The sequence below is a fragment of the Mauremys reevesii genome, unplaced genomic scaffold (genome assembly GCF_016161935.1).
Source record: "Mauremys reevesii isolate NIE-2019 unplaced genomic scaffold, ASM1616193v1 Contig60, whole genome shotgun sequence".
In the NCBI taxonomy this organism is placed as follows: domain Eukaryota; kingdom Metazoa; phylum Chordata; order Testudines; family Geoemydidae; genus Mauremys; species Mauremys reevesii.
In genome coordinates, this window is record NW_024100874.1 from 119,298 (window position 1) to 261,797 (window position 142,500).

Here is a 142,500-nt window from a genome sequence, read left to right on the forward strand (position 1 = left end):
CGCCCCTGGGCATTAGCAGAGCAAAGCCCAGCGAGGAGGAGCCTGGTCAGCACGAAAGCGCGGCAGCCGCGCAGGGATAAGGGAAGGGGCTGCGGGTCGGGAGTGAGGAGCAGCGGCTGAGCTGGGGAGGGGTTGGGGAGTCCCAGGCTGGGAACAGAGTGCTCCTCACTCCCGACCCGCAGCCCCTCCATCCCAGCCCCGGGCGCCCCTGAGCAGGGGACAGGTCCCTTCTCCAGCCTGACCTTCGCTCCGAGGGAAAGTGCTGAGGCGAGAGAACCTAACACCGGGCTGGGGGGGCCAAGCGCTGCCTGATCTCCACTCCCCTCCCCTCCTTGTCTTCCAATCCCTCCCCTGGGGGAGCCGCAAGTCAAGGGCGTCCCGGCTCCTGTTTCATGCTGCGGTGTCCCGTGGCCAGGTGAGGCGGCTGGGGTGATGGCCCAGCTCCCCTGGGGGCACCGCGTGATGACTCAGCCCCTCGGGGGCCAGGCCTGCAGCTCTGGAGCTGGGGGGCGGGACGGGACGGTCACTCAGTGTCCTTCCCAAGCTGCTGGGGTTTGGGCCAGGGGAGCAGCGCAGCTGGGGAGGAGCGCGTCTGGGAGCTGTGCACAAGGGGCCCCCAGGCTCCTGGCCTGCAAAGGGGGCCTGGATTCCTGGCCCATGTAAAGGGGGCCAGGTTGGGCCCCACTGGTGTAACAGATGCAAGCCATGCGCCGCGTCTCAGGCTCCGCCATTGTGGCTGCAGCATCTGTAGGGGGCGCTCTCCCCCTGGCCGTCAGTGCTGGCCCCAGGCCAGCTCTAGGGGGTATTGGGCTGGGGGCCGCGTGCCGAGGTTTGGGGGTGGTAAAGCCAAGGGGTCCCCTCCCCCCACCTCAGGGTCTGTCTCAGAAGAGGCTTCTGCCCCCCGCCCCCCGGGATGGGCCCAAGCAGCTTTGCCGTCACTCCGGGGGAAGGAGCCTGGTGGGGGGAGATGGTGGAGGAGTCTGGGAAAATGGACCCCAAATGGGGGAGCTGCCTCTTTTCCGGCCGGGGTGGGGGTCCTGCCCTGCTCCCAAACAGTGGCCCCGTCTGACCCAGATCAGAGCCCGTGTGAGGATGTTGGATGGAACAGGGGCTTCCGTGGGGGCTGCGTTTCTGGGGATCCCCAGGGGCATGAACAGGGCTCCCACATTTCAGCACATTTCTGGGCAGAGCCAGGTAATTGGGGCCGGACCCTGGGCCCGAAGCAGTGGCTGGAAGGACTTCAGTGGGCTTGGGCTCCCACTCCTGTGATGGAAACACAGGCATAGACCAGTGTGCCCATCTGCCCCGGCATCCCGTCACTACTAGCACCAGCTAGTCCAGTGGAGGGGGGAATACCAGCCCAGGGGAAGCGACTGCCTGATGCAAGTGTTCGGCTCCTGCCCGGAAGCAGGTTTATATCTCTGACCCCCGCATACCTCCCTGCCAGGTGACACATTCCCCTTCCCACGTGAGCCTTCGTTCTGAACCCACTGTGACACCCTGCAGCAGGGAGTTCCACAGGTTGATCAAATGGAGCTGCTTCCAGGAGAGGCCACTTGGAGGTGGTGGCTCGGGATACCTGGGCTCTGTTCTCGTCTGACTCGTTTGCAACCTTGTGCAAGTCCCTGTGCCTTAGCTTCCCATCCATTGTGTGTAAATTATTTGTCAAGGACTGTCTGTCTCACTGGGGGTCTGTGCAGCGTCTGGCGCAGTGAGGCCCTGATCTTGGTCCAGGTCTGTGCTGTGCCTCCATCCCCAAGGTGCTGCTGTGATATAAATAACAATGAGTTTGAAATGTGTTGCCTTTTTGCTGACGCTGTCTTCTCCTGGTTGCTTGCGTCTCTGGAAAGGCACCTTTGCTCTGCCTCCATCCGATCCCAAGTCGGGTGAGATCTGTTCCTGATGGGAGGGAGCATTGAAAATCAGCTGCTTCAGTTGTGGTGTTGTTTGAAATACGGGTTTACCAAAAATGCCAGCGACTCAGTTTCCTTTGTCCCAAGATCCCTGCTGAAGAGAGACAAGAAGTCAGGTGGCATTTTTAGGAAGCAAAAAATATCAACATCTCATCCAAAAAGAACATTAAGGTGGCAAAATCAAAGGGCTACAATGTTGGGAAATGCAAGAATTAAGGTTGCTTGGGTAACCTTAACTCTGCCCTCTGCTGTGTCTGCATTATAAGTCGCTCTTTCATGACATCCAAAGCTATTCTTTTCACAAGACCCCTGCCTCATTCAGTGCACAGGACAGATGGCATTCACTGGATGAGCAGTTATGCCAGCTTTCTTTTTGTCACCCTCATTCAGTGTGTGGCCCCAGACCCCATTCACTGCCACCGTCCGAACCCAGAGTTATTAATGTCCTCATTGACTTTTCTGTGGCACTCATCCCGGAGGGCTTCTGGGATATGAATGAATTTCTCTTCCCAACACCCCACGAGACGAGTAGTATCCCCACTGCCCAGCTGGGAAACAGCAATGCAGAGATTGAGGTCGCCCCTCGCAGTCCCAGCACCCCAGTGGAAGCGGGTGCTGGGATCCTGTCATTCAGCTGCGTTCTGGAATCCTTGTCCCCCCCATTAGCCATAAGACCTTCCTTGCTATTCACTCCGCATCTTCCAGCTTCTGCAACAGATGAGGCAGGGTCCTACCACAGCTGCCTTCTCTCTCCGCATAAAATGGATCCAGGCCCGGGGCAAGGCCAGCCAGTGCCCTGACTGGGACAGGGTCCTGTGGGTAGAGCTGATGTGACTGTGTCACTAAAGAGTGTCTCTTAATGCAGATGCACAAGGCAGCAGTCAGGGCCGGCTCTAGCGTTTTTGTCGCCCCAAGCAAAAAAAATTTTGGCTGCCCCCCCTGTCCCAGCCCTGGGCTCCTCTCCACACCCCCCTGCTGCCCCAGCCCTGGGCTCTCCCCACCCTTTCCCCCCACCCCACTGCCGGTCCAGGCCTGGGCTTCCCTTCCCCCACCAGTGCCCCCACACACACACCTCCTGCCGCCCCAGCCCTGGGCTCTCCCCACACACACACCTGCACCTCCTTCTGCCACAGCCCTGGTAACTCGCTCCCAGGGCGGGTCATTCAGCAGGAATTTTGGATGTGCACAAAACACTGACAGGACTGGTTCCCATATGGTTACAGAGCTGCAGTAAAGTGGAACAATTTTCAGCTTGTGTGGTTGGAGGATATCTGGATGCATATTATAAGACTGTCCTACATAATTGAGGAAAAGTTGAGGTGCCTTTATTATTCTTTTGTTCCACTCTTTCTTTCTATGGGGAATTTGCCAATGCAATATCACTGTCTTCCTTTTAAACAAACAAACAAACAAACAAAAGGCAATGGCTGTTGAAAATGGCAATTCCAGTCCTAATAATCACTGGGAAGCATTTCTTGCTCAATTTTATCCTACTTTTTCTACAGCAAGTTACAGTGGATCAGTATAATTGATTTGGGAATGAAGTAGCAGCTGCCCAAACTGAGCTTGAGCACTCCTGAATTTTGAGGTGTTCAAATCTGGAAAGCAGGTGCTGGGTGTGTGTGTGTGTGGGGGGAGCACGGCAGCATGTATGCAGCAGCGTGTCTGGCGCTGCGCGGAGCCAGACACGCTGGTCTGAGTGGCACAGTAAGGGGGCTGGAGGGTTGGAGAAGGGATAGGAGGTTACGGGGGAGCAGTCAAGGGACAGGGAGAAGGGGGGTTAGATGGGTCTGGGGTGGGGGGGGCAGTCAGGGGACAGGCAGCGGTTGGATAGGCATGGGAGTCCCAGGGGTTTGTCAGGGGATAGGTAGGGAGTGGGGGGGGGTCCTGGGGGAAGTTTGGGGTCTCAGGAGGGGGCAGTTGGGGACAAGTCAAAAGGAGGCTTAGTTGGGGCAGGGGTCCCAGGAGGGGCAGTCAGGGGACAAGGAGCAGAGGTGCTTAGATAGGGGTGGGGTCCTGGGGGCAGTTGGGGCAGGGGTCCCAGGAGGGGGCAGTCAGGGGACAAGGAGCAGGGGGGTTGGATGGGTTGGGGTTTCTGGGAGGGGGCAGTAGGAGGGAGTGGATGGTGGCAGGATGGGGCTACCCTCCCCTTGGAGTGTCCTGTTTTTTGAATGTTAAAATATGGTCTCTCTCCACTCACAGCACGCTGCTGCATGAGGTCCCCCTCCTTCCTTTCCAGTTGGTAGTGGCCAAGGGAATGCTGGGAAATGTAGTTCTTTCCTGCTCCAGGGCTGGCTTTATAGGCAGGAGCTAACCAAGGAACTACAGCTCCCAGAGCCCCTGTTGGTTCTCAGCTTCCCTGCCGCCCTGCAAATGAGCTGCCCCAAGCAGGTGCTTGCTTTGCTGGTGCCTAGAGCCGCCCCTGGCAGCAGTTACGGGTGCCTGGGTAGCCTCTGTTCTGGTGTTCCCGATTCATGGGTTGCTGCAGGAGCAGGGTGAGACTCAGCAGGGGCGCTCTCCCGGCAGTCAGTGCTGACCCAGGGCGGCGCTAGGGGCGCTGTGCAGGGAACAGAGTGGAGGCTCAGCAGGGGGCGCTCTCCTTGCACGATCAGGGACCCCCATGCCCCAGTGCTAGGGGCCATTGTGCTGCTGTCTCCACGTGCAGCTCTGGACGAGAGATTCTGGTTGCTCATGGTCATTAGAGATCGGGGGTGGGGGAGAGGGGACGGCTGGAGTCTCGGTTAAATCCGCCGGGTGATGGACATTCCAGCCGCAGAGAACAGCCCCAGCCAGAGCTGAGACTGAGCCACAACTGACAGTCCAGCCCCATGAACCCCTCTGTCCGTCCGTCTGTCCACCCCCATCGCCCCTCCGTCCATCTGTCTGTCCACCCCATCGCCCCTCCGTCCATCCGTCTGTCCACCCCCATCGCCCCCTCTGTCCATCTGTCCATCCCTATCACCCTGTGTCCATCTTCTCTGTCCAACCCCATCACCCCCTCTGTCATCTGTCCACCCCCTACACCCACTATGTCCATCCATCTATCCATCCCGTACACCCCTCTGTCTGTCTCTCTATCCATCCCATTCACCCCCTATGTCCATCTGTCTATCCAGCTCCAGTCACCCCCTCTGTCCCTCTGTCCATTCCCAGGCACCCCCTGTGTCCATCCACCCCATTCACCACCCTGTCCATCTATCCATCCCATTCACCCCCTATGTCAGCCTATCCATTCCCAGTCACCCCTCTATCCATCTCTCTATCCATCTCATTCACCCTCTCTGTCCGTCTGTCTGTCCATCCCCATTCACCGCCTCTGTCCCTGTGTCTATTCATCCCCAGTCACCCCCTCTATCTATCTATCTATCCCTATTCACACACCCCTCACTGTAGGCTCTGGTCAGGGCCCCCCACCCTCAGCCCCAAACGATTTCTGCACCGCGGTGCTGCCCTGACTTGCGCCCATGTGCACCAATGCCAGCAGCTGCCTGTGGCAGTGACTGTTAATCATCCCTCTCTGCCAGGGACGGTCCGTGAGGGGGTTCTCCAGCCAGGCCCTTCCCACCCCCGGCCCCTACCCAGCTGGACCCATGCTGGGCACTCAGCACCCTCAGGACAGTCACACAGAGCAGGGCAGGGACAAGGCAGGAGGACACAGTGGTGGGCTGCGGGTCAGGATTGGGGGGCACCGGCAGAGCTGAGGGTGGAGGAGCTGAGGCTGGGCTAATGGGGGGCTGCGGGTCGGGACGGGGGCACTGGCAGAGCTGTGATGGAGGAGCTGAGGCTGGGCTAACGGGGGGCTGCGGGTCGGGATTGGGGGGCACCAGCAGAGCTGTGATGGAGGAGCCGAGGCTGGGCTAATGGGGGGCTGCGGGTCGGGATTGGGGGGCACCGGCAGAGCTGTGATGGAGGAGCTGAGGCTGGGCTAACGGGGGCTGCGGATCAGGACGGGGGCACTGGCAGAGCTGTGATGGAGGAGCTGAGGCTGGGCTAATGGGGGGCTGCGGGTCGGGATTGGGGGGCACCGGCAGAGCTCAGGGCGAAGGTTTCTCACTCAGAGCCCCCCCCCCCATTCTCGGGATTAGCCGGATCCCATTTCGCCGGGGGAGGCAGGGACATGTCGCTCGTGCTCAGATTTGTGATTTACGCTGCTCGCTGCTAATGAGGACACGGAGAACGGCCTGTTCCCAGCGAATTCGGCTAATCCTCCCGGCCGCGCTGCGATGCCCAAACAATCCCCCCTCAGCTCCTTCCCGCCCTGACACCGAGCAGCTCCCTCCAGCCCCGGCCCCAGCCGCGGGGCGTCCCACGCCATCTCTCTGGGATCGGCGTGGGGGGGGGGGGCAGGGCTGCGGGTCGGGATTGAGGGGCACCGGCAGAGCGGGAGGGGGTGAGCCCAGAACCCAAATCCAAAATGTGGATATGCCATTAACCGCCCCCCCCTTCCTCTGGCTCTTGTCAAACTCTGGCCTCAGCCACAAATTGGGGGGTTATAAAGAGCCCCCAGCTGGGGCAGGGACAGAGGTGGGAGATGGAGCAAAACTGCAGAATTTCCAATTGTCACTCGTAGCCCCAGCCCTGCCCCTGCCACAGCTCTGCCGGTGCCCCTCAATCCTGACCTGCGGCCCCTGCTAGCCCAGCCCTGCCCCCCCCCCCCGCAGCTCTGCCGGTGCCCCTCAAGCCTGACCTGCGGCCCCTGCTAACCCAGCCCTGGGCTCTCAGTCAGTCTGAAGCTGTGTGGGGCTGCAGACATTAACCCTTTCTGTGCCACCCACCGACATCTTCCCCACTTTAGTCTTTGCACCGGACCTGGCTCCCCGCCGAGCTGCGCTGGAGGGCTGGGTTCCGGTGCCCATCTGCAGTGGCCTTTGGATGGTGCCTGGTGGGTGAAAGGCTGGGACCAAGACTGGGACCCTGAGCTGAGGGCAGGGTCCCAGCTGCCCCACAGGGGTGCTTATAACAGGGGAACGCCCCCCACGGGGCCCCACTCCAGAGGGGCCAAGCCAGAGCTCTCTGTGGCCCTGAGGGCCTTAGTGATCTTTGCAAAGGCCTTTTGCTCCAGTCTGGTGGCTGCTGAGGCTGGGGGCAGGTGCAGGGAGGCTGCTGGGAGATCCCAGGCCTGTAGCTGAGGGCTTGGCTACACTTACAAATTTGCAGCGCTGCAGCAGGGTGTGAAAACACACCCTCTCCAGCACTGCAAATTGCGGCGCTGCAAAGCGCCAGTGTGGTCAAAGCCCCAGCGCTGGGAGCGCGGCTCCCAGCGCTGTCCGTTATTCCCCACAGGGAGGTGGAGTACGGACAGCGCTGGGAGAGCTTTCTCCCAGCGCTGGTGCTTTGCCTACACTTAGCGCTTCAAAGCGCTGCCACGGCACAGCCTGAGACAGGTTTGTGCCCCACTGCTGATGGCGCTGGGGAGGTCTGCATGTGACACGGTGCTGTGGGATATTGGGGGTACCTGCCCCCTCCTGCACTGCCTGGAGGCCGCTGCCTCTAGCTGCATGGAAAGATTAAAGGGAACTACATTTCCCAGCAGCCCTCTCTCCCTACAACACATGGAAAACTACAGCCCTGCCAATCACTGGCTGGGGGCTCTGAGCTGGCAGCGTAGCCTAGTGGGTAGGGCTCTCCCTTGGGACTCCGGACTCCCGGGTTCTCTTCCTGCCCTTGCTGGGTGACCTTTAGCAAGTCCCTTCCTGTCTCTGTGCCTCAGTTTCTGCATTTAAAGAGTGAGCTTTCGGGGGCAGGGACTGTATCTGTGCAGCGCCCGGCACAAGAGGCCCTGATCTCAATTGTAGCCTCTAGGAGCTCGAGTGAGACTCATTGTGCGAATTGCCCTTTGCTTGGCTACTGCTTCAAGGCCAGTTACAAACATAGATTTCCCCGCCCTCCCCCCCACATGGCACTGTTTGGCAGGAAGATCACAGCCTTGTGGAGTAGTTGGCAAATCCTGAGAAAGAACATTCCCACAGGGCCCAAAGGGGATTGGCTGGACCATGGCGAGTGGGGCCGGTGCTGCATGGGCAGAATTGAAACTGACCAGCAGCCAAAAGTCCGGGGAGCCCATCACAACCTCAGGGGCTGCTCCTGAGCCCTTCAAAGCTGCCCCAGCCTGTCCTGATGCTGCAGGGAAAGGTCTCCGTGCTCAGAGCAGGGTGCGAGGGGATGGGCTAAAAGGATCTGTAATAATGCCAAGTGGGGGGCGGGGAAAAGGGATTAGGAGATTCTGTTCACTGAAAGGGGCAGATTCAGAACTGACCAAAGAAAATCCCCTTTTCACACCAGGTGGCGTTAGCCTCTGGAACTCTCTGCCACAGGATGTCGGCGAGGCCGAGAGCCTAGCGAGCTTCAAAGAGAGGTTGGACATTTTTTGGAGAAGGAGACTATCCAGAGTTAATCAGTCCAGCCAGCAGCGTATTGGCAGGGAGATAAAACCTCCTGATTTGATGCTTGCCGATCTCTGCCTATTAGTGCCCAGGCTAAAACCTGATATGGGCGCAGATTATCTCCCAGCTGCCACTGCAGGGTTCTTACACCTTCCTCTGCAGCAGCTGGCTCCTGTCGGATGTGGGACGCTGGGCTAGATGGGCCGTTCCGGGCTGGAAATGTTTCTATTAATCTCCACAGGAAATTGATTCATAGGTTCCCAGGCCAGAAGGGACCATTGTGATCATCTAGGCCGACCTCCTGCATACCCCAGACCCTGGGGCTTCCCTGGATTCATTCCTGTTGGAACCGGAGCAGGGCTTTTAGGAAACCAGCCACCCGGGGGCCTGCTAGTGTAGACAGAACCTGCACAGCCCAGCCTCGATCAGGGCACTACAAACCCGCCAAGGGTCTTGCTGGGGGATGCCCCTAGTGGGTGATGGGAGGCTGATGTCACTGCCGAGAAGGTTGGGTAGCGAAGGAGAATGGGTGGGGAAGGGATGGCCCAGCAGCTCTGCTCCCAGAGCACGAAGCAACGTGACTCTCATCTGTCCTATGTGGTTCGGTCTCTCTCTCCAGGGCTAGAGCCGGGTGTGCCGTGCACTGGTTTGCTGTGGGAGGAGGGTCTGTTTTATATGCCTGTGCTGCACTTACAGGAGAAGGCTGGTTGGAGGAACGCACCCAGCTCGTGGGGTTGGGCTGGTCCGTAGTTCATGTGGCAGGTAGTTCCGCTGTCCCAACCAGCCCCTGAGAAAGTTCTGTCTCCTGCAGACACCAGCTTTACCCTGAGGTTAGAAAGTTCCTCTCCGCTAAGACCAGTGATCATGCTGGAGGGGGGAAACCATGTGATAGTCCAACAGCAGAGTTGGGACATACAGAGATTCCCAGCAGCCAGAAGGAACCATTAGAATGAGATGATCTAGTCTGGCCTCCTGGATATCACAGGCCAGAGAATTTCACCCAGTTTCCCCTTTGATTGGACCCAATAACTAGCCCAGTTCCTAGGTTCCCAGGCAAGAACAGCCAAGGCCAGAGACTCCATCCCTGGGCCACTTGTTCCAATGGGAAATTCCCCCTCCCTGGTAGAAATTCACACCCGGTTTGGCCTGTTTCAGGCGTTGGATCTGGAGTAGCACAAGCTGGGTTTGAGCGAGCCCTGAACTGGTGATATTCGGCATAGCCAAGCGTGTGACACGCTCGTGGTTCACGATGAAAAATATTGGAGACTAAATATCCAGACGGCCAAATGCATAGTGGCTAAAGACAAAACAGCACAGTATGAAAAGACCTCCCCAACGCCAGATCGGCGCTGGGGGCTGCAGCCTGGGGCCTCGGATTTTGAGGACACCCCCGAAATACCCACCATTCACTGCATTGTTCTTCAGTTCCTCTCTCGCAGCATATTCCCCGTGCGTGGAGGATACGCCCTCTAAACCCACGTGTATTTACAGGACACATTAGCAAGCACCTTACACCTCATCTAAGATCCGGCCCGCCAGGTTGTACCAGCTCCTGAGCCTGTTCTGGGCTGGGCCTGTCTCCGCTGTGCTTTGGCTGCTGCATGCCGGATACCGGTCCGTGATGGTTGCGCCGGGGGCAGGATATTCACGGATTTTGCCTTTGCAAGTTTTCCTCTCTGCTTAGGTCAAATGCTGAGCTGGCCAGTTCCAAGGTATTGTGGGAGATGCCGGTGAACAGCATTGTGGGGAAAAAAAAATTCAGTTGGTGTAAGTGGCCAACAGTCATGCCTACAATATTCATGCCGGGCACTAACCGGGCAGTAATGGAGTGTGAGTGCTGCTATGTACGTGTGGTTAACATTACCCCCATCACCCCAGGTCTGGGCACCTCACATTTTGTGGTGTATTTACCCTTCCAACACCCCTGGGAGGCCAGGCAGTGCTAATAGTCCCGTTTGGGGAAACCGAGTCACAGACCGACTCATTGACTTGCCCCAGGAGGCTGCGGCTGGGCAGGAAATTGAACCTGGTTCTCCCACGTCACAGATTCATACTCCAGCCACCGTGTCCCTTTCTCCTCTGAGATGTGCTGGCAAATGCTCCGCCAGCCCTGAATTGTTATTGCGAGGTGACGCTTCCGGGACCCTGCCGTACCCAGAGACAGCTGCACCATCTGCGTCGTCGGTCGTGAGTGGGTTTCTGGCTGCACACAGAGGCTCCGGCGTGGCAGGTACTGCACAGAAACACAGTCCCGGCCCCAGCAGCTTTCAGGGAAACTGAGGCACAGAGCCAAGAAAGGACTTGCCCTAGGTCAGGTTTCGTGGGAAAAGCACAGCGCCCCCTAGACCTGTTCCGGAGGGAAAAGCAGCCCCTTCCAGAGCCCCCCGCCCCCTTTTCCTCACTCTCCCGCCCAAGCACTAACCCCACCCAGCAGCCCCCAGCATGTCACAGCGATAAGAGCGGGGGTCGTCTGCTGCAGGTGACGGCCCCGACCGGGGATCCAGGGACAGGCCGAGCTGCGAGCAGCCAGGCAGAGATGAGACATAAACACAGACTTCCATACCCAGATGTGGCCCTCAGGCCAAAAGTTTGTCCACCCCTGAGCTGGCACGCCAGAGCTGGTCTAGACGAGGTGTATTTTAAAAACGGGTTAGCTCCCATGTTTTAGAAGTCCAGTGTGGACAGACCAGGTTGTATTTTAGCTCCTGCTCTCTGCTTTGCTATCCTAGGCTTCATCCTGACTAGCTAATGTCGGTAAAAATACAACTTTCCCGGTCTAAAAGATGTTAACTAACATGGGTTAAAACAAGCCTTCTAGCCCTGTCTAGACACGCCCTTAACTAACAGATGTTAGTGAACACGTTTTAACAACAGAAATCGAAATCAGAGAAAACAGCTTTAACTGGAAGGGCAAGGGGGGTGAGGTGTTGCTTCTTTATCAGGGACTTATTTTCTCCCAACTGCTCCTTGGGTGTTTGAGTTCAATAAACATCACCAATACTAAATGCAAACTCTGCTCCTGGTTTATCCAGGACATTGGGAGCTCACTTGCACCAGTGTAAGGGGAGTGTGAAACTGTCGTGTTTCACGCTCACCGGGCCCTGGTGTAAAGGGGAAAAGCAATGGGAGCGTCAGACCCTGGGATTTTAAACAGCTCAGATGTTTTTTTGAACCCTCTCACTGCCCGGCATGAATGAGCTGAGGTGTGCATGGAATCACTGCTCTCAGAATCCGGTCTGATCCCTAGTTTTCCATAGAGACGCCCAGAGTGGACGAGACTTGAATTTCAAGCAGAAAAACCAACATTTCAGGCTTCCTGTGCCCCAGATAAAGGAGCAGGGATGACCCTGATTTCCCAGTTCAGTTCTAAGACTCCTTCAGTACACGGTAACCAATGGCCCGGGGCTGTCGATAGTCCCATGCCAGGACGCCGGGCTAGATGGGCCTGCCGGCAGCTCAGCGAGGTGACGCTGCCATTTGCACAGCCTGGGAGAGTACGTTTGTGGGGCCGGGATGCTGCTGACAAGGGCTCGGCCAAGGAAATGGGTCATTTCCCTCTGGGCACCCCCAGATATGGGGGCAGGGTGGATGCAGGCGGGTTTGATTGTGCCTGATGAGCAGCCAGAGGCTTGATTGCTGATTTCAAAACCATCCCGCACGCCCTGTCTTTGGACCCCTCCCCCCTTTACCTCCCCCTCCATCCTCCCGCTCCCCCCCACCTAACATGAATCTGAGTGTCAAGGAGCTACGAAGATGAGCTGTTACCATGGAGATGTGTCACTGGTTCTAGAGTAAAGGCCTTTGTCAGTAAAGATCCCACTGTCAAAGGGAAGGGGGGGCTTGCTGGGGAGCCAGGACTCCTGGGTTCTCCTCCCAGGGCTGAGAGGGGAGTGAGGTCCGTTGGGTAGAGCTGGCAGCAGGAGCTGAGAGCCAGGACTCCTGGGTTCTCTTCCCAGCTCCAGGAGCGGAGTGAGGTCTGGTGGGTAGAGCTGGGGGGGAGGGGTTGAAAGCCAGGATTCCTGGGTTTTCTTCCTGGCTCTGAGAGGGGAGTGAGGTCTGCTGGGTAGAACCAGGTAGTGGGGATGCTGGGAGTCAGGACTCCTGGGTTCTCTTCCCCGCACTGCCACTCACTCACACACAGGGTGAGCTGGTCCCCCCGCCCTCCCCGGGAAAACAGGGAGCGCGATCTGGAGCCCTCCCACTAAAGAGCTCGGCATGGTGAAAGGACCAGAGCGAGAGCTCCTGCAGGCTACCAAGGCCGGAGGGCCGGCCACTCACCCAGGGCTGGCCAGTGGCTGATAGCACAGTCTGTACCCTGCGGCTTTGCTGTATCGTGTGCCCCATTCACGCAGCATCTCCCCGCCCCCTGCTTCGCAGCATTACATCAGCCCATTAATTGCGGTTTTTAATTGCAAACCCTGGTGGAGCTGCAGGCGCGAGTCTGCCTGGCAGGCTGTGCTGTGCCCGCTGGCCACATGGCGAGGGCTGTGGTGGAGGATACTCTCGCCCTCAGAGGAAGGATGGTGGGTGGAGCCATGATCCACAATGGCCCCTCCCCTGGGGGAGGTCATATCCAGTGCATGTCCCCAATAACCTCTCCCCGATGTAACCGGGACACCTAAATGTTGCTAAGCGACACTGGTTCTCCTTGGCTACCCCCTAGAGATGGAGTGGGTGTGCCACCCAGCCTCAGAGCCACGCAGCTGAGTGCCAGAGCCCCCAGACTGCATAACGTCCGTGGGGATTCCCTCCCCCACCCCCGTGAGGCTCCAGTGGTGGGGGTGGCAGTCAGCTGTGCTTGTTTGGCCAAGATTAGCTGCCCTGCTCCCTGCATACATGACTCCCATGTGGAATCAGGCTGGGATCAGGGGGCACCGTCGCACCTGTCATCTGCAAGAGACGCCATGGGTTTGATTCTCAGCACAGAGCCAGAGTCATTTCTAGTCCAGAGACTGGACGTAGACTGTCGGCTCTTGGGGCTGGGGCCAGTTTTGTGCTCTGTGTCTGTGCAGCGCCTGGCACAATGGGGTCCTGATCCGTCACGGGGGCTCCTGGGTGCTACTACATTACAAATGAATAATGACTCTTAACCAGCTTTTTTCATCAGTTGGGCTCCAAGCACTTTACAAAGGAAGGTCAGTAGCATTATCCCCGCTTTACAGCTGGGGAAACTGAGGCACAGAGCAGGGAAGGGACTTTCCCCAGGTTATCCAGCAAGCCAGTGGCAGAGCCGAGAATAGAGCCCAGGGCTCCAGAGTCCCAGTCCAGTGCTCTCTGCACTAGGCCATGCTGCCTCCCTGAGAATAATAAAAAATGGCACCAACTGAGCTCGGCACCCATTGTGCCAGGGGCTGTACAAATGTAGCGAGAGATGGCAGCATTGCCAACCTCGGACGTGAACCAGGCCCCCAAAACTGCAAGATGGACTTAAAATCATGAGATTTGTTTTATTAGATAACAATGAATTCAGGATTCTTTTTTCCTCCTCTGAAGCCAGTTTTTCCCTGCTGTCCTCACCTGAGTGATTTGCCTGGCCCTAGCTAGGTCATTTTGCCCCACAGCGACCCCTGCAGTAGCAGGAGGGTCCAGTTCTGGTTCTCCCTGACAACGATCAGGACCCGACTTGCATCTAGCAAGGGTCCCAAAGTGTTCGTGATCACCAAAACCTTCCAGGTCGCTCTAGCGCCGGGCCCACCTCATTAGTTCCATTCTATGCTTGGGGAAACCGAGGCACAGAAGGGGGCAAAGCACTTGCTCGTGAGTCACACCAGGATGTAGCAAGGGAATCCAGGAGGCCAGATCCCCCCCCCTGCTGTGACCACTAGACCCCGCTCCCTTCCAAGAGCCAGAAATAGAACCCAGGAGTCCTGGCTCCCAGCTGCCTGCTCTAACCAATAACCCCTACTCCTCTCCCCAAGCTGAGGCTAGAGCCCAGGCGTGTGGGCGAGCCACACACCAGACCCCTCCCCTCCCGGCTGATCTGCCATAATTTGGCAGTTTGAGATGTAATTAGGCAGTTTCTTAAATCGCGGTGTCTTCACCCAGGAGACCGAGCCGCCTCCCGGAGAGACCAGGAAGCCATAACTAGGAGCCTTGGAAAGGTCCGTTCACATGTGCTGCCTGCGCTCCGGGCCCAGCTCCTGCAGCCGGGCGGGAGGGAGAGATGTGCGGATGGCACAGCCGGGGTCCTGCTGGCCAGGGCTCCAGTCCACGGGAGCATCCCAGTGTCCAGGATCCCTCGACAAACCCAGCGTCACTCAGCCTGGCTTGTTCTCACTGCTACGCCCAACCCCCATCCCAGAGCCGGGAAAAGAACCCCGGAGTCCGGACTCCCAGCCCTTCAGCTGTCACCACTAGTTCCCACTTCTGGCTAAGCAGGGGTGAGCTGGGACCGCAGATGGTGGGGAGAGCTGCAGTCTGTCACTAAGGGCTGAGGCCAAGGGCTCAGCAGGGGGCGCTGTCCCCTCCCTCTCAGGGCGGACCCAAATGCCCCTGTGTGGCACCTGGTGGCGCTGCGCCGCTGGTAGCGGGGCGGGGGGCTCCGCGGGGGGCGCTGTGCTGCGGGGAGCGGGGTCGGGGCTCAGCAGGGGGCATTGTGCTGCAGGGAGCGGGAGGGGGCTCAGCGGGGCGCTGTGCTGCAGGGAGCGGGCGGGGGCTCAGCGGGGGGTGCTGTGCCGCAGGGAGCAGGGCGGGGCTCAGCGGGGGCGCTGTGCCGCAGGGAGCAGGGCGGGGGCTCAGTGGGGGCGCTGTGCCACAGGAGCAGGGCGGGGGCTCAGCGGGGGCGCTGTGCCGCAGGAGCAGGGCGGGGGCTCAGCGGGGGCGCTGTGCTGCGGGGAGCAGGGCGGGGGCTCAGCAGGGGCACTGTGCTGCGGGAGCGGGGCGGGGGCTCAGCGGGGGGTGCTGTGCTGCGGGGAGAGGGGCAGGGGGGGCTCAGCGGGGGGCTCTGTGGGGGGGGGGCTGCTGGAGCCACCCTGTCCTCAGTCCCCCCCCGCAGCCTCCATGCCCCCAAGAGCTGCCTGTCTCTGACCTTCCCCCCATCCACCCCACTCTCCCACGGATCTCACAGAGCTGGGTCAGCCCATTATTAACCCTTCCCGTGCCAGGGTTGGTCCTAGCTGGCCGTGGGCTGGGGAAGCCAGTGGGGCTGGGTGTTGTCAATGCCTGCCCTGGAGAATAGACGGTCTGGGGGGGGACCCGTATTGGCCCTGGGTCAGAGGGGGGAATTCCCCTCTCCAATGGTGGTGCTACTGGGCTGGGAGATAGAGGAGGGGGCTCTTGCCGCGCATGGGGTGGGGTGAACCCCGCAGCCCCCCCAGCTTGTTTCATGGCTTCTCCCCCCTCCCTCCCCCAGGCTTGCTGACTGCCGGATCATCCCTCCTGTGTGATGCCGGGAGAGGCCCCGGGCTCGGGCCCCTGAGAGCCCTGCCAGGAGCGAAGCGCCAATCGCCCGGCCGCACCATGGCCCGCCTCGCCCACGCCTCTGGAGTCTCTGCGTCACCGCCATCCTCGTCACCTCAGCCACACAAGGTAGGACGGGGGCTCCACAGCGGGCGGGGGGAGCAGGGAGTCTGGGATCTCCAGGGGGCACCCGATCTCCAGCTGCACCCAGGACACAGATAGACCCTGGGTTCCCACTGGGTCTGCAGCCTGCATTGCCCAGTGCCACCACTAGGGGCTGCGGAACAGCCTGGGCCCCCACCCTGCAGCGCCCCCCAGAGGGGAGACGTGTCCCCCAGTGCTCGCAGCGATAGGGAGAGGGGGGCGCTCCAGGCTGCGAGGGGGAGCGGAGGGACACGCCTGGCTCTTTTGGGGGTGGGGCTGTGGTCCCATGGGGGTCTTGGCTTCTCAGATTCTACCATCCAGCTTTAGGGTCTGACAGGGGCAGCGGGAAGAATATTGCCAGGGGGCCCCCCAGCTGTGCAGATCCCCTCAGCCCGACCCGCAGCCCCAGCCCTGGGCTCCCCCTCTCCCCAGCTCTGCCGGTGCCCCTCAATCCCGACCCGCAGCCTCCTGCTAGCCCAGCCCTGGGCTCCCCCTCTCCCCAGCTCTGCCGGTGCCCCTCAATCCTGACCCGCAGCCTCCTGCTAGCCCAGCCCTGGGCTCCCCCTCTCCCCAGCTCTGCCGGTGCCCCTCAATCCCGACCCGCAGCCTCCTGCTAACCCAGCCCTGGGCTCCCCCTCTCCCCAGCTCTGCCAGTGCCCCTCCATCCCGACCCGCAGCCCCCTGCTAGCCCAGCCCTGGGCTCCCCCCACCACAGCACCTCTGTAAGGAAGAGGCAGATGCAGTGAGGAAGATTCTCTCGTGATCCACGACTGGCACCATAGCGGGCCCCGATCTTGGTCAGCGTCTGGGCAGCACCTAGGGTTGACAACTTACAAATTGCAGAAAACCGAATACCTTTGCCCCACCCCCTGCCCTGCCCCTTCTCTGAGGCCTCACCTCCCCGCCCACTCCATTCCCCCCTCCCTTTGTCCCTTGCTCTCCTCCACCCTCACTCATTTGCTCATTTTCACAGGCTGGGGCAGGGGATTGGGGCGTGGGAGGGGGTGAGGGATGCAGGCTCCGGGCTTACCTAAGGGGGCTCCCTGGAAGTGGTGACATGTCCCTTGGCACCTAGGCAGAGGCATGGCCAGGCGGCTCTGCGCGCTGCCTCTGCCTGCAGGCACCGCCCCCACAGCTCCCATTGGCCATCGTTCCTGGTTGGTCCCCACTGATCTCAGTCCAGGTCAGTGCAGAACCTGGCACAAGGGGGCCCTGATCTCATTCAACACCCTCAATAGCCTCCAACCTGTTACCTTGAGTCCCTGGCAGGTATCTCTGACTCCGTGCTGTTCAGACAAGGGTCAGTTATTATCATTAAGCTCTTGTGCCTGGGTTGCCCACGCTCTGCTCAAGGGTGATCTGGGGGCACTGGGTTCCCTGTGCGGGTGGGTCCTGTTGTCGAGCTGTTAACCCTTCGGGGTGCAGCTGAGCAGGGGCGAAGCTGGTGGGGAGCCAGAGGGGGCATCTTTGGGGGGCTCCCCTGTGGGGATTGAGATACCCAGATGCTACCATCCCCTGCATTGTTCCTTTCCTCCTCCATCTCCCCTTTCCAGCTGACACCCGTGAGGTGCTCGCCCAGGCCTGCCGGAGCAGGAGCTCTGGGCAGGGCATCAGAATGGGGGCAGGGCGCCAGGCCAGGAGACTTCAAAGAGGGCACTGGGAGGGGCACATGGGACCCAACGGTTAATCTGGTCCCTCCCCAGCTTCGTATTGGGGCATTGAGCAGAGGGAGCTGAATGCAGGGGTGACATGGGAGAGGGACGAGCGATGACAGGCTTCAGCCCAATGTCAGTTACAGCTGGCTCAGGGGAGAGCAGGAGCTGGGCTTAGTGGAGTTCCTCTGGATTTACACCCCAGGGAAACTTCAATCCAGCTCTATCCCTGAGGCTCCGAGGTTCTTGGGTGACATTAATGAGAGCCACCAGGTCTGGTGAGTCAGTAGCGCAGCTCTGTGTAGGCAGCCCAGCCTCAGTCACACTCACTGCCAGCTGCCTAGGGAAATGTCAGGGAGGGAGGAGGTGGAAATCATAGATAGAATCATAGATTATTAGGGTTGGAAGGGACCTCAGGAGATCATCTAATCCAACCCCCTGCTCAAAGCAGGACCAATCCCCAAATCCCTAAATGGCCCCCTCAAGGATTGAACTCACAACCCTGGGTTTAGCAGGCCAGTGCTCAAACCACTGAGCTAGCCCTCCCCCCATTCTGTTTTTTTCAGGGTAGTGGGGGATGACTCTGTGCTCAGAAAAGCGAAACGGGGAGCCCTGAGGCCCCAATGCGGGTGGGGCAAGGGATAGACATAGGACAGGTCACCACAGAGACACGTCCCCTTCCCCTAGATGGTGGCTCAGGTTCTGGTAGTGTGTATTGGATAGAGGGTGGGGAGGAGTCAGGACTCCTGGGTTCCATCCCCGGCTCTGGGAGGGGAGTTGTGTCTAGTGGTTGGGGAGTGGAGGCTGGGAGTCAGGACTCCTGAGTTGTATCCCTGGCTCTGCCACTGTCTTGCTGTGTGACACTGGGCAATCATTTCCTCTCTGTGCCTGTTTCCAGGGTGGGTGGGATGCTTGTTAAGAGGACACAGCAGAGATGGAAGCGCATGGAGGGGCTGCAGCGCCAGTACCCTCTGAGTGCGCTTTTGTCATAGGTTTATTCCCACTTTGAACTTTAGCGCTCACAAGATGGGGACCTGCATGGACTCCTCTAAACTTAAATCCTAGTTTAGATCTGCAAAGCTGCCACCAGCTAGAAGTTCCAGTGTCTAGCACACTCCCTGTTCCCCCAAACTTTCCCTGGGAACACAGATCCAAACTCCTTGGATCTTAACACAAAGGGAAATAAACCATTCCCCCACCTTCTTCCCCCTCCCCTAGTCGTTGGGAGAGATACCTTGATCCAAACTCCTTGAATCAAAACAAAGAGGGATTCACTTTTCCCCCCTCCCCTTCCCCTGAAAATCCAAACAAGGGAAGAAATCAATCAGGTTCTAAAAAAGAAAAGGATTTTATTAAAAGAAAGAAAGAAAGTACACTATCTCTGTAACACCAGGATGGAAAATATACAGGGTCTAGCTTATAAACCTGGAGAGACTTTTCCCCCCTCCTTTCTCAGAATAATCAAAGTAACAGCAAACAGCAATAAAGATATTTTTCCAGCAAACACACAATTGCAAATGCAGAAATTAATTATAAGACTAATCCGCCTTTCTAATACTCACTATACTGGATAGTAGGAAATACTTCAGGAGAACTTGGAGATATGTCTGGCCTCTCTTAGATTCAAAGAGAGAACAAAAGAACCAACAAAGAACACAGACAAAGACTTCCCTCCACAGAGATTTGAAATTATCTTGTCCCTTGATTGGTCCTCTGGTCAGGTGTTCGTCAGGTTACTGAGCTTGTTAACCCTTTACAGGTAAAAGAGACCTTAACCCTTAACTATCTGTTTATGACAGCTTTGCACGGGACCCTTTGCACAGACTTAGGGCTGCCCAGTTCCCCCACCCAACCCCATGGGTAGCATTGTCATGGTCCCCACGCCAGGGAGTGGGGGAGATTCCTGTTTAATCTGATCATCTCAGCTCTATCTGCTTCCGTTTCTAAAGTTAGATCAGGGAAGAGATGGCGGGGGGGGAGGAGGAGATTTAAAACAAGGACTCTACTGTGAGTGAGGGGGGCTGGGCCCCAAGGCTTGGCTTCCCCCAGCCCCACGGGAGAGCAAAGGCAGAACATAAGGCTGATTGGACTGATCCACCACTAGGGGGCACCGCTCTGGGGATTGAGCTAAGTGGTCAGTATCACGTCTACAGGGGATGTGGTCCTACACATCACACACCATGGTGTGTTCCTGTATCCCAGGGCAAAGTGCACCACAGATATTATTGTTATTCCCATTTCAACCAGAATCATTGGAGAATCCCCTGGCTGGGGCAGGGCTCTAGAAATCAGGCTGCCCTAAGCAGCGGCGCGCGCTGGCCTTCCCTTCCTCGGTCTCGCAAAGGGTCCTTCTCTCCCCTGCCCGATTGAGCTCCCACCGCATGCCGCGGGGCGGCAGGTCCGGGAGGAGGGAGGACGGACCTGCAGCCATGCGCGGCGGCGGGCCCGTCCCGTGCTCCAGCTGACCTGCCGCAGCAGCCATGCCGTGAGAGCTCAACCGAGCCGGGAAAGAGGGGGGACGAGCGGTCATGCCTGTGGCAGATCCGTCCCCCCCGCCGTCCGTCTCTCCGCAGGCGCGGCAGTCAACCGCAGGTCCACCCCGCCCTCACCCGCCCCCACGCGGCGCCGCCCTCCCAAGAGCCGCCCCTGGGCTGGGGGCAGTGTAGGGCATAGGACACACAGCCGAGCGGGTGAGTGCAGCCGGGTCTTCGGTGGTAAGTCGGTGGTGCAGGGGGTGTCCTTCCGTTCCGGGACCCACCGCCAAAGTGCCCCAAAGACCCACGGCGGGGACCCCCCGCCACTGAATTATCGCCAAAGTGGGACCCGTCGCTGAAGTGCCCCGAAGACCTGTGGTGGGGGCTGCACTTCGGCGGCAGGTCCTGCTTCGGCGGTAATTCGGCGGCGGGGGGTCCCCGCAGTGGGTCTTTGGGGCACTTTAGTGGCGGGTCCCGGAAGGAAAGGACCCCCCGCCGCCGACTTACCGCCGAAGCGGGGGACCCCCGCCGCCGAAGACCCCAGGCCCCCAGAATCCTCTGGCCGGCCCTGCCCTCCTCTCCTCCAGGTGGCCAGAGAGGATGAACAAGCTCTCCCGCAAGTCACTGGGAAAAATCCATCCAGTGGCTCACTTTACTGCAGCTCTAAGAGCCACGGGAGGTAGGAGTCCTAGCAACGCACACGAGCAGGGATGCAGAAGCTCGCGTGTTCAACTGCAGCGGGGCCACTCGCACTCGAGCTCGGCCAAATGAACGCTGTCACAGAGACACCCCTCAGCGGGTCTGAGCCAGAGCACTCTCACCAGTGCACAACTGAGCAGCGAGCCCGGCGGGTTTTCCATTACATACAGGCACCCCATCGAGAGCTGCGGAAGGTCCCCATTTAACCCCAGAACAGGGACAATGCAGACAGCGCAGACCTCCCCACGCCCCAGCCTCTTCCAACGTGCATCAAACCCTGCAAGGATTGCAGACCAGCTCCCCTCGAGGGCCCCAAGGCCTCCCCACGTCCCCCATATGTGCCCAGAACACACTTCACTAGGAAAGAAGCTTCCCCCTCACACCCTGCTCAATCCTTAATGAAAGGCTCCGATGATCCTAGAAATGAGAGTCACTTAGTGCCATTTCTGCCCCCGCATCTGAGCGCCTAAGATCTCCAGCTGATGTTTACAGTGTTGCTTATGGCCTATGAAGCACCAGACCTGGCCATGGCATTCCAGCAGCTGTCGCCCTCCGACCCAGCAATAAAATAACCTCTCCGCTGCTGCTTGGGATGCCCGTTTATCCATCGACTACACGCCACCGCCCCATTTCAGCGCCGACACTCGTCCCCTTGGGCTTTCAACTCCAGGCGAGTTCAGGCACCGTTTATGGCAGTCGCCGACCCCCACCCCACCCCCAGGCCACATCCCTGAACTCCTTGGGCCTCCAGGGAGAGGAACAGCTCCCGGCTCATCACAGCAACGACAACTGTCCCCTAGAGCTGAACAGCCACATGCCAGTCTGATTTTTTTTTAAACTTTATTGGTAATTGTTTCAAACATGTTAACAACAAAGCACACTGTTAAGTAGGAAGTGGGGGTGGGGGGTTCTTTTGTTTTTTTCCAGTGAAACAAGTGTTGTTGGAGGACACAGACGTGTTTCCCAGGGCGGGGTGGATGATATCCTCACCCTCTAGATGGGACTCTCAAGCTTCTTTGTGGAAAGGGGGGATTTGGGGGGGAGACCTAGCCACAGGGCTATATAGATTTAATTTATCTATGAAACCAAAATCCAACTCCCCCCCCGCTCCGCATGCACCCTTCTTGGGGGGGCCGCTGGTCCTAGAACTCAGAAAACTCCATGGCGTACTCCTCAGTGGTTGAGACCCGGATCTCCTCCTCCTCATAGTTGTCAAAGTTACTCGTGTCGCCAGGGTCTTTGCACTTTGGTACAAAGGGAGCTTCCATCTGCAAAGGGCGGGAGGGGAGGTTAAGAGTGCTGGGGGTCCTAAGCAATACAGGATCGGGCCCTTAGCAACCAGGTGAGGGATGCAGAATCAGCACCTCCTCAAGCCCCCTTTATCTACCCAGAACTCCCTCCTCTCACTTTGCAATCAGGGAAGGGCAGGGGTCATGAGCCCTTGGATCCCCACTTGCATCATCAGTAGGGTTTTAATCAGGACCTTCAGCACAGCCCTCTCCCACCCAGGGCCGCCCAGAGGATTCAGGGGCCTGGGGCAAAGCAATTTCAGGGGCCCTTCCATAAAAAACAGTGCAATACTGTACAATACTATATTCTCGTGGGAACCCTGGGCCCGGCACAAATTGCCCCACTTGCTCCGCACCCACGGGCGGCCCTGGGAAAAATAAACCTTCCGCATCTCAGCACAAACCCAGTTTTGAGAAAACTTCTTTACAAGGTATCACTGGTTCTCAGCATCAGCTAGTGCTAAAAGGCATAAAGCTCACTAAAAGGGTTGGACAAATATTTTCCATCAAAACTTTTTCTGGATCGAAAACTAGGGGTTTTAAAAAGCAGAAAAAAATCACGGACAATGTCTGTTTTCCTTCAACATTTGTTGTGGGTTTTTTTATTGAAAAGCTGAAATTAGTCTGCCAAAACCTGAACATGGTTTGGGGTTTCAGAAGTGTGTGGTCAAATATTTCCTGCTTGCTGTGTTTGATTGTTTAAAGAAACAATACAAAAATTCTGCTTAAAAAAAAATCCAAAACTTTTGAACCACCTCAGCTTGTGACCAAACACCTGAGCCCATCCAGGCAGAGATTTTTCCAGGTTTCTGATACTCTGCTGGCTTCCTTGACTCATATCTGTCTCCATAACTTTGGGTTCATTTAGCTTAGAACATAAGAACAGCCATACTGGGTCAAACCAAAGGCCATCCTGCCCAGTATCCTGTCTACCGACAATGGCCAATGCCAAGTGCCCCAGAGGGAGTGAACCTAAAGGTAATGATCAAATCATCTCTCTCCTGCCATCCATCTCCACCCTCTGACAAACAGAGGCTAGGGACACCATTCCTTACCCAGCCTGGCTAATAGCCATTAATGGACTTAACCTCCATGCAGTTATCTGTTTCCTAGAGACTGGCTCCATGGGGACCCTCACAAACTGTAGACGGTTACTGTGGGTTTGTCTTTAGTAAAGCTTATGTACATACTCCACGAACTGAGCATTTGAGCTTGTTCCAGAATCTGGGATGAGCCTATGATGTGAAAACTGAAATGCTCAAAATAGCACATGCATGTGAATAGACACAGGGTGCTAAAATTAAATTACCCCAGGGGTTCTCAAACTGGGGGTTGGGACCCCTCAGGGAGTCATGAGGTTATTACTGGGGGTCGTGAGCTGTCAGCCTCCACCTCAAACCCTGCTTTGCCTCCAGCATTTATAATAGTGTTAAATATACAAAAAAGTGTTTTTGATGTATAAGGGGGGGGGTCACACTCAGAGGCTTGCTGTGTGAAAGGGGTCACCAGTCTAAAAGTTTGAGAACCACTGAATTAACCCCTCTGAAGCCTCAGGGAATGCAAGGGAGGGGGTCTCCCTTGCTAGGCTTGGGAAGGCTCTTGCTCTTCTCATGTGATCCCTCCCCCAGTGGCTAATTTTAAATGAAGCTAGCGTCCCCTGACAGGAATCTCCCTATGGCACTGAAATTACATAGACCAGGCCTGCACAACTCGTAAAGCGGTGAGGGCCATATTACTCCAGAGAAAACAGCTGAGGGCCGAACCCATTCGGCCCCACCGAACCGCCCCCCCCAGCACTGCCCAGCCCCCTTGAAATATTCCCCCTCCCCCAGCACCACCCGCCCCACGGAAACAAACCCTTCTTCCCCAGCGCTGCCCCACTGAAACAGCGGTATTGAACCTTGGTAATATGTTATAGCGGGCCCCTAAGGTAGTATAATTAAGGTAAAAGAAAAATTTCTTTTTGCTAGAAGTAGACTAAGATCTTCCCCCTCCCCCACAGCTTTGTAATCAATGGCCCTGTGGAATGAACGAGGTGGGACTGAGGAAGGCAGCACCTCCAGGCAGCTGCAGCCCTTGGAGAGGGGATGGGAGCCAGACCAGATCAGTAGAACAGGTCAGCCACTGACCCTCGCTCGCCTCCTCAGCCCCCCACCCCTCTGGCTCGCCTACTCAGTCCACGCCACTGCCCACCCACCCACTCACCTCCTCAGCCCCCCACCCTCCCCGGCTTGCCTCCTCATCCCCTGCCACTGCCCACCCGCCTCTTCAGCCCCCCTCCTTCACCCGCCGCTTGCCTACTCACCCCCCGCAGACCGCACAATGAGCCCACCGACTCACCCCCCACGGGCCACACAGTGAGCCCATGCGGGCTGCATGTGGCCCCCCGGCCGCATGTTGTGCAGGCCTGCACTAGACTATGAGTGTTTCTGATGTGCTGTTCCCTCAGGATCTCCTGTTGAAGCTGTTCCACTGTGGATAAGCAACTTATAAAAAGCCATTGAAGCAGAGACTCTGGAGTCTGGGTCTCCCAGGAAAGTGTGCTAACCACGAGGCTACAGAGTCCCTCTCATGTGGGTGTTCACTCTTGCTGTCTCTGGACCCATCATTGTTACATTAGTTATCCATATTGGAAGAGCTTAGCAGGACAGACTGAGGGAGATTCCCATCGGAATATCCCGTAGCACAGAGGTAAAGCACTCACCTGAAAAGTAACAGAAGCCAGTTCAAATTTTCCCTGCTCCCCCTTAGCAGAAGAGGGCACTTGAAGCAGGGTCCTTCCTAACCTAGCTTAGTACCTTCCCCACTGAACTAAACATTATGAAAAAGCAGCTCTTCCCCACAGCTTCTTCCTAAAACAGCACAGGCAACTAAGCTGAAAAGACACTTGGCAGTTGAGAATTCCAAGCAGAAAGAGGTGCCTTCCTGCAGCCCAGACTTCAGCACCTATCTTGGAGCGGGGGCAGGGCTTAGCACCTCCTTGGCTGAGTATCTCCCATGGCCTAGTTTAGTTGAGGAGCCACCTAGCATGCTAAATTTTCTGAATTTCAATCTGAGGTGTCTAGTTATTTAAAAAAATTAATAATAATAATAATAATACATAACAAATGGAAGAAAGAGGAATCTGATAATAATGAATATAAATCAGAAGATAGCAATTGAAGGAAACTGATAAGGGAAGACAAGGAACACAAACAGAAGTCTCCAGCCAGCAGAATTAAGGACATTAAGAAGGAGTTTTTGAAATATATTAGGAACAAAAAGAACCCTGAGAATGGTATTGGTCCATTATTAGATGGAAATGGAAGAATTATCAATAATAATGCAGTAAATGCAGAAGTGTTCAATAAATATTTCTGTTCTGTTTTGCGGGAAAAACAGATTATATAGTCTCATCATTTGGTGACAACAACACTTTTTCCATTCCATTAGTATTTCTGGAGAACATAAACAGAAGCGACTAAAGTTAAACATTTTTAAGTCAGCATCCAAGGATTTTATAAGAGTTGGCTATGGAGCTCACTGAACGGTTAATGTTAATTTTCAATAAGTCTTGGAGCCCTGGGGAATTTCCAGAAGACTGGAAGAAAGCTACTTTTGTGTCAGTGTTTAGAACGGTAAACAGGATAACCTGGGAAGTATAGGTCTGTCAGCCTGACATCAGTCCTGAGCAAGATAATGGAGAAGCTGATATGAAACTTGATTATCCTCCTTTAATTCTTTATTAATGTAATTAATCTAACCATCAGGGGAGTGAAATTCTGGAACAGCCTACCGAGGGAAACAGTGGGGGCGAAGGACCTCTGTGGCTTTAAGATTAAGCTTGATAAGTTTATGGAGGGAATGGTTTGATAGGAGAACGTGATTTAGTCAATAGGTCAATAACGTGCGACCACTGGTAATTAGTACCGAGGGTCAATGTTGGGATATTGAAAGTCTTTTTCCTGAGTGTCTGGCTGGAGAGTCTTGCCCGCATGCTCGGGGTTCAGCTGATCGCCATATTTGGGGTCGGGAAGGAGTTTTCCTCCAGGGTAGATTGGCAGTGGCCCTGGAGGTTTTTCGCCTTCCTCCGCAGCATGGGGCAGGGGTCGCTTGCTGGAGGATTATCTGCTACTTGAAGTCTTTAAATCAGGATTTGGGGACTTCAACAGCTGAGTCAAGGGAGAGAATTATTTCAGGAGTGGGTGGGTCAGCTTTTGTGGCCTGCATCTTGCGGGAGGTCAGACTAGATGATCATAATGGTCCCTTCTGATCTTAAGTTCTATGATTAATGCAAATCAATAGGGGCAGTGATGAGCTGCCAAATTTTTAACAACCGGTTCCCTCCTCCCTCCAAATTTTTAACAACTGGTTCCCTCCTCCCCCGCCCCACTCCTGTCCCATCCAACCCCCCCATGTTCCTTGACAGCCCCCACCCACCCATGCCCTATCCACCCCCTTCCCTGTCCCCTGACTGCCCCTTGCCACCCCATCCAACCCCTTCTCTCATTCCTGATGGCACCCCGGGGACCTCTACCCCATCCAACCACCCCTTCTCTCTGTCCCTTGACTGTCCCTGGAATCCCTACCCCTAATTGCCCCCACCGCCCCATCCAACCCCTGCTCCTTTCTGACTCCCCGACCCTTACCCCCATTCAATTCCCTGTTCCCTGCCCTCTGACTGCTCCAACACTAATCCACCCCCAACTCCCTGCCCTCTATCCATCACGCCTCCCTGCTCCCCTTACCTTGCTGCCTGGAGATGGGGTCCCAGCTGGGCTGGGGCTGGGACCCGGACACTGGGGCAGGAGCCGCCGCCCAGCCGGACCGGCCGCAGACGCCGGGACAGGAGCCCTGCTGCGCCGCCGCCGGCCGACCCGGACCCGACCGCGGACCCCGGGCAGGAGCCGAGCCCCGCCCGCGCCCCACCCAGCCACTGGGGCAGGAGCCGAGCCCGCCCGCGCCCACCCAGCTGCGGACCCGGGGCAGGAGCCGAGCCCCGCCCGCGCCCCCCGCGGACCCCAGGGCAGGAGCCGAGCCCCGCCCGCCCCGCTTGCTTACCTGCCTGCCTGCCTCCCTCCCTCCTGTTCAGGCTTCCCGCGAACATCTGATTCGCGGGAAGCAGGGGAGGGGGAGGAGAAGGGGGCGGAGCAGGAGAGGAGCGGGAGGTGAGCTTCAGCCGGAGCTTTTGTTAAATTTAGCAGCCTTTATAGAACTGGTTGTCCTGGAACAACCGGTTCTAAAATGGCTGCTAAATTTAACAACCGGGATCCCGGGAACCAGTGCGAACTGGCTCCAGCTCACCCCTGCCTGCCTGGCTCTTTAGCATCCGGTTCTCTGTCCAGCGTCTAATTTTAGCAAACGGTTCACGCGAACCGTTGCGAACCATCTGCAGCTCACCCCTGAATAGGGGTTTTCGGAAAATAGATCCTGTCAAAATAACTTGATATCTTTTTTTGTAAGATTACAAGTTTGGTTGATAAAGGTAATAGTGTTGCCATAATAAACTTAGACTTCTGTAAGGTGTTTGTCTTGGTGCCAGACAACATTTTGACCCAGGAATGATAGAAAATTAACATGGCACATATTAAATGGATTAAAAACTGGCTAACTGATGGATCTCAAAATGTAACTGTAAATGGGGAATCATCATTGAGTGGCTCTGTTTCCAGTGGGGCCCTGCAGGAATCAGTTCTTGTTCCTATGCTATTTAACATTTTTATCAGTGACATGGGAGAAAACATAGAATCAAAGTGATAAAGTTTGCTTGGGCCCCTAACTCATGCTTTGTAACTCACAGAGATTTTCTAAGCACAGCAATGCTCAGCACCACCATACCTTTGTTCCTTTGTGAAGCTACCCCAATGTTGCCACTGAACTCTTTGTTGTTTTTGTGGCTACAAACTAACAACAGCTACCCCCTGATACTTAAAGACATAGAAACCAGGTCTCCTGAATGTCAGGCCAAAGCCATAACCATTGGGCTACCTTTTCTTTTATACCAGGCATGTGCAGATAAACCCTGAAATGGCAGATGCCCCAGAGGTGGACCCTGCCCTCGGAACAGTGGGAGAAAGCGAGCTTGTCCCAATTGACTGCCTTGATTATGAGGAGAACAGCACCATCATTATACCTGTGAAACTCCTATTCCATGTAAGGAGTGCAGAGGAGAGAGAGACTCTCACACATGTATTGTGGGGTTTCAGGGATTGATCCCTCTGAAATCTGGGGGACCAATGAAGAACCCTGCACAGAATCAGACCCAGATGCTTCAGAGACCACCCGTGTCTAGTACCCAAGGGGACAGGATTCCTTACCCAGTGAGGTCACAGTCTCCTAATTCTCCCACATGACGTCCCTGTAGAGGGATCTCTGACCTGGGTCCAGCAGAGCCCATTCCTCCTCAGTGAAATACACAGCCACCTCCTTGAAGGTCACCAGCTCCGCTGCAGCCATTTCCCTTCCCCGTCTCTCAAGGGGATGGGATGATCTGGAGTGAAACATAGGCATTATTCTGAAGTCTGGCAGGGTGAGAAGGGTGAGAAGGGTAATTGGGGCAGTTTCAGGGGCTCTAGACAATTTCACATCCCAGTTCGTTCTTGTCCCTTCCCCTGAAGACAAATGTTCTAGACTCTGCCATTCTGAGGTGATGCTTGAGCAAAGATTTTCAAAAAGAGAAACCTAAAGCTATGCTCCTATATCCATAGTGAGGTCTCTCACTAAGTGGCCTGAATTTCAAAAATGCTGAGCCTCCAAATTTGGGGTTGAGTGGCCAGCATGGCTGATCATCAGGCCTCGTATTTAGCTGTCTGAATATGGACTGAGAAAATCAACTTTAAGCTCCAGTGCGTAAAATTCTTGTCCATGGTGACTTAATTACAGCATAGACCCGACCCCTCCCACCAGGACTAAATCCATGGAGACAGTTTTAAACCCTCACAATAATAGACATTAAATGAAGACAACAGGACCACTCAAATGCTCAAAGACATACATGTGTGTAAAAAACTTGCAAGATTGGATCTCAAGTCATTAAACCAATTTTACTGAATTGAAAAAAGTCAGCCTGTGTGGATATGTATACTTGGACACAGATATCAACCAGACTGCAGAGAGGAGACTGTTTGAACTAGGAATTCTCTCTCTGTCAAACTTGTCGCCCAAGGCATTAGAATTGCTCAGAAATGTATATTTTTATATCGCTTCTCGGCCTCGTGGCTGAGGGGTGAAAACATTATCTAAGTTGTACTTTTCCCCACTGGCTCTTTCTCAGAAATAAACTACATGGTTTTCCTCCAACTTTCTAAAGTACTCACCCCTGGATGGAGACTTTCAACCCTAAAGATGAACATAGGATTTGCCAGACTGGATCAGACCTGAGGTCCATCTAATAACTGTGAGCATGTTAAAAGCAACTGAAAAGGTCCCTTTACACTGAAATTATGCAGCCAACACAGAGGGCTTGGTCTACCTTAAATATCTGTAGTGGCACAGCTGCATTAGCACTGATGTAGCACTTCAGTGCAGACACTACCTGTGTCAACAGGAGGGATTCTCTCATCGGCATAGGTAACCCACCTGCCCAACTGGTGGTAGCTAGGTCAACTGAAAAATTCTTCCTTTTACTTCATGCTGTCTACATGGGGACTTAGGTCATTTTAGCCATGTCACTGAGGGCAGGTCTTCACTACTCGCTGGATTGGCGGGTGATGATTGATCTATCGGAGTGGGGGTGTCGATTTATTGCATCAAGCGTAGACGCAATAAAATTGATCCCCGATTGCGCTCCCCGTCAACTCCAGCGCATGAGAAGCGGAAGCGGAGTCGACGGGGGAGCGGCAGCGGTCGACTCACCACCGTCCTCATGGCCAGGTAAGTCGTCCTAAGATATGCTGACTTCAGCAACACTATTCGCGTAGCTGAAGTTGCGTATCTTAGGTCAACCCCCGCCCCCCCCGTGTAGACCTGGGCTCAGTGGTGTGGATTTTTAAACCAAACTAATTTTCTAGTGTAGACCTGGTCTGTCAGGGTCACTGTGTGCTCCTTCTCTGTCAAATGTAAAATTTCTAGTCCAAATTCCTACGACAGCAGAATTGGCATAAAATTGACATTTTTTTAAATGGTAAAATTGTAATTTTCTCAGTTGCCCGGCCCCTTCTTGAAAATGGGAGACATGGATTCCCATCGAACATTCATTAATAAATTCATCCAGGACAGAGACTGCCTACCCTAAAGCTTTTAGATAGACTAGGTAGCTGAGGTAATATCTTTTACTCAGGGCTGGCTTTAGGACGTGCAGGGCCCGATTCAAAAGAGCTGCCGCTGAAGACAGCGGCAGCGAATGAGCTGCTGCCGAAGATTGCGTCGGCAATTCGAGGCAGCTCAATCGGGTACTGCTGTTTCTGGTGGCACTTCAGCGGAGGGTGCGGGGCCCCTCTTCTGGATGCTGTGGGGCCCTCGTAGGCAAAGAGCCTGATTCCTGGGAATAGGGGAATCGCTCTAAAGCCGGCCCTGCTTTTACTGGACCAACTTCTGTATATTTTGGTATTGTTGTTTGGTCCAATGAAAGATACTGCCTCACCCACCTCGTCTCTCTAACATCCTAGGACTGGCACGGCTACAGCTACACTACATCCAGTAACTGCCAAACGGTATTGGACCCGAGGTCCGTGTACGGAGAATTTTATGGGCAACTGAAATGGTCCCTCTAGACTGAAATTGTGCAGGGGCACTGTCTGTGTCACTGGGCGCTCCAGCTGTGATGAAAAAGCAGAATCTAAGAAGTTGCTTTGCAGGATCCCCCTGACACTGTCCCCAGGGCAGCGCATCCCCCCAGCAGCGCGAGCTGCTTTTCCTCTCCCTGCCCCTCACCTTGTCCCAGGAAAGTCAATGTGCCCCGGGGTGCTGCAGGGAATGGGGCTGGGCAGAGCAAGGAGCCTCCTTCCCCACCTATTGCTCCTGCTGCCCCTGCCAGTCTCCCCCCACCCCCCGTCTCCCTCTGCTCCTCCCCCTCCCCTCGGCTGGGAGACTCGGTCCCTGGCCCGGTGTACCATCACATTTCGAAACCCTCCCGTTTTGCTACTAGTAGCAGTTTCTGCCGCACAACATAACCATCTGGGTTCCTGCTCAGGACTTGCTGCCGCCTGATCCATGGGGTTGCAAATCAGGAGGGACAGAGTTTTTGGTCAAAAATACTCACATTCTGCTTCCTCCTGGCTAATGTGCCAAATTGACCTATTGCAGGGTTCTGGGGGTTTCTGCATTTTAATTTTATTTTAAATGAAGCGTTTTAAGCATGTTAAAAAACGTATATACTTTATATACAACAACAGTTTAGTTATATATTATAGCCATAAAAAGAGACCTTCTAAAAATATTACAATGTATTACTGGCATGAGAAACCTTAAATCAGAGAGACTAAATGAAGACTCGGCACAGCTCTTCTGAAAGGTTGCCGAACCCTGATCTTTTGGATGCTTGAGGCATGCTCTTTCACTTTTTTGTGTGTGACTATATGAAAAGGGAGGTAAGGTTTGTGGGTACAGAGCACTCCCCTGACCCCAAGGTAATAACCAGAGTGGCCCCATTCATTTTTTTCAATGGCTTCCTCCTTGATTATTTCCAGTGACTTGGCTGCCTACACACCTGTCACTGGTCCGGGGTTGGCTGTGCTCCTGTCACTGGTCCAGGGATGGTTGCAAATCTGGAGAGATGGGGTTTGCGGTCGAAAACGCTCACGATTTGCTTCCTCCTGGCTAATGTGCCAAATTGACCTTTTGGATGAGTGAGGCGCGCACTTCCACTTTTTTGAGTGTGAATACGTGAAAAGGGAGGTAACGTTTGTGGGTACAGCGCACTCCCCTGACCCAAGGTGGTAACCAGAGTGGCCCCATTCATTTTCTCCACTGCCGTGCTCCATGATTATTGCCAGTGACTGGGCTCCCTTCGCACCTGTCACTGGTCCAGGGATGGTTGCAAATCTGGAGGGATGGGGTTTGCGGTCGAAAACGCTCACGATTTGCTTCCTCCTGGCTAATGTGACAAATTAATCTATTGGATGAGTGAGGCGCGCACTTCCACTTTTTTGAGTGTGAATACGTGAAAAGGGGAGGTAAGGTTTGTGGGTACAGCGCACTCCCCTGATCCCAAGGTGGTAGCCAGAGTGGCCCCATTCATTTTCTCCACTGGCTTCCTCCATGATTATTTCCATTGACTTCGCTCCCTACGCACCTGTCACTGGTCCAGGGATGGTTGCAAATCTGGAGGGATGGTGTTTGCGGTCGAAAACGCTCACGATTTGCTTCCTCCTGGCTAATATGACAAATTGATCTATTGGATGAGTGAGGCGCGCACTTCCACTTTTTTGAGTGTGAATACGTGAAAAGGGAGATAACGTTTGTGGGTACAGCGCACTCCCCTGACCCAAGGAGGTAGCCAGAGTGGCCCCATTCATTTTCTCCACTGGCTTCCTCCTTGATTATTTCCAATGACTTGGCTGCCTATGCACCTGTCACTGGTCCAGGGATGGTTGCAAATCTGGAGGGATGGGGTTTGTGGTCAAAAACACTCACATTCTGCTTCCTCCTGGCTAATGTGCCAAATGGGGTTGCAAATCAGGATGGACAGAGTTTGTGGTCAAAAACACTCACATTCTGCTTCCTCCTGGCTAATGTGCCAAATTGACCTATTGCAGGGTTCTGGGGGTTTCTGCATTTTAATTTTATTTTAAATGAAGCGTTTTAAGCATGTTAAAAAACTTGTATACTTTATATACAACAATAGTTTAGTTATATATTATAGCCATAAAAAGAGACCTTCTAAAAATATTAAAATGTATTACTGGCATGTGAAACCTTGAATCAGAGAGACTAAATGAAGACTCGGCACAGCTCTTCTGAAAGGTTGCTGAACCCTGATCTTTTGGATGCTTGAGGCATGCTCTTTCACTTTTTTATGTGTGAATACGTGAATAGGGAGGTAAGGGTTGTGGGTACAGAGCACTCGCCTGACCCCAAGGTAATAACCAGAGTGGTCCCATTCATTTTTTCCACTGGCTTCCTCCTTGATTATTTCCAATGATTTGGCTGCCTATGCACCTGTCACTGGTCCGGGGATGGTTGCAAATCTGGAGAGATGGGGTTTGTGGTTGAAAACACTCACGATTTGCTTCCTCCTGGCTAATGTGACAAATTGACCTATTGGATGATTGAGGCATGCTCTTTCACTGTTTTGTGTGTGAATACGTGAAAAGGGGAGGTAAGGTTTGGGGGTACAGAGCACACCCCAGACCCCAAGGTGATAACCACAGTGGCCCCATTCATTTTTTCCACTGGCTTCCTCCTTGATTATTTCCAGTGACTTGGCTGCCTATGCACCTGTCACTGGTCCAGGGATGGTTATGCATGTGTCTCTGGTCCAGGGATGGCTGTGCCCCTGTCACTGGTCCAGTGATGGTTGCAAATCTGGAGAGATGGGGTTTGCGGTCGAAAATGCTCACGATTTGCTTCCTCCTGGCTAATGTGACAAATTGACCTATTGGATGAATGACGCGCATGCTTCCACTCATTTGTGTGTGTGTGACATTATTGATATAAACTGGGACCATATAGAACATGGTTTGCAACCAAGGTCCTGTAGTGGCACCAAATCTTAGGTAAAGGTGGTCATATACGGTGGCTAAGACCAGGTTATGATTATGCTGTCTGTATGTCTGTGTATCATTTTGTAGTTGAAGTTATAAGTATTGGCTCTGTACTGTCTGTATTTTGTATTTGTGCTCTGCTTCTGGGTGACACTGCAGACAAGTTGGTGTTAGCTCTGATAAGTTCGTTTGATGGCCTATTAAGGACCATCAGCTACACAATCGACCCATGCAGAGAAGGCTGATACGCCTTGTAACTGAGCAAAGTATGCAGGGACTTGCCCATGTGACTCTAGTCTCCATTTTGCTGTAATTTTCCACAGTAAGGACAAAGGTTCTTACACCTGGAAAAGCCTATATAAGGCTAATGCCTCATCTCCATCTTGTCTTCAGTCCTGCTTCTTACCTCTGGAGGGATTTTGCTAGGAAATGAAGCTCTACGCAAGGGACTAGTGACCCATCCCAGCGGGGGATGTTCTCCAGAGACTTGATTTGAACCTGCAGTTTACTCCATCACTGTTACAAGCCTGAACTAAGAACTTTGTCATTACTCTATGTAACTGATTCCATTTAACCAATCCTAGCTCTCATCTCTACCTTTTTCCCTTTATGAATAAGCCTTTAGATTTTAGATTCTAAAGGATTGGCAACAGCGTGATTTGTGGGTAGGATCAGATGTGTATATTGATCTGGGGCTGGGGCTTGGTCCTTTGGGATCGAGAGAACCGTTTTCTTTTATTGGGGTGTTGGTTTTCATAACCATTCATCCCCAGGATGAGTGGGTCTGGTGGTGATACTGGGAGACTGGAGTGTCTAAGGACATTGTTTGTGTGACTTCTGTTCCCCAGTGCGGTGAAACCAAATGGGACTGTAAGAGCTGGATTCACAGGCAAGAGTAATGCAGCAAAAGGCAATCCTAAAATTTGTAAACAGTTCTGATACTTTACATAGACAAATATGAGATACTCTTTTAAATACTCAAGAGATGTGATGCAGAGTTTGATGGAATATAGGGAAAGTATGTCACTGCATCAAGTCTCCTGTAGCAGTAAATTAACAGCAGGGAAGCAGATTTTTATATTTTTAGTGGCATCCAGAAACGGTCCAAGGGAGTTTTCCTGTTGAAGGGGGATGACAGGGGCCGCAGCTTATATGGGCTCGAGGTGCTTAAGCACCAGTAATCTTCAAGGCTGAGGGCTCTGCTCCACCAATATTTGGAGTGGTGTTTCTCCCCTGCCCCCGCCGCAGAGCTTCCCTGCCTGAAAGAAATCAGCCAGTGCCTCTCTCCTTTCTTTGTGCTGTTTCTGCCTATGGATATAGAGATCAGCGGCTGGCAGCCTCTTGGAGCACCGGGGGAGGGGAGGGGAAGAGGGAGAGAGGAGGAGACAGGAGGCACTCAGGTGCTTAGGAGTTCTCTTCCCCCCCTCCCCCGCACGCAGGGGGAATAGCAGGGGTGGGGAGGCCACACATGATGGCAGCCCCCCACCCCGGTGTGACGAGCTGGGAATGTTCTTAATGTTTTCTCTGAATACTGTGTTGGTGCCTCAGTGTCTCCTATGCCGTTCTAAAGTATGTAGGTGGTGGATCAAGGTATTTGATTGCTACAGAGCAAAGGGCCAGTGCACCTAAATGCCTGGCACTCTGTCTCCTAGCAACTGATGGCCTGGGCCCTCCTCTGCAAAGGTGCCAGCTGAAGGTGTTGGAGACAAAGAGGTCAGGTGACCTCCTGGCCCAGGAAAAGAACTGAGCAGAGAGGAGGGGCTGGAGGGGGTTTGGGAGTCTGGAGCTGGCTGGGGATGATGAGGGAAGTGCATATGGGGATCTGGCTCACTGCCCCCAGAATGGACCCAGCTGTGGGATCTTGTTTGCTGTACCTACAAGCTCTGTTTTAGACTGTGTTCCTGTCACCGAACAAACCTCTGTTTTACTGGCTGGCTGAGAGTCACATCTGACTGCAAACTGGGGGTGCAGGACCCTGTGGCTTTCCCTTGAACACCGCTGGGGTGGGATCACTGTGGGAAGCACATGGAGGGGCAGAGGATGCTGAATGCACTAAGGAGAGACCCAGGAGATGAAGATGTGTGAGGTTCTTGCCCTGGAAAAGTCTGCTCCAAGGGAGAGGAGGCTCCCCAAAGTCCTGACTGGCTTGGTTGGGAGCAGTTCCAGAGCATCGCCCAGGGACTCTGTGCCACCCAATACCCACCGCAGGGGAGGCGAGTGGGCTTTCTGGACCTGAGAGAGTCCCTAGGAGCATGTGCAGTGACTGTGTTGCAGAGTGAGTGTGCTGTGGGGGGAGAGGAGGGATCCCTCCACTGGAGCTTGCTGCTGCTGATAATGGGGGGGGGGGGGAGTCCTCTCTGGTCCTAGACCTGGGGCAGCCTGTCTGCATCCCAAGTTACTTATCCCCAGCCCTGCCCCACCCCAGAGCCTGCACCGCCAGCACCCCAAACCTGAGCACCCTCCTGCACTGTGAACCCCTCATCCCCTGCCCCACCCCAGAGCCCTCACCTAAGGGGGAAAAATGTGCAACTGAAATGTGGTGGTCAGTTTGCAGTATCATTGTGTTTAGCACAATACTTGATTATTTTACACCCCTTTAAAGTATATAAGTAGTTGTATACAGGTGTTACAAAGTGGCAATGTTCTTAATGTTTTCTCTGAAGACTGTGTGGGTGCCTCAGTTTCCCATATGCATTTCTCAAGGATCTAGATGGTGGGATAAGGGGGTGTGATTGTTGTAGAGCCCTGGAGGGCCAGTGTGATGCTGTCTGCACAGAGAATGGCCGAAACCCTGTCTCCGGGCACCTGATGGCCTGGGCCACTCTACTGCAAGCTGCCAATTGAAGGTGTTGGAGAACAAAGAGATCAGATGGCCTCCTAATGCCTGGAAAAGAGAGAGAGGGCAGAGGAGGGAGTGTCAGTGCCTGTGCGGACTTCCGGGAAGCCCATGGTGTGGAAGGGGATGCTGTGATGCTTTGGAACTACTCCATAAAAAGCCAGTCAGGACTCTGCGAGAGACTCCTCTCTCTGAGCGTACTGTCTCCAGGATAAGAAGCTTACACCTTCCTGGGTCTGACCTTGGAGCATTCAGCTCTTTCCACACCGTGCACTTTCTGCAGCAAGTGTGCCCAGGCAGGTCATGGGGCAACCAGCGGTCCCTGCACCCCAACTCTGCAGTCAGACGTGACTCTCAGCCAGCCGGTAAAATAGAAGGTTTGTTAGACAACAGGAACACAGATTAAACAGAGCTTGTAGGTACAGAAAATGACCCCTCAGTCAGGTCCATCTTGGAGGGTGGGGAGCCTAGACCCAAGTTCTGGGCCTCTCCCCATTTCCCCAGCCAGCTCCAAACTGACACTGCCTCCTCTAGCCTTTGTATCTCTTCTGGACAAGGAGGCCACCTGATCTCTTTGTCCCCAACACCTTCAGTTGGCACCTTGCAGGGGAAACTGAGGCATCCACACAGTATTCAGAGAAAACATTAAGAACATTCCCAATTTGGCACAACAGGTGTAACAAAATTTAATACCGTATATTGAAGCAGGCAAGTGCTGCTTCTCACTTTCCACTTTTAAACGACCCTTGTAATCGTGTGTTTCTGATGCGTTGTAGCTTAATTTTATATCGGCTTACAGAGCGAGAGCGGGGAGATAGACCACCATTTTGGGCACCACCAAAAATTATACAAACCTGCCGCCTATGGGATTACAATCAGTATCGACTTTACAATGGTGCCATGGCACCAGGGCCACCCTGCATCTCACTGCAGACACAGTGCTCAGAATTAAGCAATGTTCTCAAGGCTATTGTACTCAGTACTAGTTTTCAGTTGCCAGCTACGTGCTTCAGCCAGGCCACTTTCTCACTAGGCTATATCCTGAATATTGTGACTGGGAATGAGGCGGGGGCAGGGAGTGTAGCAGATGCAAATTCGAGGTGAATATTATCTTGTCAATACTGTCCTGGGTTTATGATGCTTTATGCCATGGACTGAAGCAAAGTGGCTGGTGAATAACCAGGAATCTGGTTAATAATTATCTAAATTCAGCTTTCTTCTTTCTCTCTCTGTGAATTATCACTACTTCAAAATAGTGTGCAAGTTGACTGGATAATGGTAATAGAATAATCTCTTGTTAAAACATTGTAAACCATACTACCTGGTTTTTATATTAAACACCTACTATACATAATACAATAAATCTGACAAACAAAACCTAGGAAAATTTTATTCTTTCTATGTCTTATTTACAGTTTTACAGTAATCTCTTGCTTCAGAATGCCTCAAGGGTCACCCATACAGTTTGCAATAGGAATCAACATGTGGCTTGGCAGCTGACTCTTGACTGATTCCTGAACAGCTGGTAACTCAATATTAATCTGACATAGATACTATATGCAGAAGCACAACTCTGTATATATGGGGAGGGGTGATTATTGACCTTTCTGCATATGTAATAATAGTTTTTGGTGTTTGTAAGACAAGGCATAATAATGAACTTTGTAAAAGTTCCTGTTTGGTGTGAGAGATGTTACTTATACCTAAATTCACTCCCCTTCCCCACACCCAGCCCTATGCATGCTGGCTAGGGAATATCACTACTGTAGTGTCAGCTTTTAAGAGAGCTTCACATGCAGAGCCGTCAGTAGGGATTTTTGGCACATAAGGCAAGGAACAGAGGCAGCATGTCCGGCTCTTCCCTATTAGAGGGAAGGATCCACCGACGAATTTCTGCAATAGAGCCGTATGCGCTGCCCCTCTCCATTGAAGACGAACAGCGGCACTTTGGCAACGGGACCCCAGTCCCTCTCAGAGGGAAAGACTTGCTGCCGAATTGCCGCTGAAGGAGAGACTTTCTGAGCCCCTCACTTTCCGTGCCCGAGGCAAATGCCTCACTCGCCTTGCCCTCGTTACGGCAATGTTCACATGCACCACTTCTAGTATTACGGTAAGTTAAAACAAGCTACAGTACATTGGGACATTAATGCTCTATTACAGTATTTGAAGTAGCATATTAAAAGCTATAACACTGAACAGACTAGTTAGGGCCGGCTTTAGGAAGTTTGGGGCCCACCCAATTCAAACATTTTCGGCGGGGCCCCAGCAGGGATGACTTTAAAAAAAAGGAAAAAAAGGTGGGGAAAAAAAGCCTTTCCTTTCTTAGCAACCGGTTCCCTATGAAAAGTTCTGATTTAAGGGATGTGCCAGAATATGTATTTCTGGTACCAATAGGGTTACTGTATTTCCAGATTTAAAAATTCCTCCCGAACAGGAATTTAAAAACCAAAAAGTCTGACATGTCCAGGAAAATATGGCTGTATGTTAACACTACCTACAGTTCTTTTTTAAAAAGATGGGCCTGAACTAGAAATGAACTCCGCTTCACATGTGTGGTCCCGCCAGGGGCGGCTCTAGATCTCAGGCTGCCCCAAGCAGCGCGGTGTGCTGCGCCGCCCTTCCCCGGTCCCGCGGCGGGTCCCCTCTTCCCGCGGCTCCGGTTGAGCTCCCGCAGGCCTGCCTGCGGCAGGTCCACCGGAGTCAAATGCCGCCCCCCCCCCCGGGAAAGGGCCGCCCCACGTGCCTGCTTGGCGCGCTGGGGTATAGAGCCGCCCCTGGTCCCCGCCACTCCCTGGGAGTGTGCTAGGGTGACCAGATGTCCCGATTTTATAGAGACAGTCCCAATCTTGGGGTCTTTTTCTTATATAGGATCCTATTAACCTCCACCCCATCCTGATTTTTCACACTTGCTGTCTGGTCACCCTAGGGTGTGCACATGTGTGTGGGTACCAGCTGCTCTCTTCTCCCATCATTGAAGCAGGTGTGCAGGGTTACTGCCCAGGGAATTGCAGGGCACCAGTGGACATGGGGCTGGCTGCAGGCAGGGCAAGGGGTGCAGCAATGGCTGGAGACAGGGGTGTGTGGAGCGGGATGGGGTGGGCTGGCTGGCTTCAAGCAGGGCCATAGGGGGGTGTGGCATAGATTGGCAGTGCTGAAGACAGAGGAGTGCAGGAATGGCTGGCTTCAGGCAGGGGGGGTGCAGCAGGGGTTGGCTGGAGACAGGGCAGGGGGTGCAGGTACAGGGGGTACAGACCACCCGGTATGGTAAGTGCTCCTCCTCCTCCTCCCTCCCCACCAGAGTAACAGCAGCCACCTGGGGCTCCCTGCTTCCACAGCCCTGGCCATGTACACAGCTGCCGGAGCCCTGGGGGAGCGGCGGGGCTCCAGTGGCTATTTAAAGGGCTAGGGCAATAGAAGCAACGGGGGCGATGGACTTTTTAAGTAGCCCACAGATCCCAACAGCCCTACCCCATGGCTCCAGCAGTGTGGCAGTGGTGGCAATTTAAAGGGCACCCAGGCCCTTTAAATTGTCCCCTGGAGAAGCCGGGCCACCCCGGTACAGTGCACTGACTCTTGCCAATACACCGAACCAGGGCTTGGGCACGGGACCCTCTTAGGGGCAGGGCCCGATTCAGGGGAATTAGTTGAATTAGCCTAAAGCCGGCCCTGCCAGTATATCCAGGACATTAGTAGCACACTTTTCCCCCACCAATACCTAGTAGTTGCACTGTCATCTCCCATAGCTACTTAGGTTGCAGCTTTATTGTTAAACCTAAATTGGGAAGAAAGACGACTGATTCAGAACTTCTTTAATGGTTACTTTATCGCTAAAGGGTGTAGTGGCGAATGGCGCTGGTCTTCTGGGTGTCTGACCTTGAGCTATTGTCAAAAGTTTGAGGGTGACTCGTCTCCTTCCTCATATTTTGGTTGAGGATTGTATTGATAAAGGGATTGGCCTCAAAGACCTGGTTGTAGGACTCTGCCACGGTGTAGTTTTCATCTTGGATTGCCTGGTCCTAATTATAGTAAAGCATGCACTTTAGTCTTTGTAATTATATGTTATAACTCTGTTGCTTTTTATGAAGACAGGAGTAAAAGAAAAGTAGCTGCAATATTTTCATACTAAACTAATGCTGAAAATGTACATAATTTCAATCAGACTCCTAATCTTAATTTTTGGTTAATTTTCTTATGGATTTATTTATTATGGTGGGAAACTGCTATAGGGAAGTACACTTCTCCTATATAGGTCATAAGGATCCTATCTGTCTGAAACTGGCTGCTCTTTCTTTCTTTGATCTGCAGAGTGACTGATGCTTTTCAGACATCAGTTGTGGGTACAGAAGGGTTTCATTGCATCGTCTCTCTTGGCACCAGCTACTGTTCTCCCTTCTTGTTGTATTGATAGTGGGTGTGGGTGTCTCTCCTTTCTTTAAAATCATATATGCTAGGGACAGTCTTGTCCTCTTCTCCTCTCCTGATGTCAGTGTAGATGCAGGCGGTGCAAAATGTACTACAGTCATATAGTATCTCAAATGCAAAGCTACATTTCAATGATCTGAGGTTTGAAGAACAATGTGGAACTAGCTGTTTTATGGGATGTCTCAATTTCATTCCTGTAGTAACATAACTGGTGATAGGAAAGCAGGGAGAGAGAGAGGTGTGTGCTCTGCAAGGCTGCTTGCCACGGGGCCAGTGGGTGTGGGTGGGCTGGGTAGGATCGCGGGAGTCATATCTCAGGGATCTGCCCCGCTACCCAGCACTGCTCCAGCTATGAGCTGTCTCCACTGCCTGGGACCTGTGGGGCCCCACCTGCCTCCCCGGGGGAAGAGCCACCTGGGACTGGTGCAGAGGCTGCGCCAGTCTCAGCCACTCACAGGGAACAGTTGGGGAGGGGGGAGGCTCAGCTGGGTCCTGAGAGAGCCTGGCCCCGGTAGGCTCTGCTCCTGCTCCAGCCTGGCTGCTTCCACCACTCCCAAGAGGCCAGAGTTATCCTGCCCCAGGACCAGTTCTGGCTGCGCTGCCATCTCAGCCTCGCAGCCACAGTCACCTCCCATCAGGGCCGGCTACTGTGGCTGGGGGCTAGGGTTTGGGAGAGTAGGTCTCTAGGGGGTCTGGGTAGGTGCTGGGCACTGGGAGATCTATGTGTTGGGGGCCTGTCAGTGGGGGAGATCTGTGTGTGTGTGGGTGCTGGGAAGTGTGGGGGGTCTGTGCGGGTCACTGCAGTTGTGGTGGTGGGGGGCACTGGACAGTGAGGGGATCTGTAGGGGGGATCTGGGTGGGAAGGTGTGGGGCACTGTGCAGTTGTGGGAGGGCTGTGGGGGGTCTTCAGCTGGGGGCACTGGTCAGTGAGAGGATCTGTGGGGGTTCTGAGTGGGTGGGGGAGTGATCTGGGAGTGCACTGGGCAGGGGGGTTTGTGGGGGTCTCTGGGGGGTGCAGCGCTGGGTGTAGGGAGTCAGAGGGGTACAGGGCAGGGGATTTGTGGGGGTCTCTGGGTGGTGTGGCACTGGGCATAGGGAGCCGGAGGGGTGCTGGGCAGGGGGTTTGTGGGGGTCTCTGGGTGGTGTGGCACTGCGCGTAGGGAGCCAGAGCGGTGGTGTGGCACTGCGCGTAGGGAGCCAGAGGGGTGCTGGGCAGGGGGTAGCATGGTGCAGCATGGGCCCACCCCCAAGGGGAAGAAGCACAATGGCAGTGCAGGGCTGGGCTGGACAGCATGGGTCTGGCAGCTCCTGGTTTGTAAACAGTGCCCTTGTACTGGGCTGGGTGGAGTGGGGCTGTCCCTGCCGTACCATGACTCATCTCCCATTGCCCCCGGCCAGCCCCTCGCTCTGAGGACTCTGCCCCCCTGCCTCATGTCCCCATTTCCCCCATGGGGACCCACAAATATGTTTAGCACCGGGCCCACAACAGGTTAATCCAGCCCTGTTTGGGGTGCAGGCTCTGGGATGGAGTTGGGGGTGCAGGAGGGTTGCAGGCTATGGGGAGTTTGAGTGACGGGTGCAGGCTCTGACCTGGGGCAGGGGATTGGGGTGCAGGAGGGGGTACAGACATGTGGGCTCTGGGAGGGAGTTACCAAATCAGCATGTTGTATAAGAGAAAGGAGCTGCAGGGATTTCATATAGACATAGAAAATGATAGAAGAGACTTTTACATAGTCAAAATGTGAGAGGCAGAGTTTGAGGGAGGGAGGGAGGGAGGGAGGGGGCGTCTGTACAATATTTCCCCACATTCAGTCTCCTGGCTGGAGCAGTAACAGCCCCGCAGCACTTATATAAGATAGAGGAGCTGCGCTGTCTACGCTTTGACAGTGTAGGAATCGGGCTGCCTGTGCCTTTAAGACCCAGCCCCAGGAACCCGCCCCCTGCTCCAGGGCTGACACGGGGCACAACTGAAAACAGCCTGTGCCCCCCCCCAGCCCCGACACCCCCAGATCTGCGAGCCCAGCAGGTGGCTCATCCCGAGGGGCCACTGTTCCCCCCCCACCCCCTCCCTAAACGGGGGTTTTGTCCCCGCACAGGGTCTGGCAGCGTCTCCCCCCCTGGGCTTAACCGCGGCTCCCACCCCACCCCGATTTTTCCCCTTCAGCCTCTCTCCTGCCGCTGCCTACAGCAGCTTGAACCCTTCTGGCCAGTAAATTTGTGTCCCCCGCTCAGACCCTCGCAGCTCCCCCGCTGCGATTTGCCCCCTTGAGCATTTTAAACGCCCCCAAAGAGCAGGCAGCAAATCGTGAGTAGAAGTGAGGGCAGAGAGAGGGCAGTGGCGACAGCGGAGGTTACTGGGCATGCTCAGTTCGGCTGCGCATGCTCAGTGCAGCCAAAGTAGCAAATCGGGATAGGTTCATGTTTCTGATGGTACACCGGCCGGGGCGTTCGCTCCCCGGAGCTGGCTCGGCTCCTGCAGGCGCTCGGGGGGGCAGAGCCGGGGGGGGGGGTCAGGGAGGGCAGCAGCTCTGGGACTCGCAGCCCCCCGCCCCCCCCCGGGAGCAGAGCTGGGGCGAGGAGGGGCCGGTGGTGCAGAGTCACTTTCCCGCCCGGCCCCGGCCCTTCCCCCGGGTCTCGCCCCACCTGCAGGCTCCGGCTCAGGGGCTGGGGGCGGCAGAGCCCGGGGCTGCCCCCGCAGAGAGTCCCCCCGGCTGGGCGCAGAGCGGCGCTAGGGAAGGGCTCTCCCCGCACCCACCCCGCTGGGGAGCAGCAGCGGCTCAGCCCGGGCTCCCGGCTCACAATGGAGGCAGGGGCTGTAACGACAGAAACACTCACCGCTCCAGGGTCGCTACTTTGGCTGCACTGAGCATGCGCACCCGAACTGAGCATGCCCAGTAACCTGCGCTGTCGCCGCTGCCCTCTCGCTGCCCTCACTTCTACTGGCGATTTGCTGCCTCCTCTTTGGGGTGGTTTAAAAGGCTCAAGGGGCAAATCGCAGCGGGGGCTGCCAGGGTCTGAGCGGGGGCAGAAATTTACTGGCCGGGGTCAAGCTGCTGCAGGTAGCGGCAGGAGAGAGGCTGAAGGGGAAAAATCGGGGCTGGGAGCCGCTGCGAGACCCTGTGCGGGGCCAAAACCCCCGTTTAGGGAGGGGGAGGGGGGAACAGGGGCCTCGGTATGAGCCACCTGCTGCGCTCCCAAATCTGGGGTGTCGGGGCTGGGGGCACAGGCTGGTGACCTACCCTGCCACTGCCCACCCGCCGCCTCAGCCCCCCCCCCCCCCCCCCTTGCCGGCGCACCCCCCCCGGCCGCCCAGTGAGCCCACGCGGCCCCCAGTTGTGCCGACCAGCACAAGACCCACCACCCACCCCGCAGCGAAGGCGGCAAGGGAGACTTGACACAGGGATTCCTCTCCCAGCTCTCCAGCGCCATCTGCTGCCCCGCAGCCTGGGTTGTTTTACAGAGGCCCTGGCTTAAGTATTTATTCTCAAGCTGAAAGTTTTTTGATTAAACACAAGAACAAAATCAAAACAAGTGTTTATATTGAAACAGATTCAGCAAAACAACCGGAATTAAAACTTATTGCAGCCTTTTTTGGAGGCAAAATGTTTTTGATTCTCTTATTTTGATGACCATCCTTTCTTTGAGGAAAAGGAAAGGGGGCATTTCACCTTTAGCCCTGCCGTGTGCCGAGTATTCGTTGTTCCCGGTTTTAAGCCAGACAGACCCACGGTGGGGGAGAGAAAGGACAGACATGTGGGGGAAATACAGCGTTTGTTGCTGTTCTTGGACCACAGGACGGCAGGCTGCTTTAGGCTGGCAGGTCGGCCACAACACCTGGTCTGGTCTCAGGCTCACATCCTGTCAGGGACACCATCTGGCTGGGTCTGTTCTCCTCAGACAGGACTGGGTGGTCTCGTCTCGCTGTGGTGATGCGCGCAGTGCAGCTGATTTCAGGAGTCGCGGAAAAGCCAAGGGAGCGGGAGAGAGGACCGGCGGGAAGAAATACTGGGGCAGACAGTAACCCAAAGGGGATGCAAGGTTCTTACACGTCCCTGCAGCGCTGCCCATCGGCTGTCCCCACTGCTGGGCTGGGGATTGGGTGCCAGGAGGGTTTTCAGGAGTCTCACAACTGAAAAACAAAGTTCCTTGAACAAGAACAAGGTCTGCTGGCCGGGAAGGAAGTCCTCTGGTCTGGTCGGCTCCCTCTGCCCTGGGGGTGAGCAGGATGAGACGACGCGAGCTGGACAAGATGAGCTGGGATGCTGGGATCCAGGTGAGAGCTGGACTGGGATTTTTTTTTTGCCTTCTCTTTTTAAGAACCCCACAAGGGAGGCCACGGGGGGCACAGTTCCTCTGCTCAGTATTTTGTCCACCACTTAACCCTAATACTCACACCACCGATTTTGGCCCATTACTTTCTGGCCCCATCGCTTGCTTGTTAAGTCCGACTTCAGCCCAGTTCTTGAGTTGCCCCAGCCGGCCGTGCTTTGCTTGCACTGACTCAGCCTCCCGCGTCTGTTTGCCCTGGTTCATCACATTGATTGACCCCACTTGCCTTCTGTTTCCATGGTTCATCTCCAAACAGGCAACGAACCACAGGTTCTTGTGCCATCAGAGCAGCAGCCCTCGGAGACAGGACAGAGCCTTGAACCCTTCCTCTCCTCCCGGCCAGCCAGGCCCCCTCCCCTTGAGCAATATGGGAAGGGCAGGGAGGTCATGACCCCTCAGCTAAGAGCCCTGCACTAGCTGCAGCAGAGCAGCAGGCAGACCCCAGCCCTTCTGGGCTCCCTTCGCTGCTTTCACTGCAGGCTCCCTGCCCGCAGGGCCCTGGGAGGGTGTTGGGATCATGAGCCCTCACATCGCTCAGAAGGAAACTGAGGCGCACGTCCTTGGAGCTGGTCAGCTGAGGCTCTTGTGTCTGCACAGGGGCCGACGAGTCGAACAGGCCCAGAGCTGGCCCTGCAGGAAGCCACCCTGTGCCCCATGGCAGAGGGGCCACTTGGTGTGGCCTGTCTCCTCCTGTGTGTTCTGGTGCCATCCTGAGCTCCCTCAGGAGCCGGAATCCCTCCCCCATAAGCGGTGTGCAGGGCTGCATAGAAATTCATGCTCCTCTGGCCCAGTCCTTCCCTGCCCCATTTCCCCGCTTCCTGCCCATCCTTCACCACCCCCGTTCGCCCCTTGCCTCCATCTGGTCCCATCTCGCAGGGCCGCCCAGAGGATTCAGGGGGCCTGGGGTCTTAGGTAGCAGGGGGCCCCGCTTCGGCAGTAATTCGACAGTGGGGGTCCTTTGGCCCCAGGGCGGAAGGACCCCCCCACCGAAGACCCGATGCGGAGGAAGCTCCGGGCCCCCGGAGCGAGTGAAGGACCCTCTCCAAGGGGCCCAAAAAACTCTCATGGGGCCCCTCAGTCTGGGGCAAATTGCCCCACTTGCCCTCCCTTTGGGCGGCCCTGCCATCCGGGCCTTCCCTGCCCTGTTTCCTCCTCTGGTCACATCCCGTTCTACCCTGCCCCCGTTCACCCCTCTGGTCCCACCCCATCCTTCACCACCCCTGTTCCCTCCTCGCCCCCTCTGGCCCCATCCCATCCCATCCCATCCCATCCTTCACTGCCCCCGTTCCTGCCTCCTCGCTCTGTGTCCCGTCCCCCCCGCGCCCCCCCCCGCCCCTCCTACCACCCGGGCCCCGTCCCAGCCTTCCCCACCCCCATCTCCTCCCTGTGCCCCATCCTGTCCTGCCCTGCTACCCTCCCCGCCTTCCTCCTCTAGCCCCATCCTATCCTATCCTTCCCCATTCCCCCCTCGCTCTTCTGGCCCTGTCCCATCCTGTCCTTCACTGCCCCCATTCACCCCTCCGGCCCCATTCCATCCTTCCCTGCCCTGCCCCAGCCCCACCTTCCCCCAGCCCCATCCCATCCTTCCCTGCCCCATCCCCACCTCTCTTCTGCGCCCCATTCCATCTTTCCCTGCCCCCATCCCTGCCTTCCCCCTCGGTGTCCCATCCCGTCCTTCTCTGCCCATCACTGCCTCCTCCCCCTGCGCCCCATCCTGTCCTTCCCTACCCTCGTCCCTGCCGCCCCCCTCTGCACCCCATCCCATCCTTGCCTGCCTCGGTCCCCAGCTTCGCCTCTCCCCTCCGTGCCCTGTCCCGTCCTTCCCTGCCCCCACCTGCCCCCTCTGTGCCCTATCCTATCCTTCCCTGCCCCCACCTCCTCCCCCATTTTCCTGACATCTCCATTGGCCCAGACACCAGGAGCAGAAGGGACAGCTCTTCTGTCCGTCCCGTCCCCCCGCGTTGTGGGTTACAGGCACAAGGCCTGCCAGCTGGTGCTCCCGGATCAAGGGAAGAAGCAGCCGCTACATGAACTACGCCGCCATCCTCCTGATCTCCAGAAAGGCTCAGCCGGCGCAGGGCCCTGCTGCTTGGCAGAAGAGGGTGCGGGCTTGTCTACACCCCCCCGAGCACTGCAAGTTTCAGCACTGGAACATGCCAGTGTAGACAGTGCATCAGCGCTGGGAGCGACGCCCCTCGGGGAGGTGGGTTTTTTAGAGCGATCACACAAGCCACGTTAAAGCGCTAGCGCAGGGCTGGTGTTAAAGGGGTGGGGTGGAACAGGCTGCGCAGGGCCTGAGGCCGAGGAGCCAGGCCATTTCCTCAGGAGCCGGGGGTGCTTTGCCCTGAGGGAGGCTGCTGCGCAGGGGCACACAGATCCCAGCTCCCCCTTGTGCCCACAGGGTGGGCTGCGCTCTGCCATGGCTGGGGAGGGCTCGCTGGTGTGAGGGGTGGGCTCAAACCCTCCCTGCAGAGGTCACTCCCGTCCCCTCTCCCATGATGCCACAGGGCCAGGCCTACCAGGGCAGCATCTTGAGAGGTAATTGCCACCTTGTCGCCCTCCCAAGCCAAAGCCAATGGGGAGTCCCCCAGGGACCCAGAAACAAACCAGGCACTTTAAAGCTCATCCCTCCATGCCCCAAACTAGTGACCCCAGCCAGCCACCCCACCTTAGAATCCAACCTTGGCTCAGCTCATGGGCCAACATCCACCCCAGGGCTCAACTCTGTCCCCCCACCCACACACACCCTGCTGGCTCCTTGTATCTGCAGTAACAGGACAAGGCCTCTGGCTTGGCCTCCGGCCATCAGCTGCAGCTTATCTCAGGAACAGGCCTGCCCTAGCGCTCACTGATTATGGATAAATGCCAAATTAAGTTGGGTTGATGCTTTATTTTTGCAATTAAAGAAGTATACCTGCCAGCCTCCCTGCACCTGCAGGGCTGTGTGGGGATTATTCACTCCACCATGGAACCGGAGTGGCTAAATGCTTTTATCCTCTCAGGCTGAAACACAAACACAGAGGCTGAGAAAAGCAAGTCTGCAAAGAACCCAATTTAAACAAGTCTGGAAGCAAAGCCCAGAAGGAGATTGCACAGCCAAAGCCTCAATTGCAGCCTTCCAGACACAAAGCGCCTCGGAAAGAAAGAAAAGCAACTCTCGGCCCCGCGGGGAGCCTGCCGCGTGTGAGGAGCGAATGTGAGGGCTGCGAACGTTGCCTGCCCTGCAAAGCGCCCAGCGTTGACATTCTGAAATAAGGTTTCCATCAGGCGGTCTGTATTTCATGGCCAACATGAAATAGACAACACACAATTTGCTGAAGGTATTGACAGAAATATGCCGCTTCTTAAGGTGCCATAAAGGGGTCAACAGCATTTGAGATGCTTCTCCAGCCTGGTGGGAAGGATGCTCAGCTTCCAGGCTGCTCTAAGTGCTCCGCACATAAAGAAAGGGGATTTCACACTCCTGTCTGACAAGCACAGCTGCAGGCCTTGGAACCGTCTGTGCTTTCAAAAATTTAGTCACAGGCAATAAAGATAAACAAGGAGTCACTTGCATTGTGAGAACCCCAGGACTGCAGGGACCTGGGAGGGGTTATTTAAACGTTTATTTTCCCCTCTCCCCAAATCAGACATTTTTACCTGGATTAATTCTAGCAGGTGCTTGAAGTGCTTGTTTCCCTTTGCAGTACCCAAAACACAATTTTGAGACTATTTTAGACTGACAGCTAAAAAACATGATCAAAGCAAAGGCAGCAGAGCTAATGCACTGCAGCACCAGGGAACTGAATGCTTTCTTAAAGAACTTTCCCAAACCAGAATCATTCCAGAGCCCATTCAAACTGTGAGCTCTCGCTTCAGCTCAAGTTTGAAGTGCACAGCACTAACCACCAACAGAACAAACCCATCCCAACGTAAAAGTTCTCTGCTTCTGAAAGCCAAACTCGTGTGACATGCACGGCTGACTCATAACCCTGGGTCCTGCAAACATGTATTTAACGCTATGTGCAGAGTCCCATTCAATGGGACCACACGTGCCTACAGAAAAGCACGTTTAGATAAGCCTTTGCACAACCAGATTTAAGTCACCTTCTTCGTTAGCTCTGGGCCAGAGCTGGTTGCCGGTACAGATTGCCATCGCTCCAGTGTAGAGCTCTGACAGTTTCCCCTAGCTGATGATGTCCTTCTGTTTTAAATTTTGCATCACAGGCTTCAAAATTATGCAGAATTTTTCTTTCATTCGTGAAAGATTTTAGCAATAGCTTCCAAAAGAGAAGTGTTCAAGGAACAGTATTTTGGACCACCACAATCTGTTTACATTAAACTCAAGTTTCTCATTCACCTTTGAAAATGGGATTTAGGTCTTGACTATCAGGGGAATGCCATGAAGCTGACTGATACCATGTTTTACAGACTTCCAAGGCTGGAGATAGGTTAGTCATTGTGATTGGTATTTTGTTTACACGTAAGGTCAGTGTCAATGTTATGCTTTACCATAAGTTATACACACTGATGAAGATAGTGTAGCTATTGCACTTCAGACTCAAAATTAGGTTAATTAGAACTGGTAATTTGGTTTGGGTGAAGGCGGGGGTGGTTTTGTGACAATAAATTAGGAGTCTTGCTATTTTACCAGACAATGGAATTTACGTTTAAATCTTAATTTTGTATTTCCTAATACTGTATGCTTTGGAAACTGAGAAATGAGCGATGGGCATGACTGGAACTCAGGTCAATGCAGCTGTTTAGGACTAGTGATGCCAGCGGTGTAACCCGCCTGCAGGGGCACTCTTCTTCCAGTAGAAGAGTGGCTTAGTGGGGGTGGTTTAGCTTAAATCCCTTCTCAATTGATATAAACCAAACCAACAAAGGCCTTTTGGATACTGAACTCAATGTCCATGAGCCTCAGACCCATGCAGCTCAAATGGTTAAAATTCAGACTTTCACTTAAACCAAAAAATCTTTTCCCACACCGACAAGGCCAAAGGCTCTTAAGTAATTTAAGCATTGGAAATGTTACCTATAGCCTAAAACCTATTTGTGTTGTTCTAGGTTGCCACTACTGGGGGCTCATTTTCCTGTTGCTAGTCTGGATCAATTACCTCCTTAAATCAGATTTTATTCTCCAATGCACAGCCTTGTTAAAGGCACACACAGCTCAGTCACACCAATCTCACTACAATCTAGAATTCACCACTCGGTGCTGGAGGTAATGTAATCTACCATTCTGAGATGATGGAATTCTTCAGAGCAGACGGGGCTGCTTACAGGATTAGAGAGAGAGAGAGAGATGCTATAAAGAGGTTCTCTCTCTCTTCATTTTTGTGTGGGAATACAAAGGAAAAGGAAATAAAATGGCCTGCTAAAGTGGTGTAAGAGGACAAGGCAGTCTGAGGCCTGGTCTACACTAGGCGTTTAAATCGGTTTTAGGAGCTTAAAACCGATTTAACGCCAAAACCGTCCACACTAGGAGGCACCTTATATCGATTTTAATGGCTCTTTAAACCGGTTTCTGTACTCCTCCCTAACGAGAGGAGTAACGCCAGTATCGGTATTAACATATCGGATTAGGGTTAGTGTGGACGCTGATCGACGGTATTGGCCTCCGGGAGCTATCCCACAGTGCACCACTGACCGCTCTGGACCGCAATCTGAACTCGGATGCAGTGGTCAGGTAAACAGGAAAAGCCCCGCGAACTTTTGAATATTTCCTGTTTGCCCAGCGTGGAGCTCCGATCAGCACGGGTGGCGATGCAGTCCGAAATCAAACTAAAAAAAGAGCTCCCGCATGGACCATGCGGATGTGATCGCTGTAAGGGCAGGCAAATCCGTTCTATCAGCGCTCCGTTACAGAAGATGAAATTCAGAATCCTTTTTTAAAAATCTCCAGACAGACGCCATAGCAGGGACTCAGCGCACTGCAGCGTGACAAGTGTAACGGAAAGCCAAAGAATCAAATGGACGCTCATGGACTGGAGGACTGAAGCTATCCCACAGTTCCTGCAGCCTCTGAAAATTATTTGCATTCTTGGCTGAGCTCCAAATGCTTCTAGGGTCAAACACAGTGTCCGCGGGTCATGGCATAGCTTGGCAATCTACTCACCCACCCCCCACCCACCCCCAGAAGCGAAAGGTAAAACAATCCTCTGACTCTTTTACATGTCACCCTATCTTTACTGAATGCTGCAGAGAGACGCGATAGTGCAGCAGTCAACACCAACATCCTTGCTCCCCCCCCCCGCCATGGGCGGCTGATGGTACAATATGATGGAAATCCATCCTCATCATCAGCATCAGCTGATCATGCAAAAAGCTGGAAATCCATCCTCATGATCAGCTTCAGCTGATGGGACAAAAGGACTGGTAACCGTCCTCGTCATCAGCCTATTGGCCCTAATTTTTTCTGGTGGATGGATGGTGCAATATGGCTGGTAACCATCCTCATCATAGCAACAGGGGGCTGAGCTCCATCAGCCCCCACCCTTCATGTGTAAAGAAAAGATTCAGTTGCCCCTGGACTAGCAGTGGGATGCTGGGCTTCTCTCCTACACACTGCTTAATGTCCTGTCTGGACTATCATAGCAGCTGGAGGCTGCCTTCCACTCATTTCTCACTAACAAGTCAGTGTGTCTTATTCCTGCATTCTTTATTAATTCATCACACAAGTGGGGGGACAATGCTACGGTAGCCAAGAAAGGCTGGGGGAAGAACGGAATCAACAGGTGGGGTTGTTACAGGAGCACCCCCTGTGAATAGCATACAGATAATTTCTGCGGGCTCTGACACAGAGCAGGTGGTTCTCTAGCACACTTGCCTATATTAGGCAGCACAGATTCTATTTTTAGATACCAAAAAGGAGGGATTGACTCAGGGAGTCATTCCCAATTATTGCTTTTGCGCCCCTGGCTGATCGGCCAGGGGCACTTATGACAGCAGCCAATGGTACAAAAGCGATGGAAGGTGCAATATGGCTAGCAACCACTCTTGGCTTTTGCACCCCTGGCTGATTGACCAGGGGCACTAGCAGCAAATGGTACAAAAGGACTGGTAGCCATGATCATCCTCAGTTCCAATTTATGGAAGGGTTTGGATGGTGCAATATGGCTAGTAACCATCTCTGCTGTCATGCAAAAGCAAAAGCATGCTTCTGTGTAGCGCTGCTGAATCGCCTCTGTGAGCGGCATCTAGTACACATACGGTGAGAGTCACAAACGGCAAAACAAGCTCCATGGTTGCCATGCTATGGCATCTGCCAGGGCAATCCAGGGAAAAAAGGCGTCTGCCGTTGCTTTCCCAGACGAAGGAGTGACTGACGACATTTACCCAGAACCACCGCGACAATGATTTTTGCCCCATCAGGCACTGGGATCTCAACCGGAAGTTCCAAGGGGCGGGAGGCTGCGGGAACTATGGGATAGCTAGGGAATAGCTACCCACAGTGCAACGCTCCAGAAATCGACGCTAGCCTCGGACCATGGACGCACACCACCGATTTAATGTGTTTAGTGTGGCCGCGCGCACTCGATTTTATAAAATCTGTTTTACAAAACCGGTTTATGCAAATTCGGAATAGTCCCGTAGTGTAGACGTACCCTGAGCAACCCAAAACAGGTTTTATTGAAATACAAACAAAATTACAGCCAGGGACAGCTTTTAGGAACAGCATTTTCAAAACATGGGAAACAAAACAAAAACTCCTCGGTAATCTTGAAAATCTGGTACCAAGTTGTGGGAACCCCATTTTCAGAACTGCACCTAACTAGTGCAGGAATGGTGGCCCAAGTACCAATTTCCCATCCATGCACCTCTGCATTAAAAAAAAAAAAAAAGCAGAGGACTGCCAACAATGCATTCTCTACTCCCTAGACACATGCACCAAACAGGTTTTATTGTGAAATTGGTACAATATCCTGGGCTGGCTGGCTGGCTTTTTAAATGTGGGAGGTGATTAAGTATCTGGTTATACCCAACAGGTTTGGTTAAAAAGGAGTCCAAAAGAGGAGTGTTTTGAAGGCAAAACGCAAACTTCACTGCTGCTCTAAGTACATCCACTTAATGGGGCATTTTTAAAGTATAGTACTGGCTTGAAAAATCGAGGATATTAGACAGTTCCCTTTACTCTGACCTGCTACTTAGGTGCATTTGTTTGTTATCTTTCTGCTTACTTTACTGACCAAACTACTTCTGTTAGCACTGCAAAGCCAGCACAGCTGAGAGTGAGAGCTGGCTTGTGTACAGCCAGATTAGTCAAACTGAGTTCCAGGTGCAGAATTTCTAATTCTTGGCAATGCACAAGCCAGAGTGACTTTCAGATTCTTACTTGGATTCTAAGCTCTTTGGGGAAGGGACTGTCTTTTTGTTCTGTTTGTACAGCCCTTAGCACCATGAGATCCTGGTTGTAACAATATAAATAATATCACCATGAATTTGCAGGCCTAACAGCTGGGGAAACCACATTTCTTAGGAATTAATCACATCTCTCTCAGCTCCCCTCCCCCATAGCATAGTGTATTATGATTTTCAGATTTTTCTTAAATCAGACTATTACAACCAGACTGTTAGACATTATGCTTTTGAAACGTATTCATCACTCAACACTTCAGAGTTACAGTTACATGAATCCTGACCTGCTAGCTCAAAATACAGTGATAAAAATAAAGGGTGTGAAAACTACAGAAATAAGCTTCACACCAAGCCCCCATTTATGTGGAGTGTATTTTGCACTGCAAATAACTGCGCCCACGATGCTGCATCCTCAGTTCATTCATGCTTTTGCCTGGCAATTTACAGCTGGTATCAAGTAACGGGTGTACTTCAATGGGGATCTCCTGCAAAGTGCAGGCCTGCTTTTTTTAAAACTGGCAAATTCCTACTCAAAGCGTAAACCCTAATAATGCTATTTTGAGCTTCTCTATCACCTTTCATCTGATGCTTCATAAGTTACATGTTGATCTTCTCAGATAGTTAGTAATACTTAGCTTGCAGGGTGAGTATTACTGTCCTTCCATTCTATAGATGGTGAAACTGAGGCACGGAGAGCTTAAGTAACTTGGCCAAGATCAAGGAGACAGTCTCTGTAGCTGGTGGGGCTCACACTGGGAACAGATGCCCACATCACAGAAACTGTCAGATACTCAGAAGTAAAAGACCATAATCCCCCCATATGTTTAAACTAATGGCCACTTGAAAGAGAGCAAGATATTGCAAGAGAATTCCTTTGAAGCCTCAGGCATCCCCAGAACAGGACAGCTTTATGGCCAGGACGTCACAGCTACAGTTTGACAAGGGGACCAAAACAAACGCTCAATGGGTCACACTTCCTTCCAGTTAGTGCTTGTTGCTGTCTAAGGGTAAAAGATTTTCAAGTAAGTACGGGGCGAGTACATGAAACTCCCTCCATAAGATCCAAATGGCATGGAATACAATGAGGCGGTTTAATAATAGTTACCCTGAACTCCATGCTTTGGGGATCGGGCTATTAGGCCACTGGGCAACTGAATCAGTTTTTAAAAGAACAAAACCTTGTGAAGAGTCATATGTGGCAGAGTTCATAAGAACATAAGAGCTGCCATATTAGGTCAGATCACGTTCCATCTCGCCCAGTATCCTGTCTCCATTGGTGGCCCCTACCAGACCTTCAAGGGGAATAAACAGAACAGAGCAATTATGGAGTGATCCACCCCTCTCTTCCACGCCCAGCTTCTAGCAGTCACAGGTTTAGAGTCACCTAAAGCAAGGGAGTAACATCTTGGCTAATAGCTATTGATGGATCTATCCTCCATGAACGTATCCAATTCTTGCTTAAACCCAGTTACACTTTTGGTCACCACAACACCCCAAGTCAATGAGTTCCACAGGTTAGTTGTGCACTGTGTGAAAAAGTACCTCCTTCCGTTTGTATGAAACCTGCTGCCTATTAGTTTTATCAGGTGACCCCCTGGTTTTTGTATTGCGTGAAACGGGAAATAATGCTTCTCTATTCACTTTTTCTACAACAGTCATGATTTTATAGGCCTCTATCATAACCCCCTTAGTCATCTTTTTAGTCTCTCCTTGTATGGAAGCCATTCCAGACCCTTGATCATTTTTGCTTCTCTTTTCTGAACCTTTTCCAGTTCCCACAACCTGACATCAGTTTCAGAGACCCCCATCCCCTCCACTGGCATGATGTGTAGCTGACAGGAAAGCAGGACAGCCATGCAGCAAAGGGCTGAGCTGGGGCATTCACAGTAGGGCATGGAGCTGAAGCCCAGGATCAGACTCTGGGAGGGGTAACAGCCATTTCAGCACATCAGGGATGGACTCAGAGGACTGAGAAAAATGCCAAGTCTTGAGCCCACATTCCCCAACAATGACAATAGACTCGTCCATAGACACTGCTGTGCACAGACCCAGGCTTGTATATAGGGGAAATTTTCCAACATTTACTCCAGGAGGAATTTTGAGCCACAACACAATGCAGAAATTTATTTCCTCCCCCTCACACACACACCCCCTCCCAGCAGAATTAGCCAGCAGCTCTGCAGCACTGTCAGTAGCAGATGCGGGAGCAACCAGAGCCTGGCTCTCCAACTTGCAAATACATGACACTGCCAGGGAGAGGGGGCGCTGGACTGCTCCATGCAGGTGCAGTTCCCAGCATGTCCTGAAAGAAGGAAGTGGCATGCAGGAAACTCTGTACAAGCCTGGGACCCAGTATCAGGCTGCTTCTCCCTCTCAGTGGCAGAGCCAGGTTCTATCATCAGGGGGAGCGAACACATTAAAAAAAAAAGACACCACCCGACATATCAAATTACTAATTACATACTTTTAAATTTGGTATGCATATTTTGTACTTAAAATAAAAACACAAGAATGATCCAGGCAACAGAAGTGTTTGCACAGATTATACTTAGATATACTTTAGATTCTAGAAAGTAAATGACAATACAGTAGTTTATAATTGGCCGGTATTTTTTTTAAACCTGTGATATTTTTTCAAGTTACTAATTTCATTTTAAAAATCAATGAAATGCACTTTATTTATAATAGATTATAATACTAAAGTCACCAAAAAGGCATGACAAATACAAGAATGAGAATTGGTGAGCAAAGATCTCATAGCTCTTCGGGGTTGGACAAAGCAGTAATTTCCCCTAAAGTAGCTTTATTCGGGGCGGGGGGGGGGGGGGTTAAACAAAAGACATCTCTACGACACAGGTTGGCAGTCTAACATTTTTGAAACACTGAGTACTCAAAGTTAGGGTTTTTAACCAACTTAAGCTGTGTGTACACACACACACACACAAAACAAAAGAAAAACCTTCCTGCTTTCCTATCACCAGTTCTGTTATTACAGGAATGAAATCTAGACATCCCATAAAATAGCTAGTTCCACATTGTTCTTCAAACCTCAGATCAGTGAAATGCAGCTTTGCATTTGAGATACTATATGACTTGAGTACATTTTGCACTGCCTGCATCTACAATGACATCAGGAGAGAAGAGGACATGACTGTCCCTAGCAAATATGATTTAAAAAAAAAAAAAAAAGGCGAGACACACTCACTCACTATCAATGCAACAAGAAGGGAGAACAGTAGCAGGGGCCAAGAGATAAAATGCAATGAAACCTTCCTGTACCCATAACTGATATCTGAAAAGCATCAGTCACTCGGCAGATCAAAAAGAGAGAGCAGCCAGTATTCAGCCAGATAGGATCCTTATGACCTATATAGGAGAAGTGCACTCTCAAGTAAACTGTAGCAGTTTCCCCAACAGAGTTTTCTTATGGATTTATTTATTAAGGAAAAATTAAGATTAGGAGTCTGATTTAAATTATGTAAATTCAGTTTGAGTTAACTGTGGAACTATTGCAGCTACTTTTATTTTACTCCTGCCTTCATAAAAAGCTACCGAGTTATAACAGAGAATTACAAAGACTAAAGTACATGCTTCAATATAATTAGGAGGACCACCCAAGATGAAAACTATACCATGGAAGAGTCCTACAACCAGGTATTTGAGGCCAATGCCCTTATCAATGGAATCCTCAACCAAAATGTGAGGAAGGAGAGGCGTACACCCTCTAACTTTTGACAATAATTCAAGGTCAGCCAGCCACCAAGAACAGCACCATTCATATTCTGGTTTTGGATAAAACACCTGATCTTTCCTACATCATAGAAACCTTCCTCCCTCCAAGCCTATAGCAATAAAGTAACCATTAAACAAGTTCTGAATCAATCGTCTTTCTTCCCAATTTAGTTTTAACAAAAAAAGCTTCAATGTAAGTAGCTATGGGAGATAACAGTGCAACTACTAGGTATCAGTGGGGGAAGTGTGCTAGTTATGTCCTGGATACACTGGTCTGTTAAGTGTTATTGCTTTTAATATGCTAATGCAAACACTGTAATAGAGTATTAGTGTCCCAATGTACTGTAGCTTGTTTTAACTTACTGTAATACTAGAAGAGGTGCATGTGAAGCTCTCTAAAAGTTGACACTACAGCAGTGATAGTCCCAAGCCAGCATGCATAGGGCTGGGGGTGGGGAAGGGGAGTGCATCTAGGTATAGGTAACATCTCTCACACCAAACAGGAACTTCTCCACAGTTCATTGCAATTTGGAAGTGTGATTATTATACCTTGTCTTACAAACACCAAACACCATTACATATGCACAAGGTCAATAATTCCCCCCTCTCTCCCCATATACAGAGTTGTGCTTCTGGATATAGTATCTGTCTGAGATTATTATTGAGCTCCCAGCTCTTCAGGAAGCAGTGAAGAGTCAGCAGCCAAGCCACAGGCTGAATCCTATTGCAAACAGTATGGGTGATGCATGAGGCATTCTGAAGCAAGAGGAGATTACTGGAAAACTTTAAATAAGACACAGAAAGAATAAAGTTTTCCTGGGTTTTGTTACTGTCGGATTTATTGTATGATGTATAGTAAGTGTTTAATATAAAAATCAGGTAGTAGGGTTTAGAATGTTACAACAAGAGATTACGCTATTACCATTATCCAGTCCGCTTGCACACTACTATTTTGAATTAGTGATAATTCACAGAGAGAGAAAGAAGAAAGAGGGGAGGGGGTTAAGCACGGGAAGGGGGGCAATAACTCAAAGTCTCTCCTTTGCCTCCTGGTCCTGCCACTCCCTCAGCCCCCTCCGCAAGGGAGAGCCCGGCGTCATCCTCGCCTCCCTGCTCCACTGGACCAACTTCAGCGCACAGAGACATCAGCGGCTGGCGTCCCCGCGCACCCCCCGGAGCAGAGCGGCGTCTCGACTGCAGCAGAGTCATTCCCCGGGCTGCCGCTGCTTGCAGAGAAAAGACGCCACTGAAGAGAGACCACGAGAAACACCCCCGCCCGCCTTTTTCTTTCCTTCTCCACCTCCTCCGTCGGCACCAGCTGGGCTTCAGAGCTACCTTACCCACCGCGTGGCCGCCTCGCTCTGCATGGGGCTGCCGGGGGCCAACGGGACTGCTGCTTCTCAGCCCCCTCCCACCGTGCTGCCGCCCCTTCCCCTCCCGGCAGAGCCCACCCCTGCCTGGGCGGCATGTGCCAAGCGGGGCTCAGCTTAGCGAGCCGGGCAGCTGCGGGTGGGCAGGCAGGAGCCTCCTCCTCCTCATCCCCGGGGAGCCAGGCAACCAGCCGCTGTCACCGGCAGCCTGGGAGCAAGCCGGGCTGGGGATGCGGGAAGGCAGTGCAGAGCTGAGAGCCAGCTGGCGGACGCACGCAAAACCTGGCTCCAGAGTCCAGTGCTGTCTGGAAAGGCGCCACTTTTGGAAAAGGTGCTGGGGGGGGGGGGAGCAGCCGCTCCCCCTGTTCTCCCCCTAGCTATGCTCTGGGTGGTAGGGGGTGCAGGTGTCTGGGCTGGGGGGTGTCCCACAGCTGGATGCTGGGGGTGTGGATGTCAGACAAGATGTGTCCAGCTGACACGTGTGACACACTCAGACAGGTGCCCAACAAAAGCGTAACAGAGAAACAGGAACTGGGCTGTTGTAGGAGTTTCTTTGACTCTCTACTTCTGGGGGAATCTTTTTTGCTGGCTGACAGGTATTTTGAATTAAATTACCAAAATAACTGAAACTGGTGTGATTATATTGTGTTTTGATAAATAAAATATGCAGATTTTTAAAATATTGTGGGCAGAATGTTTAATTTTTTAGTGCAGAATTCCCTCAGGAGTACACATTACTACACCACTATGTGGGTGGCTTCCTATGTGAACACTTACTTCAAATAACAAAGACCTTTTCAGTTTAGGTTACATTCCTTGGAAGTAATCCCTTGGAGGTTTCCTTGGATAGACACACCCTAGCTATGAGATTTCAATCAGGTTTTGCAAAACCAAACCAAACGCTACAGCTGCTACACACATGTACAGCTTCCACTGACTCCCGTAGCAGCTACACCTGAAGAACTACAACTGTGTTGCGCTCCACTGTGCCAAACTCAGACCTGTTTGTAAGCCTCAACTTTTGTTCAACCAATAGCAGTGAATAATAATCTGATATTTAGATGTCAGAGGCCATAGTAATGGGGGCAATACATGGAGCCAGACAACCTTTGCCACAATGCCGCCTACAGTAAAATAAAACCTGGACACAGAGGATACTCCACCCACCACAGAAATGCACCTGCTTCTAGGGAGAACTGTGTTACAGAGCTCTCCATCTCCACTTGCTGATGGTGGAAATAAAAGCATTTCAGTTCATGTAGGAGAATGCTGACACACGGAATACAAATACAGAGAAAAGTTATCACGTTCCACTTTGAGCTAACATGTAGGCCCCAGCTTACAGAATGGGAGACCACCTGCCTTTGCACTTACTGCTTTTCCAGGATAGGCTATATGGCAAGGACCTGGGTGCTCTCATGCCTGGCATTAGGTTATTCTTTAGTTCCATCACTACGCTGGACCCAGGGCTGAAAGAGATCAAATAAGAATTATCCTACACACGTGTACTTCTTCTAGCCAAGTATCTTTTACTATAAATATTTGAGTATTTTCTAACATTGAAGAAGACAGAGTATGTTAATTTAAACAAACCTTCATGCAATCAGAACAGTTACTTCTATAAAGGCTAGACAAAAGTGTAGAATACGGTGATGCCATTTACTTTTTGACTAAAATCCCCAATTAATCAGTTAACCAAACAAGAAATAAATAAGCCAAAGACAGCAAGAAAAATCAGAGTTAAAGCTTGATTATAAATATTGCACTGCCCTCAACTGTAAATGGCATCTCAGCACACATGCCCTAGTTGTCTCTATATACGCAGACTTCATGCAGATGTCGAACAGTAAATGCCAGTGAAAATGAGGTAGGATCAGAGGCTAAAACAGGGAAAGAAAAAGTTAAAAATGACTTAGACAAGTTGAATGTCTTCAAGTTGGGAGGGCCTGATGAAATACATCCTAAAATACACAAGGTGCTGACTGAGGAGATATCTGAGCCATAAGCGATTATCTTTGAAAAGTCATGGAAGACAGGAGAGATTCCAGAGGACTGGAAAAGGGGCAAATATAGTGCCAATCTAGAAAAAGGGAATAAGGACAATCTGGGAATTACAGACCAGTCAGCTTAACATCAGTACCTGGAAAGATAATGGAGAAAACAATTAAGCAATCCAATTGCAGAATCCTAGAAAATAAGGTGATAAGTAACAGTCAGCATGGATTTGCCATGAACAAATCGTGTCAAACCAACCTAATAGCTTTCTTTGACAGGGTAACAAGCCTTGTGGATGGGGGAGGGGAGTGGTAGATGTGGTGCATCTTAAGTTTAATAGGACTTTTTTTGATTCTGACTTGCATGACCTCCTTGTAAACAAACTAAGGAAATTCAACCTAGATTGAGCTACTATAAGGTAGGTGAATAACTGGTTGGAAAATCGTTCACAGAGAGTATGTGGTTCACAGTCAAGCTGGAAGGGCATATTGAGTGGGGTCCCACAGGCATCAGTTCTGGGTCCAGTTCTGTTCAATATCTTCATCAGTGATTTAGATAATGGCATAGAGCACATTTATAAAGTTTGCAGATGATACCAAGCTGCAAGGGGTTGAAAGCGCCTTGGAGGATAGGATTAAAATTCAAAGTTACCTGGACAAACTGGAGAAATGGTCTGAAGTAAATAGGATGTGCGACACTACACTCCATATTCATCATAGTAATATTATTAGGATATGATCATGGCATAATTATGAAGCATTTTGTACAAGATGGGTCATGTAAGGAGTCATTGGGAAAATTATGATTTGCTGAATACAAGTATCCTATTTGTAGGCATGTATCGTTTTTGTATCTGAAATTATGAATATTGACTAGGTATCTATATTTCAGATGGGCTTACTCTAGAAAACACCCACAGCCAGCCTTTCAGATACAACAATGAAAAAGCCAAAGAAGGTTACTGGCTCATCAACAAAGACAATTGGCTGTGGAATAGCTTAGCCTTCGTGGAAGGCCAGCCTGTAAGTTATGGCTGCTACGACTCTGCAAGGGCATGTGACCAGATCACATGTCTCTGGACTCCATTTTGGGTACCTGAATTTTTCCACAAACTGGTCTGGAAACCAAGTTTGAAACAGAGTTCCTGCCATATGAAAAAGCTATACAAGGCAGAGAGTGACATCATCGGTTGTCTTCACTCCCCTACAACTCAACAGACAGAAGCTCTGAAAGAAAAAGTCTTGGAACGGGATACAAGATCCCAAGCTGCATAACAAATGCAGCTTGTCCCTTAAGGATCTGCAAGCCTGCTTATATTGTCAGCCAGGGTGCGAATTTGCTAATTCATATCCAATCTTTCTAGAATTTTAGGCTTAGTTTGCGGTTCTGTTTATTTACTAGGTAATCCGCTTTGGTCTGTGTTCTATCACTTATAATCACTTAAAGCAAAAAACAAGTTTATTAACTACAGAAGATAGATTTTATCTAAACCCGTGTGCCTGTGACCAAAGTGTCTTGGGAAAAATCTCAGCCTGCTTAACACAAGTATGCATGGTCCTCTCCACATTGAGGGAATGGCAAACTGGGTAATAAATTCATACTGGTCGATTTTTTGATCAGGGCAGGATGGTACAACTCTGGGGTCCCAGGCCGGGGGTTATTTTGGCTGTAGTCTCTCTATTGTTGGTTCATGCAGTGGCTGTCCAAAGCCTGCATGCAACTGCAGCTGGGTGTGTCCCTGCCTGTGTGAATGCTGGTGGGAGCAGTCTATAGCCTGTCACAGCAGCACAGTGCTAAGAGGGAGCCCAGGCTGGTGAGTCACAGGGCTCAGTGAAACCCCAGTTCCAGGTGGCACCCCGGGGGGAACCAATCACAGGATGAAATTCAATAAGGACAAATCCAGAGTACAGGTCTGTCATCTTACGTGCATTTAACATGCACGAATTCAGCTTCTGTGGCTGGCAAAAAAAGAGAAAAATAATTTAAATACTGTTCCTGTAGTGCGGGCGATTCCGCCTGCCATTCAACTCAATGTAATTTTGACTATACGCCGTTTTCACTTTACGCACTGACCGCGGAACGTAACCCCAGCGTAAGATGAGACAGACCTGTACTCCACTATCAGTTGCGCACATACAAAATGGGAAATGACTGCCCAGGATGGAGCACTGAAGAACAAGATCTGGGGGTCATAGTGGATCACAAGCTAAATATGAGTCAACATCATTTTGAGATGCATTAGCAGGAGTGTTGTAAGCAAGATCCGAGAAGTAATTCTTCAGTTGACATTTAATCAGCATGGAGTAGAGCAGGGGTATTGTGTCCAATTCTGGGGGCCACATTTCAGGAAAGATGTGGAAAAATTGAAAAAAGTCCAGAGAAGAGCGTCAAACATGATTCAAGGGCTAGAAAACATGACCTATGAGGGAAGATTGGAAAAAAATGGGCTTGTTTAGTCTGGAGAAGAGAAGACTGAGAAGGGACGTGATAACAGTTTTCAAGTAGATAAAAGGTTGTTACAAGGAAAAAGGAGAAAAATTCTTCTCTTTAACCTCTGAGAATAGGACAAGAAACAATGGGCTTAAATTTCAGCATGGTTTAGGTTGGACATTAGGAAAAACTTCCTGTCAGGGTGGTTAAGCACTGGAATAAATTGCCTAGGAAGGTTGTGGAATCTCCATCACTGGAGATTTTTAAGAGCAGGTTAGACAGACAGCTGTGAGGGATAGTCTGGATCAGTGATCTTCAAACTCTTTTTCTGGTGACCTAGATGATCCAAAAGAGCTGGGGATGAGGGGTCTGGGAGGGGCTCAGGGCTGGGGCAGAGAGTTGGGGTGTGGGGTGAGGGCTGAGGTGGGGCCAGGAATGAGGGATTCAGGGTGTGGGAGGGGGCTCTGGGCTGGGGCACGGTGTTGGGGTGAAGAAGGGGGGAGTCAAGGCTCTAGGCTGGGGCCAGGGATACAGGGTTTGGGGTCCAAGAGGGAGCTCTGGGTTTGGGGGGGCTGAAGGCTGGGGCACGGGGTTATCTCGGACAGCTCGCGGTCAGTGGCACAGCAGAGGTGAAGAGGAAGGCTTCCTGCCTGTCCTGGCACCACGGACCACGCTGTGCCCCGGAAGCAGCCAGCAGCAGGTCCAGCTCCTAGACAGAGGCGTGCAAGTGACTCCGCGTGGCTGTCGCCCACAGGCACTGCCCCCCACCAGCTCCCAGTGCAGAGCCGGTGCTCGGGGCAGGGGCAGCACATGCAGCCCCGTGGCTCCCCCCCCACCCCGCCCCCTAGGAGACGGACCTGCTGCTGGCCGCGTCGAGGGCGCAGCACGGTGTCGGAACACGTAGGGATTAGCCTGCTTTAGCTGGGCAGCACCGCCGACAGGACTTTTAATAGCCCAGTCAGCAGTGCTGACCAGAGCCACCGCAACCCAGTGCCTTCTGTTCTGTGACCCACTTCTGGGCCACAACCCACGGTTTGAAAAGCACTTGTCTAGATAATACCTAGTCCTGCCATGAGTGCAGGGGCCTGGACTAGATGACCTCTCGAGGTTCCTTTCAGTCCTTCAATTCTGTGTCACTGTTACAGGCTGTAGGAGGCCGTACGTTGATGACCTTTGATTAGACAGGTAAGGCATAGTACAATGATTTGGTTGTTCAGGGGTGAGACAGATAATGACCAGACACATTATGCTTTATTTTCCGAACCTACATTGTGATTACACTTCAAAAATAAAATTATTTCTGACTCAGGGCTCTAACTGCCTGCAAAATCTCCTGGCTGTTAAAAGTTATTTGTAGCAGGTCATGAGAGATTAGATTAGTGTCAGAAGTTTAAGCCTAAATTGCCTAAGAGCTGACATCAGTCTGCATTTCTATCATGCCCAGCATAACAGTTTAATGTTTAATAACCCCCCCAATAAATATATAACCAGTGGGGATTGAAACCAGGACCATCAGCACTAATAGTACTACAGTAGAACTAGAGGAGTAACCATTATCTGGTAGCAATAGTATGTTCTTATACTCTCCTATGGATCTGCAACTAAAAGGAGACAGGAAACACTGACCAAGAGGCATAAGAATGTTGATTCATCCAGTGGGAACTCCCCCACCATCACCCCAAAGTAAATTGCATCTGCCCATCAACACAGCAGCATGAGTTACAAGTAGTTTGAAAGCACATCTTCTATGAAAAGCACTGTCACAAGAAATACACCTTTTGTTACCTGTTGTTTATGCCACTATTGAACGTGCCCCAAACGAACACAGAATCTGATTGCTCCTGTAGCTCTGCCAAAGGAAACAGACATCATTGTGGCTCAGAACTGAGTAACTTCTGCAAGCGTCATAGCAACACAAAATGAGAAATATGGCAGAGACGCTGCTAGGTTTACAAAATGGAATGAGACTTGAGCTAAGACTTGGCATAAGTGACAGCAAAGCAGGCATTTAATTGAGAAATATAAAGCGTAAAGATCATCATCAATTTCCATTTTCATCAAAGCACAGATGGTGCAACAGACTATATGGAAAACAACAGATGTTTTGTAGAGAATAGCAGGCGTGTCGTAGATCCTGTGAAGCAGGAGAACTTAATTTGTTCAGGGACAGTATAACTGGGTGTCCCCACACATGATCTGTGCAGAGAGCTCTATGGGACCTCTCTCTTAGTCCATGTAACTTCTTTGGGGGCAAGAAGAAGGGAATAGCAGGGGCTGACAGCCACCTTGTGTCATCAACCTCCTCACCTTTATCCCAGTCTTCGTCACATGGGGACGGCTGCCACATGCTGACAGTGTTCATCTCTCTGTGGCAGTTATTCGACTGACTCACTTAAAGCAAAGAAAATTCTTAGTGAGAAAATCTTTTTGGATAAAATACAATCCTATCTTAGGGACATTAATCATTTTTTGACCTAGCTATGCTTTGGAGAGGAGCAGCATACGCTGGAAGCTGATCAGTACTCCCCTAGTCTTAGCAGCAAAAAACTCTTTAGGCCAGGGATGGGCACCTTGAAGGTAGCAAAGGGACACAAAATCCACGAGACCCCTTTGGTGGGCCATACCTTAAGAGGCTATACATTGCCCAGCTCTGAGAGTTTGCTACAACACAGAATGTTTAGCAGGCCAAATCAAATGATCTGGCAGGGTGGTTGCAGCCCCTCATTTGCCAATCCCTGTTTTAAGCCTCTTCTAAAGCTAAACAATTCTGCACACATTTTTCAGCAATGGTGCAGCTGCTCCAACATACGCATTGGGAGAGGGTTCAGGTGTGTTTCTATTGTCATGTCACAAAAATCTGCTCAGGGTTTTTTCACTACTATCATGCTCCAAGCCCTGTCTTCATGAACATGCACATCATTGCTAGCTTCAGTACAACTCTACTTTTGCCAGAGAACAGGTACGTCTTCCAGTGTAGTGATAGCCACATAGACATCAGTGGGGGGAGACATTGGAACACGACCCACATAACCAAGTGATTTAGCTGCTGGGGTGACAGACCTGGACAGTGAACTCCTCATCAGAGCCAACAGCATGGGCAGTGGTAGGAAAGCTTCCCCATAGTCCCCTCCCCAACTTGCCCCACTCTGAACTGGAAGAACCCACCTTCAATTGGGAAAGTTATTCAGCCTTCCTGGCCCAGTCACAGAAGTGAGGATTGTTATGATCTGGACACTTGTCCATTAAGAACTGGACTGAGACCAATTTATTTCACATATGCCACTAGACAGGCTATGAAGATTTTTGGTCACTATCAGGTCAGATCTGCATTGGAGACCCACCTCTCTCATGACCACTATCTTTCCCGCTCTAAGCGGTCCAGATTACCAGCTAGATCTCATTTCAGCACACACAGTTTAGGGCACAATGTACAGTTCCCATTTTAACGCTAAAATCTCTGGCAGATAACACATGTAATGCAAGCCAATTGCCTCTCAGATGCTTAGGAGAATTTGCATGGACACAGAATGAATGAAACTCAAGTCTCCCAGGGCTCCTGCTGCTTCTGTATCACATAGCACTACAGGTAAAGAGTTGCTTATGGAATAATAGAGTATTAAAACAATCTTTAACAGCAAAAATTAAGTTAGAAAGCTGTTAGCCCAAGAGTTCCAGAAGTGACTTTACAGAGCCAAAGGAGTCTAATATTTTCTCACCAATGTCTTGCTCAATGCAGCTTTTGTCATCACAGCTTGATATATGATGTCTGATCTCAGCTCTGGGAACCTGATGGCGGGCATTAAAGGGGCATGTGGCTAGCTGCTGTGCAATATCAGGGTGGTTCTAGAGAAACAGAAAAAGTACGTGCTATCTCACTGAATTCATCCTAGCCCTTGTATTTTCTAGTCACTAGTGAAGGGTTTGTGCAATCTGCATCCTGAAATAGGTTGAAAACATTTAAACAAGGAAAGACAAAACTTAGCTCAGGTCCTGAGCACAAATGCAGTGTAGAAACAGTGAAGCATATGCATCCTTTATGATAGAGGCTATGGTTGTTCATTTTTACATGTAAACACCACCCTGATTTTCTCTCATTGAAGATCAGCCCCAGAACAAACACAGTGAAACCGTTGCAGTGTCATCACTGGCATGGTTCGATGCACAGATGAAATTGCCCTAAAAAGCCTACACGGGGAGTAAGTGCCTTGAAACCCTAAATAATTCAGCCACTTTATTTTTAAATTAAGTAAGCAACAGACTAGAGAACAAGTTCCTGCCTGCACTAGAGCTTAAGTCTTTGCAGTAAATTTAACTCTCCTGAAACAGGAGGGAAGTTACTCAATGTTCCAGCTGAGGCCACATCTATATTGGGGGCGTTCTGCCAGTAGAGGTAAACGAGTGTGGACACAGAAGAGCGCTACTATCCCCCACTGAATGAAGAGCCTTTACCCTTAGAAAAGAGCAAGGCAACAGAGAGGAAGAACACACACTGCTCAGGCTTGCTCTGCACAGTTTTTAATACTACTATAGCTATGCTGGCTAGGGGTGTAATTCCTAACCAATACAGTTATACAGTACATCATCTTAACATGTGGATGCAGTTATACCTGTATAAGTGTGCTCCTATCAGTACAACTAATATACACTAGCACTGGAGAGGTTAAAATAAGCTACTGACTGAGAGGACAAAAGAAAGGAGCAGCTTCTTCTGTTAAATATATAGCATTCTAGCCCAGAATAGAAGACTGAGAAGAGAGAAAAAGTTTCAGACCGATGTACATTGAACTGAGTTATTAGCAATATAAAAAAAAAAGATGGTTTACTTTGCAATCAGAGCAGTGCAGCTGCTAAAGAATTAGCTGCAACATCAGATCATTTTTGCTTTGGCCAGCCAGAAGGCATCCATATAACACTGGTTGCATCTGCTCCATCCCCTGAAGTGGGAAGCAAATACCTGGGTCCCATGAGTGAACTGATGGAAGAGAATACGATCCCCATCACTAACCTAGGTATTCTGAAGAACCTAGATCACCTTTCTTCAGGGCAAATGCACTGATCTGAAGTGCATTACTAAATATGAACTGGATGCTTTTACTAAGTGGTAAATGGATAACAGAGATATAAATATGAAATAAAGATGGCTTCTTCCAGTCTAATAGCAAGTGAATGCATCCTTCTAGCAAAAGGCAACAAAGCATACTGAGCTCACCATGCATTAACTTTTACAAAAATATGATTTCCCAAGTGCATTAGAGACCTTACACCCTGTCCTACCTTCCTGCACTTTATAAGATGATAGGGAAACCGACAGGCTCGGATTTGATGATAGCGATCATATGGACATTGTATTAACTTCTCTGGATCCAAAGCATCAACTGGAGGAGAAGGAATAAAAAGACAAGAAAACATTCTGCCAAACAAGATCTAAGAACATCATCAACACAATTAACAAGTGTGGAAACATACTAGGTACTGGAGCTTTCCTCTAATGGTGTTAAGCCATGAATTTTTAATAGCCTAGACAAAAATTTAAAATTGCTACATTGGCACTCATTGTGTACACCCAACCAAATTCACTTTGGACTTTTGGTGAATGGAATATTAAATTAAAAATGAGGAAAGTGTAGTCAGTAGTGCAGAGTGGCCAGTACATATCAATGAGTACACTTATGTAGAACAGTGAGCTGGAAATACACACATTACTATAAAAACCTTTGAAGCTACCAAATTAGCTAGCTGTATAGCAGTGACATGCTAAGGGTCAGCAGAAGCATGGCATTCTGAAGTAAATCCTTTTGCATTTATCTTCAATGCTCAAAGGCCATCTCTGCTGGAGTAAGAAAAAAAATCAAACTAAAACAAACATGGCTGGAGTTAAGGCTGCAATTTGCACTACAGAGCACTTGGCCCTATAAAGTGCAGAGGTTGGCAGGTGCTTAAGAGCCCAACACCCACTGAATATAGTGAGGGCCTAAGTCACAGGCACTTTTTGAAAATGTTCCCTCCTAGTCCACACTAGGAATCAGAGAGGCACGAGTCACCTTAATCACTTAAAAGTTACATAGAAGGGACAAGGTAGGTGAGGACCAACTTCCAATAGTGAGAGAGACAAGCTTTCAAGCATACACAGATCTCTTCTTCAGGATTCAGTTTGTGTTCGTGCAGCAGCTTTCCTGCCACTACAAATGTGTCTCCCCTCACACCTTCCATGCTATTTACCCACATTTGTATCAGTGTACAGAGGGCATGCACACAAAGGAACAAGGGACAACAGACTGTGGGATGTTCTCTAGAGAGCTGGAAGTAAGGGGAAGGGCCAGATTGATTACATAAACCAGTGTTTTTAAATTTTTTTGATACCAGGGACCAGCTTGCAGCCTTTCTAAACAGTGTCAGAGAGACCAGAGGGACAGGCCACTGAGAAAGACTGACACAGGTCACTAGGACAAATGGCTACTTTTGACAAAGTGTGAATTGTCAATGTTTGTATGAATACTGTGCACCTCAGTTTTCCCTATGTGTTGCACAAGTATCTAGGCGGTGGGATAAAGGTGTGAGAGCTTTGCAGATACCCCAAGAGGGAAGGTACAAGTGCCATCTAGCTACCTGGGCCCAGCCAATGGTTGGACATTCTGTATCCTGAGGCCCATTCTCTGCAAGAGCCAGTCGGAGGAATTAGAGAACAAAGAGGTGGAGGCCAGGTGACCAGTTTGCCTGGGCAACAGCATACAGGATGGAGGAGGGGCAACTGGGTGTGACTGAGAGTGAGCTGCTGAAAGCTGGTCAGTCTCCTGGTTTGGGACTGAGCGGGAGAACCCAGGGCTCTGGGTCTCCTTAAGATGGACTTTGCTTTAACTTCCTGCTTTCTGTGCTAACAAGATTCTGCTCTATGATTTGTTTCAGACGACTAATAAACCCTTCTGTTTTACACCGTCGGGGGTGCATGGCCCCTTAGGGGGGCATGCAAGGTTTCCTCAGGTGTTCAATTCAGGTGGACTCGCTGCAGGCAGCTTATGGTGTGAAACAGGGATGCTGAACGCTCAGAGGTCAGACCCAGGAGGAGCTGAAGCCCAGGCGGTTTGTCCTAGTGAGCGTGCGCCCCGAGGGGTGGTCACACTACAAGAGGGTCCTGTCTGATGGCTAGTCTACACTACTGCGCTGCTCTAGTGAGTCTGGTGAAAACGCACTATGCTGACTGGAGAGCCCTCTCCCATCAGCATAATTACTCCACCTCAGCAAGAGACGGAAGCTATGACAGCAGGAGAGTGTCCCCCACTGACTTAGGGCTGGTGTGGACAGCTCAGGTGATGCGTTGATCAGGGGGGTGGCTTTTTCACATCTATGATTGACAAATTATATCGACTTAAGAGGTAGTGTAGACAAGCCCTGAACTTCATCCAATGGTTCCAGAGCACCAAGCCTGTGTACCCATGAATTACTCTGTGTGTGTGTGTGGGGGGGGGGGGCGAGGAGAGTCATCCCCAGTGCATCAAACCAGCGCCATATGCCAGGCTAGGCCTCTGAAGAGGGCAGCTCCCTTACCCAACCATGGTACTAACTAGGACTGTATATTAATCACAATTAACTCATGCGATTAAATAAAATCACAATTAAAAATTAATCACGATTACTCGCAGTTTTAATCATTGCACTGTTACACAACAGTATACCAACTGAAGTATAAAATATTTTTGGATGTTTTCTACATTTTCAAATATATTGATTTCAATTACGACACAGAATACAAAAGATACAGTGCTCACTCTTGTTTTTATTACAAATATTTGCACTGTAAAAATGATAAATAGTATTTTTCAATTCACCTCATACAAGTAGTGTGGTACAATCTCTTTATTGTGAAAATGCAACTTACAAATGTAGATGTGTTACATAACTGCACTCAAAAACAAAACATAAAACTTTAGAGTCCACAAGTCCACTGAGTCCTACTTCTTGTTCAGCCAATCGCTAAGAAAAACAAGTTTGTTTACATTTATGGGAGATACTGCTACTCACTTCTCATTTACAATGTCACCTGAAACTCAGAACAGGAGTTTGTATGGCACATTTGTAGCCAGCATTGCAAGGTATTTATATGCCAGATATGCTAAACATTCATATGCCCCTTCATGCTTCAGCCACATTTCAGAAGTCATGCTTCCATGCTGATGACACTTGTTAAAAAAACAACACGTTAAATAATTTGAGACTGAACTCTTTGGGGGAGAATTGTAGGTTTCCTTCTCTGTTTTACCCACATTTTGCCATATATTTCACGTTCTAGCAGTCTCAGATGATGACCCAACACATGTTGTTCATTTTAAGGACAATTTTTAACTGCAGATTTGACAAAATGCAAAAAAGGTACAAATGTGAGATTTCTAAAGATAGCTACAGCACTCAACCCAAGATTTAAGAATCTGAAGTGCCTTCGAAAATCTGAGAGGGATGAGGTGTGGAGCATGTTTTCAGAAGTCTTAAAAGAACAATACTCCAATGTGTAAACTACAGAACCCAAACCACCAAAAAAGAAATTCAACCTTCTGCTAGTGGCATCTGACTCAGATTATGAAAGTAACATGCGTTGGGCCACACTGCCTTAGATCGTTATTGAGCAGAACTTGTCGTCAGCATGGACACATGTCCTCTGGAATGGTGGTTGAAGGGACATATGAATCTTTAGCGCAGGGGTCAGAACCTTTCAGAAGTGGTGTGCCGAGTCTTCATTTATTCACTCTAATTTAAGGTTTTGCATGCCAGTAATACATTTTAATGTTTTTAGAAGGTCTCTTTCTATAAGTCTATAATATAGAACTAAACTATTGTTGTATGTAAAGTAAATGATGTTTTTAAAATGTTTAAGAAGCTTCATTTAAAATTAAATTAAAATGCAGAGCCTCCCAGACCAGTGGCCAAGACCCAGGCCGTGTGAATGCCACTGAAAATCAGCTCACGTGCCACCTTCGGCACACGTACCATAGGTTGCCTATCCCTGCTTTAGCGCATCTGGCACTTAAGTATCTTGCGACGCTGGCTACAACAGTGCCATGTGAACGCCTGTTCTCATTCCAGGTGACGTAAACAAGAAGTGGGCAGCATTATCTCCTGCAAATGTAAACAAACTTGTTTATCTTAGCAATTGGCTGAACAAGTAGTAAGACTGACTGTAGGTGTAGGCTCTAAAGTTTTAGATTGTTTTAGGATGCAATTTTTTTGGTCCATAATTCTACATTTGTAAGTTCAACTTTCATGATAAAGAGATTGCACTATATTATTTATATTACATGAACTGAAAAATACTATTTTTTTACAGTACAAACACTTGTAATAAAAAATAAATATAAGTGAGCACTGTACACTTTGTATTCTGTGTTGTAATTGAAATCAATGTATTTGAAAATGTAGAAAACATCCACATATATTTAAATAAATAGTATTCTCTTACTGTTTAATCGTGTGATTAACCTGTTTAATTGTTTGACAGCCCTAGAACTAACAGGATATTAACCTTGGTAAGGCAACTGGTAATAAAGTAAATTATGAAATGTGGCATGGATAGGGCCTTAATAAGAAGTCACTTTACTGGGATGATCCCCAGGAAACTGATTTAGGCCCTGTCTGCACCAGACATGACTGTAGTTTTGTAACCAGTTTGTACCCAACACAGCAAATCTGCTAGTTGGATCGTCCATTTCTCCAGACCGCTGACATGCTGCAGCTGGGGGACATAGTCCACTAGGGTCAGTGTGGGAACCTACACACACAGTGGAGGACTGTAAAATGACAACTTCCTGGAGGCCTTCATGCCTTGAACATTACTGATAAGAACTCTGTGGCTTAGCCAGATTGCATATGCTAAATAAATAAAGTGAACCCCACACAGCTGAGTTACACCCCCACTCCAGCCTTCCCAGCTCACAAAGGTTGGGGCATGGTGTTGCATGTCTGCACCCAATATGCTGCCTAGAAGAGTTTGTCTCAGTACACCCAGTCACCCACCCAGGAACTACATATCACCCAAGCAGTCTCACACCCACCTTGCAAAACCTAGGTATGGTTTCTTGCTGTGATATTGACCCACATCATTGTTTATTGCCTCTAAAGTTTGTGTGGTTTTGAACTGCAAGAAGACCACAAATTCTTTCATTCTGGGACCCAAAATCAGGTGCAGTGAACCACTGCTCTAATACACAGATGCATATATCCACCAAACTTAATGCCTAGAGGAAAGTTACTTCCTAGAAGCCACTCCCTCCTTTTAATCAAGTTTAAGATACTTTAATACTTTCAAAGATCTAAGCTGTCTCTCACTGTATCTTTGCAGGAACCATGAATAGAATCAGAATTGTAGGACTGGAAGGGACCTCCAGACGTCATCTAGTCCAGACCCCTGCATGAATGTTACAAGCCAGCAAAGAAATACTTACCATAGTTGTCTTCTAAATCCATTTTAATGATGCTGAAAGAACGCTGACTTAAGTTTCGCTGGAGGACCCTTTGAGCCAGTCTCTGAGTGTCACTCTCCTCCTTAAAATATTTACCCTATAGACCAAAAATGAAGAGATTCACAGATTGCTAAGGCCAGAAGAGACAATTATGATCATCTAAGAGGTTTCAACCTGTGATCCACAGACCCATGGGGGTCCACAGACTATATCTAGGATTTCCAAAGGGGTCCTGCACCTCCATTCGAAATTTTTTAAGAGTCCACAAATGAAAAAGTTGAAAACTACTGATTTAGGCTGACCTGCATAACACAAGGCATAGGACTGCCCTGACTTAATTCCCATTTGACCTAGTGCAGATCCTTTAGAAAGACATCCAATCTTGATTTCAAAAGTTTGATGGAGAGTCTACCACAACAGCTGGTAATTTTTCCAATGGTTAATTACCCTCATTGTTAAAAATAAGCCTTATTTCCACTCTAAATTTTTCTAGCTTCAACTTGCAAGCACTGGAAATAACTTGAAAGTTATTTCAATTTATTCATCACAGCTACTAAGGGTCAATGATCAACTGCATGACAGCAGCCAGTAGACTTTATATCTATGCTATGTATGCTTAGGACACAAGCTTATAAGGTGGCCCACGTATAACGTGGGCACCTGGAACCTCATATTCTTCTGCCACACACAGAAAGGTTTCCTCCAAGATGCTAAAATCCAAAGATTTATCTGAAACATCCTTCTTGCCCAATAAATTTAAAAGGGTTAAAATAACCAGTTCCCAAGAAAAGTTAAGCCATGTATTTTGAGAGCTCAATTATCTCTTATACACAATTTAGTGCTCCATCCTGAGCCACTCCACCTGCCTGACAGGTCAACACTTTTACACCTAGGCTTTGGCTACACTTACACTTCAAAGCGCTGCCACGGCTGAACTAGAAATGAGCTCCGTTTCACATGTGTGGGTGGTGATCAGGGACAGTCTCAATTTTTGGGTCTTTTTCTTATATAGGCTCCTATTACCCCTCACCCCCGTCCCGATTTTTCACACTTGCTGTCTGGTCACTCTAGGGTGTGCACATGTGTGGGTCCCAGCTGCTCCCTGCCCCCCCCTCATTAAAGCAGGTGTGCAGGGTTACTGCCCTGGGAACTGCAGGGCACCAGTGGATGTGGGGCTGGCTGCAGATAGGGGCGTGGGGCAGGGCTAGCTGGAGGCAGGGAGTGACACGGGCTGGCTGTGGGCAGGTGATGCAGACGGGCGGGCTGCGGGTGGCTGTGGGCAGGGGGTGGCTGCGGGTGGCTGTGGGCAGGGGGCGGCTGCGGGCGGCTGTGGGCTGGGGGGGGCTGCGGGCGGCTGCGGGCCGGGGGTGGCTGCGGGCGGCTGCGGGCAGGGGGCGGCTGCGGGCGGCTGTGGGCAGGGGTGGCTGCGGGCAGGGGCGGCTGCGGGTGGCTGGGGGAAGGGGCTGGCTGCGGGCAGGGGCTGGCTGGGGGCAGAGGGTGGGGCAGGGGCGGCTGGGGGCAGGGGTGGCTGGGGCAGGGGTGGGGCAGAGAAGGAGGGGCTGGCTGTGGGCAGGGGCTGGCTGCGGGCAGGGGTGGCTGGGGCGGCTGGGGGCAGGGGTGGCTGGGGGCAGCTGGGGCAGGAAGGCGGGGAGGGGCGGGGGCTGGCTGTGGGCGGCTGGGGAGGGGGCAGGGGTGGCTGGGGGCAGGGAAGGCGGGGGAGGGGCGCAGACACTCACACGGGGGGAGGGGCTGGGAGCAGCAGGACGCAGCCGGGGACTCACCAGGCAGCAGCAGGAGCCCCAGGGCCAGAGCTCCAAAGAGCAGGAGCAGCAACAGGGCCAGGAGGCAGCTCACATGGCTCTCGCAGCGCAGCGCAGCGCCCCCCGGCGGCCGGGTGGAGGAATTACAGGCTTCCCAGGCAGAGCCCATCAAAGCTTCCCTCGCAGGGAAGCTAGTTAACAAGCGGTTCTAAAACTGCTTCTAAATTTAACAACGGGTTCACGCGAACCGGTGCGAACCGGCTCCAGCTCACCCCTGCTGATGACCCATTCCAGCTGGGGATGTTCTCCAAAGACTTGATTTGAACCTGCAGTTTATTCCATCACTGCTACAATCCTGAACTAAGAACTTTGCCATTAACCAATTCTAGCTCTCATCTCTACCTTTTTCCCTTTATGAATAAACCTTTAGATTTTAGGTTCTAAAGGATTGGCAACAGCGTGATTTGTGGGTAAGATCTGATGTGTACATTGACCTGGGTCTGGGGCTTGATTCTTTGGAATCAAGAGAACCTTTTTCTTTTATTGGGGCGTTGGTTTTCATAACCATTCATCCCCAGGACGAGTGGCACTGGTGGGGATACTGGGAGACTGGAGTGTCTAAGGAAATTGCTTGTGTGACTTGTGATTAGCCAGTGGGGTGAAACCGAAGTCCTTTTTGTCTGGCTGGTTTGATTTGCCTTAGAGGTGGAAAAACCCCAGCCTTGGGCTGTGACTGCCCTGTTTGAGCAATTGGTCCTGAATTGGCTCTCTCAGTTGGGTCCCGCCAGAACTGCATCGCCACAGATCCTTCTATGGGCAAGCCTCAAAATCGCACGTAGTATTACAGATGATTTGAGACCGTACTAAGAAATGTTTGAGGAGCTCAAGAGACAAGAGCTACACTTGCCAATCACCATGTTTTTAAAGAAAAAATAACCAGCAGCAGCAGAGCCTACACAATCAACTTCTCGAGCTGAACCAGAGCCAACCACTTAGTCTACGGCTCGCTCTCCATCACTCAAGCCTGGTCCATCGTCTCCTGAATCGACATCAAGCCCTGATGACTCAATTATAGTGTTGTCAGGGGAAGAGGAAGACTAATCATTGGAGTTTGTACAGTACAAGACTAGCAAGACTATCCAGGATGACTGGTGACTGTTCAGGTTTACAGTACTGTACTGTTTTCATTTTTTATTCTTCTGTTATGTTATTAAAAATATAGTAAAATTGTGCATTTGTAGTCTCTTTTATACTGTACATTGGTGTATACAATACATAGTACTGTACAGGGTTGTATACACAAAACTGTACTTTATGGGTGATTTAAGGGATTTTCAAGGGTCATTTTGACTATAGGAGATTTTCGCTTTACATGCTGACTGCGGGCGTAACCCCAGCGTAAGATGTGACAGACCAGTACAGTCTTCATTGCAGCTCATATGGTAGCGTTTCCATGAGCCCCACCTCCTTTGGTGCACAGGATGGATGGGGCTGATAGAAAGGGCAGCTAGTCAGTGTTCCCTTTTATCTGCATTGGTCAGTGGGTGGCGCTTGTTGTATTCATTTAGATGGAAGATCAGGCCCAGAGAGTCAGAGGTGTTAACGAGACCCTGCAGCTGTCCAACGTTAAACACTCGGATACAAAGTCGGGAGACTGGTATACAGAGACCTCAAGCTGCTTAGTCCCATGGCAAACATCCCTTTAAAAATCTTGGTAACTTTCTACTGAAGATCCAGAAGAAGAAAGAAAAACAGTGACAGCATTGGAGGTGTAAAATACTAAGGAAGGCTTTTATCTTAACAACATTGTTGTTGTTGTTCCCTTTCCCTTGACCAGCAGAGCAGCTTTGCAAAGAAAACCCTCTGACAGTCTCTCAAATTAGTGGGTCTCAGCTTGTGGTCAGCGGACCCTTGGGGGTCTGCAGACTATGGCAAACGGGTCCAAAAAATAAGGCAACTTACAGCGCTGCAGCTGGGACGGTACAGCTACTCCTCTGCAGCGCATGTGGCAAAGCTGCTCTATGCCAATGGGAGAGCTCTCCGGTCGGCGTGAAAAAGCCACTCCAGTGAGCGGCAGGAGCTATGTCAGTGGGAGAAGCTCTCCTGCCAATGATGCACTTATGCCAGCGTAACATATGTCACTCGGGGAAGGGGCATGAGCAACAGACATTTTGACGACATAAGTGGTAATGCAGGCATGGCCCATCCCTTTAGTAGTGTGTCAGAAGAGACACCTTTAAATTGGGGCATGAAGGAGACAGGGAAGAGGACAGATACCCAAACATATTCTTCAAATTGATTTTGAACGCAGTAGACACTGGCAACACTACAGTGCTTCTAGATTCTGAAATGCAAACATGAAATCCTCGTCACCAGCTCTTACTCCAGATTACCAAGGCACTGTGCAAGTTGTGGGCTGTGCTTATTAGTATTTTAAAATTAGGAGTGTAACTTTTAAATAAAGACACATTTCCTATAAATGAGAGAAAGTTATCACGTGACTAATCCAAATAATTTTGCTTTATACATCAGTAGGTGAGAGTTTGAGAATACAGCATGTTTGAAAGAGCGATGGCTTCCGCTGGTTTGCATTTCTTCTTGTAACTCATGAGAACACAGTCCAGACTATAAACAGAAAAATAAGGATTGGAAAAGCGACAGTCCTCTACTCTGCCATCAAAGAGGCATAAAACAATCGTGCAACTTAAAGACTTGAGCTATGGAACACTCAAAGTATTCAACAAAAGGAAATTCTAAATCATTTCCTGTGTTTGTTTTACCATAGTTTCATTCTTGCACAGGACTGGCTTTTAGAATTCATGTACTAGGTATTTCTCACCTATGGTCACAACTCTGTTTGTAGCATCACAGTTAGCTGCTGTAGATTGTGTTGACCCCTCTATGACCCCACTGCTGCTGCTTCTGGCCGCCCTGCCGCAGTCTCTGGGTGTCTCGAGCCGCTTCGCCCAACCCCGGCTGTGGTGCTAGTGGGCAGTTGCCCTGCGGCACCTGCAGGCGGCGCCGTGTGCCCCACAGAGTGGCCCCCAGCCCGAGTGTCCCCTGCTCGGACCCTGCCCGGCCCACCCACAAGGTGTGGGACCTGCTCCCTTGTGGCGCGAACCGCAGCAGCCGCAGGGCACCCCTGCGCACAATGTGCTGCTGCTGCCATGGCTGGCTCTAGGATTTTGCCACCCCAAACAAAACAAAAAAAAGATGGCTGGAATGCCGCCCCTGAAAATGTGCTGCCCCAAGCACGTGCTTGGTTTGCTGGTGCCTAGAGCCGTCCCTGTCTCTTATGCAATCCCTATCTTGTTGTTGTGTAGGTACAGAAGAAGGTAATGGCAACACTGAAGGGCATGGGGGGGGGTCTTGGTAGCTGCCCTTTGTTTAGTTAGGCAGGATGGAACATGTGATTCAAGGCACGAATGGTGTTCCATAGTGATCCCATTGTGTTAAAAATGGTCTAGATTGTGAAGAGACTCATAGGTATTTGTGTTCCATTTTTATCAATACTTAATCAAGAATCCCTTCAAGAATCCCCCTGGAGTGCTGCGCTCCTGTTCGATTGAAAACTCACTTTGCTTTTAGATCCGCTAATCCCAAAAGAATAGTACAATTCTACTCAGGGCCACTGCTCAACTGAACACACAGAACTTAAAAAGAGAGAGTGTGTGTGAAAACAGGAATAAATGTATCATCAAAGAACAGCGATTCAAGCAGGGCCGGCTTTAGGAAGTGCGGGGCCCAATTCGAACATTTTCGGCGGGGCCCCGGCAGGGATGACTAAAAAAAAAAAACCATGTAAAAAAAAGCCTTTCATTTCTTAGCAACCGGTTCCCTGTAAAAAGTTCTGCTTTAAGGGATGTGCCACAGTATGTATTTTTTGTACCAATAGGGTTACCATACGTCCGTATTTTTAAAAATTCCTCCTGGATGGCGATTTAAGAACCAAAAAGCCTGACGTGTCTGGGAAAATACGGATGTACGTTAACCCTACCTAAAGTTCTTTTTTAAAAAGATGGGCCTGAACTAGAAATGAGCTCTGTTTCACATGTGTGGGTCCCTGCCACTCCCTGGGGGTGTGCTAGGGTGACCAGATGTCCAGATTTTATAGGGACAGTCCCGATTTGGGGGTCTTTTTCTTATATAGGATCCTACTACCCCCCACCCCTGTTCCAATTTTTCACACTTGCTGTCTGGTCACCCTAGGGTGTGCACATGTGTGGGTCCCAGCTGTTCCCTGCCCTCTCATTGAAGCAGGTGTGCAGGGTTACTGCCCTGGGAACTGCAGGGCACCAGTGGACATGGGGCTGGCTGGAGGCAGGGCAGGGACTGACTGGAGGTAGGGTCTGGCTGCAAGCAGGGCAAGGGGTGTGGGGCTGGCTGGAGACAGGGGGATGTGGGGTGGGCTGGCTGGCTTCAGGCAGGGCCGCAGGGGGGTGCAGCAAGGGTTGGCAGGCCTGGAGACAGAGGAGTGCGGGACTGGCTGGCTTCAGGCGGGCGTGCAGCAGGGGTTGTCTGGAGACAGGGCAGGGGGTGCGGGGCTGGTGCGGGCAGGGGCTGGGTGCAGACAGGGAGTGTGGGTAAAGGGGGTACAGCCCACCCTGTATGGTAAGTGCCGCCTCCTCCTCCCTCCCCCGCCAGGGTAGCAGCAGCAGCCCGGGGCTTGGGGACTATTTAAAGGGCCAGTGGCTCCCCTGCTTCCACCGCACTAGCCCTTTAAATAGCCATGGGAGTCCTGGGGAAGCGGCAGGGCTCCGGGGGCTATTTAAAGGACCGGGGCAGCAGAGGCAGCTGGAGCCCCCTGCTATCCCAGGACTCTGGGGGTTATTTAAAGGGCCTGGGGCTCCCCTGCTTCTACCACCCTGGCCCTTTAAATAGCCACAGGAGCCCTGGGGAAGTGGCGGGGTTCCAGGGGCTATTTAAAGGGCCAGGGCAGTAGAAGCAAGGGGAGCCCTGGACTTTTTAAATAGCCCCCAGGGCTCCAGCAGTGGGGCTCTGGTGGCAATTTAAAGGGCCTGAGGCTCCAGTCCCTGCTGGGAGCCCCAGGCCCTTTAAATTGCCCCCTGGGGAAGCTGGGCCACCCCGGTACAGCGCACTGGCAGGGCTTGGGTGCAGGGCCCTCTTAAGCGCGGGGCCCGATTTGGGGGAATTGGTTGAATTGGCCTAAAGCCGGCCCTGGATTCAAGTGAGAGAGAGTGAGAATTTTGGAAACAGTTACATATTAAACAAAATCATAACATGCTTTCTAGACACTAAACATGACCAACAAGACGTTATCCTGTCTCCACAAGATCGCTTACCACATATTCTTTCACCAGTATTTTCAATCCTTTGGCTGAGAATCAGGGGCGTAGCCACAGATGGGCCTGGGTGGGTTGCGGCCGACTTACTTAGCAGCCAGGCCCATCCAAATCTGAGCAAAGATGTTGTGCTGCCACAACAGCCTGGGGCTTCACTCAGGCACCTGAAATCCAGGACGGAGCTAAGCACCTGTCCTTCAGAAGGCTACTCTCCAGCAGCTCTGCCTTGCCATTTTCTGAGCTGTGGGACAGAGGGTTCCTGCTGCCCTGACCTCTTGGGGCAGACCGGCCACAGGAGCACATGCCAGCACGCAGCAGTAACACACAATGAAGGACAGCACCACAAAGACGCATTAGTGCCCTAGCTGTTCTGCCATCCCACCCCGCTTCCACCTGGCCATACCATCAGGTCACTAACGCAAGGGGAGGATTGAAATTGGAAAGGAGGTGACGGGAACCACACCCCACGCACAGGGCTTGGGCCTTCCCCCACGCAGAATACAGCATGGGCTGTTTGTGCACCAGGAAATCACCCCCATGCGCAGTGAGGGGCGGATGCCGTGTCTCCCCCTCTGCTGGAGGGGGAATGGTCGGGCCTCCACCTGCAGCTGCTCTGAAGGGAAGTGTGCGCACAAGGCTTGTGTTGTGCAAACCTTGCCCCGTGTAAACACACTCAGAGTCAACCTATGATCCAGCTCTTGTAAAATGCAGCCAGTTAACACCACAGTGACCATGGGGGTAAAGCTGTGGCTTCCTTTTAAGGGTCTACTATTGCCCAAGATCTAAGTCAAGCTGAGGCAGTGTTTGCGTGATGTGCTAATTTCTGAGCTCCCTGATGCCTGCACAGTGTTTGTTATGGCTTCGCCACACATAATGTTGTTCTGTTATTGATCTTAATTTGTTCTGTGGCATTTAATAGTTTATGGTGTTACGTGTCACATCCATGAACACTCTTCCTATCACTGGTCCATCTGTAGTGGACCTATATGTGGATGCCTTGCCCTGATGTTAACAGCTGCAATGAACAAGCATTATTACAATTACCCCTGCTCCTACACAATGCTGCATTCTTAAAAGGCCGAAGTTTATGGAGCCAGGTGCAGATAGTGAGGGGTGCATAACAGCAGCACAGAGACAGGCAAATTCTCTGTGCTGACCATGCCCTTAGCTTCTTACAGAGTGGCCTCCTGTTTATGTACTAAAAATGGAGTAGGCCTCAATTGTGTGCCACTATATACTTTCCATCTTGTACAAGTCCCCAGTTTACACAATGGTATGGAACAGGGGCTTAGTGACATCAGACCCTGAATCAGGGAGAAAGTTCCTAAATATGTAGCATTCTATTAGTTAATGTTGGTACCTGGTCAAAGGGAGTTTTGCTTGCTTTATTATCCTCTTGTCTGTTTATTGTGCTGTTACTATGTCTTAATTAATGACAGTTAAGGACTATTTTGTTCTATGTCTGTACAGGTCCTAGCGCAATGGGATCCTGGTCTGTGACTGGGACTATGAGGCAGTGCTGCAATACAAATAATCACATGCTGATCTACAGAAATACTTTTTTACCGTAGCCATTCCCACTGGCTTAAGAGATTAGTCACTGAAAATGGAAGTATGTGAACTTGACATCTGCAGTTTAACTCAGTCCCTTCATCTCCTGCAGTGAGTGTGCTTTCTGCTCAATACACACTCAATGGTCCACATAATAGGGTTATGAAGATGGGTCTATGGGAGGGTTTGACTTCCTCTACCATGGGCTGCTATTGCAGGAAGGAGGTTTGCTTGGAAGAGATGAGGTCCATCTGACCAAGAAGGAGAAGAATATCTTCATGTGCTGACTCACCAACCTTATGAGAAGAGCTTAAAACTAAGTTCAGAGGGGGCAGGTGAAAAAAGCCACCAGGTAAAAAAAGGTGACCTTAATAGAGGACTAGATGTTTGGGGAAAAGCAGATGTGGAAAATTGTAGTAGAATTATAGGAGTAACAAAAGGGAAATCCATGGGGGGGTATCTGCTTAACATCTTAGATGTCTATACACAAATGGAAGGAGTAATAATAATGAGGAATAAACAGTAAAATCTGGGAGTTTTAGTACATAAGTCATAACAGCTTAACTGGCATCACAGTTACTTGATAGGCTAAATCTTAGGACTTGGTATAGAGGGCTATAGCTTCGTCAGGAAGGACAGGCAGGGGGAAAAAAAGAGAGGACGTCTTGCATTGTACACTTGTTCTGAGGTCTAGAAGGAGGTGAGAAGCAGACCAGTTGAAAGTCTCTGAGTAAAGATAAACGAAGGAAAAAACAGGGGTGATGTCCTGGTAAGGGTCTATTACAGACCACCCAATCAGGAAGAGGAGGGAGAAGAGGCATTTCTAGAACAAAAACCAGAAATATTCAAAACACAAATCCTGATGATAATAATGGGGGATTATACCTACCTAGACAGCTGTTAAGAAAGAAATATGGCAAAAAACAAAATTATCCAGTAAGTTCCTGGAATGTACTGGGGACAATGCTTTGTTTCAGAAAATGGAGGAAGTAACCTGAAGGACAGCCATTTTAGACTTTATTTTGACCAACAGGGAGGAGCTGGTTGTGAAGGTGGAAGGTGATTTGGGTGAAAGTGATTATGAATGATAGATTTCATGATTCTAAGGAAAGGAAGGAGTGAGAATGACAGAGGAAGGACTACAAAAAGCTCACTTCAATATACTCAGAGAATTGGTAGGTAGCCACCCATAAGGAAAATATCTAAGGCATAAAGGAGTTCAGGAAAGCTGGCAATTTCTCATGGAGACAATATTAAAGGCACAACTGCCAATACAAAGGAAAGATAGGAAGAATAGTAAGTTTTTTAATGACCTGAAAATCAAAAAGAAATCCTACTCAATGTGGAAACATGGACGAATTACTAAGGAGGAGTACAAAAGAATAGCATATACATGTAAGGATAAAATCAGAAAGGGTAAGGCACAAAATCAGTTATACATAGCAAGGGACAAATGTAATTGGAATTCTTTTCCCATATGGTTTACTGCAAAGAGTGTCATCACTCTGAATGCTTTAAAGGCAACATAACTTCCAAAATCAAGAGTTGGCTCTACATATGGCCCTACATATGACACCACACTGTATTAAACACAATAAAAATTAATGTAGTTGATTTGTCTGGCAGGACATGGAAATTAAGTATAAATTTCAATTCATTGTAAAAGAATATAAAAATCAATATTTGTAATACAGTTCAATAAGGTTTCATCAGGCTTTTTGATCAACCAAATTAAAAAGCAAAGGAAACCAATCAACCACACTCAAGGGTCACTGTGCATTCTCCAAGGCAGTTTCTTCTCTTTCTTTGTTTGGTGCTTTTATTTTATATAAATTCAACCAGGAGCAGATTTTCAGGTAAAACCAATACTGGAAAGTGTTGTAAACTGAGAGAGGGACCGAACCAAAATTCGAAATGATGTTGAGAGAATGAGAAATTCTACACTGGAGCAAATGTAGCCACCTGTTGAACTGCTTACATGTATGGGCCCAGATATTGAAATGTATTTAGGTTCCTAAAAGCTACTGATTTCAGTGTGAGTTAGGAGCCTAAATACCTTTGAGACTCTTGTCCATGTAATTACAGTACATACCTGGTCAGCAACAGATTGTGAGGTATGCTGCAGTCACATTGATGTCATAATAGTGCTTGCATCATCTGAATCTAATCCTGGCCATGACAGACTGAGAGGCCAGCTGCCTGACAGTACAGGAGCCCTTTAGAGAAAGGACTGTAGGAAGTGGTGAAAAAAGACTAAAACATGAATAATCTTGTGAGTGAACTGGAGATAATAGAGAGAGGTAAGGGTCAGCATTGTATTTTCTAGATTCAGTCTATATTCACACACACATTCAGAAAGCCTAGGCATACAGATAGATAAGTTGTAATGTTCTCCATTTGTATGACCAGAACCTCAGCTGCTGTAAATCAGTGTTGCTCTGTTGTCTTCCTTGTAGCTGTGTTGATTTACACCAGTTGAGGACTTGGCCTACAGCCTTTGGACCTGGAAACTTTCCTGAGAATCTCAGTTTCTATTGAATGTTATGGGGGAGGTCTGACTAAGCAAAACTCTTAAAGCATGTGCTTAACTTTAGGTCTCTTTGTTGGCTTAGAGTTAAGCATGTGATTAGATGCTGAATCAGGGTGTAGGTGCCTTAATATGGATTTAGGAGCTTAAGTTTAGGCACCCAGTTTTGAAAATTTGGGCCATAAATAATTATTCTGTATGCTATCAAACCTCATCAATTGATAGTAAAGAGGGAAAGGAAGATTATTTTACATGGGGATCTACTTGAAAGGAGCAAATTTTCTTCATTATGATTCCCCTCAAACACACTGGGTCCTTCAGCACACAAACCTGATCATCAGGAGGAAGGAAGAGGATTTACATGATTCCCAGGTCTTCTTCTCCTCACAGTGTTTGGGCACCTGCAGAATATTTACTGGATAGTGAATTAAAGAGGCCAGCACTAATTCTACTATTAATGGTAACCAGCCGAATCCTTTTATTGAATTTCAGGTGTTTATAATGAGGTTATTTCGCTCCTGGCGCATATAGCTGACCAAGATAAGAACAGAATTGCCCTCAGGATTGCCTCTATAGCAAAGACCAAGCTGGTTAGTGTTGTGAGAGTTCTACTGGAGAAACTGCAACAGGATGAGGTAGAGCAATTTCATGAAATTAAATCTGCTTTCCATGTGTCCACACCAAATTCTGCCTGACTTCCTGGGGAATGCTATTATTACAGATCAGGCTGATATAATGCTCTATAAAAAGAGCATTGTCCATTTACACACAGTGGAGTACATGGGTTGTATATAGTAAAAGTACACTATAGGACCTTCAGTAATCTTTTCTAATAATACTTTACCCTTCTTTAGCATCTTCATCCAAAAATCTCAAAGCACTTACCTAATACTAATGAATTAAGACTCTCAGCACCCTTGTGAGAATGGTAAGCATGATCCCCATTTACAGATGATTTGTGTCACAGGGAATTAAGTTACTTGCTCAACACCACTTAGCAAGTTAGTAAAAGAATGTGAATAATACCCAAGTGAACTGACTCTCTGCTCTTATTCCTAGCCAACACTCATGTCATCATAAGAAAGGTTATTGAGATTATAGCACTGAAGGGACCTTATCTATATATTTTGGGGGGGGGGGGATTCTGCAACAAAAAAGTAAAAATGATGCGCACAGTATTTTAACATTTCTGCAAATATACAATATAATTGCACCAGTTCAAATTATTTATTTCAAAATCCCTGGCAGCAAGTATGTCTGTATCAATACAGACAACAAAAAGGATTGAGGAAATGTTTTTTGACAAATAGATTCCTTACTATGCATATTAATACAGAACTCTGAGTAACAATTCATTTCAACTCACTACAGAGCCATATTTCTTGCACCCCTCAGCTGCAGTGCAAAGGCTTGGTGGAGTCAGGGGTAATGGAGGAGCTGAGGGAGAGGGAGGTAAATTGCTGGGAAGGAGCCTGGGTGTGAACTTGGAGGGTTGGGAAAGGTATGGAACAGTTTTTTTGGGAGGGGTGGGGAGGAATTGTTAGGGAGCTCCCCCCATGCAGACCCTGGCTGACTCCTAACCTCTCCCATTCAGTAAGGCATCTGCCCCTGTCTCCATGTGTTCCTGCACCCTCATGGGACCTTGCACCCCTTGTCCACATGTGTTCCTCCACCCTGACTCAGACCCCCACTCCCCCCATCCCAATGTGGCTCTGTGCCCTACCCAACCACCCCCTGTCCCTGTGTAGCTCTGCACCTCCTCCCACATCACTATGTGGCTCTGAACCTCCCTCCCCCCTGTAACCCTGGGTCTCCACTCCCATTCAGCCCCTGCCCCAGTCTGTTCTCCCCCGCTAGTCCTCATGAGCAGAACCCAACTGCTTATCTTGGCCTCCTAGTACTTTAATTATTTGAATTACTTGATTAATTATGAATCTTTTGGTTTTAAAGAATAAAATTGTTGCCTAATCCAGAGCTGCTTGTATTACGTAGTGCTTATGTATTCATAAATTATCAGTGACAGTTTTCAATTAAACAAATCCTCCTGACATTTAAAAATGAATGGAAGGAGCTTCTCCCCAGTGGAGCTGTGTGTTCTGGTTGCAGTTTGCAGAAGCCTCCTTTTCAAGCAGCACCCCTGGAATGTTTAGCCAATCGAGAGATCTGATTGGCTCTGAACATTCCAAAGGGCTTTATGACCTTGGCATGCAGGTTACCTAGATTTAGAGACTCCCAGGAGACAGAGATGGAAAAGACCTATTGGATCATCCAGTCCATTTCCCTGCTAACGCAGGAGCACTCCCAGCGGCCATTTTCAACTGGTTTGGCTAAACTAATTTTAAAAGCCCCTAATGACTGAACTTCCACTATTTTCCTAGGAAGACTATATCCTAACCTTATAGACCTGTCTCACAGGTGAGGCATTTTTCCTGTTGTTAAAGTCTAAACTGTATGTCTTTTTTTAGTTTAATCCCATTACTCCTACTTTTACCTAAATGTATTATACTAAAAAATTCCTCTCCCTCCTTGATGTTCACGCGCTTCACATAGTTGTCTGGTATTATCATGTCTCCCTCATAGCCATCCTTTGGCCGCATCTGCCATAGACAGTTCTTTCAGTCTGTCTTCAGAAGTAGAGGTCTGCTCGGGCCCAGTTTTGAAGCCCAACCTGAACTGGCCCCAAGCCCACTCACCTCACCTTGAGAGGGTTGAATCATTTTCCATCTTGGTCCCAGCCCTTCCCCCCAAACTGGATATTGCCACTGCATCCTGCTCGTGGAGCTGGCTCAGCAGCAACAATGTGCAGCGATGGCTTCATTCTCTGACATTGCCCCCTGTTGTGCTGATCCCATGGGCTAAAGGAGGAGAGCCGAGCTGACCTGAGCCCAAGAGAGTCAGTTGTTTTCTCATCCAACCTGAGCCTGATGCCTGTAGTCAGGTCCCATAGGATTTGGGTCAGGTTGCAGGGCTCTATTCAGAAGTCAATTCTGCCACCCCCTGCATTCTTTTTTGCTCTCCCATGAATTACTTCCAGTTTGTTGATCTCTCTGGGAATGTGGTGCTAGAAAATGCAATAATCCAGATGCAGTCACACCTTAGATGAACAGAGAGGAACTGTCATCTTCCTGCTTTGTGCCATGATCCCTGTGTGGAAAAGACCCAACCCACATGGCTCTTTGTGGTAGCCGTCACCCCTTGCATATACACATTGACTTGGTTTTTCACTGTCACCCCCAGGGCACTTGTTGCTTCCCACTTTTCTCCCTCCCATTATGTCAGTTACTTCTACCTCCTTTCCAGATGTGCTAGTTTGCAGGTTTCTGAAAGGAATCTTGTTCTCTGCTCAAGTTTTTAATTTTTCTGTGTCCTCTTTATTTTTTCTGTCCCAGCTGTTACTAAACTCCCCATATTTAGTATCATCTGTGAATTTCTACACTGATGGGCCTCATAAAAGACACCTTCAACTGTGCGACTATCAGTGTAGATCTAACTGCTGAGCTAATTTCCCTAGCAGCTGTTGAGGACTTACTGCGGGAGTTGGGTATTTTGTAATTACACATTTACCAATTCTGTCTGGAGTGGCTAGAGCAAGGGCAAGGGGCTCCTTTTATTGTTTCATTTCAATAAATGAAACTCGAGAAGGGAGCAGTGAAGGAGGCTTCTTCTGGCTTTTTCTCTGCAGGAAGATTAAAATATGTCAATTGTTTGGCCGCTTCTGAAGTGCTGCTAATGCGGTGATTGTGGAGGGCATGGCATGTTTGACACTAGTTAAGCCAAGGGATTAGTTGTGTGAGCATGCTGGCTGAGGAGTCAGTGTGGCCTAGTGGATAGGACTCTGGATAATGACTCAGGAGACATGGATTCTCTTCCTGGCCACGGACCGGCTCTGTTCTGATAAGACTTGGGCTAATCATTTCATGTTTGGATTGGAAGCTCTTTAGGGCAGGGGCTTATTCGTCAAATTACTGTGTGGTCATCAAGAAAATTGTTTGTTCTCTTTTCTGGTTTGTCCCCAGCAAAACAGAGTAGCCATCTACTATATCCTGGAGGGGGTGTTACAGCAGGACACCGGGGGCCTAGAGATGAGGCTAGTGAACAAAATTATAAGCCTAGCCTCAGAGCAGATGAGAGAGACTCGGGTAAGTTAGTTCTCCTGAGCTACTAATCAAAGGATCCAAAGCTTTAACTAATAAAAACTCTTCTTTTTTTGGGGAGGGGGGTAAACTATATACTGAAATGAAAATGTATTCTTCTGTTAGAGGCCCACACCTTCCTCCAGACCAAAGCCCAGGTCCTAGACAGCACTTGTGCACATGCATAAGATGGGAAAACTCACATGTGAAAGTTACACATGTGCTTAAGTGCTTTGCAGGATCAGAACCCGAGACACATGATCTCAGACACAGAGACAGGCCTGTGGTTTCTTAATGAGCACGTCTTTCCCAAAGTCTACTAGGGATTTCATTTTTGATACTGATGTTATGTGGGAGGCGCTCTGATACTATAGCGATAAGTGGCAGTATAAAGCCCTAAGACAGACAGAATCTGAGCTATCTCCAAAAGCAGCAGCATTGGATTTAGAATCTAGTTTGGCAGCAGGAAAACCCATGGAAAAATCCCTCTCTTGTTCCAAAGGAAGTCAGCCTCCTTTTGGGGGACAGTTTATTCCAGGAAGGCTCTCTGAATATCTTTGAAGCTGCCCAGTCTGTGTCTAACTACCTCCTCAGGGAAGGGCAGGGCAAAATATCACGTGACTCTGCTGATCAGTCATCCACCACAAGGAGCTACTAGTGAATAGTCTAACTAAGCAGCTTGCAAGCAACTCAAAGGCTGAAAATTGTTTAGCCAAACGACTCAATGAATATTTATGACTAATGACTGTATCTGCAGAAAGTTGGCGAGTTCATTCGGAACTTATGCACAGAAATAAGAACTTGACTCATATAAACAACTCTGGCTAGTGCAACCGGCTTCAGTTACTTCAGTCTTTCTCTTTTTGTGGTCTTTTTTTTCTTAGGAAGCAACAAATGAGGTAAAAGTGGCAGCTAGCAACACGTTAGTGACTCTGGCAAGCTGCTATTTTGATGATGTCATGTATGAGCTGCACTGTCACCTGAAACCACCGAAGCTGCCTGAAGAGTTTATTTTAGTTACACTGGGCAACCTGTCATCAGCCTATGGTATGGTAACTTCCATCTTTTGTTTCAAAGTTATCATCTTTCATTTAAGGACAGGGGATTACTCTCTCTACCTAAAAATGTTGCAGCTAAACTGAGCTCTGCTTGAGTGCGTGCTTGTGTGGAGAGACACAGGATTAACTGCTATTGTTAGTTCTGGCTTCCAGATCATGAGCTATGCAGACAGCGGTGCAAGCTCTAACTTCTGCCCCTGACTGAAGTTCCTTAAGGATGGGAATGAGTGGAAGATCAGGTCCAGTGGAGCTCTACTCCACCCCACTTCCCATCCCGCCCCAATGCTCTCTCCCCTTACCCAGGTCCAGTGGAGCTCTTCTCCACCCCACTTCCCATCCCGCCCCAATGCTCTCTCCCCTTACCCTGGGAGTGAGTTAGGCATCGGGCAGAGCTGTGCACTGGTGCGGGATTCCTCTCTTCAGGGAGAATCCCCCACTGGCTTTCAATGGCTCCTTTAAAGCCAGTCTGCTCTGCTTACACAGCACAAACTGGCCTAGGAGCCCATAGCATCCTGCCCCACAATGTTTCCAAGTGTGTTCTAAGAAGGCGGGGAGCAGCCAATTATCTGTCTTCCTTCTCTTCTGGCCTTTCTCTGCAGCACTTGACTGTATCCCTTTTGTGGAAATGACCCTGAGCACCATGTTCTCCATGCTGGAGTTAGTCAATGACAGCAGGATGAGACAAGCATTTTGCGGTGGTAAGTGCCAGAACTTACGGCAGTGCCCCAAATGGATACTTAGGGGGTTTTGGTACAGATTGGAGTGACTGACCAAGTTTGCAAACACGCCCTGAACTGTGCTCCCTGCCCTGGATTGCACCAGGTGCTGCGTTTCTTGGCTCCCGCGGCACTCAGTGAAGTTGAGAGTGCTCCTCACTTTGCAGGAGGAGCTGAGCATTTGTAAGTTCAAGCCCTTTATGACTCATGGATATAATTTAAAATAAACAGACACAAAGGCTGAAGCTGTCCATCTGCCAGCAGTCTCCTGGGGGAGGAGGTGAAGGGAGCAGATTTCAATACTGTACATTTAAAAATCCCATTTCCCACTCCTTCACCCATTCTCTCCTCTTAGTTTCTTTATCATCATTTCCTTTCACCCTCTTTCTCTGTAATCTCTTCCTCTCTACTTCTCTCTTCCTTTGCTTTTCAGGTGATGCTCAGTAAGGGGTTAATCCTGTGCCTTTGAGGTAAATGGGAATTTTGCCATCGACTTCATAGACAACAGGATTGGGCCCTAATTCTTCTTAGCAAGGACACTAGATTCACCTACTTTTAGGGCAAAGTGCTCCCCACTACCTTCAAATCCCAGTAAAGCCAATGGCAGTTAGGGGCACCGAACATCTTTCAGACAAACTGTAACTCAGGTTAAATCATACAGTGTTAGAGTTAAATAAACAATAACTGCAGAGGCACGAGTCGTTCAGAGGAGAGCTTGCTGAAATATTTTGATTTTTAATTATATTTTCCATAATTTTTCCTCAAATTTGAGGAAAAACAAGCGTGAAAAATGTCAATGACAAGTTTGATCAGGAAGTGTGCATCCAGTGTTTCTGAGTATCTAAAGAGGTGGCTGAATTTTTTGATTTTTGAAAAATATAAATGATTTTTAAACTTTGCAATTTAGAAAGAAAAAAACACTATCAGTAAAGATTTGTAATTTAATTTAAACTGCTTTTTCAAGCAGCTCTAATTAAGAGGTAACAAGGAAGGGAGAAAAATTGTCTTCAGATGCTGGTAATTGAAAAAAGATTGAGAGATCTGCAAATTAAAAAGCCTTTTGAGAAACAAGACATGGAATGGGGGGAAGAGAAATAGCTCAAAACTGATGCTGGATTTCAGCGTCTAGTCCTGAACTAAGCAGTAGCTGCCACGGAATTGTAGTAAACTTTAGGCCTGGGTGTCTTCACCGATAAAGCAACTTCTCCTCATTACTAATGTGTCCTTTTCACATTGCCTGTCTTCTCTCCGTCCATGCAGTTCTGGAACAATGGTCAAGGGCAGTACGTCTCTTTTTGGCTAGCTGGGAAAAGTACCCATTCCCCAAAGTGGGCGAATTGCGGCTCTGCAATCATTTTCTTCCCGTCTACTCTCATGTGACCAGCAACTGGCTGACCTGTGAGGAGCTGGAGGTGAGAATTGCTGGTTCTCTAAAACTTTAGCAGAAATTGTAACGTTAAATTCTATGAGTCTGACACTCATTGTGATGATGGCATTTAATGGTAGGTCCTTTTGGATGGAACAGAGTGTCATGTAAAATATCTAAAACCCTAACATTTATAATGTCACCACATCATGGAAATTCTGTCAGTACACAGTGTACATGGATTCTAGTTTTATGCACCTAACGTTCAGATAAACATGGGATAGTGGCCTAAATTAATTCCTCCATTCAGCCCCAGTGGAGTTCCAGCAGGGATGAGTTGGCCTAGAATGCATACTAATCTGGGAATATTTTACCTGGTATAGCTGTGAGGTGCATTAGGATATAATCCTGAAACCAACCAGCGAGTCCTGGTTCTTTACCAGGAAATATTGAGATAGACACAATCTTACAGTGGAACAAGGGAAGGTGCAGTCATTGGAAGTAGAAAAGGTGTGCCCATTGAATGATATTGAATGAATTCGTAGGAACATAAATTCTGTGTCTCATCTATGCAGCTCAAGCAGGCTGTCATCAAAGCCCTTGGTCCCATGATGAGTCTCCTGCTACACAAAGAGGAGTATCAAGGTCAGATATTTGAACAGATGTCATGGCTTCTTGAGCAATATAAGGAGAGCACTGATGTTTTTCACGTCACCAAGGTGAGGTACCACTCCTTAAGGTAACTGTCTATGTGTCTGCATGTATGAACTGCACGAGGAATTTGCTGCCAGTGGGGTTTCCTGGTTTAGACAGTGACTTGTTAGAAAATAAATATCCACACGAGTTCTGGGTTTATACACATGGTGACCCAGGCAACAAGATTTGTAGGTAAATGCCTCTTATGAAAAGCATCCTCTGTTTCCTGGGGAGGATGATAAGGAGATAAAAAATAAAACACCTGCCCCCCTCCCCAACAAGATCCTCCCTCCTTCTGATTTCCCAGTACATCCTGTCAACTCTGTCTCTCTTTTAGTTCACAAGCTCCTCAGAGCAGGGGCTGCCATATGTTGTCTCTGGTCAGTACCAAGCCAATTGTCAATGGTTGAAAATTAATACTAAGGAGGCTTGAGAGTCATTGCTTTGGATTATGGAACTAGATGGATCTAAAAGCATTGCCTGTCTATTTCATCTCCCGTTCTATGCAGTGCTGTTGTAGCCATGTTGGTTCCAAGATATTAGAGCGCCAAGGTGGGTGAGATAATCTAATTAAAGATATTGTCTCACTCCCCTTGTCTCTCTATTTCATCTGCCCTGAGTACCACATGAGCAAGAAGTAAGGGGCCATATTCTGTCTTCAGTGGGGCTACAGAGTTGTAAATGAACTCACGAGACAGCTGTAACTTCTTGGTAGTGATATTTACTCACCATCTCTGTTGGTTGAAGCTTTCTGGTACAGAGTATGTGGTCACTTTTGGGGTTGAAATACCCATGATTTGGAGGGAACCAACGCATCATGGACTTGTTTGATAGCATCAGGGCACTACAGAACTGCTTCAATATAGTAAAATCTGTAGATGGCATCAGAGACATTGTGGAAGCTTGAAGCAGCAAAGGAGAAAAGTGTTTAGATGCAGGAAGGAATTCGATTTTCACCTTTTTTATCAATAACCTGGCAGAGGACATAAAATCTTCCCTGCTAAAGTTGGCAGATGAGATAAAAATTGGGAAGTGGTAAAAATGGAGAGGACAGATTCAGAGAGATCTAGATCACTTGGTAAACTGGGCGCAAACAAAGATGCATTTAAATATGGCTGAATGTAAATGTGAGCATCTAGGCCCAAAGAATTTAGGCCATACATATCTGATGGGGGATGCTGTCTGGGAAGCAGTGACTCTGAAAAAGATTGTGGGGATCATGATGAATAATCAGCTGAACATGAACTCATGCTGTGGCCAAAAAAGCTGAAAAGCATAAAAAGGGGAATCTCAAGGAGGAGTACAGTGGTTATTTTACCTCTAAATCTGGCACTTGTGTGACTTCCATTGGAATACGGTGTCCAGTTCTCGTGCCCACAACTCAAAAAGGGTGTTGATAAATTGGAGAGGAGATTGAGAAGAGCCCCCGTGATTAAAGGATTAGAAAACATGCCTTACAGTGGTAGAATCAAGGAATTCAATCTATTTAGTTTAACAAACAGAAAGTAAAAGGGTGCATGACTGGGTTTACCTACCCCACATTGGTTCAACATGGGTTAATTATACTTTATGGGTTAAGGAGGCCATGGCCCCTCATCTCTGCTGGGCATGCTTCAGCTGGAACCAGGATATAAAAGAGAGCCACTCAGCTCAGTCTGGTTGCCGAAGAGAGCAGAGGTGCATTCAGGAGCGGCGCCAGGGTTTTTGGCGCCCTAGGCACAGAGCCAGCTCTACCCATTTTGCCGCGGTCCCGTGGCTCGGTGGACCTGCCACAGGTGTGCCTGTGGATGCTCCACGAGCCACGGGACCAGCGGACCCTCCCAGGCACACCTGCGGGAGGTCCACCAGAGCCGCCTGCCGCCCTCCCGGCAAAATGCCGCCCCCCTCAAATCCTGGCGCCCTAGGCGACTGCCTAGCTCGCCTAAATGGAAGCGCCGGCCCTGGGTGCATTGCAGTCTCTGCAGAGAGACTGCCAGTGCTCCAGAATTCAGAGGCCAGCCAGACTGCAGCTGCAACTGACCCCCAGCCGCCCAATGCCAGAGATGGAGAGACCACAGAATCCCTGAGTGTGAAGTAGCCTAGGTAGAATAAGCACTGATCCAGTTGAAGCCCTGGGCTTTGACTTGGCATGTTTTGGAAGGATTCCCGCTGATTTGGTGGCAGATACCACTGCAGCAAGACACGGCCCTGGGCTGGGACCTGTGGAATATGTAGGACCCAATGCAGAAGGGCTGGCCACTAGGCAACACTTCCCTGCAGCAAAAGGAGGTTCTAATGACTCTGGCCACTCGGCCGCACTGCCATACCTAGAAGGGGAGCCCTACAAACTCAGGCTGTTTGGCCGTGGACTCTCACTGAAGGGCTGCTGCGCTGATCCCAACCATTAGGCTATGCTGCCGTAGGAGTCAGGACTGCTGCAGTGACTAGGCAGCTGGGCCGCCCGAGATCTACTTCATTTCCTCCACAACCTGGTACCACCCTGACGGGGTGGACCTATCCTGTGACAGGGTGACTTCATGACAGTCTATAATATCCTACATGAGGTCCTCATGTTTTATAACGGACTCTTCAGTCTAGCAGAGAAAGGTGTAACTTGATCCAATGGCTAGAAACTGAAGCAAGACACATTCAGACTGGAAATGCGGTGTCCATTTTTAATGGTGAGATAATTAACCATTAGAACCATTTACCAAGGGCTGAGGCAGATTCTCCCTCACTGACAGTTTTTATATCGAGATTGGGATGTTTTTCTAAAACCTCGGCTCTGGGAATTATTCTGAGCAAGGTCTGTGGCCTGTGTTATACTGGAGGTCAGACAAGATTCCGGCCTTGGAATCTACGAATCCCCTGAATCTGCTTCAGTCACTACATATTGCTCCTGTGTGTGCCACCATCTGACTTTCATCCTCTCTTGCAGAGTCTGAGCCAGCTCTTGGAGGTCTCGGGTGAATATAAGATCCCTCTCCCTAAGAGGAAGTTTCAAGCCATCTGCAGTGCTCTGCACAACCAGGTGAGGGGTGGTTTGCTTGGATCCCTTGAGCTTAGGCACAGCAGATCTGCTGTGCAGATTAACAATCCAAATCTATGGAATGATAGTGCAGAGCCTGGGGACCGCCTCATGCCTTACTGATTTCTGCAGGGTCAAGAGTAAGCAGGTAGTGGTCTCATTTTCTTAGCTAATATCCAGATCAGTTTGTAAAGCAATTTCACCATAAGCCGATTATCGGAGTCAGAGTTGCACAGTAAACACTGTGGCTGTGTCTTGATTCGATGAGCTCTGCTGCTCAAAACACTTCAGCTTCTCTCATCTAATGTATTGGACATTGTGTTTGATTCTTGCTGTGCATTCAGTACCATCCACCTGGGGTTCAGACCTCTAGTTGGACAAGTAGGAAGTGGAAGCTTAGAAATTAATTGAACATTTTCTTTTCAATTGCTTCTGATTAGTTTTCTTTGACCATTTCCCTTCTTCCCACAGCTCTGTTCTCAAGCTAAGCCACTCAGCATGGAAAATCACACAGAGCTGGTCTATTGTATAGTTCAGCTAGGTAAGGGAAAGAGAGACTGAGTTACACAGTAGTTTCCTTGTAACTTCCTTACCTTTGTAAGGTCTGGTAAGAATAAGAGTTCTGTTGTCAGTGAGGCGTGATTTCTTGCCTTGCAGCCCGTTCTTCTCCTGATGATCTGATAGCCTTTCTGCACTCGCAGCTGGAGATTGAGAATGAGGCTGTTCGTGTGGCATCTCTGAATCTGCTCAGAGCTATTGTTGGTGCTGACTGTAAGTAACACAGGAGCAACTGTGCCAGCTGCCCTCTTGACCGACATGCTGAGGGTTGAGTTGGGGACGTCAGGGCAGGGCCGGCTTCAGGAAGTGCAGGGCCTGATTTGTGGGGCTTGTACTCACGGGCGGTGCCCTGAGACTTGGCTGCACTTCAGCGGCGGGTCCCTCACTCGCTCCGAGTCTTGGTGGAACTTCAGCAGCGGGTCCTTCACGTGCTGCCGAAGACCCGGGCGAGTGAAGGATTCACTGCCAAAGTGCCGCCGAACACCCAAAGCGAGTGAAGGACCTGCCGTCAAAGTGCCGCCGAAGACCCAGAGCACCGCCGAGTGAGTAAAGATTAAAAAGGCCACTGGGTGCGGGGTCCTGTTATGTGCGAGGCCCTCTCAGGCACGGAGAATCGGCCTAAAGCCAGCCCTGATCCAGAGCTAAAAGCATGAGCTACTATAGATTGAGTTAAAGAACCAAGGCTTTGTAGGCACAGCAGAGCTGTAACAGACTCATCGCCTCTGCAAATGGGGCACAGAATCTCTATAACACACAGTCACCAGTGGTCTGGATATCCACTAAGGGATCAAATGCTGCCCTAAGTTACCCCCCTATGGCCACACAGAAATCAACAGGTTCAACTAAGTGCTGAATGTAGCCCAAGATATTTTTCAACTTCGGATACAGAAGTTGCCTTGGGGCTAATGCACATTAACAATAATCAAAAATAAAATAATACCCCTGACTCGATAATCGTCAGTATTAGACACTATAGACTAGATTCTGAGTTCTGTTATACTGTGTTAAACACAGATTGACCTCAATCTAATTCTTTTATACTATTTCCATCATGGCAGTATGATGGCACTATTTATAGAAATGGAATTACTTTAGATTTACACTACTGTAACTGAGGCCAGAGTCTGGTCCTATGTTTTCCCATTGATTCTGTGTATGAGAGAAGCTTGGGACTATTCTTAAATAGGGCCTTTTGAAATCCAGGATTCATTCCAATGTGGAAAGTGAGTGTGTGGAACAAAGAAGTACTGTACATCTCTCCTTATCTTTCAGTGCCTGAGACAAGACTGAAAAAGTTTCTGATTGTGAAGGCAGTGAAATCTACTTTCAGTGATCAGAATGCTACGGTAAGATTGTGTGTGGAGCAGTGAAATATTTCAATTTTTTTCAATGATATGGGATGAATGGACATCTGGGTGGAGCTTTCATTCAGATCCAGAGGAGAGACTGCAGACTAGAGAAGGCATGTCATTCTCCTGACTGTGTTAAATGGATCCATGTTTATAAGCCAAGGAGATCAAATCAAAAGCATAAGGACTCTCATATCGTATCTCCTATTTCAGGCAGAAGGGATAACAATAACTCATGTGTGTCATCTCTACCCTTGCAGGTGAGGAAGGCAGTTCTTCATTTCATCAGGACGCTGCTCAGCTCAGAAAGTGTGGAGAACTGTGCAGCATGGGATATGGTAGCACATGTTTTCAGGGAGTTCAGTGTGTCCACCAGCAAACTGGTAAGGAGAGTTCTTAACACTTAGGACTCGGTCCTACCATTCTTGCATGCTGACTGCTCCCCTTGCCTTCAGTGGGAGTTTTGACTCAAGGACAACTGGACTGAATGATTAGAGCCAGAATCTGATCAGTTATATTAGTGTAAAGTCAAGGTAACTCCACTGACTTTAGTGGCGTTACTCTGGATTTATACTAGTGTAACAGATCAGACTCTCACACTGGGTATTTACATCTAACAGAGTTATCTAGGTTCCTCAACCCTCTGATGAGTCATTGAAAATTCTGAAAAACACAATGTTCAGTGAAATGTTCTTGTACAAGGAAGCACATCTCTTTGTTTTCAATAGACTCTCCAGAGAACATAATGACGCCCAATTCTGTGGCTGTTGAAGCAAACATAAACTATCAGCAAAACACTGAGGTTATGCAGGCTGCATCACAGACTGTCAGGAGCCTGGGAAAGCTTGCTGCATATTTCCCTCACTACATGCTCTAATCTACATGTACTAGATTAAAAATATCTTCAATCCGTATTTCTGTCCATGGACACAGCCAGGGGCTCCAGACACTTTGTGCTCCATGAGTGGATCCATGATCTGTATTAACATAAACAGTCCAACTTTACAGTAAGTTGTTGAAGATCTTAGCTCTGCCTGGCCTCTTTTCTACAAAGTTGGAGCTTGTGGCAATACTCTCCAAGGGCCCCTCTCTCTCTCTCACACACACCCACCCACCCCTTAAGGAAGGCTGCTTTTTCTTCTCGAGCCAGTTTTGCTCTCCTTTACATTGAAATCAGTAGAGTCAATCAATATTTAGTCCGGTGTAAGTAAGAGCAGAATTAGGCCAGTTGATAGAATCACACTCACTACATACGAAATGACCAAGCTGGTTGGGGCATCAGAAAAAACAGAGTGGATCCCCCTGGTTCTGCATATTGATTTCCACAGGGCGGAGTCTGAATGTTTTTCCTCAGAGATAAAAAGATGAAACAGTTTTTTCAAATTTAAAGAAAATTAACCCTGTTGGGGAAACTCTTTTGTGTTCAGTGAATCATTCCCTTCACTTTAGGGTTTTCCTAAGCCTGGGATCTGACCCACCAGTTAGGTGTTTCCATTATTCTCTTCCCTTCCAGTGCAATATAAAAGCAGACCTAACTGCATAGGTCAATGTTCAAGATGGCTTTGTAAGAGAAGGACACTGATTCTCTAGCCAGTGTCTTGCTACTAGCTAATAAGTTCTATAGAGCTGTCTCACACCAGGGTACCACACTTCTCACCCAGGCTATTCCGGAAGAAAACACTATCCAAACCCTGTGCACTGACATCCTGCAATGTCTGGACACCTCAGTCACTGGAATGACCCAAGTAAGTGACCTGTTGCTACTGCTTCTTGAAATAGGGACGTTCTTCCTTACCTTCCTTGTACCTCCCCACAAGGAAGCTTTTTGCCTGATCAGCATAATGGAGGAACAGCATGTCAAATTCATGTCAGGGATGTGACCCCTTCATCACGGAGTAAGTGGTTCACATTAGAGAAAAGATTGAAAGCAACTGAACTGGAAGGAATCATGGTGCAGAGATCTTCTCTTCATTCTTTCCACTGTCTGAGTGCAACTGCCCCTTAGGTCCCCCATGAATACTTCTGACATTTAGATTTGGTGATCCTGGATTTGAACAGATGCTGGGGCTGGGACTGTGCCTTCTATAGGTCTGTAAAGTTCTGGGTGAGTTGATGGTGCCATCTAAATAGCTCCATAATGCTCTAATGCAGGGAAAGAGGATTCATCTCTGGGTGAGAGCCAAATTGCTCACCAAACAAGGCAGTGTATTTAAAAGACAGAGTGAGGGGGCCCCGGACAGGTGGAGTGAGATGATGGAGAGAGAGAGATGAGGTGATAAGTAAGGGACGGGTCAGTGATGAATAAAAGGAGAAGCTACATGAGAGGGAGGGATTCCGACAGCAGGATACTGGAGGTGGGGGAATGGAAATAGCTGCGTACTGAACAGTCTCGCTCTTCTCTGCAGGTGTTATGGCCAAGGCTTCTGGAATATGTGGTGCCAGCTCAGTACACTGGTACTTTGAAGCCTCTCTGCAGATGCCTTAGGGAGCTGGCTGAGAAAAAGCAGCAGGAAGGAGAAGAAGCTGCTTGCCTCGACTACGGTGGATCAGGTTTATAACAGAAACTCTTTCATTTATTCTCCCCAGGCACACTATGCAATGAACAGGTTCAGTCTGCTCCAGTTTTCTCCTCTGCAATGAGAAGGCTAAAATGAGGGATGGTCTTGTGATTACAACATGGCCATGGGAGGGAGCTAGGAAATGTGGGTTCCTGTTCCCAGCTTGCCACAAAAATTCTGACATGACCTTGGGGAAATCACCTGATCTTTCTCTCAGCTTCCCCACTTGTGAAATGAAGGAGTAATTAATGCCAACCTCATAGAGGTGCTGTGAGGCGGAATTCATTCATGTCTGTAAAGCATTTTGAGAAGCTCAGACTGAAAGCACTATGGAAATGCAAATTATGATCAGCTGCATTCAACATTGGTGGACACGTTGGAAATGGCTAGGTGAATAACATAAGCAGGACTTTCTGAAAGTCTGACAGAATTCATGATATTCTCTTTCTTTCCCTAGTGAATTTCCCTACACCCCAGGGGCTGCTGGCACGACTCCTGGTGAGTAGACCATGAGACTAGGTTTTCTGCAGAATGTGAAGTGGGACAGTTAACTATAAAAATGGGTTTTCTAGCTAGATGCTTGTAGACAGGCTGAGGAATGTGTATGATTGGATCTCTCTGCTCTGCCCTCTCCTGAGACACATTGTTCTGCATCCTCGTACTAGCTAGAATGCTTTCTTCTTCAGGAAGGCACTGCAGTAACAATGACTCTATTGTATGGTCTCCACAATGAGAGAGTCTGAACTATTCCCTCCTTCAGGAACAAACTGGTATTGTGCTGACCAAACTGAGCCTGTTCTTTCTCTCTCACTGACAGGTAGTAGCCTCATCCCCTTATGCAGGAGAAGGACACGGATGTGCTGCCTTGCAGTTATTACAAGCCCTGCACCAAAATATCCATGCAGCAGTGGGTGAGATGTGGGTAGTAAAGATCCCATCTCTGCTGCAGTACATTGAAGGTAAAGTGCTAGTTAGGAGGAGTGCGGTCCATGGAGCATAGAAGGGAAGCCAGAAAATGCAGCCGTATCGACACGTGTTGTGCCATTCCTGTTGCAGTATGTGGGAACAGTGGGAATTGAAATTGGGCTTCTAGGCCCTCACTTTTCCTTCATCTGGATAACTGTGAACCACTGGGGTAAATCTAGAGTTAAACCACTGAAGCCAATTCAATCCGGGCAGAATCAGGCCAGGAAGGTTTCAGCTGAATGGAAATTTTACAGCAGTTCCCCCCACACCTTTGCTAGGTTAATGTTTGGGAAGGTGAATTATGCGTGAAGCTGGAGGTTAGTGAAATATTTTGGGGTTCCATATATAGTCTGATTTTGCAAACTGAAGGTTTCTGAAAATTAAACCCCATGTTTACTTTCAAGGGTGATTCAATTAAAAAACCCAGAGTTTTTCTTTCTGTAAGGAAACCTGAGCCATAAAAGCTAGGTTGGCCAAGTGAGTGCCCATGTAGACTCTAGGTATTGTGGGCCTAATAATGTCTTTCAGCAATTTTACGGTGGTATGAATCTATTGACCTCCTCAGTCAGTGTAGGCTGCGTCTACACTATGGGGTTATGCCAGCAGAGCGCCAATGACGTGGCTGTGCCATTGTAGTCTCTGTGAAGTATGACAGACCCTACGTGGAGCACAAACCGGATATGTTTCTGGTGAAGGTCGGACCCCACAATGTTCAAGTGGGTTTGATAGTCAAAAAAAGATTTTAAAAATGAGCTGTATCTTCCCTAGTGGTTGTTGCTGTACAGAGTCCCCAGTACTGCCTTGTGCCAACATTAAAGAAGGGTAGGTTAGAGCTGGACATTCAGAAACAGGGCCAGATTCTCAGCTGATGTAAATCAGTATCATTCCATTGACTTCAGTGAAGCTCCACCGATTTACATCAAGTTAGGATCAAGTCCAGAATCTCTTATTATGCAGGAAAAGTTTGTATTCCCATTAAACCCAGTCTTCTGATGTGTTGAACAGTTTTCTGAGATGCTCAGTACCCTCAGCTCCCATTAAAGTCAAAAGGAATTGGGAGTGCTCAGCATCTCACTCCTGGTGGGTTGACTGACCCTGAATAAAAATGCCAGCAGGGTACATAACATGATACTTTCTGTTGGTCCAGCAAAGAATGTTGGTGTAGGTCCCATTTAGCCTTGAAAGCCCAGGTATGTTACAGTTTGGCAGAGCAGGGGTTTTCGAAGGACTGATTGCAAAGGAGATTCCTGGGACGACAACTCTTGCTAACCGAGCTGACATTATTGTTTTGCCTCCTGCTTCATAGGAAACACGGAGAATTCCCTGGACCATGCGCGGTGGGAGCACATGCTGCTTCAGGTACAAGATGGCTTTCAGCTGTATTGTCACAGCCCTCCCTCCCCCCTCCAAATGTATCAGCTGGGGAAAATATTAATGATAAACTATTCATTATAAGCAGAGCTGGTCAAACCATTTCATTTTGCTCAGTGAAAACTGGCCTTTTTTATTTTCATGGGACATTATCAATTTTTTGTTTTTTTACACAAAACAAAACAACCCAACCACGGAAAATGTTCAGTTTTTAAAGTGAAGTTGATTTAGGGTATTTTTTTTTCATTTGCTATCCTGTTTGTCTCCTTCCCCCGGCTCCCCCCACCCCCCCCCCCGGCGTTTTCAGTCACAAAGTGGAAGAGGAGGAAAGGCCTGGGGACGAGGATAAAGGGAAGGAAAGGGGAAAACAAAGAACTGAATAATGGTCATTTTGATTTTGAAAAGCAAAATATTTTTGTTTCTTTCACTTTTCATGTGTGTGTTGAAAAATCAAGAAAACAAAAAATCCCACTTGTTTTGTGAAATGGACTTACCATTGTTCAACCTGCTCTAGTTATAAATAACTCTGTGTTACCACTGGGAACAACACAAAACGTAACCAGAAAACCAGCATGCTCATGGTGCTAATGCACCACTGGGGACATCGAAAGGATTCTTTTTGCCACTCAAAGAAAATTTGCTATGAGAAACCCCAAAAGGAAGAGACAAGACAGGGTTTGGTGACTGTATCTCAGGGAGAAGCCTTTCTGCTCAGAAAGAGCTCTTTGCAGCCTCGTGTAAATCCAGACAAGGAACATTTTGATGGCGAGTGCTGAAAATGAAAGGAAGGGACCTAGTGAGAAATACGCCCCAGAAGGTTTGCAGTTCCATTTGGGGTTGGATTACACTCTAGAGTTCCCCATTGCAGATCCAGCCTCCTTTCAAATTCTTTCAGCTAAAAAATCAAATAAGATTGGGTTTTCTTGTGAGGTTTCTGAGATTTCCTGGCTGCTGTTCAAAATTTGGGCCTGAAACAGCAAAGTGCTGAGTTACTAACCTCTGGCCGACTTCAATGGGAGTTGAGGGTGTGACTCCTGGTCCTTTGGGTGCCCAGTGAGTTAAGCCACAGAATTGGGGAGGGATAGCTCAGTGGTTTAAGCATTGACCTACTAAACCCAGGGTTGTGAGTTCAATCCTTGAGGGAGGCCACTTAGGGAGTTGGGGCAAAAATTGGTCCTGCTAGTGAAGGCAGGGGCTGGACTCAATGACCTTTCAAGGTCCCTTCCAGTTCTAGGAGATTGGTATATCTCCTATTTATTACCTTTTATTCCCAGGATTCCCTGGATCTGATCTCTATATAATCAAAGGGTGTCATGTAAAGCCTTTACTGGATACCTGTGCCACATGGCTCATCATATTCATTGCACAGTGACTGGATGGATAATATATAAGGTGTTATGGTTCCATACTGAAATTGATGCTTTTAAGGTCTATGAGTTAGGGGGCTGGTCACCAGAAAGTGATAAACAAGTTTCTTTCAGGCAGGAGACGCTTATCTGCCTGTGAGTAATTATTCACAGTGGATGCTAATCAATAGAGGAAAATTCTAATCAAGTGATTGTGAAGTCTCCAGAGGAGATTTGATACAAGAAAAACAAGCAAACAGTAGGGGGTACCCTGTTTTCAAATGAAGACAATGGATGCGTGGAACTATATCTGGAGGTCCAGAGGTACCCGGCACCAGGAATCCTTCACCTATTGGACGAACTGCCAGCTGGCTTGTCTTATGAATGGAGGATCACCTTTTGGTCTGGGTGTTTCATGCGGGGAGAGAGATTTGGGGGAGCTATCCTTTGTGAGACAGGGGAATGTTTGGTTATCTAAGTTCAAGCTCTAGAAGTGTTTTAGGATTTTATTTTTACATAACCATTTGTTTACATTTATTTTACTTGCTGCTTCTCAACTCTCTGATCTTTGTCACTTGAACGCTGCTTGTTTTCACTATAAATGTATCTAAGTGTGTTAAATGGAGCGGTGACGCTGAGGTGAAACTGGTAAGGTGGTGTGTAGCAAACTTATGAATTCTGTGAGTGTCCAGTGGAACAGGGGCTGGATGTTGTGGGACCACAGAGAGGGCTCGGCGGTTGGACCGTACCGATTGCTTATCTGTAGGAGGATAGTGGAACCTGAATGGGGTGAGAAGAGGGTGCTTGTATTTCCTGTGGCTGGTAGAGCACAGAGAAGTCTTCCTCATGCTAAGGGCAGGTGGTAGTGAGGTACCTCACAACCCTGGGGACCCTTGGGAGGTGGCATAAAGGGTTCATAGCACTTGAGAGAAGGTTCCTGGTCCTTTGTAGTCCAGGGCCCTTTGTTCAAAGTTTACTAGGCCCATCCTCCATCCACTATAAAATCACTCCTCAATGGTCAGATTTCTTGGCTCCATCTCATTCTCCAATTCACTGTTCATCTGGGTTTGGGGACTGAGAGGAATCATCAGACAAAGGTTAAAGAACAACAGCAGAGGAAGTCTGGGTTGTCGATGTTTATAGTTCTCAATAGGGAAGTAACCTTCCCATGACACCTGAATATTGGAAAGTTTACAATAGAGAAGAAGGAAGAAAAAAAACACAGAACAAATAAACAAACCCAACAACCCCCAAATTCTTGCAATTAACCATCTGCTATAACTCTTCTTTTACACTCAGTTCCTAAGAACATCTCTGGCGATGATAGACGACAGTGCCTGGAGCAGCCAGATAAGCCTTGAGTTGAACCAGCAGATGGCCAGCTATACCAGCCCCTCCCATGAGAAGGTTTGTTCTCTGTTAAGGCTTAGTTTCTAGTTAATTTCCCTTGAAATTCTGATTGGGGGGCTGCATAAGGCTTCTCTCAAGGCTTCATTACCTTATATTTTATTCTGCATATAAAATTTGTTTTTACTTGTTCCCTGCTCTCTTGCCCCCCTGCCCTTCCAATATTTGGACAGGCTGCTTGTCTGTGCTGCATTGTTGGTTCTCTGGCTGGGCTAGATGATGGGATGTTTCTGCAGTATGGGTGCTTGGACTTGGCTATCTTGTTCTTTCCTGAGTGTTGCTGAGCTGGGTCTGTACTGACTGGCACGTTCTGTTACTGGTATCTCAGTGCTGGTCTCTTTCTTTCAGAGTTTCCTGTATAAGGCGCTAGGAACGTCCTTAGCAGTTTGTCAGGACCTGGTCCACGTTAAATCGCAGCTTCATAAATTTTTGACAGCAACAGATTATATGGAAGCCCCTGAGAGACAGGTGAGGACTCTGTCCTTCTCTCCACTTTACCAAGTAATCCCTGAATGCTCCCTGTGGGGCTCAGCTCTGAGCTGGCCTGGGACAGATGCCATTTCGCTTCATATCCTCTTCATTGCTGTTCCACTCAGCCCCCGCTGCCCATGGGTCTGACGCCTGACTGGCGCTTTATACCGCTTCAGCTGAAAGGAAGGGACTCGTGGGTTAGATCCTAACCAGTATTTTTCTTGGGTGACAGGGAGTCATTTCCATCTTCACATTCTCTGCTGAGAGCCACTTGGACCTCACCCTGAACGCACTTCAGGAGTTTGGGGCTGCAATGAGCAAGGTTACGATTCCTGGGTTCATCAGCCGCCTGAAGGTAAAGGAGCCAGGGGCTTCTCTCCAACTTCCTCTCCCTCTAAAGCAGGGGCAGCAGCCCCGGGGTAGTGTCAGTTCTGCTCAGCTCGCATTGTCCCCCAGCGTGTGCATTCTACGTGACGCCTGCAGTTAAGCAGAGAGGAGCACACTCTGGAGCTGCGGTTCTCTCAAATGATTTTTATCATCTGATGTCTCATGGCTTGAGCGCCCCTCCCATGCACAATGTGTGGGAACTACCTCAGTGGCTTGCATGGAAAAGCATTTAAGGTATTTTTAGCGTTTTTTTTTTAATCCAAGTTAGTGGCTGGAAATGAGGAGGTGTTGCAAGCAACATGTGGCCAACCAACCTGCTTTAGGTAGACCACCAGTGGTCTATGGATGACAATTATGGAACCTGTGATTTAGAGCAGTGGTTCTCAACCTGTCCAGATTAGTGTACCCCTTTCAGGAGTCTGATTTGTCCCCAAATTTCAAATCACTTAAAAACTACTTCCTTACAAAATCAGGCATAAAATTATTAAAGTGTCATAGCACATTATTACTGAAAATTGCTTATTTTCTCATTTTTACCATATAATTATAAAATAAATCAACTGGAATATAAATATTGTACTTGCATTCTTTGTAGTCTGCTGTAAAACTGGGCAAATAGCTAGATGAGTTGATAAACCCCCTGGAAGACCTCTGCAGACCCTCAGGGGTACACAAGTAGCCCTGGTTGAAAACCACTGATCTAGAGGCTAGAGCAGGAGACTAGGCCTCTGGGCTTCCACTGCTGGCTCTGCCACTTACTCACTGTGCAGCCTTAGGCAAGATATTTAGCGCCTGATCTTGTATCTACCAGTGTCAATGACTAAGCTCCCGTGTACTTCACTGCTGTAGGTTCAGCATTTTAGGTTCTCTGTGTCAGAGTTAACTAGTGGGAATGATGGAGATACTAATATCTCCACACCTCACAGTTATTATATTGCTTAAATACTTTTTGCAAGTGGTTTGAGATCTTTGGCTGAAAAGAGCTTTGCAAGTGCAAGCTGCTATTGCTGCTGTGAGGAATTCCTCGGTCAACAGCAGATGAGAATTCCAAAGCAAAAGGAATCAGAAGAACTTTCTGATTATCTAGGACCACCACCATGGGAGAAGAGGCAAGACTCGCAGCACCCTGATGCTGGCCTACAGCAGCGTGGCTGTCCATGCTCCAAAAGACCAGCTTCTCTCCCGAGTAGAGGCAGACATCACAGGGAACATCCTTCTCCATTACAGAGCCAGTGGTCAGGTAAGAGCTTTTGCGTGATAAGTGTCACACAACTCAAATTTAAAACTGTAATGGACGGAGTGTGAGCTGTCACATGTTGTATCATTTTTGTTGCTCTTCTTTGTATTTTCTCTAGTTTTTCTATATTCTTCTAAATTCTGTCGACCCCAGCTACACAGTAATTCAGACGCAGTGACACTCAGGCAATTCAGAGTACCACTCCCCTCATATGGACATGTATCTAGCTCTATTTTTTACTACCCAAGAGAGTCTAGTGCTAGCCTGTATTTAGTTAATTTACTGTCACGCTGTTTCTTGGACTCACTACTTCCCTTACCTCTTATCTGTCGTCTTGTTTGTGTGTGTGCTGCGTTATTTCTGTTCCCCAGGTGCCTGACTGCTGGTCCTGACTCTCATCTCAGTCCAACCTTTCCACGTCACTTTGCCATTCAGTTCTGCCTTCTCTAACTGAGACTTTCACTTAGGCATTGCCAAAAACAGTTGAACCAAACAGATCTTCCAGTAGTTCACAAATGCAGATATTACGGAGGATGGCCCCTGATATTGACCTCTGCAAAACATCCCCTCTGGATACCTTTCCTGCCTTTTAGAAGATTTAACAATAGTGATTTCTCTCTGCTCCATAGTCACCAGCCAGGACGTTTTGAGGTTGTGTGTTATGTGGGACTATCTACATTGCTAATAGCTGTTTTGCATTTTGTTTTTCAGGTGCTGGGCATCACTGTTGCAAACAAGGTACATTCTAAATAATCTGCTGTCAGCTTTTGCGTTTTCTATACACAAGTTGCTTGTTTAAATTGCACAGAGCTTGGTTTCCTTGCTACATCAAGCAGGAGTCCTGGCTGCTCTGGTGTAAGTGGACCTGGATTTATTTGATGAACCTGGGTTTTCTCTTCTTCTGAGGTGGGTGCAGAGCCAGAGTCCACTACCTTCTGGGGTCTGGGGATACCTCTCTCCTTCCCTGAGGCTAGATTTAATTCCTGATCTTTATCGTCTGGACTCTGGTTCTTCTCTCAGTTTCTCATCCACATCCTCTTCTTTCTCCTTCTGGATTATGTAGGACATGAACCTAAAATTAACCCTCATCCACAATGTCATGGAGATTAGCCGTGCCATCTTGGAGACCAGAGACTCCCTGGAGTTTGAATTCTCGTACAAACTGGAGTTCCTTGGCTACATGCTGGTGAGTGATTAGGAGCTTTGAGGACTGAAGTACAAGAGAGTTTGTTGTAATGTAATGAGACCGGTTTTCCAGGGAGATGATATTTTATCCATTGGCTGTGACTGTACTACTGCAGTCTCATGAGCTACCTGCACGGCACCCAGGATGCTGGGTCCCCTCTGAGCTTGGCAGGGATGCTGACATATTGTGGGCTGTAACTGGAAGGAATGGCTTGTGTCTTGTGAGTTCTCTTTCTGTCCTCTGTATAGCCTGCAGATGGCCCTACGGTCCATTTCTGAGGCAGAGAGCCTGCTGGGCACGGTGTCTGTTTATTCCAGGTCTGGCATATGGCCCTGTTTCAGGGTGTGAGAGGAAGGCCTCTCTGCCTTTCAAATCCATTTCCCATTTTTGATGTCTCTATTCATGCATTTCAGGACTTCATTAAACAGGAACCACTGGATTCTCTGGCATCTCAGTTCGCTACCAGGCGATTCTTGCCATTGGACATCTGAGGTAGGCTATTTTCTGCCATATTTCCTGGCACTGTGATGCCTTCTTATTTGTAAATTCATGAGTGTCAGGTAGGGAGCAGTTTAATGCTTGCAGGGTTTGGCTCACCAGGGCCTCCCGGGGGGGCAAGTGCGGCAATTTGCCCCAGGCCCTGGGCCGCAGGCCACGACAGTTTTTCAGGGCCCGTGGGCGGGTCCTTCACTCCGAGGCCCTGGAAAACTCCCACGGGGCCCAGGCCCCCGGAGCTGCTTCTGCTCCGGGTCTTTGGCGGCAATTTGGCGAAGGGGGGTCCTTCCGCCCCGGGACCCACCGCTGAAGTACTGGGTCTTCGGCGGCAATTCCCCATCGCCAAAGACCCCAGACCCCCTGAATCCTCTGGGTGGCCCTGTGGCTCACATGCTGCTCAACAGCAGGACTTTAGTTCTTAAGGATTTGAATGTGTCCATTTGGGGGTTTGTGCTCGAAAGACACAAGATTGGCGGTTGTGGGGCATGCAGTACAATGGAGCAGAGTTCAGATGGGGAGGCAGGTGTCTGGCTAGCTGGCAGGGGGAAGAAAGCTTGTGGGTTTCTCTAAAAAGGGGACTTGACGTTTTAGCTTTACTTCTAGATGAGCCAGTACTTGAGAGGTGCAAAGTGAAGGGTTGTTCGCATTTGGGGTTCTAGATTGGGACAATCTCTTGTCATTGGACCTGTTTCTTTTACTTGAAGGTGGAACTGAGTCCAATGCATGACTTTTCTCTCTATCTTTCTTCTGCCAGCAAGCTCAAACCATCTCTGACCATGGAGGAAAACCATGAGCTCCTGGATCAGTGCTTCAAAAGTTTATTTCCCCTTCCTCCCTTGGAGATGACGAAAGAGGAAGGCGAGACAGCAGAGGATGCTCTGCATATACAAGTACGTGATGACAATTCTCCTCTGGCACCATCCACTGTATTTCTGCCCAGCAGGCACTGGGTGATGGCAGTCACACATGGCCTCCTGGCAAGGTTATGGTTAGCTTTCCGGCCCACACACACAAATGATCTGTGCTGAGCCTCACTCCTTCTCTTCTGGTTTCAGTCACTCTCGTGAGGTCCTTTGAAGCTCTTGGCAAGCTAATGGAGACATTGCTGGAGGAAGCACCAACCGCAGACTGGTTCCAGGAAATGTTTGATGTGAGTAGACCATTGAACCGTGGTGGAGATTGTTTCTTGTGTTACAGCAGGGAAGAGTCAGAGATTTAGGGGGTCAAGCTTCAGTTGTGGAGGAATTTTCCACAACGGAGTGAATTTTAGGGAGAAAGTACCAAATTCTTCCTGGGATAAGCGGGCATGTGCCCCATTGAAATCCACGGAAGCTGTGCCATTTTATGCCAGGGCTGGATTGGGACCAGGTTCTTACAGTGTCGTTGACACTACTTGGAGCGGCAAGAAAATCACCACTGTAGTAGCCAAATCCAAGAGAACCAGTTGAAACTGATCACTTCTTCTAAGAGGAATTCATGAATATTGAGTTAAGCCCTGTGCATGGAAACTCATTCAGAGCAGACTTCCTGTTCCTCAGACATGAACAGAATATCGTGAAGAGCTGAGGGGTGGGGAGTTTGATGCACCTTCAGTATAAAAGTGAAGTTAAAAAAGGAGCTCGGCTGGGGAGACTTCTCTGCTCTTATTCAAATTAATAAAAAGAAATGCTCCTCTCTGTCATTTTGCCACTCAGTGTGGGAGAAGTTGCCCAGGAAACAGACCACAGCAGCAGACATCAAACAGCATGCAATGTGCTAGACAGCTCCCATCAGACAGTCTACAGCAGACATCACATACACGGGCCCAGATTCATCTCTCATGTAACTCCTTTGGCTTCAATCGAGCTACAGTACACCAGAGGTGAATCTGGTCCCTGGGACTTGTATATCTAAGGGGCTCTTCCATTAGACATGTAATTCCTTTGCTACATGGAGGTCAGATGCTTTGGAGAGGGATTTTAGTAACAATTAAACCTGTTTAAGAGGAACTTTTAAGAGGGATTTTCTGGTACTAACTCTGTCCTTTCCCCTGCTCTACCAACAGCTCCTAAGGACATGGTTCAGTTCAGGGAAGGAGTGGGAGAGAAAGGGCCTTGCAGGCCAGCACCCAGCTGCTGACTGCCTATCTAGAGACAGTTCATAGCACAGTGAGTATAGCCGTACTCTTCCTTGAGCTGACTTCCCTGCTTACATCAGATCTGACACTCAACGCAAATGCATGAAAAACTCTTCCAGGACAGCAGCTGGGGGGATCTCAAGGTGACTAACATCCCTCTGCTTCCGTAAGAGAGAGGTTTACACAACATTGCTGTGACCACACTGCGGGCAGACTGCAAGAAGTAGAGGGAGACAACCCCCAAGCTGATGACTTATTCTATCATTAGATTCACCAAGTCAACTAGGGTGGAAGCTCTTTTGTGGTTAACAAGATGCCAAACACGGTCCCCTTTTGGCATTCCAGACCTTGGCTCCCATGTAAACATCCACGTCTTTGGAAGAGGGGGGAGGGATAACTGAGGAGTTTGAGCATTGGCCTGCTAAACGAAGATTGTAAGTTCAATCCTTGAGGGTGCCATTTAGGGAACTGGGGTAAAAATCTGTCTGGGGATTGGTCCTGCTTTGAGCCAGGGGTTGGACTAGATGACCTCCTGAGGTCCTTTCCAACCCTGACATTCTATGTCTAATATAGTGAGGGGTTCCTGGAAACCCGATTCACCATATGTGGGGTTCACTGATCATAAAGGACCAGTTGTTTATCCCTAGGTCAATGTGAATCTCAGGATTGCACAGAGCTTGGTTTCCTTGCTACATCAAGCAGGGGTCCTGGCTGCTCTGGTGTAAGTGGACCTGGATTTATTTGATGAACCTTGGTTTTCTCTTCTTCTGAGGTGGGTGCAGAGCCAGAGTCCACTACCTTCTGGGGTCTGGGGACACCTCTCTGCTTCCCTGAGGCTAGATTTAATTCCTGATCTTTATCGTCTGGACTCTGGTTCTTCTCTCAGTTTCTCATCCATATCCTCTTGTTTCTCCTTCTGGATTATGTAGGACATGAACCTAAAATTAACCCTCATCCACAATGTCATGGAGATTAGCCGTGCCATCTTGGAGACCAGAGACTCCCTGGAGTTTGAATTCTCGTACAAACTGGAGTTCCTTGGCTACATGCTGGTGAGTGATTAGGAGCTTTGAGGACTGAAGTACAAGAGAGTTTGTTGTAATGTAATGAGACCGGTTTTCCAGGGAGATGATATTTTATCCATTGGCTGTGACTGTACTACTGCAGTCTCATGAGCTACCTGCACGGCACCCAGGATGCTGGGTCCCCTCTGAGCTTGGCAGGGATGCTGACATATTGTGGGCTGTAACTGGAAGGAATGGCTTGTGTCTTGTGAGTTCTCTTTCTGTCCTCTGTATAGCCTGCAGATGGCCCTACGGTCCATTTCTGAGGCAGAGAGCCTGCTGGGCACGGTGTCTGTTTATTCCAGGTCTGGCATATGGCCCTGTTTCAGGGTGTGAGAGGAAGGCCTCTCTGCCTTTCAAATCCATTTCCCATTTTTGATGTCTCTATTCATGCATTTCAGGACTTCATTAAACAGGAACCACTGGATTCTCTGGCATCTCCAGTTCGCTACCAGGCGATTCTTGCCATTGGACATCTGAGGTAGGCTATTTTCTGCCATATTTCCTGGCACTGTGATGCCTTCTTATTTGTAAATTCATGAGTGTCAGGTAGGGAGCAGTTTAATGCTTGCAGGGTTTGGCTCACCAGGGCCTCCCGGGGGGGCAAGTGCGGCAATTTGCCCCAGGCCCTGGGCCCCGCAGGGGCCCCCACGACAGTTTTTCAGGGCCCGTGGAGCGGGGTCCTTCACTCCGGAGGCCCTGGAAAACTCCCACGGGGCCCAGGCCCCCGGAGCTGCTTCTGCTCCGGGTCTTTGGCGGCAATTTGGCGAAGGGGGGTCCTTCCGCCCCGGGACCCACCGCTGAAGTACTGGGTCTTCGGCGGCAATTCCCCATCGCCAAAGACCCCAGACCCCCTGAATCCTCTGGGTGGCCCTGTGGCTCACATGCTGCTCAACAGCAGGACTTTAGTTCTTAAGGATTTGAATGTGTCCATTTGGGGGTTTGTGCTCGAAAGACACAAGATTGGCGGTTGTGGGGCATGCAGTACAATGGAGCAGAGTTCAGATGGGGAGGCAGGTGTCTGGCTAGCTGGCAGGGGGAAGAAAGCTTGTGGGTTTCTCTAAAAAGGGGACTTGACGTTTTAGCTTTACTTCTAGATGAGCCAGTACTTGAGAGGTGCAAAGTGAAGGGTTGTTCGCATTTGGGGTTCTAGATTGGGACAATCTCTTGTCATTGGACCTGTTTCTTTTACTTGAAGGTGGAACTGAGTCCAATGCATGACTTTTCTCTCTATCTTTCTTCTGCCAGCAAGCTCAAACCATCTCTGACCATGGAGGAAAACCATGAGCTCCTGGATCAGTGCTTCAAAGTTTATTTCCCTTCCTCCCTTGGAGATGACGAAAGAGGAAGGCGAGACAGCAGAGGATGCTCTGCATATACAAGTACGTGATGACAATTCTCCTCTGGCACCATCCACTGTATTTCTGCCCAGCAGGCACTGGGTGATGGCAGTCACACATGGCCTCCCTGGCAAGGTTATGGTTAGCTTTCCCCGGCCCACACACACAAATGATCTGTGCTGAGCCTCACTCCTTCTCTTCTGGTTTCAGTCACTCTACGTGAGGTCCTTTGAAGCTCTTGGCAAGCTAATGGAGACATTGCTGGAGGAAGCACCAACCGCAGACTGGTTCCAGGAAATGTTTGATGAGGGTAGACCATTGAACCGTGGTGGAGATTGTTTCTTGTGTTACAGCAGGGAAGAGTCAGAGATTTAGGGGGTCAAGCTTCAGTTGTGGAGGAATTTTCCACAACGGAGTGAATTTTAGGGAGAAAGTACCAAATTCTTCCTGGGATAAGCGGGCATGTGCCCCATTGAAATCCACGGAAGCTGTGCCATTTTATGCCAGGGCTGGATTGGGACCAGGTTCTTACAGTGTCGTTGACACTACTTGGAGCGGCAAGAAAATCACCACTGTAGTAGCCAAATCCAAGAGAACCAGTTGAAACTGATCACTTCTTCTAAGAGGAATTCATGAATATTGAGTTAAGCCCTGTGCATGGAAACTCATTCAGAGCAGACTTCCTGTTCCTCAGACATGAACAGAATATCGTGAAGAGCTGAGGGGTGGGGAGTTTGATGCACCTTCAGTATAAAAGTGAAGTTAAAAAAGGAGCTCGGCTGGGGAGACTTCTCTGCTCTTATTCAAATTAATAAAAAGAAATGCTCCTCTCTGTCATTTTGCCACTCAGTGTGGGAGAAGTTGCCCAGGAAACAGACCACAGCAGCAGACATCAAACAGCATGCAATGTGCTAGACAGCTCCCATCAGACAGTCTACAGCAGACATCACATACACGGGCCCAGATTCATCTCTCATGTAACTCCTTTGGCTTCAATCGAGCTACAGTACACCAGAGGTGAATCTGGTCCCTGGGACTTGTATATCTAAGGGGCTCTTCCATTAGACATGTAATTCCTTTGCTACATGGAGGTCAGATGCTTTGGAGAGGGATTTTAGTAACAATTAAACCTGTTTAAGAGGAACTTTTAAGAGGGATTTTCTGGTACTAACTCTGTCCTTTCCCCTGCTCTACCAACAGCTCCTAAGGACATGGTTCAGTTCAGGGAAGGAGTGGGAGAGAGAAAGGGCCTTGCAGGCCAGCACCCAGCTGCTGACTGCCTATCTAGAGACAGTTCATAGCACAGTGAGTATAGCCGTACTCTTCCTTGAGCTGACTTCCCTGCTTACATCAGATCTGACACTCAACGCAAATGCATGAAAAACTCTTCCAGGACAGCAGCTGGGGGGATCTCAAGGTGACTAACATCCCTCTGCTTCCGTAAGAGAGAGGTTTACACAACATTGCTGTGACCACACTGCGGGCAGACTGCAAGAAGTAGAGGGAGACAACCCCCAAGCTGATGACTTATTCTATCATTAGATTCACCAAGTCAACTAGGGTGGAAGCTCTTTTGTGGTTAACAAGATGCCAAACACGGTCCCCTTTTGGCATTCCAGACCTTGGCTCCCATGTAAACATCCACGTCTTTGGAAGAGGGGGGAGGGATAACTGAGGGGTTTGAGCATTGGCCTGCTAAACGAAGATTGTAAGTTCAATCCTTGAGGGTGCCATTTAGGGAACTGGGGTAAAAATCTGTCTGGGGATTGGTCCTGCTTTGAGCCAGGGGTTGGACTAGATGACCTCCTGAGGTCCTTTCCAACCCTGACATTCTATGTCTAATATAGTGAGGGGTTCCTGGAAACCCGATTCACCATATGTGGGGTTCACTGATCATAAAGGACCAGTTGTTTATCCCTAGGTCAATGTGAATCTCAGGATTGCACAGAGCTTGGTTTCCTTGCTACATCAAGCAGGGGTCCTGGCTGCTCTGGTGTAAGTGGACCTGGATTTATTTGATGAACCTTGGTTTTCTCTTCTTCTGAGGTGGGTGCAGAGCCAGAGTCCACTACCTTCTGGGGTCTGGGGACACCTCTCTGCTTCCCTGAGGCTAGATTTAATTCCTGATCTTTATCGTCTGGACTCTGGTTCTTCTCTCAGTTTCTCATCCATATCCTCTTGTTTCTCCTTCTGGATTATTTAGGACATGAACCTAAAATTAACCTTCATCCACAATGTCATGGAGATTAGCCGTGCCATCTTGGAGACCAGAGACTCCCAGGAGTTCGGATTCTCGTACAAACTGGAGCTCCTTGGCTACATGCTGGTGAGTGATTAGGAGCTTTGAGGACTGAAGTACAAGAGAGTTTGTTGTAATGTAATGAGACCGGTTTTCCAGGGAGATGATATTTTATCCATTGGCTGTGACTGTACTACTGCAGTCTCATGAGCTACCTGCACGGCACCCATAATGCTGGGTCCTCTCTGAGCTTGGCAGGGATGCTGACATATTGTGGGCTGTAACTGGAAGGAATGGTTTGTGTCTTGTGAGTTCTCTTTCTGTCCTCTGTATAGCCTGCAGATGGCCCTACGGTCCATTTCTGAGGCAGAGAGCCTGCTGGGCACGGTGTCTGTTTATTCCAGGTCTGGCATATGGCCCTGTTTCAGGTTGTGAGAGGAAGGCCTCTCTGCCTTTCAAATCCATTTCCCATTTTTGATGTCTCTATTCATGCATTTCAGGACTTCATTAAACAGGAACCACTGGATTCTCTGGCACCTGCAGTTTGCTACCAGGCAATTCTTGCCATTGGACATCTGAGGTAGGCTATTTTCTGCCATATTTCCTGGCACTGTGATGCCTTCTTATTTGTTAATTCATGAGTGTCAGGTAGGGAGCAGTTTAATGCTTGCAGGGTTTGGCTCACCAGGGCCTCCCGGGTGGGCAAGTGCGGCAATTTGCCCCAGGCCCTGGGCCCCGCAGGGGCCCCACGACAGTTTTTCAGGGCCCGTGGAGCGGGGTCCTTCACTCCGGAGGCCCTGGAAAACTCCCACGGGGCCCAGGCCCCCGGAGCTTCTTCTGCTCTGGGTCTTTGGCGGCAATTTGGCGAAGGGGGGTCCTTCCGCCCCGGGACCCACCGCTGAAGTGCTGGGTCTTCGGCAGCAATTCCCCGTCACCAAAAACCGCAGGCCCCCTGAATCCTCTGGGTGGCCCTGTGGTTCACATGCTGCTCACCAGCAGGACTTTAGTTCTTAAGGATTTGAATGTGTCCATTTGGGGGTTTGTGCTCGAAAGACACAAGATTGGCGGTTGTGGGGCATGCAGTACAATGGAGCAGAGTTCAGATGGGGAGGCAGGTGTCTGACTAGCTGGCAGGGGGAAGGAAGCTTGTGGGTTTCTCTAAAAGGGGGACTTGACATTTTAGCTTTACTTCTAGATGAGCCAGTACTTGAGAGGTGCAAAGTGAAGGGTTGTTCGCATTTGGGGTCCTAGATTGGGACAATCTCTAGTCATTGGACCCGTTTCTTTTACTTGAATGTGGAACTGAGTCCAATGCATGACTTTTCTCTCTATCTTTCCTCTGCCAGCAAGCTCAAACCATCTCTGACCATGGAGGAAAACCGTGAGCTCCTGGATCAGTGCTTCAAAAGTTTATTTCCCCTTCCTCCCTTGGAGATGACGAAAGAGGAAGGCGAGACAGCAGAGGATGCTCTGCATATACAAGTACGTGATGACAATTCTCCTCTGGCACCATCCACTGTATTTCTGCCCAGCAGGCACTGGGTGATGGCAGTCACACATGGCCTCCCTGGCAAGGTTATGGTTAGCTTTCCCCGGCCCACACACACAAATGATCTGTGCTGAGCCTCACTCCTTCTCTTCTGGTTTCAGTCACTCTACGTGAGGTCCTTTGAAGCTCTTGGCAAGCTAATGGAGACATTGCTGGAGGAAGCACCAACCGCAGACTGGTTCCAGGAAATGTTTGATGTGAGTAGACCATTGAACCGTGGTGGAGATTGTTTCTTGTGTTACAGCAGGAAGAGTCAGAGATTTAGGGGGTCAAGCTTCAGTTGTGGAGGAATTTTCCACAACGGAGTGAATTTTAGGGAGAAAGTACCAAATTCTTCCTGGGATAAGCGGGCATGTGCCCCATTGAAATCCACGGAAGCTGTGCCATTTTATGCCAGGGCTGGATTGGGACCAGGTTCTTACAGTGTCGTTGACACTACTTGGAGCGGCAAGAAAATCACCACTGCAGTAGCCAAATCCAAGAGAACCAGTTGAAACTGATCACTTCTTCTAAGAGGAATTCATGAATATTGAGTTAAGCCCTGTGCATGGAAACTCATTCAGAGCAGACTTCCTGTTCCTCAGACATGAACAGAATATCGTGAAGAGCTGAGGGGTGGGGAGTTTGATGCACCTTCAGTATAAAAGTGAAGTTAAAAAAGGAGCTCGGCTTGGGGGACTTCTCTGCTCTTATTCAAATTAATAAAAAGAAATGCTTCTCTCTGTCATTTTGCCACTCAATGTGGGAGAAGTTGCCCAGGAAACAGACCACAGCAGCAGACATCAAACAGCATGCAATGTGCTAGACAGCTCCCATCAGACAGTCTACAGCAGACATCACATACACGGGCCCAGATTCATCTCCCATGTAACTCCTTTGGCTTCAATTGAGCTACAGTACACCAGAGGTGAATCTGGTCCCTGGGACTTGTCTAATGGAAGAGCCCCTTAGATATAGGTGTAATTCCTTTGCTACATGGAGGTCAGATGCTTTGGAGAGGGATTTTAGTGACAATTAAACCTGTTTAAGAGGAACTTTTAGGAGGGATTTTCTAGTACTAACTCTGTCCTTTCCCCTGCTCTACCAACAGCTCCTAAGGACATGGTTCAGTTCAGGGAAGGAGTGGGAGAGAAAGGGCCTTGCAGGCCAGCACCCAGCTGCTGACTGCCTATCAAGAGACAGTTCATAGCACAGTGAGTATAGCCGTACTCTTCCTTGAGCTGACTTCCCTGCTTACATCAGATCTGACACTCAACGCAAATGCATGAAAAACTCTTCCAGGACAGCAGCTGGGGGGATCTCAAGGTGACTAACATCCCTCTGCTTCCGTAAGAGAGAGGGTTACACAACATTGCTGTGACCACACTGCGGGCAGACTGCAAGAAGTAGAGGGAGACAACCCCCAAGCTGATGGCTTATTCTATCATTAGATTCACCAAGTCAACCACAAAAGAGCTTCCACCCTAGTTAACAAGATGCCAAACACGGTCCCCTTTTGGCATTCCAGACCTTGGCTCCCATGTAAACATCCACGTCTTGGAAGAGGGGGGAGGGATAGCTCAGGGGTTTGAGCATTGGCCTCCTAAACGAAGATTGTAAATTCAATCCTTGAGTAAAAATCTGTCTGGGGATTGGTTCTGCTTTGAGCCAGGGGTTGGACTAGATGACCTCCTGAGGTCCTTTCCAACCCTGACATTCTATGCCTAATATAGTGAGGGGTTACTGGAAACCTGATTCGCCATATGTGGGGTTCACTAATCATAAAGGACCAGATGCTTATCCCCAGGTCAATGTGAATCTCAGGTCTTTCCCAAATATCACACTGTCAGCCAATCCTTATTAACTAAATCTAAGATTTATTGTTAAAAGAAAGAAGAGAGTTACAAATGGTTAAAAGTTCAATATCCAGACAAGTGACTTTCAATGTTCCTAGTTCAGGATCACAACAGTGATGGAATAAACTGCTGGTTTGTAAAAGTCTCTCTGGAATCTTCCCAACAGATCAGAATCCAAAGGCAGCTTAGATGTAAGGTCTGTTAGTTTTTCCAGGCATTTTCCAGGTTCTTCCAAATAATCATTTGGAAGATCTCTGTCCTATGGCTTACACTGTCCCTGTTCAACGTTTAAGCAGACTAGAGATGGTAGGATCAGGCCCGAGCCTTCTCTTTTATAGCTATTCTACCAGGCTGACAAGCCTACCTCACAGAAATTGTCACAGAAGGACCTTCCCCCAATGCAGATGGCCCGTTGTACTTTGCTTTGAAGATAATCTTCTATTTCCTGTGCATACACAGTAAACTAGTTACATTCATTCACATAAGGTAATTAGCTGATCTTCCATTAGAACACAGATAGTTAAGCTGAAGATAATGTAGAAATGATTGATTTCCTGAAGTGTCTTACATCTTTGATTTTAAGGTTAACTGAACACCTTGCACACATAATTAAGGCAATTAAGCCATGAAAGGGAATTAGCATCTACAAGCTAATTTAGTTACATTGTGAAGTACATTCCGGGGTACAAAATATATCGGAAGGACAGAACAGGTCGTGCAGGGGGAGGAGTGGCACTATATGTGAAAGAAAGTGTAGATTCAAATGAAGTAAAAATCTTAAGCGAATCCACATGTTCTATAGAATCTCTATGGATAAAAATTTCATGCTCTAATAAAAATATAACATTAGGGATCTATTATCGACCACTTGACCAGGACAGTAATACTGATGATGAAATGCTAAGGGAAATTAGAGAGGCTATCAAAATTAAGAACCCAATAATAGTGGGGGATTTCAATTATCCCCATATTGACTGGGAACATTTCACTTCAGGACGAAATGCAGAGATAAAATTTCTCGATACTTTAAATGACTGCTTCTTGGAGCAGCTGGTAAGGGAACCCACAAGGGGAGAGGCAACTCTAGACTTAATCCTGAGTGGAGCGCAGGCGCTGGTCCAAGAGGTAACTATAGCAGGACCGCTTGGAAATAGTGACCATAATACAATAACATTCAACATCCCTGTGGTGGGAAGAACACCTCAACAGCCCAATACTGTGGCATTTAATTTCAAAAGGGAACTATACAAAAATGAGGGTTAGTGAACCAAAAGTTAAAAGGTAGAGTGACTAAAGTGAAATCCCTGCAAGTTGCGTGGGCCCTTTTTAAAGACACCATAATAGAGGCCCAACTTCAATGTATACCCCAAATTAAGAAAAACAGTAAAAGAACTAAGAAAGAGCCACTGTGGCTTAACAACCATGTAAAAGAAGCAGTGAGAGATAAAAAGACTTCCTTTAAACAGTGGAAGTCAAATCCTAGTGAGGCAAATAGAAAGGAGCACAAACACTGCCAACTTAAGTGCAAGAGTGTAATAGAAAAGCCAAAGAGGAGTTTGAAGAACGGCTAGTCAAAAACTCCAAAGGTAATAACAAAATGTTTTTTAAGTACATCAGAAGCAGGAAGCCAGCTAAACAACCAGTGGGGCCCCTTGATGATCAAAATACAAAAGGAGCGCTTAAAGATGATAAAGTCATTGCAGAGAAACTAAATGGATTCTTTGCTTCGGTCTTCACGGCTGAGGATGTTAGGGAGATTCCCAAACCTGACCTGACTTTTGTAGGTGACAAATCTGAGGAACTGTCACAGATTGAAGTGTCACTAGAGGAGGTTTTGGAATTAATTGATAAACTCAACATTAACAAGTCACCGGGACCAGATGGCATTCACCCAAGAGTTCTAAAAGAACTCAAATGTGAAGTTGCGGAACTATTAACTAAGGTTTGTAACCTGTCCTTTAAATCGGCTTCGGTACCCAATGATTGGAAGTTAGCGAATGTAACGCCAATATTTTAAAAGGGCTCTAGAGGTGATCCTGGCCATTACAGACCGGTAAGTCTAACGTCGGTACCGGGCAAATTAGTTGAAACAATAGTTAAGAATAAAATTGTCAGACACATAGAAAAACATAAATTATTGAGCAGTAGTCAACCTGGTTTCTGTAAAGGGAAATCGTGTCTTACTAATCTATTAGAGTTCTTTGAAGGGGTCAACAAACATGTGGACAAGGGGATCCGGTGGACATAGTGTACTTAGATTTCCAGAAAGCCTTTGACAAGGTCCCTCACCAAAGGCTCTTACGTAAATTACGCTGTCATGGGATAAAAGGGAAGGTCCTTTCATGGATAGAGAACTGGTTAAAAGACAGGGAACAAAGGGTAGGAATTAATGGTAAATTCTCAGAATGGAGAGGGGTAACTAGTGGTGTTCCGCAAGGGTCAGTCTTAGGACCAATCCTATTCAATTTATTCATAAATGATCTGGAGAAAGGGTAAACAGTGAGGTGGCAAAGTTTGCAGATGATACTAAACTGCTCAAGATAGTTAAGACCAAAGCAGACTGTGAAGAACTTCAAAAAGATCTCACAAAACTAAGTGATTGGGCAACAAAATGGCAAATGAAATTTAATGTGGAGAAATGTAAAGTAATGCACATTGGAAAAAATAACCCCAACTATACATACAGTATGATGGGGGCTAATTTAGCTACAACGAGTCAGGAAAAAGATCTTGGAGTCATTGTGAATAGTTCTCTGAAGATGTCCACGCAGTGTGCAGAGGCGGTCAAAAAAGCAAACAGGCTGTTAGGAATCATTAAAAAGGGGATAGAAAATAAGACTGAGAATATATTATTGACCTTGTATAAATCCATGGTACGCCCACATCTTGAATACTGTGTACAGATGTGGTCTCCTCACCTCAAAAAAGATATTCTAGCACTAGAAAAGGTTCAGAAAAGGGCAACTAAAATGATTAGGGGTTTAGAGAGGGTCCCATACGAGGAAAGATTAAAGAGGCTAGGACTCTTCAGCTTGGAAAAGAGAAGACTAAGGGGGGATAGGATAGAGGTATATAAAATCATGAGTGGTGTGGAGAAAGTGGATAAGGAAAAGCTATTTACTTATTCCCATAATACAAGAACTAGGGGTCACCAAATGAAATTAATAGGCAGCAGGTTTAAAACAAATAAAAGGAAGTTCTTCTTCACGCAGCGCACAGTCAACTTGTGGAACTCCTTACCTGAGGAGGTTGTGAAGGCTAGGACTATAACAATTTTTAAAAGGGAACTGGATAAATTCATGGTGGCTAAGTCTATAAATGGCTATTAGCCAGGATGGGTAAGAATGGTGTCCCTAACCTCTGTTCGTCAGAGGATGAAGATGGATGGCAGGAGGAAGATCACTTGATCGTTGCCTGTTAGGTTCACTCCCTCTGGGGCACCTGGCAGTGGCCACTGTCGGTAGACAGATACTGGGCTAGATGGACCTTTGGTCTGACCCGGTACGGCCGTTCTTATATTCTTATGTTCTTATGTTCTAACCGGGTATAGATAATCACAGACAAATACACTTAGCATCTTTTGTTCATTTTTGAATGAGTTGATGATTGCTAGTCTAATACATCTCTTTGAAATTCAAATGCAAGTGAACTGTCTTGATACAGTAGAAGTGCCTCTTGTTAAGTTATTATGGGTCATACACAGGTTGACCGGTCTGCCAGTGTCACAAATGCATTCTTGGTTCTTATGCTCCCAGGATGCTAAAGCTGAATTTCTATGTAATCAGCTAAGAACATAAACCATAAGAGTGGCTATCCTGGATCCCCCAGAAGAATGGTTCATCTACCCAGTATCCTGTCTTCTGATAGTGGTGGGTGCCAGATGCATCAGAGGGAATGAACAGAACAAGGCAATTGTCAAGTGAACCATCCCCTGTTGGACAGTCCCAGCCCCAGCGTCTGGCAGTCAGAGGTTTAGAGACATCCAGATCATGGGGTTGCATCCCTGACCATGTTAGCTAATAGCCAGAGATGGACCTATCCTCCGTGAACTCATCTAATTCTTTTTTGAACCCAGTTATACTTTTGGCCTTCACAACATCTCCCTGGCAATGAGTTGCACAGGTTGACTGCATTGTGTGAAAAAATGCTTAATTTTTTTGTTTTAAACCTGCTGCCTATTAATTTCATTGGGTGACCCCTTGTTCCTGTGTTATGTGAAGGGCTAAATAACACTTCCTTATTGACTTTCTCTACACCAGTCATGATTTGATAGATCTCTATCATAGTCCCTCTTAGTTGTCTCTTTTCCTAGCTGAAAAGTCCCTGTCTTTTTAATCTCTCCTTGTACGAGAAGTTGTCCCATATGCCTAATAATTTTTGTTATTCTTCTCTGTATTTCTTCCAATTCTAACATATCTTTTTTGAGATGAGATGAGCAAAACTGCACGCAGTATTCAAGGTGTGGGGGTACTGTAGATTTCTATAGTGGCATAATGATATTTACTGCCTTATTATCTATCCGCTTCCTAATGGTTCCTAACATGTTGTTAGCGTTTTTGACGGCATGTGGAGCAGATGCTTTCAGAGAACTGTACACAATGACCCTGAGGTCTCTTCTTTGAGAGATAACAGCTAATTTAGACCCCATCTGTTTGTATGCACAATTGGAATTATATTTTCCAATGTGCGTTACCCAGTTCAGTACAGGAATCAGAGGCACAATGTTACCAGATGTGCCCGTTACTTTGGGGAGGCTCATTAATTAGGGTCACTCTTCTGTGCGGGGGAGGGGCGGTTCTGTAATTCTATTAATGTGTTGCTTATGTCACTTGTGTGTTCTACTCCTTCCTTCCACAAGTCCCCTCCCAATGGAGCTTTCCTGCAGGACTAGGTTCCCCAGGGCTAATAACTAGAACTAGATGAACATGCGCACACACTAGCAGAGCAAGTCAATCAGCTGATCCCCTCATATGTCCCTGTGTTCAGTGGGCTGGGTTAAGCAGCACTGTCAAGCTGGTACCCTTATGCGCCCCTGGTCTCAACAGGCTGGGTTCAGCAGCACTTTCAGCTGCTCCCCCCCACACACTTATGTGCCGCAAGTTTAACACATTCCTATCACACTTTCACATTACAATTGTACTGGTAGTAACCCACTTGAGGAGCAAACCCCACAGTATTTTTGGGCACTACAGGGATCTTTAGCTTAGGTACAAGAAGTGTTGCTGCACAGTAAATGGGGGAAGCTAAAAACACAAAAGAGTAAAATTCAGAGAGAGAGAGAGAGAGGCAACCAGCTGAACCATAACAGTTATTGATTGAATCATAGTGATAACCACACCAGGAGGGCTAAACAAACGTAACAGCTACATTTTAAAGGTTAATACCTGAGGTAGGAAAGAAAACAGAGAGAGAGAGATGGATTTCACCCGCTCCATGAGACTTGAACTGGTCGGGGTTCCCAGGTGATGGTGGTAGCTCAGGGTCCTGAGTGCTGGAGACAGGCAGAGACCCCAGCACGATCAGTCAGGAGATGGAATCCTGGTGGAACTGATGCAGAGTTTGGGTCTATACATCAGAACCCTTACCTGGGCATAGGTAGGGGTTTTGTAGAGAAAATACAATGGTTGAAGGGAGAACACTAGATTTGTTTATGGGTAAACTGATGGCTCAAGGGTTTTCTTTAGGCTAGACAATAGGAGCTGATCACTCTTGGCTATGGGTGTTGTTTTCTTCCAGGGAGCTCACAAGGCAACTAGGCTGCTTCAGTATTTTGGGATATGAGTCAAAGATTTATTACTAGAATTGGTCTGATAATTGCTGAGCGGGTGTGTGCAGGCGTAGGTTCATTAGCATCTGGAGCAGGGATTCCCATGATTTAATGCGTCCCTGCTTTCTGGTCCCAGAGTTCAGTGCAGTTCTCTGTTCTTCATTCTTTATGCTAATCCCTATACCATCTTTCATGCAGTTGAGGCTAGGGGAGTTGTCTCTGATCTTCATTCTGTATGCAAATGGAGATGTCTTAATCTTGTCACCCTTGTCAGGAGGTGTCTAGGTGGGTCTCCACAAACCCTTCATTGTTCTCTGCAAGCCTTTTCTCTGATCGGTTTTGGTTCAAACAGAGACGGGGGTTGGGGTGTTCTTCATGAGTCACACAAGCTAGATACTGTGCCCTGGTCCCCCAAAAACACAGAGCTGACTGGTATCAACAATAAAGATGGCAAGTGAAGTCTAGTACAGCTGGAGAACGTTCATTCTTCATTCTTTTTTAATTAGACTCAGGAAACTTTTAATCAGTTTGGATCTCTGATTGGAGCAATAGCACCATACAGCTGTGATTCACTGGCCACGTCTCGTCAGTGGGTGGTTGACTGTATCAGCTGCCTTCTCAGTATACAAGGTGAGGAGACCATTAGCAGGTATAAGTAATTCTTCCCCATTAGCAGGTATAAGTAATTCTTCACCTTCTTTCACTGTTGTATTGTCCATTTTTCTGCCTGTCTAGTTCTTTCTGTCCTGTCTGTTGGCACTTAGATAACAGAGTGGTGGGCATCTTGTAAATACCTCATTAGAAGAGACAATTATGATGTGTAAAGAGTGTGGCACACTTCTGGGAACTGTACAAATAATAAATGGTCTGCACCAGGTAGATAACTGCTCAGTTCCTTAGGGCTTCTCTACACAGGGACACTAAGGAGAATTAATCCAAATGAACTAAAGGTGTAAATTTTAAAGTGGCATTAAACACGTGTGGATGCTCTATTTCTGAATTAAAATGGCCCTTCTTAATTTTAGTGAATTACATGAATTAAACTAACCTGAAAAAAGGCCCTTTAATTCTAAATAAGTGTGTCCCCAGAGGTGTTTAATGAAGTTTAACTAATGCAGTTTGAAAATGAATTTGGATTAGCTTTCTTGACTATCTCCATGTAGACAAGCCCTTGGTACTAAACATTTTCATTCTCTTTACCCTGCCACTGGCTGTATTGGAGGGGTTTCCTGGACTAAATCTTTAAACAAAAAGTTCTTGCAGCAGCCCTCTGTCATGAGCATTCAAAGCTATTGGAGTAAGTGTAGGCCATTCTCCCCTTTGTGAAGAGTGGGACAGGGGTAGGCAACCTATGGCACGGGTGCCGAAGGCACCAGGAAAGGTGAAAAAATCAGGACTGTCCCTATAAAATCGGAACATCTGGTCACCCTATTTCTAATTATTATTAATCAGTCCTAAAAAACAGTGTTGGTGATTCAGAAACAGAATAAGGGACTCCAGTCTTTGACTGTACAACATAGAAATCCCAGCATTGTTTAGAAGTGATGGATGAGCCTGGGTTTCCTGCCGAAGGTTTTGTCCAGCCCCATCTCTTTTACAATGAGAGTTTGGTGGAGGGATTCACCTCTACATTGGAATGTCACATCTACCTGCATGAGTTGTACTTGAATATGAGATTAGATGTAAATACTGAGAGCAGAGATGCTACTGAAACCAGTCACCCCCAGAAAGCTGCTCCAAGCTGAAGACGGTGCTTGTTCAATCCTGTATCAGTCACAAGAACATACCACTACTGTTAACTTTCAGACATTTAGGGTGTAATCCCGACTCCATTATAGTCAACAGGAGTTTTGCCATTGACTTTGATGGGGCCAAGATTTTACACTGTGCTAATAACAGCCTAGCACATGGATCCTTCTGTATGAATGTCCATGCAGTAGAGGTTCAGTTTCATTAGTCGTTACAGTACTTTTTCTCCTTTTCTCCACTCCAGGCCAGCCCATGAACCTGGGGTCAGCGGAGGAGGAGCTGAGATGTCTCCGTGATGAACTAACAACAGCTCCAGACCCTGAGGCTTTGTTTCAGGCATCTTCCAAAATGGCCAGGGTAACTGACTCAAAAAACTTGTGCAGATGTTCTAGTGACCAGGCACCCTTCATTTTACATTTACGCTTTCATGATGCCTTTCCATACTTGGAGCAAGCTGTGGGCCATGTAAATCCAGATTCCACAGAATGTTGCACGTGCATGAAAATGCGCATGCAGATGTGCACACATGTACCTATCCCGCTATCCATGAGAAAAAACTCTGTTAGTGGAACATCAAGCTGAGAACCCATCCAGTCTTCATTCTGTCACCTTGTGGGTTTGCCTTAGCCTATATTTGTGAGCATGCCTCTCTTGACTTCATTTTATATGTTGTAAAAAGATGCAGTGTATATACAAACTGGAAACTTATCTCCTGAATATCCAGTACAATGTTGTGCTAACTGTGCAACAGTGGCTTTGCCTCGAACCTGATCTCATTAGTGTAGAATACAAAAATGTAGTATATAGACCATGGAGAGAATTTTAATCCCAAATGGCTAGCTGGACATAGGCTAATTAACAAATTGTTAATTAATCAGAGGGGTAGCCGTGTTAGTCTGGAACTGTAAAAGCAGCAAAGAGTCCTGTGGCACCTTATAGACTAACAGACGTATTGGAGCATGAGCTTTTGTGGGTGAATACCCACTTCGTCGGATGCAATTTGCGGATGCATAGATCTTTTTCCATAGAGAGATTAGGCCTCCATTTTTACAAGTGCTGGAGCCAAACATCATTGCAGTCTCTCCTGTTTTTGATTTGTTCCCAGGTTGTCAGTGAGTACTTTTCCCCAGAACAGGCCACAGACTTTATTGAGGCCACAGTGGAAGGTATGCTGTCTGCCAGCCCCACCTGTGCCATGGCAGCTGGACTGTGGATAAAGATCATCCTAAAGGAGTGTGGAGATGCCATGCTGGGCCAGGTAAAATGGGAAACTGGAGAGGTTTTCTGCCTAAACTCTAGGCTTTTAGATCTTTGCCCTCATGTGTAATGAACAAAAATCTTGCTGTTTCTCCCCCTCGGACGTAGAGTCGATTCCATCTCTGTTCCCACCCTAAACTAGGCAATGGCAGAATCAATAGCAATAGACAGAGAAAATCGAAGGGAAAAGGAAGATGGTTGGTTATTTATTTTTTGGCTTGTTGCCACAGTATTCAGCCAAGAAAGGCTTGAAAAAACAGACTCTGGGGAAAAGACAAGAAGACAGAATGACCGGCACTTGGAGGCATCCACTTCTTAGGAGGCCTATGGCTAAGGGCTACCTGGATAAAAATAGCCCTATAGTCATTCCCAGTGAGTCTGGAGCCTGGGCTCTGAGACCCACCCTCTTGCCAGGTTTCAGAGCCTGGGCTCCAGCCCGAGCAGGAACAGCTACACTTTTAGCCACATAGTGCAAGCCCCTCAGGCCCAGGTTGACCTGAGCTCTGAAACTCACTACTGTGGGATTTTTTTGGTGTGTAGACATACCTTTTAAGAATAGAAGGTGGGAGGGAGAAAACTATAGTGTCTTTGGGATCCACTATTTATATGCCTTATTCTGGAGCCCAGTGCGTTAGGGCTAGATGAAAGGAGCACTCCAAAAATCTTCTATCAAGGCTGGTGAAAGGCCTCAGGACAGGGAACCCTCGTAGCAGAACTGCCACGTTTGCACAGTGTTTTGAAGATGTTAAGGGCTAGGCATGAATATGAGAGGTCATCACCTGTTCATAGTCCCAGGCATTTGCACACTGTGTTTTAAAGCACTTGCATATTTTGTGCTTGTGGTTGTTTATGATCTGTGCATCTTTTGAGGCAAATGGTCGGATTTGGCTGCTCAAATCACAGCTGCAAAATCTGGGCAAGCAAAGCCTTCTTTTGTGCATGGCAGCTGGTTTATTTAATGCCTAGCTGGGCACCATCACATTAAATTACCTGGTATGTACAGGGAAATCCCGCTCAGGGGCGGCCCCAGGCCTCAGCATGCAAAGCGCGTGCTTGAAGCGGCACGCCGCGGGGGGCGCTCTGCCAGTCGCCTGTGGGAGGTCCACCGGAGCCACGGGACCAGCGGACCCTCCGCAGGCACGTCTGCGGGAAGTCCACTGGAGCTGCAGGACTGGCAACCGGCAGAGCGCCCCCCGCTGCGTGCCACCATGCTTGGGGTGGCGAAATGGCTAGAGCTGCCCCTGATCCCGCTATAATGCGCCCCGCAATAAAGCAAATTTGGCTATAACGCAATTGTAAGGTGGCTCCGGCCGCCCCAGGCCAAAAAAAAAAAAAAGTGGCTGCAGTGCCGCAGAAGCGCAAAATAAATAAATAAATAAAGCGGCCGGAGTGCCGTGGAAGAGCAAAAGAGTAAAAAAAAAAAAAAACAGAGAGAGAGGCTTTGTGAAGGGAGAGTGGCTGGAGCGCCCCCGGGCGGTGGGGGGCGGAAAGCAAAAAATGGAATGTGCCTTCCCCACTGCCTCTTCCCACCTACCCCCGCTCACCCTTTTGGTGAGAAGAGCCACTCTCTCCCCGGCTGCTCCTCGCTCTTCCTCTGCCCGTTGCACGTCTCCCCTGCTCTCCCCAAGTGTTTCCCATTCTCCCTGCATGGCTGAGAGCCCCCGCTGCTGGAGCTCCACCCTTTCAGTTACTGCTGTGGGCAGTTCGCAAATGAAAGTAGTTTTCTGCCCAAGAGAAATCGACCAGCTTGAAATGGTAGACCCCGCTATACCACGACCCCGCATTTAGCGCAATCCCATTTTTTGGACCCCGATCATCGTGTTATAGTGGGGTTTCGCTGTATGTGTGTGTCAGTGTTAATTTTTACAGCCAAGTGTGGGCAATTGTTGTGGGTTAAAGTTACACGGACATATTTGAACATTTGTTTCTTGAGGAATTTCTAAAAGCAGCAAATGGCTAAATAAAGGTTTTGATTCTGCAGAATGAATGGAGAGAAAGAAAAAGGGACGTTTCTTTCTGGTTTTGTTCCTTCCAGGTGCCAGCTATCCTGAATATAATATATAGCCACGTGCCTACTATCCAGGAGGGCAGCTTGAGGCAATTCCTGCTGGAGGCAGTGTCTATTCTAGCTCACCATCACCTAGAGGCAGTGCTCTCCAGCCTCCTAAGAAAACGTCTGCCGATGGACAGGTATATACCACTACCTATTGCATTCATCTTGGTAAAACATGGATCCCACAGCTTTACTGGGAGATGTAGGGCTTTATTTAAGCAGCAGACATTTTGGGATAATTCCTGATAGTTAATAGCCTGGGTCTTTCTCCAGGAAGGTCCAAGAGCATGTTAAGGTGGGGTGTGGAGAGAAATTAAGTGTCATTCTGTTTCCATTAATTCATAACTGCTTTGACATCCTAAAGACCTAACTTTACTGGTATAACTGGAGTGTATTGTTGGAAACATCTACTTCTGGAGCCAGCCCTGCTAGAGGGCTTTTGCTGCCCCAAGCAGCAAAAAAGGAAAAAAAAAAAAACAAGCTGCGATCACGATCTACAGCTCTACCACCGCCGCTTCAGTCTTCGGCGGCAATTCGGCGGCTGGTCCTTCACTCTGAGAAGGAGTGAGGGACCAGCCGCCGAATTGCCGCCGAAGACCCAGACATGCCGCCCCTCACCATTGGCCGCCCCAAGCAGCTGCTTGCTGGGCTGGTGCCTGGAACCGGCCTGGCTCTCTAGACACCTGAATTGACCTCACTTGGGAAATTAGCAGTGGCTGTTGATTTCCTGGTAGCATGACAGCTTCAAGTCCAATCCCTGGCTGATTACAAAGAATAGGGCCAATATTGTCATCAGACTGCCGCTTGGTATCGGTGAGGGTTTGGCTGCTAGAATAGAGTTGCCATCCTTGGGGCTTAAAACTGGACTGGAAGCAGATCCATCATTTCATTTAAAGATTCCTAACTGATAACTCAGTTATCAGTGCTGGAATCTAAGACGATACGAACGGCCATAGTGGGTCAGACCAAAGATCCATCTAGCCCAGTATCCTGTCTTCCGACAGTGGCCAGTGCCACATGCCCCAGAGGGAATGAACAGAGCAGGTAAATGTCAAATGATCCATCCCTTCTTGCCCAGTCCCAGCTTCTGGCAAACAGAGGGTAGGAACACCCTTTGTGAAGGGGACCTAGGATGGCCATGAATATTCGTTCTCGTAATTGTATGTCCAGTTAGTAGGAATGTGGCTTTTCTTTCATCAACTTGCCTTCCAAACCCTGGATCTTTGGGAGCCACATGCTCATGAGTCCATGTTTCCTGGGAAGTAGGAAAACAGGAACTGAGGTTGGCGCTCTGTGTCCTGTGCTTCGGAAGTCTAGTATTAATGGTTAGGCTGCAGTAAGACTAGGTCACTTAACCTAATTCTGTAACTGGAAACTCAATATTTAAACAAGAGGCGTGTTAGAGGAGGACAGTGCTCCTAACTTTCTCATCATAGGCAAGGAGAAAATTTGGTCTTTACTTAAATAGGACGCATTCAGTCTGAGCCACAAAAGTGTCCAGGGGTCACATGTAACTTCTATTAAATTGCAGTGACACCACTGAGCTGTGGAGATCTCTGGGGGGAGACCCCTTGCTTGCCACTCGAGTCCTACAGGTCCTAATGGACAAAATAAAGACTTCAACAAGCCAAGAAGGAAGCGTCACCTCAGAGACTGATACTGACAGGCATTTGGCAGCTGCTGAACCTCTCTCAGTAAGTTAGATGACAGACACGCCTTTCAGGCTTTCCTCTGTCCTGTGACAATCCTGCTGATAGGAAGCTAGAAGTGTGGAAGAATATTGCTGTGTGGGCACTTCTCCTCTGATGTACAGTTTCCCTGAGTCCAGCTCTGCTGTCTGCGGAACAAATACAGCAGTTTTAGAGTACATGGCTGATTTACTTAACATCTGGCAATTAGAAAGTCTTTGAACCAGGTTTCTCACAGTGCTTTGCAAATATTCCGTAGGACTCACAATATGCCTTGGTAGGTCAAACACATTTTTATAGATGTGGGAAACTGAGCCACGAGTTAAGGGAGTTGCTTGCAGTCATTCAAGTTACTGGCAGAAGTGAAAATTCAGTACAGCAGATATCAGAAGGGGAGAGAGGGTGTGATGGTGTTGGGAGGAGATCTCATTTTTTACCATGCTCTCCTTTCAGGCAACATGTGCCATCTCTGAGGTGGTGTCAGCACTGCAGTCAAGCGAAGCTGTGCGGGAGCTGCTCCCAGAGCTGTTTCCTATTCTCCTGCAGCAGGTCAGCCGAACCTTAGGACAAAAGATGCCTTTGCCAGTGAGAAGCAGCCAGAGGCTATTCCGAAAAGACCAACAACATACTGAGGACAACCCTTGCCGGTAATTAGAAGGAAGGGAGAGAAACAAAGAGAATTCCAATAGAGTTGTGTGACACTCCCCAGGAGTTCCCAAGGTTATGAGGCACTTTACCTCATAGAGTGCCCTTAGAGTGAAGAAATCTTGTCTGTGTCTGCTGTGGGTTAGTTCCCTAAAATGACCAGGCTCTGGCAAAACAAGCACTGCCATCCAGGCCTCCTCAGACCCCCGTCTCTTTGTACAGGTTAGTGATAGGGACACACCAACCCCCGAGTCTTCTGACCATTCCGTATAGTGTCCAGACCTTTATCCACTGAACACTCACAGAATTACCAGGCCTGCTGTTCCCAATGGAACAGTACACACCAGTTTATTACTTCTACTTTAGACTCTATACTTTATTACTTATACTCTATAGTGCAAAACACACAGCACTTAGCTGTATTTATAGTGCAAACAAGAGCAGAGATGATCAAAGAACAGAGATTCCAGTGACAGTGAGTAAGAATGCAAGCCAAAAATGGTTACATGTATAATGAAATCATAACATGCTCTTAGAGACTAAACTTAACCACCAGGTTAACCTCCTGTCTAAAGATGTTTCTCACCCAACATTCTCAACCAAGCCTGATAGCGACCCCGCTGTCCATCTACTTCCTAAGTGAAAGATGCCAGGGTGTCGTCTTTGCCCCCCAAATATACTAGAGCAAACCTTTGAGGTGTACCCCAAAATTGGGTCCCCACCCCCTATCTACTTCCTGTTACTTTTCTTTCTTTGAAGTTCTCACAGTCCTTCTGAACCGAATGTGAACCCTACATGCTTAATTTACATGTAAACAAACAGATGGAGAAACATTTCTTGCCTGAAAGAAAACCATTTTTTCACCTTTCCTGGTGACTAGTCCCTAGACACAGATCATAAGAATGTAATTTTCCATGTACAGACATGGCTCTTTACACAGCATCTGTAGATGTGTTCCACAATGATATTGGTGACATGAGCTTTTATTTGAGACTCATATGGCAATCTTTTAGTGAACTAGAATGTACATACCAGACCCCTCAGCACCCACTCTGTGCCCCTCACCAGTTAACACTAAGAGATTCCTGAGTAATCAGTGGACTTCAGCTCTGGTAGCCCATTAATGTACATTTCCCACCAATTTCACAACAGTTTCTATTATTGTTGTGTTTCTTTATTCCGTGCCAACAAGGCGCTCAGATTACAGACTTCCTGGTTTTATAATGTCTCTGACTTTTCCTAGGAAACCAGGATCTAAACTCTGTTCACGGATGGGCAGCAGGTATAAAATAAACATAAGGAAGTACAACTTCACACAACACATGGTCAACCTGTGGAACTCATTGCCAAGGGATGGTGTGAAGGCCAGAAGTATAACTGGGTTAAAAAAAGAATTAGATAAGTTCATAGAGGACAGGTCCATCAGTGGCTATTAGGCAAGATGGTCAGGGATGCAACCCCAAGCTCTGGGTGTCCCTAGGCCTCTGACCACCAGAAGCTGAGATTGGACAACAGAGATTGGATCACTTCAGGATTGCCCTGTTCTGTGCATTTCTTCTGAAGAAGCTGGCATTGACCACTCTTGGAAGACAGTATACTGGACTAGATGGACCATTTGACTGACCCAGTAAGGCTGATCTTATACAGTGGCCACAGTGAGTCAGGTTTTCAAGCATGGGTGCCTAAGGTTTGTCCACAAAACTTGAATTTGTTCCCATGGATGGGTACCTAGCTATGTGATTGCTGGCGCTGCAGACACAAGTGTCCTATTCTGCTCATGCTGTTGGCCCATGCACAGGCCAGTTTTAGGTACCTCTATGTGACGGGGTGGTATGCTGTGCCCCAGCCTCTTCCATGAACACAGACTGCTCTGAGTCCCTCCAAAGTGTTCTAGGGATGCCTGCTCCTGAGATCCTGCTGGTAAGGGCTCTGATGACTGTTTGACCCCAATGGATGATCTTAAGTCACCTTTACTCTTGACTTTTGTTTTCTTTCTCCTCCCTCTTGTCTCTCAGGGGACTTCTCCGTCCTCACCTTCTCTGTGGCTTGTACTTTCGTGTCTAGGTTCCTCCAGCCCCTTTACATATATTTCCTCTTTACCTGGCCCTGCAGGTTTTACTTCCACCCTCCTGGGCCTCCACACATGCCTTGGTGTCCCTGTTAGAAAGGGATCCCAGTCCATGCCCAGGAGAAGGCAGTGGGGCAATCCATCCACTACCCCTACATGTTTCTGCCTAAACTTCCCCTTGATTACCAGAGTCACCTCTGCCATTGGGCAGAATTTATTATCCCCATGTACATATTCAGTTTTGATCCTACCTCTGGGAAGTATCCAGTGGGGTTTCACTAACTCCTGCCTGATCAGCAAACAGGATGAAGCTGTGTCCATTATTCCCTTTGGTGGCTCCTCCCTACCCATACCGATATGGTAGGTACTTTCCTTTTTCTTCCCTGCCTGGGAGTCTTGTCCCAGCCACAAAACTGTGCAAACCCACAGCCCATTTTAGGACAGTCTCTTTTTAGCTGTCCTTCACGTCCATGTCGGAAGCACACTGTAGGTCAAGCTCCCACTACAGTTCCTTGAGGCTCTTTCCTCTTCTTCTTGCTGCCCTTCCCAGCTGAAGGCACTCTGCTCCTTCTCAAATCTAGCCCCTTAAACCACTGACTCACTCTGGGAATGTCCGCCTCTGCAAATTCCTCTGTATCTTTAACTGCGGGGTCCAGATTAACTGGCTGGTGCCATGTAACCCATACTACAGTATGCTCAGGGTGACTCTGAAGAAACTTCCAGAATCATGCAGTCCATGATCTCCCCCACAGTGTGAATATTTGGCCTTACCAATGAGTGGCCCAGTCTTACAATTTCTATGCAAATACACAGAGGTCTAATCCCTCAATCCATCTTTCAACTCTCCATTTCTGGCAGTACTTTTCCGTGGACAGGCCCCACCTTGTCCAGCATGGCTGCCTTAATCATGTCCTAATCTCTTGCCCGCTAATCACTAAGAGCCATATATGTGCTTCCCCGGTTAAATGGGGTGTCCGTTGAAAGGCCCACATTGTTCTGTCTTTGTGAGGTCTCACCGCTGCTCCTTTAAGAGTAACCAAAACCAGATCAGGGTTGTTCGCAGGTCCCATTTTACAGAGTCTGATCTCCTGTGCCTGGTTTCCATTTCCTGTCACAGGACTCGCCAGACTTTGGAGGAGTTGTTGCCAGACCTGGGCTTGTTCCCGTATAAATTCCTGAAGGCTCTTTTGCTGTTAAACCTACCAGGCAAGCAAAGGCTGTTTTTCTGCCTGGTGGGATTGTTGGAAGTTCTGTGGGGTCTTCTACACCAGCAGTTCTCAACCGGGCCGGTTTTAGGGGGTCTGCCAAGCAGGGCTGGCAGTAGACTAGCTGGGGCTTAAGGCAGAAAGCTGAAGCTCTGAGCCCAGCCAGGCTGGAGCCCTGAGGCCCAGCACCTGCACTAAAGCCCCGAGCCCCTGCACCCTGTGGAGTTAAAATCTAGAGCCAGGAGCCCCAAACTCTGATTGGCAGGGCAGAGGCCTGGGAGTGGGCCATGGAGTATTTATAGCTTGTTGAGGTGAGAGGCTCAGAAGCAGAAAGGTTGTGAACCCCTGTTCTAGACATCTCTTTGCTGTTTCACCACCCATTTCAGTGTGTTCCCTCCATCCCCCACACTGCCAAATCTCTACCCTGGCTTCTCCAGCAGGCTCTCTATTTGCATAGATAACAGGGAAATCCCTGATGAGCCCCCAGCTGTGACAGAGAGGGGTGTTGCACATTTTCTACAAACACAGACCACGTTGAGACTTCCTTGCTTGTAAACACCAACGTGAAGTCTATTTAATCCCCCTATCAACACATAGCACCTTTATCTTGTATCTCAACTTTCTAAACTCTTCTCCAAAATGGGGGGTAAGCTGTTTCCACTCAGAGAGCTCACTTTGTCAGGCTCTCCCAGCTTTTTGTCTTTCTGTTTCTCTTTGGGTGACCAAACAGCAAATGTGAAAAATCAGGACACGGGGTTGGGAGTAATAGGCACCTGTATAAGATAAAGCCCCAAATATCGGGCTATCTGGTCACCCAAGTTTCTTTCTCTGTCTGTTCCCCTCAAAGGGCTCCTGCCCATGTCCTTTTATACAGTTTCCCTGTTAATGGAATGATTAGTTCCGTGACTCACTAGCCCCAATCTAACCTCGTAATCAGCTACACCTCTGTTCAATTAGGCTTTCTGTAAGGAACTCAATTAATATTAATAGTGACCAGAGTGCTGACTCAAGTGCAAACCCTCAGCACTCTGTCACATCATATCTGGTTATAGGACCCCAAAATATCCACTAGTGATCACCACATTCTATGCCCCCAGTTTTTGGGTCTTGATCATGTATCTTTTTTATATCCTTGTACTCTGCTAGTGCCCTTACTCCTTGCAGAAAGTGAAAAATGACTGCAAAATTTTGTCCCTAGCAAAACTAGTTATATGAGATGTATGAGACAAACTTACTTCCTGGCATCAAGTCCTTCCAGGGACACTGGTGTCCAGGATATTGCCAATGGATGAACTGTCGATGAACAGCAGACCTGACAAGTAACCTGGGCTTCCTGACTCTGTTCAGGCTGCACCTTTCTACTGATTGCTGCAGTTCTGTGCCTCTCTTTCCCCAGGTTTTCTGTCCAAGCGTTAGAATCTCTGCTTTTCAAAGTTGGGAATGAGAGACTGGTGAGAGTGCTTGGGAAGCAGAAAGCATGGATTCTGCTTGAAAACCCCCAGACTCACCATGAGGGAGTGTGTCTGCTGGTGAGGTAAGAGATCTAAGAGGCATGATTTTATCCTTGGGAATCAGTAGCAAATAGAGTGGCTGAGGGGGAACCTCCAGTTTATAACTTTGTGTGGGGCGCCCTGGGTGGAAACACACATCTCTCACCCATAGATATCAGAGCTGTCTGCTCAGAGCAGCTGAGTTTTTGAAGTGTGCAATCGACCCCATAAGCGGTTTCTTTTGCCTTCCAGTGTTCTGCTAAGATCTGGACTAGTAACACCTGAGATCATACAGCGCCTCCTCCCCTGGGTGAATTCCCCAATGGAAAACTTCCGAGTCACCAGCACAGCTTTCCTTGCCCAGGTAAGACACAGGGCTCCGAAGAGCAGTTTCACCATTAGACAATTGTCTGTTTGCCTTTCTTTTAGGGAGTTGTATAGTTCAGTTCATAGGAGTAACTGTCATTTTAGATAGTAGACTGGGTCCCCCTTTATATGGAAACCTGACAAGGAGCTTCATTCTACCTTTCGGAGTCATTCTCTCTCTGATATTTGTATTGCTGCCATTGCCTATACTAGCTACACAACCACAGGCGCTGGATGAGAGAGATACAGACAGAGTTTGAAGTACTGGACCTCTTCTGCCAAGTCCTAGTGCTGATACTAACCAACAGCTCCTGATTTTGGTTTCGCTCAGCAGATCTTCGGAATGAACCTAGTGTCCTAATACTATAAAACAAGCAACATACAAATACATTCACAACTATCGTAGGTTCTCATGACTGTAGTATCTGAGTACCTCAAAACTCATTAATGTATGTTGTGTCCCCACAACACTCCTGGGAGGTAGGGAAGCACTTTTATTCCTATTTTACAGGCAGGGAGCTGATGCGCAGAAGGGCTAAGTGATTTGCCCAAGGTCACCCAGGAAGTCTTTGAGGGAGCAGGAAATTGAAGCTGGGTCTCCCAAGTCCTAGGCTAGTGTGATAACTGCTGGACCATCCTCCCTTTCTACAGCCCTCCTCTAACATCTGCATCATATTTCCCACTTACGCTAAGTAACTATCTTAGGGGCTCATCTGGTTCTAAGAAAAACAATCGATCTGTGCCTGGGATGGGCTGTTCCTGGGCTTTGAGGCTCCTTACAAGAGGCCTCATGGTCCTACTGCCCCCTGCCCCAGGAAAAGAGCCACAAATCTGGAGCTGTCTATAGCGGCCTCATGAAAGCAGCCAATCAGAGCCCATCAAGCTCAGCTAAAAGATGCTGCAGGGCCTTAGCAGGTCAGTTCCTGCCAGGAACTGGAGGGGCAAGAAAGGGTGCTGCTCTCTGGCTGCAGAAATTCAGGGAATTGCCAGAGTTTGATTCTGGCAGCATTTGCTTAAGTTGGGTTTGCAGGAAGAGAGTCCTTAAGAACTTGAACCTTGAGGTGAGGGTGAAGCTAAAAGTGGCCGGTAGGAAGAAGCAACAATGAACTGAAATCAAGCGGTACCTAGCTACTGTTTACAGGGTCCATGGTTTGGAAGCCAGAGTTATGGGCAGGCCCTGGTTCCCCTACCACTTACAGTGGCATAAGCCCCAGGAAGGGGACAATGCTTACGGAGAGTTGAACAAAGGGCAGAATTTCAAGGACCCAGAGTTGGGGCTGGAGACCCTAGTGAGGGCAATGGGACTGTTCTTGACTAGCCCAGAAGGGGTTTATTTAGCCTTTGGGACTTAGCCAGAGGCCTGAGCCACAGAAGACTCACTGAGGTCGGCTAGCAGGGTGTACCAGGGGTGAGAAAAGGACTGTGGTACCAGATCTAGCCACTAAGAGGCTCTCAAAGGTGAGTGGATCCCTATTATAGTGCCCAAAAGGAAGGCTCCATGTTTTAAGACATTTCTCATTTGTGTGGAATGATAAAATTACCTGTTATGTGCCAAGTATCAGAGGGGTAGCCATATTAGTCTGTATCTACAAGATTGTGGCTGTAGGAGGACTCCTTGTTTTTCGTGTATTCCATGTCTGCTCAAATTCTATTCCCAATCTTAATGATCATATTGGGTCTAATGGACATGTTGATTTTATTTCAGCTAATGAGTGATCCCATGCTGAGGGAGAAGAAGTTGCTTAAGATTGTCTTACGCATCTTGGAAGAAAGGTCACAGGATAGAAACAGCATTGTCCGTCAGATGGCTGTAAGAGGCCTGGGAAATATAGTCGATGGGGCGCCTGTGAAGGTATGAGAGATTACTGAATAGGATGCAACATAAGTAGAGAAACCAGGGGAAATAATTGTTCAGAGTTTACAGAGGCTGCACACAATGCACTAGGCCAAATTCTGCTCTCTCCCATACCCTAGTAACCTCTTTGCAGTCAATACAGAGCAAGCTGGATCCTTTGGTAAACTGGGCATAAGCAAACAATGTGCACTTTAATATGACCATATGTAAATGTATACATCTAGGAACAAAAAATGCAGGCCATACTTACAGGATGGGAAACTTTATACCAGGAAGCAATGACGCTGAAAAAAACACTTGAGTCATGGCAGATAATCGGTTGAACGTAAGCTCCCAATGCGAAGTTGTGGCCAAATGGGCTGAAATGATCATTGAAGGCATAAACAGAGGAATCTTGAAGAAAAGTAAAGAAGTTATTTTCCCTCTGAATATGGCACGCATGTGAGCGCTGCTGGAATACTGTGTCCAGATCAGGTGTCCACAATTCAAGAAGGATGCTGATAAATTAGAGAGGATTCAGAGAAGAGTCACAAGAATTATCAAAGGATTGGAAAATATACCTTTAGTGATAGACTCAAGGAGCTCAATCTATTTAGCTTTACGAAGAGAAGGTTAAGGAGTGACTTGAGGGCAGTCTATAACTACTCACATGGGGAATAAATTTTGATAATGGGTTCTTCACATTAGCAAACAATGGTATAACAAGATTCAATGGGGAAAAAGGAAGCTAGATTAATTCAGACTGGGAATAAGACATTTTTAATGGTAATTTTAATTAACCATTGGAACAATTTACCAAAGGTTGTGGTGGATTTTTGGTCACTAGCAATTTTAAAATCAAGATTGGATGTTTTTCTAAAAGAGATACTCTAGTTCAGAGACTATTTCGGAGAAGTTCTATGTTATGCAGGAGGTCAGACCGGATAATCACAATGGTCCCTTTTGGCCTCGGAATCTAAGTAACTAGAAATCTAATAATAGGATTACACAGGTGTATTATGGCACCGAGTTTGGCTCATTGTAGCTAGCACCTGGTCTGAAATATAGCTATAGGTCTCTGGGGGAAGAGAGGGTTGATGAAATTCCCACAGCTTCATAACTGCTAAAGAAAACTTTTATTATGAGTGTGATCAGCGATAAGTGTTCTTTAATGTAATATATTTGTACAGGTGAAAAAGCACAAGAAGTTTCTTCTGGACATACTGATCAAGGCCTTAAATGACACTTTCAGTTCTGAAGTGATTGGCGAGAGCATGAAAGCACTGGCCAAAGTCCTGAAGGAGCTGAAAGAGAAGGACATCGGTTCTTCCTTCAAAGACCTCACCCAACAGATCCAGACCTACTTTGACGATGTATGTGAACAGAACTCTCCAAATCCAGTTCAACCGATCTTGATTAGACTCGATTTACGATGTGTGATGTGGACTCCCTGGGCATTGCTCATGTCAGAGTGCAGAGATTTTAGGCCCCAGGGAAGGGAGGTGTTTTACGGAGGAGGAGAACATTAGGAGGAGGGGATGACATCCCTGCTCCAACAGTCTCACCCTTCTGTTCTTCTTGATTGCCACTGGGAACCTCAAAGGAAGTCTGAATACTAGATTAGGTAGCTAGATAACCATGAAAAGGGGGTTACAGAGTGCAATAGAGAGTGTTGTGCCTGCTCTATACCATTTTTATGTGAGAGGGTTGGAATGATAATTCTGTAGTGCAGAGAATTTTGAGATTTCAAATTTTGGGTTTGTTCCTATTTGTGGGAACCCCTCTCCCCAAACTTCAAAACTCCTTGTGAAACAGAATTACTATTCTCAACCTAGCTCTGTTGGAAGCCTTAGCCCAGGGCAGTCTGCACTGGGAACCCAGGAAACTCTAGGAGCTAGAGAGTTGCAAATTTGAAAGCCTGGACTCCCAGGGTCATAGAATCATAGGGTTGGAAGAGACCTTAGAAGGTCATCTAGTTCAACCCCCTGCTCAAAGCAGGACCAACCCCCAGATTTTTACCCCAGTTCCCCCAAATGGCCCCCTCAGGGATTGAACTCACAACCCTGATTTTAGCAGGCCAATGCTCAAGCCACTGAGCTATCCCTCCCCCCGAAGCTGGGGGTGTGGAAGCCTATGATCCCAGTCAGCCTGCTAGATTGGCTGCCAAGGAGCTGGATGGGTGCACTGGCAAGACACCAGGCAGGTTTCTAAGGACCCCTGCCTGGCTTCCGGAGGAATTTCATCAAAATTGAACTGTCTCTAAAATATTTTCATGAATCAGCAAATTCGAACAAAGAATTGGTTAATTAAAGTTTTTCCGACTAGCTGTAGTTGGAATCACTCTACTTTAGCGTAGAAGAGACGGCTGTATGAGGTGTGTGATGGGATTGTTCCTTACTTACCAACTTGTGGGGCTTTCTTGGCTGTAGGAGGACGATGCTCTTCGCTCAATGGCCTTTGTCCTATTTGGCATCTTGGCTCAGTTAACAAAGAAAAAATGGAAGGCCTATTTTGCCGAGCAGGTTCGAAAGAGCTGGGTCACACTTCTGCTGCATCTGCAAGACCCAAGCCCCAAGGTTTCAATGGTAAGACCAACAGTAACTTATTTACTAAGCCAAAGGAATCTTCCTCCCAATGCCAGGGGAGCTCTGCTATTCCTGCCTGTTATGGAGGCCCAAATTCTCCCCTCAGTTCATTGCCCTCCTGCTGAGTCAGTTCCAGCCAGGTTGGTCCATGGCTGCTTCACCAGAATCCAGGATAGGTCATGGGTCTGACCCCTACAGGTCTCTGTTCCTGTCTGTCTCTGCACCCCAGGCCCCTGCCTCCCCAGAACAGAGGAGAGACCACAGCTGTTCCTGGTGAAGCAGCTTTCATCTGTATATCTGTTCCCAAAAGACATTGATGCTACCTCCAGGTTTCAGTGGAACCTCTCCCCTCTCCCCTCTATTCCTGCATGTTTCTGCCAATTACATCCAGATGAATCCCTTTTTGTCCTGGAATAGATGAGCAGTCACACAGATGATTTCCCTTTGATTGAACATAGCACTCGGTAGGGAACAATTTAATGGTGTGACGCTCTTTTTCAGGAATGCAGAGCTACATTTCACCTCTGTTTCCCATTTTTGGGACTGAAAAGACTCCAACATGTGATCAATAAGCACCTTGGTGGCACAGATGAGCTGAAGCCTGAAGAGCTCCAGGTGAATATTTGCAGACATCTTGTGAGTGAGCTGTTGAACCGTATGAGATTTTTGACTGGAGTGGCTTGTGGTGGTGTAGAGGGGGGACATTTGATGGATAATGTAAATAACTGTA

At 48.9% G+C, this 142,500-nt stretch overlaps 3 protein-coding genes and 1 long non-coding RNA gene across 9 annotated transcripts in view; 3 read left to right on the forward strand and 1 right to left on the reverse strand.

Annotated features, from left to right (window-relative positions):
- The first annotated feature begins 15,781 nt into the window (after window positions 1-15,781).
- Window positions 15,782-28,059, forward strand: LOC120394488. Its single transcript, XR_005592312.1, has 2 exons — window positions 15,782-15,823; window positions 27,937-28,059. It is a non-coding gene; the product is annotated as an uncharacterized LOC120394488 (long non-coding RNA).
- On the reverse strand, window positions 21,533-85,518 carry LOC120394480 (gametocyte-specific factor 1-like). 6 transcript variants are annotated; one of them, XM_039518714.1, is made up of 8 exons: window positions 73,775-73,795; window positions 73,455-73,569; window positions 68,302-68,402; window positions 66,744-66,870; window positions 65,335-65,418; window positions 64,813-64,876; window positions 59,977-60,071; window positions 21,533-21,931 (listed from the first exon to the last, which is right to left on the reverse strand). In XM_039518714.1, exons 1-8 carry the CDS (start codon window positions 73,790-73,792, stop codon window positions 21,882-21,884), a joined length of 654 nt encoding a protein of 217 aa, XP_039374648.1. In that variant the 5' UTR covers window positions 73,793-73,795; the 3' UTR covers window positions 21,533-21,881. The 6 variants fall into 6 exon arrangements, with proteins under 6 accessions (XP_039374648.1, XP_039374647.1, XP_039374645.1 ...); XM_039518713.1 differs by lacking the exons at window positions 21,533-21,931; window positions 73,775-73,795 and adding exons at window positions 58,052-58,458; window positions 85,499-85,518; XM_039518711.1 differs by lacking the exons at window positions 21,533-21,931; window positions 73,775-73,795 and adding exons at window positions 58,052-58,458; window positions 84,944-85,056.
- Window positions 85,519-97,439: 11,921 nt separating this feature from the next.
- On the forward strand, window positions 97,440-108,038 carry LOC120394491 (maestro heat-like repeat-containing protein family member 2B). Its single transcript, XM_039518717.1, has 10 exons — window positions 97,440-97,493; window positions 97,757-97,879; window positions 99,158-99,241; window positions 99,902-100,046; window positions 100,512-100,552; window positions 100,872-101,013; window positions 102,327-102,379; window positions 107,090-107,242; window positions 107,951-107,968; window positions 108,027-108,038. Exons 2-10 carry the CDS (start codon window positions 97,832-97,834, stop codon window positions 108,036-108,038), a joined length of 696 nt encoding a protein of 231 aa, XP_039374651.1. The 5' UTR covers window positions 97,440-97,493; window positions 97,757-97,831.
- A 23,487-nt stretch (window positions 108,039-131,525) lies between these two features.
- LOC120394479 (protein maestro-like) overlaps window positions 131,526-142,500 on the forward strand; it is a 13,487-nt gene continuing 2,512 nt past the window's right edge. The window contains exons 1-8 of the mRNA XM_039518708.1: window positions 131,526-131,583; window positions 132,031-132,224; window positions 136,892-137,029; window positions 137,238-137,349; window positions 139,057-139,203; window positions 140,376-140,558; window positions 141,615-141,770; window positions 142,272-142,406. Of these exons, the coding sequence (XP_039374642.1) occupies window positions 132,151-132,224; window positions 136,892-137,029; window positions 137,238-137,349; window positions 139,057-139,203; window positions 140,376-140,558; window positions 141,615-141,770; window positions 142,272-142,406 (945 nt within the window). The 5' untranslated portion in view covers window positions 131,526-131,583; window positions 132,031-132,150. The remainder of the gene's footprint in view (window positions 131,584-132,030; window positions 132,225-136,891; window positions 137,030-137,237; window positions 137,350-139,056; window positions 139,204-140,375; window positions 140,559-141,614; window positions 141,771-142,271; window positions 142,407-142,500) is intronic.

Coding starts and splice junctions, on each gene's coding strand:
- LOC120394480 (XM_039518709.1), bottom strand. Junction 68,403..73,454: donor GGATTTAGAAGACAACTATG/GTAAGTATTTCT, acceptor CTTCTCCTCCAG/TTGATGCTTTGGATCCAGAG. Junction 58,459..59,976: donor TAGCCTATCCTGGAAAAGCA/GTAAGTGCAAAG, acceptor TTTCTCTGCAAG/CAGCGGCAGCCCGGGGAATG.
- LOC120394491 (XM_039518717.1), top strand. CDS start 97,832: ATGGTAGCACATGTTTTCAGGGAGTTCAGTGTGTCCACCAGCAAACTG. Junction 101,014..102,326: donor TCTGCTGCAGTACATTGAAG/GTAAAGTGCTAG, acceptor CCTGCTTCATAG/GAAACACGGAGAATTCCCTG. Junction 102,380..107,089: donor GGGAGCACATGCTGCTTCAG/GTACAAGATGGC, acceptor CTGATTATCTAG/GACCACCACCATGGGAGAAG.